The sequence below is a fragment of the Ylistrum balloti genome, unplaced genomic scaffold, assembly GCF_031769215.1.
Source record: "Ylistrum balloti isolate Yb309-2 unplaced genomic scaffold, AGI_CSIRO_Ybal_v1 Utg370230, whole genome shotgun sequence".
Lineage (NCBI taxonomy): Eukaryota > Metazoa > Mollusca > Bivalvia > Pectinida > Pectinidae > Ylistrum > Ylistrum balloti.
Genome location: NW_026782190.1, coordinates 1,844,966 through 1,977,763, shown reverse-complemented (window position 1 = coordinate 1,977,763; position 132,798 = coordinate 1,844,966). Strand labels below are relative to the sequence as shown.

General features: G+C 34.0%; 5 protein-coding genes, 1 long non-coding RNA gene and 1 other non-coding gene across 7 annotated transcripts; 3 read left to right on the top strand and 4 right to left on the bottom strand.

The window, feature by feature from the left end:
- The first annotated feature begins 7,292 nt into the window (after positions 1-7,292).
- Positions 7,293-15,144, top strand: LOC132551974 (PDZ and LIM domain protein 3-like). The gene is made up of 4 exons (XM_060216119.1): positions 7,293-7,477; positions 11,682-11,833; positions 13,255-13,385; positions 14,134-15,144. The coding sequence occupies exons 1-4, from the start codon at positions 7,370-7,372 to the stop codon at positions 14,232-14,234; spliced, it is 492 nt and encodes a 163-aa protein (XP_060072102.1). The 5' UTR covers positions 7,293-7,369; the 3' UTR covers positions 14,235-15,144.
- Trnal-caa (transfer RNA leucine (anticodon CAA)) lies at positions 9,108-9,221 on the bottom strand. The gene is made up of 2 exons: positions 9,184-9,221; positions 9,108-9,153 (listed from the first exon to the last, which is right to left on the bottom strand). It is a non-coding gene; the product is annotated as a tRNA-Leu (tRNA).
- Positions 15,145-20,597: 5,453 nt separating the features above from the next.
- On the bottom strand, positions 20,598-27,200 carry LOC132552025 (uncharacterized). Its single transcript, XR_009554314.1, has 3 exons — positions 27,168-27,200; positions 25,187-25,272; positions 20,598-21,388 (listed from the first exon to the last, which is right to left on the bottom strand). It is a non-coding gene; the product is annotated as an uncharacterized LOC132552025 (long non-coding RNA).
- Positions 27,201-45,987: 18,787 nt separating this feature from the next.
- LOC132552023 (solute carrier family 25 member 36-like) lies at positions 45,988-54,324 on the top strand. Its single transcript, XM_060216169.1, has 7 exons — positions 45,988-46,087; positions 47,060-47,323; positions 47,923-48,000; positions 48,591-48,691; positions 51,531-51,597; positions 52,000-52,280; positions 52,646-54,324. Exons 1-7 carry the CDS (start codon positions 45,999-46,001, stop codon positions 52,858-52,860), a joined length of 1,095 nt encoding a protein of 364 aa, XP_060072152.1. The 5' UTR covers positions 45,988-45,998; the 3' UTR covers positions 52,861-54,324.
- A 3,852-nt stretch (positions 54,325-58,176) lies between these two features.
- LOC132551983 (EF-hand domain-containing protein D2-like) lies at positions 58,177-80,914 on the bottom strand. Its single transcript, XM_060216128.1, has 4 exons — positions 80,671-80,914; positions 69,639-69,786; positions 64,546-64,683; positions 58,177-63,404 (listed from the first exon to the last, which is right to left on the bottom strand). The coding sequence occupies exons 1-4, from the start codon at positions 80,838-80,840 to the stop codon at positions 63,255-63,257; spliced, it is 606 nt and encodes a 201-aa protein (XP_060072111.1). The 5' UTR covers positions 80,841-80,914; the 3' UTR covers positions 58,177-63,254.
- A 1,879-nt stretch (positions 80,915-82,793) lies between these two features.
- LOC132551982 (DDB1- and CUL4-associated factor 17-like) lies at positions 82,794-100,094 on the top strand. Its single transcript, XM_060216127.1, has 15 exons — positions 82,794-82,947; positions 84,882-84,943; positions 85,223-85,264; positions 87,344-87,440; positions 88,690-88,829; positions 89,057-89,141; positions 90,114-90,203; positions 90,572-90,679; positions 91,606-91,705; positions 92,314-92,453; positions 93,795-93,904; positions 94,150-94,231; positions 95,479-95,559; positions 97,682-97,837; positions 98,765-100,094. The coding sequence occupies exons 1-15, from the start codon at positions 82,801-82,803 to the stop codon at positions 98,972-98,974; spliced, it is 1,650 nt and encodes a 549-aa protein (XP_060072110.1). The 5' UTR covers positions 82,794-82,800; the 3' UTR covers positions 98,975-100,094.
- Positions 100,095-119,676: 19,582 nt separating this feature from the next.
- Positions 119,677-125,507, bottom strand: LOC132552015 (protein unc-93 homolog A-like). The gene is made up of 6 exons (XM_060216160.1): positions 124,802-125,507; positions 122,759-122,913; positions 122,068-122,307; positions 121,187-121,322; positions 120,068-120,199; positions 119,677-119,900 (listed from the first exon to the last, which is right to left on the bottom strand). Exons 1-6 carry the CDS (start codon positions 125,505-125,507, stop codon positions 119,677-119,679), a joined length of 1,593 nt encoding a protein of 530 aa, XP_060072143.1.
- Positions 125,508-132,798: the final 7,291 nt, after the last annotated feature.

Genomic DNA, 132,798 nt, shown 5'->3' with positions numbered 1-132,798 from the left:
CTGATGACCATATTCCATATAAGGAAAATATATGGACAGTCTTGACCATCGAAAATTGTATATTCCATAACGATTTTACTTACTTATCAGACGCATTTAGGTTACTGTAAAGTATTGTTCTTTCTCATATTTTTAAGTCATATTTTTTTATCTTTATTTGACTTCTGTAGTATTTTGTATATTTCAAAGTTACGTGCGACTAAAATTGTTTGTTTATTTTTCTTTAATTGCAAATTACGATTTAGTTATACTGTAAACACACCATTGACTGTGATATTTAATTTCGTAGCTTGTGTATATGTCCTATTGTGATATCAAATCCGCCATTGTACATTTCTTTATTGAATGCCATCCTTTTTCCGTGTCCTAAAATATCATTTGATTATTTTCCGTTTCCGTCTTGTAGTATATAATCAAATTCAAAGTAATCATTTTTTCAGTTGATAAAATAACAATATTTCAATTATTCTGTTTGCTTCTAATTCCAGGTCAAAGATTCCCATTGCAATTAAAGACCAAAACGTCAGTTCCAATTTACTCCCTCTCCTGATCTGTCTTGCACACAAGGTCGCTGTTGGTAGTTTCTGTATCGAATTTTGTAATACGGAAAGTCCTTCAAGTTGTCCTCTCACTTCCTTATGTAGATAATGGTAAATTATTGATAAGTGTCACTCTTTGATATTTGTTTTCTTATTTCATTAATAATCGTTGATACTTAGACTGCATCTGCAAAGTTTCTGCACAGAGACAATTATTGGAGTTTGTCAGTTAAATGTATATCTTGCCACCTACATATTTTTCATATTTTTTTCATTTGATTTATAATATACCAAGACATCCCATTCATTATATTGCCACCCTGACTATATATATAGTTGTCTGGATCATTGTGTTACATTGTTAGATATTGTTAACAAACCGTTAAGGATTTATAATATTGTCACGTTTGACATGATCTTACAATAAAATCAAAACTATACATACCTTACTCATAATACTTCAATGTCAGTACCATGTTTCGACAAGTTGCATGTCTTTATAATGTTCTTCTTAGGACAAAATCCAGTTTTATTTTGATCGACATTTACCGGTCTAGTTTTAATTTCAAAATTAGTTTTGCGATTACTCAAATAAACTTTGTGAAACTTTTTTTATGTCGGATATGGAATTTTAGAAAGCAGGCCCATGTAACCATATGATATACCGATTCCGTATGTCACTTCCTGTGTCATTTTTTCTGAGTAAATGTCCTGGAAATTGGATTAAATGATTTCAATTTATTAATTTGCAATAATGAAATTTGATCAACAACAGAAAATGTTAGAATGATACAGAAACATACATCATTAATAGATTCAATTCTTTCATCTGTTTTGTTGGTTTAAAATGTATGATAGGTTTAACTTTCAATTGCAATCATTCTGATATCACAGAGTTACTGGCCTTTGTTCCATTCTGTCATGGGGGGCCGAGAATAAGTTACAATATACCGACCTCTTTTGTCACCAATAAGATGATCATGTGACCTTTTAAGGAAATACAAAATGTCATATTTTAGTAGAAGATGTACTATTTTTATATCATTATCAACGGTATATCTGGAGACAACACACGTGGTTCCCATAGTCTGACTGTGATATTACTTAACATACTTAGTCGCAAATTTATCTCCTACATGTCATTAAAGTACTTGATTATCTATGACGACTAGCTTTTGTTTTATTTATTGATGCTTCAAAATTTGGTGTTAAGATGGCTCAAATCTTCACTGTAATAAAAAAACTTGAAAAAATTTGGACTTTTCCAGGCAAGTGATATGAATTATTATTGTTTTCCTTATTTTAAATTATTTTCAATTTATCTAATATATCAAATAGCGAAAATGAGAAGCTCACAAAAATAACATTTATAGTACTGATAAAAACCCATTTATTAGTCTACATTCTGGTTCATCAACAATTTCAAATGGACAAATAGTATTACTTTATATCACATTGGGGCTCGAGATAATTTGTGTACTAGTTACAAAGTGCAATTACACTCTCTAGGGATTTTGCTTGAAGGTGATAACCGTTTAAGCATTGGTTCATCTAAGGCTATTTGTGTGGCTTCTTGATATTACAATTTTAAAAATCTGAAATAACGGTTATTTGTCCTGATGCCTTGGAACATTACTATTGATTCGTCGTCTAAACATTTCACGTATGTTTTTAGGGTGTACAATATTGAAAATAGTACATAAATAACGATGTTATACTAAATCATCAGAGATAAATTTAATTTTCTGTCGCTGTATCTCATGAATGCTCTGTGTTAACACGAGAATATCATGTTTCTTCTTGTGTATATGTTTCAAACTAACTATATATTCCTTTTCATGTCGACGCATTCACGATATCATGGTGGCCATCTCTGTATACGTTTTCATCTAAAGCATATTATTGGCTCTCGTCCACGATCGCGTGCCTCGTAAACACGAATTACATATTGCAGATTTATAAGGTTCCTAGATATATCACGATAGCCTAATCCTCAGTGATCATGGAATCAGAAAGCAGTACAAGGCAGTGTATTAATAAGGACCACAACATGCCATCATTAATGCATGGCTGTACTCAGGCTTTCAATCCAGACCTCAACCATTGAGCATGCATACAATAAATCAACTCAATCGCTGTAAAGCTCTCCATTCACTGCATCTCACTGATCACAGGTATTTCTATAGAAGCAATGAACCTTGAACTATCGAAGTGATATGGTTGCTGTTTAGAGTCGGAGCTGTTTACAATATTGTGTTGATTGGTAATAGAGTTTCGTCACGGACGAGGCACATTGTTGATTGAATTCTATTGAAATTTTCAGCAACAGATTATATCATTCATCTTCCAAAAGTATACATGTTTTACACAGATATTAAACGTTAAACGTTTAAAACAAAAAGTTATGTTCACTGATATAGTATCATTGATTAGTTCAACAGATTTTACAAAGACACGAATGATTAATACCTTTTTAATACAATTTAGAGTTAGATACAGTAGAGCCAAGCAATGAAATAAACTGCATCATACATGTGTTTCTTTCTTCCAGGACTCGTGAGTGATGCTAAGGGCCTCAATTGTGAAAACAAGAAGGCCACAGAGAAAAATCCAAAGTGATCAGAATAAAATTCAAAATCTAATGGGGAGTTGCATTATAATTCAGTAAATTTCATTATTTTCGTTTGTTTGCTTCACTGTTACATTAAAGAGGACAAACTCTTCACTATCTAATTTTTAATGAATATGCACCAACCAGTCAAATTGGCCTCACTAGTGTAGAAAGATTCTCTCTTACCAGGTTTTAAAAGTAAGGTTTTAATATATATTGTCTGTATGGATGACACCCATTTTAAGGTGGTTAGAACTTCGCTTCTTCTGTGTTCAACTTTCCTTGTTGACTCGATATTCAATAGCGCGTCACCAGTATCAAGATTTCTGTAAAGGCTGTCAACAGCTGGAGGTTAAACTTACAAAACATGGGTTTGAGAGGTGAAGGTTGAGGAAGGTTACTCGGACGTTTTATGGTAGCCATCATGATATCTCTGGGAATTATTTTATTACTTTGTACGATGTGAACTTGGACGTGTTTGAAGATGGTCGATATGATTGCCTATTGGTGTCGTTGTTTAGTCTGGTTCTCAATAAGAAACGGGACATTACTTATTAAGGTTGATCAAGATTGACATGGTGGGTGTTGTTGATGAAAAAGAAGACGGTAATCTTTCCAGAACACGTGGTCTTATGACGCTTGAACTTTTTCGATTGTCTCCGTGTCAATATTTCTTTTGTTCATATGTTGCCCTAGTTTTATCAACTTTGTCATTGAATTTAGAATCTGTTGAAACGGCAATATTCTATTTTTGTCTTCTGTAACAAAAGACGATCACTTAGAAATGAAATTGCGCGTGAACTACTGACCAATTCTACATTTTTATGGAACATTTGCATTAAAGGTATCTTAACAATTATTTCGATTTTACCTTACGGAAAAAAATCCAATAAAGGGAACAGCCGAAACATGATATAAGCTAGTAAGAGAGCAGTAGAATCCGTGGAATAGTAGTACTTATATCACAATGAGTAGAAGGTTAGAGTGTGGCGTTCTATGACTACACGGTCATCATCAGGCAAATGACCAGTGGGGGTCGTACTAGAACTGACGTACGTAGTGTCCGAGATGGAATTGAACAACTTTTTCGGCTGTACTATAATCCTATGTACACGAAGGACGAAAATATCATTACATAATGCTAAACCGATTATAAAAAAACTAAAAATAAAAAAAAAAAAAAAAAAAAAAACACACACACACAAGATGGTTACAATGTCAATTTGGCTATCACTTGTTTAAAGTTTCATGTTTTATTACATCTTTAGGCCTTAGGCCCGTCAGTGCATATCACATATACATTACATGATGCAATGAAGAGAAGAAGACTATTGTTATAGACTCTATATATAATTAGGGATTTCACAATTTATTATCTTCATCAATAGAAATACCTAACATACAAAGTTCTTTAACATTGTGGATACTCAGTAATTCAAATAACTTAAAGACTGAAGGTTTTCTCCAATAATATAACTTAATAAAATGAGCTCGAAAGTCTTCATTAATTGCTCTACATGATCCAATATTCTTTGCTCTTATCTTCAATAAAATTAAGTTTGGTCAAGTGGTACTAGTAGGATTTATCCATATATAATACAAAAACCTAAATTATCTAATTCTTCCTGGACAGAAATGACCCCATTGAAAGCATTTCTGTTACACAGGTTTAACAAAGAATTATATGATTTGGATACAATACAGTTATCAGAAATCTATATTTAAACCAGTATTTAATCTTTTTATTTTATTTCCTCAAAAATTCCAAAGGAAACCGTCCTAATTCATAATAAAGCATACTGCTAAACGCTGATATCTAAACGTTTAATACTTGATCTAAGACATAGATGTGTGAAAGTCTGTAACACCTCCCCTCCCCCCCCCCCCTCAACCCAATCCAACCCAACCCTTCATCTCCGTTTAGTACTGAACCTCTGCGGCGTATCCAGTCATAAGAACGTACAGGAGCCCATATTCTATTGACATTACCACCAGAAGAAAATGGCTAGTAAGAGCATCGTGACGTCACATACAACGATCCCTGTAGCAATTATCGTCTCGTTATTACACATTAACCGTCTGGTACTGCTGTAAAGAGACGACAGCAAACAAAATTAATTTTCCGGAGTTACTTGTACTATGATTCCTGAAGGGAAAATACCATTATTGTTATTATTTTGGTAACGATAAAGCAGAAGATATAAACAAACTACGGTCGGATATATAACGATTAAGAGCAACACGTTATGATCGTTGTGAAATATTACAATTATATTGAATGTGACAAAGGCCTCTCTGACGTGCCCGTGAAGGCACTAGCAGTATAGGGCATGACTTCGTTATGAATCACTTGATATCACAGTGTACATGTAATCATGTGATGATTAACCGTGGTATAATTATAAACAGCGATAACAAAGGACAATAAACTTAGTCTGCCTTGTCAACTTAATATAGAGACCAGCAGTAGCTAGTACACGTTCGGAGGGTACCAGTTTACTACCTACTACTGATGTCTATATCATACTGTCACTATGTCAGTTACTGTAGTAACGTTTCTCATTTAGCGTCGACGTTTTGATTTGATAATATACCTACTGATTCTGTACTGGTGAAATAAAAACCAACACAGAGCAACAAATATATATATATATATATACTTAAAAAACTGGAAAACACGATGAGCTGTAAAACATAAGCGCTTTCATTTCTTCTTCAGATGTTCAGATGTTTTCACTATATATATATAATAGTGTATTTGTATATCGCAGTTTATCACATGTTGGATTTTAACTATGAATGTCCATTTATTCAGGAATCAGCATATTACAACCATATTTAAACTTCGAATTCGTTTATCTCGAACTCTGATAACTCGAATCCAGGCCCGTGTTTCTCGTGTCCAGAAAAACTTCTCTCTTTAAATCACTTGCTTACGTTTGACCGCATATTTGATCTCTCGATCGAATTTGGATTTTCCTCTAGCGCCTCTTAAGTTTCAATAAGTTAAGCCTCTCGCATCACTGACGAGTGCTAGAAGGACGAAACAGCTTTATAGTCTGTATAATTCGCCATTGGAGTGTACTGATTGTAAATTTGTATATAAAGGTGCCCTGGATATAACTGTATAACTTTAAATATATATTACAACTACTTGTGTAACGGTAACACACTTCATGCCACATGTAAGCAGTAACTTTGTACATAATTTTGTAATGTCGAATATCACCTCAAGTTTTCGCCTTAATCGCTGTTATCAGTTTGGTAACATTCAGTACCATTCCGTCATTTTCAGGATTTGAACTGGTGATGTATATGTTTACAAAAAGATCGAAACTAAAAAAAACTGGGTATGTTGTAGTCGTCTTGTGGTAGCTGTCACATTTCGGACCAAAGAAACACTTTAGATTCATTGTATGGTCAAAAGGTCGAGGTTTGAACGAGAGGAGACATTCTTGTCTAGGTATATAATATATCATTTCTAGCTTGTTCATATCCTCTGTGTCATCCTTTCAATGCCCAGAAAATGTAATACCCCTATCCGACATGATGGATACGTTCAATAACGAAACGTTTACTTTTTATTAGTTTGTATCAACGTAAAAAAAAAAACAGGCAGAAGTCAATAGGCCTTCATTAAACAATATAATTATCCGAGTACAGCTGAATTTGGAATAAACCAGTCTAACAAGTTAATATTTTTAGATATTCGGATGCTTACAAATATTAATCTTTCGCGTCAGAGGAAAGAGTACCTCCGGTGACGAAGTCGAGTGCATTGTGGGGTGTAAGTGTGACGAATGAAGCAGATATGTCGCGGATTCTGACATACTAAGTACATGAATAGTAAGGTATGTCATGATTAGTTAGCTTAATGAAAAAGTACAAATACAAATAGAAAATTAATTGAGACACTTTGACACACAAAATTTCTTGCTATCTTTCAAAATATTAGGTAGTGTGTTATTTTAGCACGAAAGAGGTTCTATACGGGAAAACTGTTCCACCGATGTTGTAGAATTTCTATTGTAAAGGTAACGACACTTTGAGTGAAAGGCCCCCGGGGGTATACAAAGGCTTGTGTGTAGGTCTGTTCTTCTGTAGGTATATAGTTCGTACATACACCACGGCATTGCAGTCTGCCCAGCGAGATCCTCAAACCCCTGTTTACATTCCAGCGTTTTCCTTATTATTAGAATCATATAGAATTGGTGGCAAAATGGCGGACAGGATTTTGATTCAGCTTAGAAGATTCGACACGAGTCAACCATGGGGTTTCAAGATGCAAGGTGGAGTGGACACAGGTTGTCCAATTCATGTAGCACAGGTTTGTTTTTCTTTTCACCTGTACAGGTGAACTTATCTTTATTTATGTTTCAATGTTTTGAGTATGCCGGTAATCTTGTCATCAAAAAGACCAGGCAGCGAAATAGTGTTGTAAATGACGCATTTCCGTGTATGATTGTTCCTAATATGTATAAACTACAATATGGTTACCTGACACTTTAAAGTACATCTATACTTTCTTCAATAATTAAATATATGTATATAAGTGAACCGTTATACTTGAGTTTAAGATCCTAAAATAAGGCGTTCATCGTCTCCACTCCTCTCGGTCCATATGTACCCGCTGTCACTAAGTACAAAATACCCAATTAACGATAAAAAACAGTTTTACTGATAAAAGGTTATCAATATGTTGTCATAAAACACAATTTGTGTACCATGATAATCAGTTTTTGTACCAGTTTATCAAATACTACTGTCAATTTACATAAAAAAATCTGTATTTTTTTAAACGAGATATAATTTTCGAATACATAGATAAAGAAATGTGATTATGGAATTGATATTTTTTACAGTCTGTTATAGCGAGATAATCGGTTTTAATCGGTTTTCAAATTATCGTTGATTCATGTTAATTGTAGTACATAAACTCTATACTCTGTAGTAGTGTAAGATTAACGACAAGTTGCTTACACCAATATGATTGATGAAATCTTCTCTAACAGACTTATCTTTAAAACATTATGGCACTTAATTTGATAAAAATCATGGTATATTTTGGCTTGTGAGTGTGTAAACTGTGGTAACACGAACCGACTGTTTACGTGTATCCTTTTAAAGGTAGAACACATTTCCCAGTACCCCCAAAAATCTCAAATATTCCATTTAATATGGCCGGAACTGCCTATATTTCTGATGTAAACAGTAATTCATTAACGTTAATTTCCGCTATTTCTATAAGGTTTGTACCGCTAGTAGCTACATCAATAGTGTGTTTGTGGTTTCTTCATGGCATTACGTTAATATGAAAACCAAATCGACCCTTGTTTACATCATCTCTCACAAGTCAAGAGAAATTCTTCGAATACGTGTGGTATTTACAGTTATGTGTTAAATACCTCAGACGATACACAGACGTGTAATGTTGAAGAATCAGGTCATAAATTTCAGGGCGTCTCCCCTCAAAAAACAAAGAATATTTAAGAGCTATCGGGTTCACACTTGAGGCCAACCTGACTTCAGATGTTGTAGCCTGCACATGCTTATGTACATGCGTTACTACACTATTATTTACACACATACCGTAGATAAAGTTCCGCTTCCTACTGATCACACGCCTCCGCGATCGGATTACATTTGCCTAATATAGCTCAGCATGGGCACATACTTATCTTTGAGTTATCTCCCTTTGAACACTGCAGTATATCAATTCTGGTATTTCAACATCATCTGGTCTGAATGCTGTTAGTATTCTGAAAATACACTAATAGCTGATTCAGACTAAATTTCATTTCAGCAAAAGTTTAAAAATATGTTGCGAACTAGTTATACCATAAACTCTTTTAAATAAAATTAAATGAATGAATACATGTCAAATATAAAGGGACAAGTAAATGCTAAGTGAAAGATTCTACTGTTCATTGACAATTAAAAAAACACAAAAATTATAGTGTCAGAAGTGGGATTCGAACCCACGCCCACATTCGTGGACCAGAACCCTCGTCCCGCTCAGCGAGAAGGCTTAGCCTTGAGTCTGGCGCCTTAGACCGCTCGGCCATCCTGACTTGATATATATCACTTTGGTTGGTTGTCTGACAGGTTTACCGTCTCCGTGTCCCCTCCTGTGTCTGGGTATCGTCTCACCGTTCTGGTTACGTGCATTTTATATAAAATAATGCCATTTGGATTAAACTATGAAATCGATATTAGAAATCATAATCCTATTTATAGGAACGCTTCGATTTAGTTTTCATTATGATGTGAGTAGAAACAATGAATCCCGATACTTAACCATCAGTATGTTGACTAACACACACACCTTTATTGTACACAATTTATTATTAGGAAGCTAAGTAGTCTCTTTATGTGTTAATTGAAGAAAGTATTGGGAACAAACTAGAGAGAACAAACCAAACGTGATAAATATATCGACTACAGACACGATAATCATCTGTATTGAGACTGATAATTAGTAAAAATAAAATATTTATTACATTAACCAGAATATACTTAAGGCAATATTGACATAGATTGATCACTTACGAAATCTGCCTGAGGAATATGTAGTACTATCATACCCCGCGGTGAATCAAATTGGATAAAAGTATCAAGACACATTGTATGAAATAACAATATTGGGAAAATCTCGATATTCTATCTTGTATGAACAGATATCTTCTTATATTAACCTAACAAACAGATAAAAAATTATCTTATTCACTCTAGCAAAGTTATACCATGGCGTTCGACAAATCGGTTAGGGATTTTCAATTAAGAAAGTTTTTTTTTTCTATAAATTGTCAAGAGTTGATTTAAAGTTACATAATTTCCGGCAATATTTAAAAATATAACTGAATGAAAAAAACCATTCACTGTTTGGAATCTTTAAGTATCTCGTAAAATGTCTTACAACATTAAATCAGTTTTCTTACGACTTGTATCTTGGTTGAATTTCTTATTTCCATAATAGATTTGTTAGATGATTACATAGCAGACAGTTAAGGGTGTTCTGATAGCTGAAAGTAGACAAGAACACCTTACCATATATCTTATGTATAAGTGTTTCATAGGATCGTCAGTTTTTCGTGTCTAACACATTGTAACATATCCGAAACTATCATTTGGATAAATGATTACTACTTAAAGAAATTAGCTAACACATGTTTATAAAAATGAGGTATATAGCATAGTTTCATGTATATAAGGTTAATATACATTATTGTCTCTATTATTATTTTAGCAGTAATAGATATACGTACCGTTCAGAGGCGACCATAACTACCATATTCCCTATTCAAAAGAATTAACCTTGTTGCTATTCTGCTTGCCTTCACGAAGTCCTGCTTCTCAGCATGAACCACACGTCTTCCGTCAAGGTAGCTGGTTATCTTACACTCCGAACTCGAGGAATCATAAATCATTAATGAAATGTTATCTTGAACATAAAAAAATACGAATTCCAAATCCCCGGATGTATATTCAATTACATGTTTGTATTATTTCATCAACCACTGTACGTGTAATGATTTAAGAAATGAACTCGTAGACAAGTTAAGCTGATTAGGTTTTGAGATTTTAAAATGCTGAAATTGAAGATAAACTGCCCCAGTGCATTGAACTCGTCTTTTGAGGAAATAGTTGGAGGATGAGCAATATTCCATCATAAACATTTCAGGGGCTTTTATAGGGTATTGCAGACAGTATGTTGTAACACCGGCTTAAACAAAGGATTTAAAGAAATGTATAAATATTTTTTGTCATGGTTTTACTTTATGATTTTTTAAAATTTTCTTTGATATCTTTCTTACATATTTAGATCTAAAATTGGTTTCGTTATCAAAAAAGGAAACATTTATTAACGAAGCATGCATTAAGCTCACTGTGGCAAATCAAAGATAGACCTCGTCAAATATCATTTTAAGATGTTTTGGATTTCCTTTTTATTTATCTATTTATTTTGAGGGAGTGAGTTACAGAGGAGGATTACCCATTTGTTGTAATCAAATCATATTCAATAACTAACATTAGGAAAAAAATCATTCCTTCCTCCAAGCGCCCCTTAAAATTAATTGCAGGCGCCCTGGTGATAAGAGCCTATATGTTTAGGTATAGATTTAGAAATAGACACTTTATCGGCATTTAGCTGAATCACTCAGTCAAAACCGACCACCCTTACATCTGTACCTACGTAGAGTGTATCTGGGGGAAACCAGCCACCTTCACGTCGTTTCTTTGTGTATGGTAAGATTGACTTATATCACTGAATGATTCAAACCTAATTTATAATTACGTGTTTGTTAATGAGTATCATATATAATTTACATATCTATATTGGTAAACATGACGTCATTACCACCGATCATCGAAGGAGGGTGACTGTTTGTATGGTAATGATTGGTATATGTGGTCAAGGAAACGGCCTCCTTGGATATATTCACATCCGGTTTTTAATGTCTTCATGCTGTCGTCTGCTCAGTACGTAACGGCTTAAGGGCATCTCGTCATATATTCTGTTTCTCGTTCAGGTAAATCCCAAGAGTGTGTCAGGTCAGGCTGGTCTACAAAACGGTGACCTTATCCTTGCCATAGGAAGTATGAACGTCACTGGATCGAGCCATCAACAGGCACGTGACGAAATGATCCGTAGCGGAAATGACGTCGATCTCACTGTACAGAGGTAAGGGACAAAATGTCAAGTTTGTTTCGATAGTAACAGTTCTTTGAAGATAGTGCACCAACTTTACATCGAAATATATTTCGATCAATTTAGAATTTCTTCAGTCGTCTCTTAGATTCTTAGCATCAATGACGAATCCTTGAAGGACGAAACAATTGTTTGACACGGCATGATCTATTGTTTGGTGTTAAATGTGGGAAAATGACCCAATTTCAATGCTGTTTTAGTTAACTTTCAGCTATAGGCTGTTTTGTTAGCCTGTACTGGGTGATATAATTTTTAGAGCTGTTATTGGTTGTATCTGTATCAGAGAGACTTGAGAGGTAACATTTGGCTACAGTGTATCACACTCTAACCTTGTATTAACAGGTGCTATTCTCTTGTATGTCCTTTGTACAATTAGTTGTGATAACTAACATTGTACCCACGGCTCTAGGTATGGCACTGCTGATGTTACCATAAAGATAACTAGGTTCATTCAGACGTCACTCAACCTAAATTATCTGCAAACAATAAATTTACACACAAAACATATCTTAGTATCTAAGTAACTGTCTGAGAAAGGAAACGAGAAAAGGAAACCGCCTTCGAATGTAAAATTTATATCGTAATATAATATCTACAGAATGAGACTCTTCAATGATGATAGAATCATATTTGTTGTATAAAATAGGAAAATTTATTTTGAATTTGCTCACCTTTACAACACCTCGCTTTCGGCATTACTGTTGAGCGTCCGCGTTAGGTGAAGAAGGCTGTGATTTCAGCGTAGGACAGAGACAAAGTAACACATGCGCAACTGCTGGTTCTTACTGTTGTTCGCTAGATCATGTGACCGGTCAAATTAGTAATTCTTTATTTTGTGCGTATTTCCCCAAAGTTTCATCGATTTTGACATATCAGTATTTTCTGTGTTGTTTTTATAACGTTTCATATACTGGTTGTCACTCTTACTTATGACTATGTACGTTTGTATGCCATAATATATAAGACCAAAATCAAATGAAATTGTTTTGCAAATTTTATTTATTTTCATATGATTATGAAAGTGCAGAGTCATGATATTTTTCACGTAATTAGTTTTTGTTCGAAAAAACGAAAAAACTTATTCTTTTATCCTTTAGGCAAGTTTCGGATACAACGTTTTGTTGTGTCGAGAAACCATGTGACAGCACTGCTTATTATGACATCACGACAATGTTATGGGACGTAAGTCTGTCAGGACAAATTTGGACATGGACATAAACAGGCTAGTCAAGTGATAAATCATTCTTCGGGTAAAATTCCTGGTCAGCTGTTTCAGGCGAGTCATTTAGATGAAAAGTTGGACAAAGTATTTTTTTTTCTTTACTGTTCTAATTGCTAACATGACAAATATAACATTTATGCTAAGTAATACTACATCTTTGTAACCGGAACAGGGGAGGCGTGGCAGTTAAATCTCAACCTCAACCTCAACCGGAACCGGAAGAAGAAGGAAGCGCTTTCCGCGATGTGCAACCCAAGACATACAAAGTGCTTGAGAAGGAATTGCCCCAGTCCGCTGTAACAGGTAACTTATCGGGGGCATGCTATTTATATCGACATACATCACTGATACGGATTCCTATGTTTGATTATTACATTTTACAGCGGGACCACTTTGGTTTGAAGTAGGCCAAATTGAGACAACTATGTTTTTGTGATTCCATGATGTAATTTTTTTTCGATAGGATCTCTCCGTTGATAAATAGTTTGTTATTCATTTCTACGTACCAATGCTACATTTACCACAGAATGGGAGGTATCTGTGTTACAGGATAGTAACCACGGTACTTTTAATGTTGGAGTCGTATCCATAGGAATGAAAAATACTCTATATAATAAATAGCACTAGTAAATTCTGTCATGAAAATAAAATTTGATTATTCAAGGAAAGAAAATGAAACGAGGTGCTAGTTTTTATCTAAAATAAACAGGTTTATTTTGAGAATAAAGACAAGGAAATTTAGGAAATCTACGAAAAGAGCGTTGAAACGATTTGTAAGTACTTCCTAAAATAAATAGGGACAGAGACATCTAGATAATCCTTGGAACAAAAACAATTAGTGGAGATACTTTAATTGCTTGAAATAAACGGGGACATTTCTTGAAAGTTTGTAAAACAAACTGTGTGTATGTTTGAATTGCACCGAACTGTTGGAGAATTAATAACGAATATATCAGTAACGTAAGATAAGAAAATGGCAGTATTGTGTAAAAAAAAATTTCCCTTAATATATCCATTCTCACCTTTTACTCTTTTTTATTTGCTGAATCAGGTGGAAGACCAGCGTCGATCTTTGACAAAAAGAAGCAACAAAGGTCAGAATATACAAAAACCGATAAATCGGGATATATGAAAGCATATGGACAACAGTGAAACAGAGTTATTTCCCTTGGAAGGAAGACAATCAAAATTAAAACAAAGAAATGAAAAATGGAGGAATAACATCGGTGCCTGTAACCAACTTTACTATCAAAGCGCCATGGGTATTTTTTATATCTTAATCGTCATACACTTGCCTGGATGTGTAAGGATGTAAATACGTGACCTATCAGCTTTAGGAGACACTGCCATCTCTAACTTCAACATGTAGAAGTACTATATGAGACAGTGATTTGAAAGTATCCTGACTGTAACAAAATGTATGTATTGTGTGTTGAAATGACGTCACATTCGTGTATATGTGTGGTCTTTTCAGTTGTGAATGAAGGCCTTTTTTACTGTTGAACTATGAAACATTCGTCAACTTTACAAATTTATTTTGGTGCTGCATAATGTCCATCTATGTACCTCTATATTGTGGTGCTGTATAACATCTGTTACATTGAAGCATTAATTAGTACAACTCCAAACCAGAGTTTTTGGTTAAAACGGAAATCTGGTATTGGTGCAAGTAACATAAATGAAAAGTATATTGCTATTAACAATTTTCAAGGTTATGGAGCTTTTTCCAGCCTTTTTTTTTATACAAAAAAACATCATGGATGGAATTCATGATTAACCTGACGGTAACATATCAGGGCGATATATTGTTCAGGATGAATATCTACTCCAAGAAAACTTACGAAAATATACTCTTTTTAACACAAAGATTAACACATTCAACAACAGAAGAAAAAGTGTACATTTCCTGTCGATAAAATCATTCATCGATCATGATACAGGACTATTATTATTACATAATTGAATTGGAAAAGTTTAAATGTGTTGTGATATTTGTTTGTAGGTTTGCTTATATACTTCTTTGCAAAGTTTATTTATTTGCCAATAAAATTATATAAGTTTGTTACAGTGTGTATTTTATTTCCGATATGTAGTTCTATCACAGTTGCTCATTTTCACTATAAACTGTACATCCTTTCATCTCAAACTTTGGTAAAAAATAAGTAAAACAAAACTATGATAATAAGAATAATCAGTGAATTCAATCGACATGGTTAAACGGCGAGATTATTCTCGCTTATCATATCGGTTTTGCCATTTTACAAAAATAAACTTGACGCAATATTTATGTTAATGATTATACCAGGTATCATTGTAGTTTACTTTCCCATGTCCGATATTGTATCCGACAACAATTAACCTATTATATATTCAAGTCTTATCGACTGATTACTGGTATAAATATTAAGAAATGACTTCGCGTCATGCAGCTCAGTCTTGTTTCTATTCCCTCAGGTTGTTGTTATACGTAAATATAGTTTTATGGAATTTGAGGCTGGATTTTAATTACATTGCTGATATATTGGTATTTATTTTTCTTGATGTTTTTTAATCGTTATAAATTTTGTGTTTGTATATAGATAGGTATTTACATCTTCTTTCTTACTCATTCATTATGTGACTAAAATTTATTTTTATTACAAGTGTGCTGGAATAGCCTCTCGGTAAAGGTTTATACACATCAGGCTGATTGTTCATAACGATACGATACACCAAGAAGATACCAACAGGGCAACACAATCATTATTCAAACTCAAATTTCATAAACCTAGGGCAAAATATGAACATATTTACACGGAGATTCGAGAAAAAGTACAAGGAGAATAAGACCAGATGTTCCAGAAGAGTAAGCGTCTTCAGCTTCATCGGCAACACCCACAATGCAAACCTTGGTCAATCCAAGTAAGTAATGTAATGTTTTCAAATGAGAACAAGGTATACAACAACGGAACCAACAGGCAAACTGACGAGCATCAAATACGTCCAGCTTCATATCGCACAAAGAAATAGAATATTTCTGAATGAAATCGCTTCGACGACCATGAAACTTTCCCAGAATGAGTTAAGATAGAAATTTGATTTCCGAACGAAAATTTTAATTTTTAAAGAAAATATTCAAGTATACAAAATCGAGATTCAGTAAGCTATAAAAAGAAAATAAATCACAAAGCCACGCGGTCAAATATGATATTGGTCGCGTGGTTATGTAATATTGTAATATTAATAAACAAAAAAATATTTATTTCAGACATTCTCCAAAACCTGCATAGACACGCAGCAAGGCATGACAGATACATACTATATAGTAACTTTTACATCGTTTGGCTACAACAGATGTTTAATTGTTATTTGAACAGACGTTATTATACTCTGTGGTTCATAATAAAATCTTTTACATGAAATAACATAAACCGCTCGCTTGTAAATAAATAAGATGAAAATAGAATACTATAGCGTTATCACACACAGACATGATTTGTCATTAGGCATTGAAACAATAAAAAAAAATCATTTCAGACAAGAAAAAATAATAAAAGTTAAAGATAGATATATACATACTTAAACCCAACAGTTGCTTACACTAGTATACCTGTACCATTGCAGCACGTTGTCAAGACATTGGGACAAGTCTGTAACGACAGAAATGATCGACCAATACATTCATATGCCAGAAAATAAAGCCAAGGTGGAGATCTTAATAGTCTATAACCAATAGATTGTGCACTTAATAACATGAAAACATTGGTTGGTTTTTAAAGAATAAATACATAGAATGTATGGAGAAAACACATCAATATATAAAATTTGAATAAATGATGATATATTTATTTAATACTTGCTAATTAAAATTTGCCGCTGGAAATTGGCTTGATTTGCACTTATGATATTCTCGTATCAATGATATCATATTTATAATACTGTATATAAGTGAATATGATGCTATTGTAATGAGAAGTGACAGGTCGTTATGTGTATCTCTCCTACATATGTAATATATATATTCCTTTTTTGAGCGATATTGTCAGAAACAGTAATACAGTATATCAATGACATAAATGTAGGTCAAAAATGTACTTTCACCATTATTGTAACCCCATTATGATGATATCCCGTCAGGAGTTTTAATCATGGAAACATTGGACATCTACTTATAAATCAGTGTTTTCATGTACTCTCGTCTATATATGTATATTCATACAGGGGGCATAACTCTGTCGTGCTTCTCTTATTGGTATTGGTGTTCCTGGTTGAAGAGTGTATGTTCGATGTGTTCATCTCTTGTATGTCTTTTATATCGCTATATTACGTGTGGTGGACTTTGCTGGTTGACATTAGCCCCCGAGGTTTCTCGAACCTTTATACGACATCTAACAATAGGATACAGTAGCTTACAAAATAGACGTAAGCAGATACTCTGTTTCTATGGCAATATCTAAACTTATTCTTAACAATTTAGAATGTATTCTTTATTGTTATTTCTTGATATCTCTTCCTTAGATTTCCAAAAAGGGTGTCAAGCTTAATTTCAAAAGCTTGAAATGTTGGCAATATAATGAAATATTTGGCGAGACTGTTCCAGATTTCGATAACCCTACAGGTAAATGTTTTTTCACGATTTTCTGTGTATGTTGTCTTGGCCAAAATATGAACAAAAGAAATATTTTAACGGAGACTCCAGAAAAATATCAGGAAAATAAGACCAGATGTTTCGGAAGGGAAAGCGCCATCTGCTTCATCTGCGAAGCCCACTATGTAAACCTTGGTTAGTCCAAGTGGGGAATGTCACGTTTTCAAATGAGAATAATGTATACAACAACGGAACTAACAGTTATATTCACGAGCATCAAACACATCCAACATCATATCACAAAAGAAATTGTATATTTCCCATTGAAATCTTTTTTACGTCAATTAAATATCCCCATAATGGTCTTCAAACTCAAAGATTCCTTTTGTTATGTTCCTTTTATGTCGGTTATTCATTATTTCAAATCATTGATGACGTCGCTTCTTAATCACGGTTATGCAAGGGTTGGGATCCTTTCTATTTCTTAACGCTCTCGGTATGGTAACGTTTTCAGAACTGGTAGTACTTTAGTAGCTCGTCTGCGGAACATTTTCTCTAAATGTGCTATCCTTATTTCCATACGTTAGCTGCATATTCTCGACTGAGTCTCGCTATTGCCTTACGAAATTGCATGTCTCCATATAGGAAGAGCCTATTTAATCTTCAACACAAATGTCAACTGGAAAGATAATATTTGAAAAACATTTTACTAAATAGACAATGTAAATAAATATACCACAAGAAACATCTTGGGGACTGATAAATTGTTCTCTTTGAAAATGCCATGTGAGATTTCGGAACATTTTCATCCGGTAGCGTTAATAGATTAGAATTTCTTATAGTAAAAGGTGTAAGTTTGACGTTTCGAGGATAACACTATCATCTCTATTAGATAAATGATGAAGGTGACAATGTTATCATCGAAACATCACACTTAAATTTTCTCCCTGTTGTGTTATAAAAAACTTCTAATCTATCTAACTCATTCTGACGGTAGATAGAAGAATAATCGAAAGAAAAATAGAGAAACCCCTTTCGGGGGTTCTCTGTACATTCATTTGTCCTGCTTTAAATCATAGATTAAAAAAATGCCAGTATTCACTTATGATACATTATAAATAGAGTTCTCTTGGTACCACAACAAGAATGCGTAGGCAACCCTCGTGACGGGACTAAACCACCTCAAGAAATGTAAGTAGAACAAGTGTATTGGGATTTTCCATGAATTTTCCGCATGCACGTTCTGTTAATGACAAAGACTCACCTTCTATGATATAAATAGCCATGTATCATGTTTTATTGGAGAGAGGAGTCCGTTTTGTTCAGAGACATGTGTTGTATATTATAGGTAACACTTATCATATGTAAATTATATCGAAGATTTGAAAGAAATTTTGTTCATGCAATTGGAACGTGCGTGTTGTCTGTAGGCCCTTCAAAATGTCGGTAGGTCCAGTAAAATGTCGGTAGGCCCATCAAATTGTCTATAGGCCCTTCAAGGTTAATGCGTATCAGTATATATAAACGTGCTAAATGTCAGGTCTAATATTGGGCCCTTCTTTCTCTACTATTTTATGTCCTGTCATCATTACGATAAACCAAGTAATAAAAGAACATTGCGAATTGTATAAGCACGTTTTATGTGAATATTTTGATAACTCTGATAAATTTGCCGAATTCAGTACATTTGTACCTCAAACGATGAGTATGCTTCTCTGTTGGTACACCTGTACTCTAATGAACTAATCGCCTTTGTCATTTGTCACTTTTGAAAAGTCTCGTCTGGTCTTTAATTATCTTTTTCTCATTAATCATTTCACTTCCATTGTTTGTGATTTTCATACAATATTAGTATATAAAATATATTTTGTAGTATCTTTAAACATTTTGTGTTGCTGTCATTGATTTGCACTTATTCAAACAAACCTGAGCAAACATAACATAACTCTCTCAAACTCCATATTTTCAAATAAATGTAAAAACAATACACTGCGAATACTTGGTTCCACTCCCTTAATGACTGTAAAATCACCAAAGAAAATATCGACATAGAAACTGAATCTTCCTGCAAACTCAAAGGCCAAAACCCGTTGAAACTAGGCAAATATAACCAAAAGAAAGCTTTATATGGAAACTTCTTAAAAGCATAAAACGAGTAAGACCAGATAAGCGTCGTTACGACACCTACCATGTAAAAAATCAAGTAAGCAGTGTCACATTCCCAAATGAGAACAAAATAAACAACAGCGGAACCAACAGGTATGTTAACGAATATCACGTTCAGCTTCATATCGCACAAAGAGGAAGGACATTGCTTGATGATATCGTTATGACCAACGTTGAGCTTCCCAATGAAAACCATCAATTCTCTCGAAAACTTTGTCCGTGAATTTATTGCTGACATTTTGAAAGAAAAGATATATTGGGAACAGGCCCCAGAATATAAAATCAACTGCGACACGTTGGGGAAGGAGATGTGTTGCCATCCAGAAAGCGAAAAATCACGATAGAGAAATTGAAGTCATAACGCTATTCATAAAGATTATCCATGTTGGCTTCATTGTCGGAATATATCGAAGCGAGCGACTATGTTAGAAGACTCTATCGTGTGGAAGTCAGAAATAACCTCGAACACTAACTCATTACCTATTGTCAGTGTAATAGCACAAACTGCATAAATTTTGGGTAAGGATTGATCTTGATGTGTTCTGTTGTCGGAGATGCCATAGAATTGTTAAAAATAAAAGCGTTGAGAATTCCATTATCGAGATAGCTTTTAATGTCGTTTAGTTTGTCAGAAAAATAGGGCCCATCGGAGTCAAGTTGATGAAAACCTCGTGAAAATTGGAGTCATCGAAAAAACAGCATTGATTTATCTGTGACAGATTTGTCGTTCCTTACATTAACATATGGACGATACACAATGCGCTCTCGGCATAATGAGCATTTTTCGTGTGGTTTTATTTAGACGTGGTCTATAAAGTTTAATTGCTGGTATCTATTAACATATAATTATTCATTACCTATTATCAATCAAGTAAGACTTTCTGGACTGGATAACAGCAACAGTATAGTTGATTCATGATTGTTGTATTTTGTGTTTTACATTTCAGTTTCATTGCTTCACTATTTTGATTTCAGCAAAAAGTATGAAAATACTATTATTATCAATATGTTAATAATTTAAAGAAATTTACAAAGGACACAAGTCAAGAGAAGTTTCCAATACAAAGGTGAGGTATCAAACAATGCTAATTTCCTATAGAGATCAGCTTAAAGTGTTTGCTCCTCTCTGGATGATGCAGATTGTAAAGCTTGGACTGGTTGGACAAAAACAAAGTTTCTAAAAGTTCTTTCTATCTTATTGTTCATCCTCTATTGCCACTTCTATTTACACTTTAAACCACGAGGATATACTATTGTTTGTTCAACTCTTTTTAAAATGTCAGTTTACAGTAAATCATAAACATTTCATGCCACATTAAAACATCAAATAACCATTGTTCCTTTGTTCCTTGGACTTGATCATCTTACAAGAGAAAATATTCTGGAGCACAACACTGTGTTCTCAGAAGCAGTTTTGGCAAGCGGTAACTGTCATACTTGACTGTACATATAGCTTTAATCCTAATATTTCCGATGACAGGCTCCAGAGAATTTCCTACTGTGGACAGGAGAAGCGGAACTATGAGCATAGCCCTGCCTGATGGTTTCATTCTGGATACAGTTGGACCTTTTTCTGGAAGCGATAATGATGCGAAGATTACAAAAGCCATCATGGATAGTCTCTCTTGGCTGGAGAAAGATGACAATGTGGTTGTTGATCGAGGGTTTAGGGATGTTTTTCCAAATTTGGAATCACTTGATTTTACAACAAATATGCCGTCTTGTCTTAAACCTGGGCAGACTCAACATGGCGACCTACAAGCTAACCTTGATAGATCCATAACTAGACTCAGATGTGTGTTGGAGTCAAATCACAGACGAATCTGTAATGGCTGTTTTTTTTTTAAAAACTTGCCTCCAACTGTTTCATTGATGTCATCGAGGCAATCGTTAGAATAGTAACGGCCTGTCTCAACGGAATTTGAGGACCCATATATGTTAGAACACAAGAGCGAGACGCAAAGGTTAGGCGGTCTGCCAAAATGAAAGCGCGCCTTAGTGTTACAAAAATGTAGCTCAACATGTGAAAAATGAGCTAGATCTTACTAGAAGGTCCAAGTCACTATTTGTCGAACTAGATGCTGCGAATAGCTATGGCTTTCCAAAGTTAGATACTGAATACCTTCGGACAATAGCCTGTGGCACATACCAAAAATCATTGGCAGCTGTCTTCATAAGTTAGCACCTAAGTGATGAAGGTGACTATGAGATCTGGATCTATCGGCACTCAGGAGAAAATGCACGAAGTCAGATCCTTGCATAAGAGCAGTGTAAAGCAACTTAAATCTATGATTTAGCATTCAGCAGTTATCAGAACATTTAATTTTTGTGGTCATCAGGGAATATGACGGTCATTTTGAAAGTTGAAGTTTCACTTTAGTGAGTTATAAGTGTAGGAGACGGTCCTTTTTTTACTAATAAATCCAAGTGTAAAAATTTTATTTCAGTTCACTTTACAATACAGTGTTTGTATGCATGTAGAAGCACATGTATCCTATTGGTATTAAAATGCACGTATATAGCACGTGTCTTAGATAAACATACTACGATTTAATCTCGCAGGTCGTGCCTTATTCTGACAAAACTTAAATGACTGGAAAATTATGACAACAATGGATTCAAGGTCAAACATCCCAAGGAATCTTAGTCTTGACTTTAAAACGGTTAAATAATCTTGTTTAACTTATGAAAATTATTATCATATTTGACCTTGAGGTAAAATCTTTTTTGAGAATTTTGACATTTATTATTATACATTTGACGTCAGTAGCAACAATGTAACAGACAATTTAAAAACTAACCAGAAATAAAACTAGTTTAATTCATGACAATTATTCTTATGTTTCACCTCGAGGTAAAATATTTCCCGGGTTTTTTTGTTGACATTTGAAATGAATTAATTCATTATTATGCATATGACGTCGGTAGAAACATTCTTTGTCCTAAGATATAACGACACAACTTGTTAAAGTTATGGTTTATTCATGTATATGTTACATTGCATCTAAAAGCAGACATGCAATCATCAATTTCCCTTTACCAGAAATATTACCTGTTTGTGATAGTAATATGTTACACATTATTTAATTGAAAGATGTGTGAGGCATGTTTCCTGCCTTAGTGTTGTTATTTAAATGTAATTCCTGTGATACATGTGGTAGATATAGATAGTGCGTTTATTATGTAGTTTAGTTTATACACAACATACGTATTAAACTTCAATGTTATCAATTTTGTTCAATTTCGCCTATTGATACTGATAAATCTATGACATTCTCCAATTGATCAGAACTGTAAGATATCATAAGCAAACAAAATCGATATCAATTCTAAAACAACAATTTGCACTTTCAACTTGATTTATACAGGACAATTTAAATATTGACACAAATCAATGTAATTTTCCACAGAAGGTTTCAAGTTGGTTGAATGTAGCGGGCAATGTTTACATCGCTAAGCGGTGTACTATGAATTAAATGTCAATGCCATATCAATGTCGTCTTTCCCAAGTAATTCACATACATGTTTTGGAGTCGCTGCTATTTTGGCAGCTTACCAGGGTCTCAATTATGTTTGAACTATTGGGGATAAGCATTCTATGATATTAAAACCGAGAATGTTGACGCTGATTCCAAACTCTTTGAATAAGATAGAAAATGAATGCAGTTATGATTTTAAAATGTAAATTATTCACGTAAATAAGCAGATGATCGTTATAAAGTTCAAAATGAAGGTATTAGTGTCCGTAAAATTAATGTTAAAACGTACAAAAAGAACATATTTCAGAATTCGTTTAAATAATGTCAAGAATGTTGCAAAAATTAATGCCAAACGTACGGAAATAATTATTGAAATCTGTTTTAATATTGAAAAAGTACCAAGACGAATATTTCCAGCATCCATTAAAATAATGTCAACTAATAGATTAACGTTTTGTTAAAGAGAATCAAATTCGATGCGAAACGTTGGTGTTGTTTCAATCAAGATGTTAGTGTGATTGATTTGTAACTTAATTCACACAAATTAACTCTGTTGTATAGATAACAGCCCAGCTGCTCCTATAATAGGTATAAGTAAGGTATAAATAAATCTACGCATAAAAAATCGTTATTCAATTAAGTAAATATGTGTACTTTAAAAAGAAACAATGCATTTAAGAACAATGCATTCCGGTTATATAGTGCAGAGAATTCCATTCATAGCGAGTGTTTACATGGGATTCATTGACCTGTAATATACGGCACAGAAACAAAAGGAACTTTTGGCATTGTTGCTTGCAGACAATGCCAGTTTAGCGATAATTTACCATATACCCATACTAATGGGGATTTTCCATCAGTGTAGTAAATAGATTTTAGACAGATGTAATACGTAACATTCCGACATATCAACATAGATTATCATAACCTATTCATCAAAATGATACATTTCCAATTTATATTTAAATTATCCAATTACACTTAAAATTTCGAAAAAAAAAACAAATGAAAAACGAAAAAAAAAAGTGAAAAACATCATTAAATAATAACGGACATCATATTTCTATGGAATAAATGTCTGTTTCTATCACCATAGTTTTTGGCTTCATTTCAATTATGCTAATACTTAGCTTTTGTGTTGACCTGAGGGTGTTATATCGAAATCATTTCAGTTTTGTTTTCGTATTGACGATGAGTTACGATTATTGAACTGAATCTATTTTATGTATTTCATTAGTAAAATTAATGATTACTCTCAAAACTGAAAAATTAACTAATGTGTCATCAAATTGTAACTAATACTGGAAACGAAAAGATAAACAAACATGTCATCAAATCGTAATTCATAATGAAAATGAATAGATAACTAACAAATAAGCAAATCGTAATTCAAGCTGGAAATTTATTAAACACGTAAACATGTGAGGAAATGAACGATTAAAACGAATATTACTGGAAAACTTTACAGAACAAAAAAAAACCCCAAGTTTTCCGGAAGACTGAACGCCTTGCTCATCATCGTCGACATGTCATTTCATATCATATTTCTCGATAACGTTATGGTAGCGACCAGACAACTTCCTCATATTCGATCTAGAAACATCTTAATGGGGAAATGAAGTCGAAACCATCACGATTAGGATACTATTGATTATGTGTTAAATAATCTTCAAGAAATAGTAAAATAATAGTATTGATAATGTTTCATGACAGATTTATAAAACTCTTTGAGCCGAGTAAGAATTCTGATTTAAAGAACAAAAATTAGTAAGTACGAAGGAACATAAAGGTAATGCATTGATACTGTATAATTACAAACAATTCAAAGATGGAGTTAAAGAAAGGTATATATTTTTTAAAATTTTCATCTCGCTGAAATCAAAGATATTTACCACGTGGTGAAGGTTCTCTGTATGGTATGGAAACTTACTGGCCCACCCCGATTTGACTTCACGTGTTCAGTGACCCAGACAGTAACCTGTAAAGTGTGTAGGTATACTTTACACAATAGTAAAGGAAATATTTTGTTTCTCAGGCTAAATACGTATCTGTTGTAATGATACACTTTTCATACCTTGGTACTTATACCTTAACTTCAATTTTAAGAAGCAATAATAATGTTATAACAACGCTATGAATTAAAGTACAACCATCCCAATGATCCTCCTGTACTTCCGGAAACAGAGGGGAATTTTAGAATCCATTCCGTGGAGATATTTAACTTCATCATGATCTCAAATAAAACTTACAAAACAATTATAAAACAAATTACAATTGATTTATATTTTTCGAACCGAATTAAAATTTTGAAATCTTGATATCTAATGATTTACATTTAAATTTTTGATGCATGAAAAATTTATGATCTAGTTTCAATATTACTATATTATTTATAATCAAGATGTATTTATGTCTATATGATCGATCGATCCGGTGATTTGTTTTGCAAACATTTGTTTTCGATATTCTGATCAAGTTATTTGTGTTTATTATCTTGCCATGAGTGTTCGATACCGTCAGTATCAATATAATTCTATGTTGTGTTGTTTAACCTCGATATTTATTGTTATCTTATACTTTATGTGTATCTGATATATTCTGGTGCATCGTGGAATCTCTGGTGTGTTGTGTTGTACCCTGGGTATTCTGATGCAATTGGGTGTATTCTGAGCAATCTGATGCAATTAGTTAAAATGAAAGTAGGAGAAACCCTTCCCCGTCATGCACAGCTGATCCGTGTTGTCTGTTTAATCTTTCATGCAGGGTTTTGTAACCAGTCATCCTTGTATTATACTATCTGGTCATAAATAGTAAAGCCATCCATTCAATTACAATTTCTAAAACGAAAAATAATTTATGTCAAATGTTTGTCTTATAATCAATACAGTTGTATTGAACAAATATCTCAAGATTTTGAAGATGAAAACCACGTAATGAGCGCTGAATATAAACATTTTAAAGCATGAGTCCAAGATAAGTAGTTTTCCAAGTATAATCTACAAGCTTTAAACACTGCCAGCTTTGACCTGCCCGATCACTCAGATATCACTCATTTACACAATACCCTTGAAACCTTTTAACTGTATTCTTATTCTTCTTCATCCCTTTCTTTCGTACTTTGATTTTATGCTTATATCACCTCCATCCCCCACCCCCATCCTCCATAAATACTTTGTTTTTGTTTTAGATATAATGCCTTTAACCACAGAAGAATGGTTTGTGCTATGAGTGCTTCTTTCATTTGAATACCGTATTGTGTTACCTTTTCTCGATTAAACATTTTGTTATTTTACCTTTACGGCTTGTCGTCTGAATCATAAGAAGAGTATATCTTTTCATGTCGGTTACATGTTTTATCTCGTTTCTAACTTTCAGTTTGCTCACAAAACAATGCTTTCATGCTTTTATAATATATTCTACATAACCTGATGTTTTATGCCATAATTTATTTGTTTCATTTATCATCCTTTCATATTATATAGTTGTACTTTTCAAGGAAATGACATAAAGAATATGTTACAATGTAAATTTCACACAGCATTCTTTATTTACACTTAGTAACATACCTATATGCAGGGTTTTGACCTATATACCTACAGTCATACAAATAGTATAACCTCTGTTATAACCAATGGTGGAAGACATCTATGTAACGACTACATATATTAATTCATGTGTAAAAGACATCAAGATATCAACATAATCATAATCCAAACACAAATTTTAAAAAAAGTAAAAAATACATGTTTTCTACTTTCATATTCAATATTTATGTACATAAACTATATATGTAGGAAACATTAACTTCCATGAATATAGACATGTACCTATATACAGTTATAACTTGCACGTGCAGAAAGTCACATACTTTACCTGGACGTGTAGTATTACATGAAACGTTCTTTATAACCTGTACATGCAGTAGTATGTGGGGAAAGGCTTCTATTTACTTCGTTTCATTTACCGCAATTACGTAACATGTTTACCACACAATGACATCATTTGATTGATAATAGGATGACCCTAAGCCGTCCTTGTTTGTAACCGATGTAGTTATGAATTTATTGGACAATTTAAAAAATATATTCTGTAAATTCCATAGAAGAAAACGTGACCTTGTAGAATGTCTAACCAATTGATAAAGAAGCAAATGACAGGCTTAGCGTACTACGGAAGCGTATAGGGAACATAGATCCTAACATAAACTGTACTATAGATATTTGTAATATCCTCATTTACAGACATTATTGTTTTCATCTTGGGATAAATAATTTAACATACCACAGTTTATCTTCATATCTGACATTTAAATAAAACGACTTGGGTACATAAATCTACTTATCTTAAGAAAACATATGTCGGGAATGCAAAATGCTAGTATTCCATTTTCTGACATAATGGATTGTATATTACTGTAATTATAGTTTAATCTTCATAACTTAAGACAAGTTAAATGGTCTTTGAGATAGTAATACTTTAACTCAATATACAACAAGTTTGTTGTCGACAAGTATGTTGAAATACAAGATGTAAGTAGATAAATTGATATTGTGAAGTATGTAATAATAGTCACTTTATCGATAAATGCTATGTCGACTTATGACATAAAATGCTTTATATTAATGTCGATTGTATTGATTTAACACAACTTGTTACCGGAGAATTGTCGTGAAAAATAATTAGTCAAGTTGTATTTTACACGAAGAAAAGTGTCGACATAACACCTTGAAACATAAAGGACGAGCTCGAGTTTACGTGTAAAATGGCGGATACGGAATCGAAGCCAATGTAAATGTAAATGGAACTTATTTAGGGTGGTTACCGCAATAGCTCAGTCGGTTTGGGCGTCGGCCACGTAACCTCAGATGAAGATTCAAGATGCGTGGCTCGACGCTCACTGCCGGTTACTTGTGTTTCTCAGGAAGCTGAGGACAGACCGGTCTTGGGAAAGACACTTCATCCAGATTGCGCTTGATGACATGCGACGGGCCTCCTGTATGTTGTTCAGTGATGTAGCCACCAACCACTACAAAGACCGCCATAAATTGACCCTGGCTGTTCACGGGGCGATAAACACAAACAAACATATAAAAAGGAATTTAGGGTACTGGTTTATCGTGTTGAGACGGGGTGTCGGGCATTAGTAGGTCACTGTGGGTAACTACATTTTACCTTTGACCTTGGAATATATAAAGATTGTTTAGGGACTAGTTTGCTGAATTATTTTTATTAATTAAATCAGATTAATTTAATTTAATAATTTAGGAAATTGGATATAATTTTTATATACGAAATTCAATTTCTAATTTCTAACTGAACATTGTTCCAAGAAAATGACATTTTGGCTTGCTACAGTGACACAAAATGGCAAACGGGTGTGATATGGTAGTGTTACAGAGTACTGTGTCTAAAAGAGAAAAGGAAGAGTTCAAAGAAATTCCTAAAGATTATCGGTTGTCGACGTCAAGATTCCTTTGTAACCTCTTTTGATTATAAAAAAAACGGTCTTTATTTACACCAGGCATTTATTTTTGATAATTGAAATTTTAGATAATGCATGAAATTGCATCACTGTTGACTTATTAGTTTATAATGAGCAAAGATGTTACTAGATATCCATTTTTACGCACAGTTTTTTTTTAAAACACTACATCTGTTATTTTCAGCTAATTACAAACACAAAAGTGCTATAACTTTTACGGCATAGTTAAAGGGACAAGTTAGTCTTGCTCACATACTGATATGGACGTGTTTACCATGCATTTTTTAATTAATAGGGGAACCTTAATCGTAAAACCTACATCTGCACTCTTTAACCCGTGAGCATGCGCAAACTCGGCTGAGAATTGTCAACAAAGATGGCGTCAAAACCGAAGCGACAGCATATGAACCGGACAATTCTCTTAATTTTCTTAAGATAAGTATATTTATGTACCCAAGTCGTTTTATTTGAATGTCAGATATGAAGATAAACTGTGGTATGTTAAATTATTTATCCCAAGATGAAAACAATTATGTCTGTAAATGAGGATATCACCCAAATATCTATAGCACAGTTTATGTTAGGATCTATGTTCCCTATACACTTCCGTATAAACCCATGATACACCTGTACTTACTTATATCGGTGACCCAGACGTGGATAGTAGAAAATGTCACGACTGACATTTCATTGTTGTGTTCACGTTCTCAGCGCGTGGATAAAACATGACTTATATGATAACATAACGTTGTGGAATCTATGTCAAGTGTACAAATTCTCATGTATTGCTGTCTCCTGTCCTTCATATTATCATAGTCGGTTGTAAGAAATTGATGTATTATTTTCCATTAGTTAATATTTTTAGTGTATAAACGTAAGTAGGTATAGGAAAACTCCTGTAAGTATTGACGTTTTTGACATCCACCTTCCAGTTAAGAACCAATACAATAATGAAAACTATCGATTGAAAACAAGGTAGCTATGTACGATATATCAACCACCCACGAAAACGAACCGAATGTGAATATAATATGGTTTATTAATCCGTACAGCTATTTCGGTACACAAGCACTTACCTCGTCTTATACCTATACTGTCACGTGTACTGACGATGAGGCAAATGTCTTCACGAGTTTTCATTTCCTTCCTGCGGGCATAATGCTCCTGAAAGAGAAAGCTTTAGCAAGCCTAGAGCTGTTTATCATGTATGAATCTCAAGGTAATATAGATATTAACATCTCTGGTATGACTGATTTCACTAAGTATACTTTATTTCTTTTCGAACAGTGTGAGTCACGTTGCTATAGTTTTACAATTACATAAAGGAAAGGAGGATGTGCCAGTATGCATGCAACCACCGATTAGTTATCTTAACGAGTCTGGCACCATCAAAGCGATAATATAAAAGTAACTAGGGAGATTTATCGTCAGATAATTACCCAACATAACTTTTATATACCAATAACAACAAATATAAGAAATTCGTCTTCCTCAAGTTGAGATACAGTCCAAATGAAAGGGTTTATATGCAAGCTACAAAATACAGTTCAAAGAACAGCATATCACCTCACAAATGTGCATGTGTTTGAACAATTTCCAACATATTATGGCCACAAGTAAAAGAGTGAAATCGACACATATCTACATAAAAGATCAGTCTGGGTACTCTAATTATGACACCAGACAGGATGTATATATGTCTATGTCTAAGTCTATGAGTAAAATTTCCAGAGTGCTATAGCATACAAAGTCATTAGTTAATTACTTAAAATAGACAGAATTAATGTGCATAACAGTGACGATTTGAGGATGACGTATTTAAGATGCAAATCTATCATAATGTTTTACACGTCTACAGCTTTATTTATCAAATGGTAAAGACATTTTATATCTATTTTTTCCGTGACGATCAGCTTTCCTCCAGCCCGACTTTAAATAAGTGAATTCTTTCTCATTTGCATTTCTCATGCAATATAAAGACCACAATGAGGATGTTTACAGCGTGTTTACCACTTAATAATCTTACAAAAAATCCAATGTGAATTTATTACAGAGTAGTCAAAATAAATATTTAAGAAACGCACTTTTCACCAGCAATGATAAATCCAAGTAAACGCAGTCAGTTGGATCTAAAATGTAAATTAAAAACTAATTAAATGCTATCTGTGGGCATGTTTTCATCATAACAGACTTTCAAAACGTGAAGTATGCTTCCTAATTCTGTGAGACAAAGATAGTGAGCAATGTTTACCTATGAATCAGTTTTCATGTATGAAACAGGAGATTTACGGTTAGAGAGATATACTGACTAGTTTATTTTAAATCATTCGATATCAAAAATGCGTCTTTAGAGTGATTGATTTCTACCTAACGTTCCAGATTTTAAAAGTTTTGGCCTCTGAATCCATGAAAACCATTCATTGACCTGCTGGAAGATGCAGTTTTATTCGTTATCATTCATGTGCTGTAGACTTCGTCAATTTATATCTAATATGTAATTCACCTATCGGCGTGATTGTTGTTAAATAACAACTAGAGATTATCGGCATATCAACGAAATGGTAATTCACACGCGATATCAGTAAAATGTAGGAGAATGTAATACGAATAAACAGAGACCACTGGATAGATGGAGAATAGGACCAGACGTTCCGGATGGACAAGCGTATTTGTCTTATTGACGACTTGAAAAGCGAATACCTATAAAAATAGTGGTTTTGCCGACATTCATGAAATATGTGTATGTTTCGAGCCATTTGATAAAAAACTCAAGTTATATATTTAAGTATAACCTTTTTCTGTTTGATTTATGTAATATATATCACATATTCTGGCCATCTATTCCTTAGTTCCATTTTCACGCCAGCTCTTTTTTATTTGTTCCTATGATTGTTGTTATCATAGTAAGAATGGTGTGAGTAAAATCGAAGATTTTTGATTTGGTGGATGTGAAATACATGCAAGACATCAAGGTATAAATGATGTTTGTAGTTGTTAGTGGAGGGTGAGAACATGCTGTAAATGTACATGTGTCATAATCATTTAAAACGTTTGTTCATAGTAAAGAATGATGTGCATGTTTAAAAGTGTATGAACAAGTGAACTTAAAGTATGAACAATGTGAATGATGTGTGTGGAGAATGTGAACTTCCTTGTGAGAGTGTGAATGATTGTGGGGACCGAGGGCCCTCCTGTTGCACTGTGAAATATATATAAAATGATGTGTGTGGAGAATAAGAGCCCTCCTGTAGCAGTGTGAATGACGAGTGTGGAGAATGAAACCTCTCTTGTGAGAGTGTAAATGATGTGTGTGGAGAATGAGAGCCCTCTTGTGAGAGGACGAGTTTTGTAATGTTATATATGTGTCATTGTCTTGGTCAATCAAAAGTTTTGTTAAAAAAATAACAAAAATGTATTAATAAAAAAGGCTTAACAATATCGAAACAGCTAAACAGTTAATTGGATCAATATTTTGTGATATAAATTCTATAATTATTAAGAGAGACATAGCAATAGATCTGTTCTGTAATGATAGTTCTATTTGGTATTGTATATTGCTGCTGTGAATATCAAACAGCGAGAACTTGAAACCCCAATATTTATGGCATAGATCACAATGCGCCACATACAGACACATGTACACTCCCAAGTAATGACGCATGACGTGATAGAGAGAAGGAAATGCACTTTAAATAAGGAGAGTAAATAAGCTATTTAGTTGTGTACTAAAATATACATGTATATCTTCCTGGGTCTATTTTCGAATCATGACTCATGAACAACATCTGCCTTTCGTCCATGATGTTCAGCATCACAATTTTGAACATAAAAGTGAGACCAGAGTATTTTTGTAGTATATCCTATCGTATGATTTTGACTTTTTATCAAACAATATTACAGACAAAATTATACAATGCACTGGTACAACCAATCCTCTCCCATTCACCATTCTCATGTAGTAACCGACAGCAATCACAACGTTAAATATAACAACCTCAGCACTTAACCAATCACACATCCAACTTAATTATTATCACATAATCCGATTGTTGAATTTTCCATTATGATATTTTGGGTATATGCATAGTGCGTTATAAACAGAAGTGTTTTTCATTGGATACCACAGTCAGAGATCGGTTGTGAAAATGGCTGTCCCCGTTTAATTTTTTTCTCCTTATTTTTACTTTAAACCCTGTCATAATGTAACTTTTCTGAGATACGTGATAAAAGTATCTTCAATTTGCTTTCATCTTATATGAGAGTTCATGAAACTCAAATCTCGACATTTTACTTTTTGCTCGCCAAGTCTAGCAAACATAACTCTGAGACTCGTTTCATAAAATTAAAATAATATGAAACAAAATATACTTCCGCCACTCTCTGAGAGTGGAACGATCGATATCAAAGAGAATAAAGGTAGTTCATCGCATCAAAGTAAATGTCTGCAAATATTCAAACTGTCTTCGTTAGGTGTTTTGTACTCTGAAGCAGAAGATGCTTACTCTTAAGGAACATATTGCCTTATTCTCCTTCTAATCTTGCAGGAGTCTTCTCGAAAATTGTTCTTTTGTTCATATCCTTAAGGAAGATTAGTTCAATATATGTTGTCTGGAACATGTTCTACAACTTCTATTGACAGGTTCAGAGAATGTTCATTTGCCCCCAAGTCAGAGCATAAAACTGCAAGATACACCTTATAATATAGTGGTAATAAATCCAAATATGAACAAACAATTTGATATCCATTTTATTTCAAATTGAAAACTGCTTTAGATCACCTCCATAGTCCTCTCTTATTCGTTACTGGTTATACAATATATCCTCACGAAAATGGCAAAGGGTAAGTGAAGTAAAAAGAATAATTTTGTTTGCGTAATTATTTGGCGTTTAACTAATACTTTGAATTTTAAATGATGTATTTTAATGAATAAAAAACCAGTCTACTATTTTTATTATGTGTGATTATATTTCGCGATATCATCGAACAATAAATCTTTGGTAATACGGAATAAAACGAAACAGCTGTCTCTACTATCCATATGTAATGATATCGAAATACGTTAAGAGCATATTTATGATAAACACAATTAAGTTTTACATTGTGTACATATTTTGTCAATGGTGCGATCTGAAGTTTAAAATATATTTAAAGCATATAATTTAAAGAGGAGTTAATAAAATCCAAATGATAACATAGTTGTGTTTTTCCAGCGAATATGAAAAGCGCCAAAAATAATAAATTGATAATGTTTACCAGGGAATATAAAAACATCAAAATTGATAAAAGAATTTCATTTTACCTGCAATATAAAGCATTCCAATGATGAAATAATAGCGTTTTACCAAGAAATATAAACATATTTAAATGATAAATATTTTTAACCAAATCGCCTTGTTTATTTATGTAATTTTTTTTAAATAACAGCTTAATCTGATCGTAATCACATGTGATGAGGAGTCGGTTTCAGGTGTGTAATTTCAGCAAACGTTTTAATGAAAAGGATGTATATAGTAACATTCCGAACTCAGGACCATTTTCAACAATTAAAATATTGTTGAACATATGCTATGTATAAATTAGCATTTACAAGGGCACAGTGTTTTGTTGATAATACGAAATATGATATATGCAAGTTGTGTCTTAAGTAGTATTTATAATGGTACAGTAGTATTTCGATTAATAGAACTTTATATATGTCACACTAATTAGAAAAGCAGTTTATTGTGTCGCCTGCAGAGCTGGCGGACACTTAGGGATCACTTTGTCTGTCGTCACGCGTCGTCGTCGTCGTCGTCCGTACGAAAGTTTTCCGGACTTTTTTCGGTAATGCTTTGAGTTATCAAAATGAAAATTGGCATATGGCTTTTTGTTGCAAGGGTACAGATTAACTTTGATTCCCGGCTCTCTGTGACCCTTTTTGGCAGAGTTATGCCCCTTTCAACTTAGAAAATTTCCTGGGAATATTGTTTTCTTGACTTTCTTTGCTATATGCTCTCTGTGACCCTTCTTGGCTGAGTTATGCCCCTTTGAACTTGATTTCTCAGGATATTGCTTTGCGCAGTTTTCCCTTTATGCTTCAAGTTATAGAAATGAAATTTGGTATCACAACTTTATGATTAATCGTTGCACATCCAGTTTGATTTCTGGGTGACCGTGACACTTTATGCAGGTGACACATACAGTTCCCAGGAACTTTTGTTTAACCTGTTGTTCATCACCCTGTGAACATATAATATTATTTGTAGACGTTATCTCCTAGAAGTTGTGGGTATTTAATCGAGTACTAGATGAGGGGCCAGTTGAACGATATCCACGGCAATTAAACTACCTAACACATTGATACAGACACCACGGGACAGGACAGTCCTTGATGTTCTTGATGTCAGATTTAAGAGAATCAAACACAGACCGTATTGGAATGGAATCTCGCTCATCAGAGTATCACCAGAGATGGTATTATTAGCCCTATATGATGAGGTAATGCTGTATGGTATATCACTGTATGATGGTGTCTATTATCATATTGTATGATAATTGTAATACATATTGTGTCATGGTATGATAAATGTAATACTGTCTTTTAGGTTAATATCGATTAATTAAGCTGTTTTATGCAGTTTAATTCATTGTTAGGCTCTACTGAATCTAAATTATAAAAAGGTGTTGCTCACGTGGGTGTCTTTTGTACAAGGATTGTAAATGTACTGCTGTATAGTATATCATTGCTAGGCTCTACTGAAAATAACTATATTATTTTAAAAAAGTATTAATCACGTGGGTGTATTTTGAACAATGATTGTAAATGTACTGTTGTCTAGTATATCATTGTTTGAATGTAATGATTTTATAATCCAGTAACTTTTCAATTATTTATTAGTATATTACATTAATTTGTGCGTGTATTGCTGTCTATCACAGCATTGTATGCAAGTAATTATATGTTATACCATTGCATGAGTGTAATACTATTCATTATATCGTTGTACGAGTGTTTTAAGATACGTGTTTTACTTGTTGTTAAATCGTATGAATGTGACACTGTCTATAATGTTATCATAATATTTATTTTAAATTGTGACCAATTGTTGTGCACGTGAATGTGCCTTCTTGAACAAACACGTCTGGAATCTTTAATCTTAATAATCTGTCTAGAGTAAGGAGCCGCATTGGTTGAGTGGTTAAGACAACGTCTACTAACAGATGAAGTGGAAATATGCTCTTTCCAAGAAATATCTTGTTACTGACAACAAATGAAGCCACTTGACTATCCAAAAGGTTCAGTAGATTAACTCTTATCGATACCAACGGATTCATTTTATATTATTTTCAATATTTTTTTTATCTGATGACGTAATAATTTTAAACGTGTTGTTATATGTACTGTGAGGAGCTTTCGGGGCCCCAACCCCGGAGGTCCTATTTGGTGGGAATAATAAATTAATTTTAGGAAAAGAAAACGTCTGACTGTCTTTATCATTAGCCCTCCACCTCACGGGTTCGAGACTCACGTGGGGCAGTCACCAGACACTGGATGCAGGTCGGTGTATTTTTTTCTCTCTCTGGGACTCCGGCTTTACTCGATCATCCAAACTTGGCACGTTCTTACATGACCCTGGCTGTTGATAGGACGTAAAGTAGCAAAACACTGTGTAATGTTGAACAAATATAAAATGACTGTCATATCGACAAGTTAAGTCTGCATTACTGTAAGTACATCAATACTGGAGTGACTGCCATTTACGCTATAGATAGTACCCGAATGGTCATTGATGATTTGTATGAGATTTTACAAAGGCACACAAGTGAACAACGCCTTTTCATAATTTAGAGTAGGATACAGTAGAGCCAAACAATGAAGTAAACTCATCATACAGCTGTTTCGTCCTTCTAGGACTCGTCAGTGACGCTACATCATACAGCTGTTTCGTCCTTCTAGGACTCGTCAGTGATGCTAAGGGCCTAAAATTGAGAAAGCCAAGGAGGCGACTAAGGAAAATCCAAAAGGAATCAAAAGAAAAGTCAAAATCTAGACGGGGAGGTGCAGGTTATGGCAAACCTCGAGGACTTAAAGTCCAGCAGCGATGTCTACCACCTGCTATCTTAAAGAATTTAACATGTAAGCAGTATATCCGAGTAAAACAATAAGGACTATTCTATGCAATTTTATAATTTAGATCATCAGCACATGCCAAACCACTAACGTCCAAGACAGTCATTAAAGTCCACGTGTTTACTACTGTTGGCAGATCTATTTAATGGGTCTGTAGTTTTGTGATGTCTGCAAATATCTAACGACACTGATCCAAGAACGAGGTTAAAAATAGTCCATTATTGTAAAACTAAAAAAAATGCACTAAATAGTGTGGCCTTGGCTCTGTGTTACCGAATTATTAATGAGTGTGATCATGCTTACAGAAAGTGCCTCGAGTAGTATGTAGTAAACACATGCAATGTCAGGGCCGTGGTAACACGTGCTTCGTTGTTGGTGTATGATGATTAACGTGTGTTTAGAGTTAGCTAGCAGTTAAGTGAACTAAAACAACCTCTACTACCTCGTGGCAATTGTATACACGAGATCTCTTTTCCTACAAACATCAAATGTTTAGCTTAACCCACTAGTTACTGTCAATAGCATTCGCAATGTTAGGGCATCTATTTACCATTGTCGTCCTCAACACATATTCTTTTATTCACTTAGTTTTTAAGAAAATCATAACGCGGTCGACATCGAAGAATCAGACCCTTGCAATCTAGATAGGTGTTCAAATTTCTTTGCTAATTATTCTTTTTCCATACTCTTAACTCGTTTCATTGATAACATGTTGAAATCGTTTTTGTTGCGTACGACAACAGTTAATGGATCAAACAGTGCTCACTACCCAATTGATCAAACAGTGCTCACTACTCATGGGATCAAAGAGCGCTCACGACCCATGGTGAAAAAGTGTTCATTACTCATGGGATAAAACAGTGCTCACGACCCATGGGGAAAAATGCTCACGACCCATGGGGAAAAAGTGTTCATTACTCATGGGACCAAACAGTGCTCACTATCCGTGGGACCAAACAGCGCTCACGACCCATGGGGAAAAATGCTCACTACCCGTGGGGAAAAAGTGCTCTCTACTCATGGGACCAAATAGTGCTCACTACCCGTGGGACCAAGCCATGCTCACTACCCGTGGGACCAAGCCGTGCTCAAGGCCCATAGGGGAAAAAGTGCTCGCTACTCGTGGGATCAAACAGTGCTCAGTACTAAATAGGAAAAAGTGTTCGCTACTCATGTAATCAAACAGTGCTCACTACCCGTGGGACCAAACCGTGCTCACGGCCCAAGGGACCGAACAGCGCTCACGACCCATGGAGGGAAAAATGCTCGCTACTCATGTGATCAAACAGTGCTCACTATCCGTGGGACCAAACAGTAAGTGCAGACATGAAAATATTGGCACTTGCGTCAAAATGTTAGGAAATTTAACTTTATAAATCAGCAAAAATACATTTAACAGCAAACGTTTATCACATCGTCGATAATTTGAGTTTACTTCAAGCTTCAATAATGAACAAGTGCAGTTTTAATGGAAAGTCTACAAGTATGAAAGGCAGCGCGTTCATTTTGTGTGCCTATTATGCTTCTAACATTACAGTAATTGAGGTCATGCCAGTTATGATATCTTAACTGAGCAGAAAATAAAGGGTCACGATTTAAATGTACTTTTGCTTGAAACCAAACAAACTTCTAGAATTAACGCTTCACAGGATACGGCGTGTATTAATGAATGGGATGTCAGTTACTGTTAATTCCAATGATTCAAAATCGAATCTGCAACTTAAATAATCTTACAAAGTTTTAGATAGTTTGTACACATTTTCAAATATCACATTATGACGGGAAATACCGAATCCTTTCAGGAATGAATTTGGTGCAGTTCGCTGTAAACACGTATTGCCTCACGTGACTGGGGAATGTATAATAATAGTGGCATTGTATAAAACGGGACGACATGTTGTCTGTGTTCGAATACGAAAAACAAATATTTAAAAAAAGACACCACCTTCTACACCTGTTACTATCAATGCCGGCCATCGTGTTCAAAATAAAAATACTTTACAATAGGCCCTTGAATGTGCGGCAAACCACTAGTGTGTGCCATGTGCAAGGAAGTCACGTGTGCCCGAAATTTTGCACACGGTTTGCTCGAAACGTGACATATGTTTTGCTCGGAAACAACAAGGAAATTCTAGTTAGCTTGAGGACAATGTAAAGTTTGATATAGTAGACGGTTCTTTTATATTCATTTGGATTAAAATTTACTACCAGTTAGTTTATGTAATAAAGTTTGAATTAAAAATTTACTACCAATATTTTTTGTTGGGTGAGGATAAGTAACGTACATATACGTTCTGTTACATAAGGAGAAGTCAATCTGACAATGCAGCAAAAAAAATGTAGAAAAACCATGTGTATTATTTTGGCTACAAGCAATACACGTGACATACGTAAGCAAATAAGCATTAATCAATGTAAGTGTTACTTGACTTATATGACATCTTGATATTTTTAAGATTCATGGATACACTTACAAATGCTTAGCAACGTGTATCAGTACTACGTTGTGCAAATAAGTGGTCTGACTGTCCGTAAGTATAATGCATAGTATTTAAAAAAAATTTAGATGCCTAGTGTAATGCTATACATTTATGAGATCTATGAATTTTGTACAGATTGTATCTATCTTTGGTTTGTAATCCTACCTGCATAGTCTCCAGCCGTTACGCAAAAGATTTCGTTTTCACGAAATAGTTCATCAATATGAAAGTCCTTTTCGAAAGGTCCTTTCGGCATAATTTCTATGTTATCAGTTTCAAATAAGAATGATTTCATCTCTGCGATTTCGATAAGCAGTTTCAAAAACATTTTTTCTGATAAACAAGGTAAGCCGACACACGTGTATGAACCTGTACCGCTAATCAAGTAGGCAGCCACATACAGTGCATAGAAATTGCATACGGAAATTGAAGTAGTTTATCTATCGTAACATGAGCTAACATCAAAGTTGAAAAAAAAATCACTGCAAATAAACAAAGTTGTCGTATACAAAACTGTGTAATGCAAATTAAAAAAACTGATACAAGATTGTACACTGCTTAGTAACAAATATATTTCATATCACCATTTGTAGTACAAATGAACGAAATTTGCAAATACAGAGATATGCACTGCTGATCAGCAAAATTTTCTAACACAAAAAAATGTGTACTGTAAATTGAAAGGGTTTTATACAAAATTATGCACGGCTCATTAACGAAGTTTTTTAAATACTAAATGACATTAGTCCGAAGGGTTCTGCGAATATATACTCAATTTCATTTTGTCTTGGTCAAAATTCCTCTCTATGTAAAAACGCCAAATTTAAGCAACTCGTACATGGAATGGCATTCGGGCAATGTTTTATATAACTTACAACAGACCGATATCTATAAATGATACACAGATGAGAAAGATAAAACACTTTTCTATTGACTTGAATTGTGTCAAAGCAAATATTGCAGAGAAAATGTTGTATACTAAGTATTTTACACACAACTTTACTTTTCATCATATTTCCAATGGCTGCCACTATACAGATTTTCTCTAGACTTGTCATTGTAAACCTACCAAAAAGTAAACTCTCGCGTGATCAGCGAAAATGGAAGGTTCACAACGACAAATCTATCAAACCGTGGACAGATGGTCATAAACCTTCGGCCTATATCAAAATGTGCACTGCTATTCAACAAAGCAGTCTTATACAAAATTATTTACTGCCAATAAGCAAAGTTGTTTTATTTTAAAAATGTGATATAACAAATACATATGTTGGCTTATACAAAATAGTATACTAATGATAAATAAAGGTGTCTCATACAGAATAACGTGCAGTGCAAATAAACTTAATTTTTCTTAACAAAGATTTGCACTGCTGCGAAAATTTGTACTGTGTGTTTGTTCGACGAAAAAAGTTGTCTGACAATAAAAATGTGATAAAAAAGGTAATCTGTAACAAAATTGTATACGGCTGATGACCAAAGTAGCCATAATTCCAATCTACATTGTATATACTGTTAGGGCTAGTTACATAAGACCGTTTGTTCTTTGTTCGTGATGTAAAGCTTCTTACGGAACAGGTCAGGAGTTAACTTGTTTCTAACAAAGGATTAAGGATTTTTTCACACCATCTACCGTTTTGTTTGTACTGCACTATTGGAATACAATGGTACGACCCTAGTCCGAATGGTTCCGAATACAAGGGAATATCTAGGACACTGCAAGTCTATAACCTATGTCCCAGGTGAGAACTGGCCTTCAGTTAAATCGTTAGACAATCGAAATATAGAGTTAAAGATTATGGAGAACTTTAGCAGATTATCTACTCACCCCGGAGTAATTTATAAATGGGGTTACGGAGTGTCCAGTATACAACATGGTGTTTACTTCTATGGTACACCGCGTCATGCCCTCCCACTACAAACATGTAAACACCACATAACCTATAAATGACCCCTGGATACGGTGAATGGTGACCAGTAGTAAATAACAGAAAAACTCGGACGTTGTTTAGATAATGAATATACATATTAAACCGTCAGTTCACAAATTCGTAAAACAGTCAAACAGTGAATAGTTTAAACATTTTGTTGAAAGTAGAGGAATATATGAAAAGTGAGTTTAAAAACAAACATTTGATCAACAGTGAGGCGCGCATCGAAAAAAAGGAAATTATTTTGTTCGACCATTTTTTATGATTTAAGTAGACGAATTTCCATCGCGGAGACAGGTGTAGATTTTCAAAATAAAGTCGGTCACCCACTGACTGATGTCTAGCCCTGTGGCGGTCATCAGTGAATGGTCCTGGCCATTAACCTCTGTGGTTAGCACTGTAAACACGTCTGTTCTGTGGTCATGTTGTAAAGCTTACAACAAGACAAGTCAGGAGTAAGCTTGTTTCTAACAAAGGCTGTATGGATTTTTTTCACACTATCTACCGTTTTGTTAGTACTGCACAATTGAAATACAAGGGTATCTGACCTAGTCCGAAGGGTTCCGAATACAATACCGTATCTAGGACAATGCAAGTCTATATCCTATGTCCAAGGCGAGAACTGGCCTTCAGTTAAATCTTCAGACAATCGAAATATTGAGTGAAAGATTATGGAGAACTTAACAGATTATCTACCCAGGCCGGTGTAATTTACAAATGGAGGGTAATGTGTGTCCAGTAGACAACAAGGTGTTTACTTCTATGGTACACCGCGTCATGTCCTCCCACAACATACATGTAAACACCACATGTTTCACCTATAAATGACCTCTGCATACGGCCAAATGGTTGACCAACACTAAGTAAAACAAAATCTTCGGACGTTGGATAAATAAGGACTCTATAAAAGAGTCATATGTCAATGATACTTTTCAATACAAATTAGAATACAATCGATACAACAGAACAGCGGAGAATAACATTATCAGGGACTCGTCAATGATACTATAGGGTTTAATGAATGCCTAAACGGCTAAAGACGAATAGGAACATCAGTTTAAATGTTGGTTATTTATGATGATATTCTGACCTGACAGCTGTTTGATACAGATTCTTTCATTACTTGTCTCAGTTTTGGCGGTTTTCACTTGTGTCTTCTTTCGTTCAAGTTTGGTCCTATTTATAACTTGTTTCATACCGGATTTACAGAAATTTTCAGTGAGATCTTGTGCCAAGACTTTGAATAAAAATAGATAGTTAAGGAAACATGTAAATCTATTTGGGAAATTATTTTTAGAACCAACAAGTAACTCTGTGAATCATATTTTTAAATGTACATTACATTTGTGTAGTGAACGTTTTAACCTCGTCACCGGCTAGCGGACCCAGACGCCCTGTTTGGTGCATACACCAACAAACGTGGAAGACACATGATTTTTTTGGTCACGTTTTCTTTCATCACGTTTTCCTAGACTCCTGGATAGAAACGCCGGCGAATTTAGTTTGAAATACATAACTTGATTTACAAATATGTTAATTTGATAACTCAAAAATAACCGAGACATATGATAAATTCCGTGTGGTGGTTCACGGTAAATCAGACTCCTATCTAGGACTGTTATAATCAATGGGATAAGTTATGGGATGTTAGGTTTACGGTAAGTTCCTGGTAACATGGCGTCATCTCATTAAGTGTAGGCAGTTTTCTGTCGGCCTCATTATCAACTGTTTATCGCGAAATGAAGAAATAATATTCTGATCCAAAATTTACAATAGCATTTTTTTCAATACCAAAAACATACAAGTCAAAAAGTACATTAACCAAGAGACACAATTTTTGTCATGTCTCCATGGCACTCGGTTATAGCATCAACAATAATTCAAAATTTCCTTTTAAAAAATTGTGTTATCACTGGGGTCCACTTGTACGATTTGTGGCGCTTACAGAAAATATTTGTACGTGTGGAGTTGTAAACTGCACTGATTTTTTGTTAATAATTCACGCCTAATTATCAGAAAATAACAGCATCGGTAAATGAAAACGATTTTTTTATACTACAGACAAACTTCGTTAACTCGAAGTCAATGGGGTCGTGAAAAAAGAATTCCATTTATCCGAGTATTTTGTATAATATATAGCCTTCGGAAGTAACAAAGATGGGTTATAATTTACCGAGACGTGTGCCAATTTCTAGATACCTGTGGAAAGGGTGCTTTAATTGTGTCTGATGTTGTGGTGCTTTGTTGTTTTCTTTTATTTATTTCAATATGTTTATGTCTATCTTTTTATCTATCCTTGTACAGTTTCTATATAGAATACAGAACAAAGTCAAAGAAATAGAGGACTCTGACTCCGAGGATTGCTCCTGAAAATATGTCTAGCCCTCTGTATTCCAATAGGAAATGTTTGTATGGGGAAAAATAAAAACATAAAAAGCTAAAAACAATAATAAAATAATAATAAATAACACAAAAAAAAAAAAAGATCGCTCTATGATAATATGTATGGACTTTCCGATAGGAAACATCCATACAAGAGAAAAAAAGGTCCACTCCCTGAGAATATATATGGCCCTCTATATTCCCATCGGAAACATCGGTATGGAAATCCAAGGGACAGCAAAACAAACCGGAAACCGGACTCCAGGATTGCTCCCAGTGAATCTTTATAACGCTCTATATTTCAAAAGGAAACTCCTGTCACAGAAAACGTGGAAATTACCAGATATATACAGTGTTTTGGAGGATATTATCCGACTGAAGGAAACCCTTCAGCTATAAGTAATTATAAAACCAATGACGTCAGTGATGCAGGTGCTCGGTGTAAGTAGGAGGCAATGAGGAACGAATCATCACATTCTAGGTTTCTTCAAGGATATTAGTGAGATGAAACAGCTTACCTTAATGACACATGCGATTTAGTCCCACTCCTTATTATGCAAAAGAGGTCATTCGCTCTTCTCTTACAATTCTGGTTGTTATCAAAATAGAAGGAGAAGACAAATATTGTGAAATAAAAATTTAATAGTTTTTTTTTTTTTAAATTGAAGTTACCAACTACAATTTGGCTATGTAACATGGAAGGCCAAGTTATTTTTTTATATTTGTGATTAAATGTAAAACTCCTTACAGATATCTATTGATGCTACGTCAGTGAAATATGTCTCTATTTCTACAGAAATGCTATTGCGATTCAAGTTAAAACTTATTACTTAGAGATATATATTAATGCCACGTCACCGAGATGTTTCTTTTCCTAACTGAGACATTTCTTTATCTTAAAATGCCTCTAAAATACATTAAGTATGTTATCTTTACACCATCCCAAGATATTTGCATTAATACTTTTTCGACACGTAATAAAAAATTCATTCTGTTTGCATTAACATCAGGCATATTATACAGCACAATACAAGCTCTATTAATATAACCCTACGTAGCTTCTTCATATGTCATTGATAAGCCTCTGACCTGGCTTTATCAAAACCCCTATGGAACCCGAGAGAAAGTCCCCTATAGCATCCACATTACCCTATAATAACGATATATGACCCTAAATTTTCTATATATATAAAATTATAATACACAATATCTCTATAAACTCCATATAATTCTACAACCCCAATATATAACCATACAGTCTGTTAATGATCCATTCAACCTTCATATACTCCTGTAAATTCTATTTATCTCTTCAACCTCTTTTAAACACAGTACAGTTTCTATACTCCTGTCTTACTAAGGTGATTTCCAATTTGTTTTTTTGTTTTTTTTTTAAAGTTACAAAGCGGAAGATTGGCTGTATATGACTTGTTTCAACTAAAGCTCGCGGAAAATGTGCAGCAATTTCAATCATTTGTCATGGTGCAAAAATATGATTATTGTAGAATTAACATGGTACATGTTATATGTTTATCGTTAACTGTCTAGTAACCGAGCCGGCTGGCCCCATTTAACTACTGCTGACCTCATATTTGATGTAAATACACGTGATCAAGACATACACGTGGCTATGTTTATCTTGACCAGCCGGAACACCTCACATTAGCGAATATAACTGGAAATGCATTCTAAAACAACAGTGACTATCCAGATATGTGCATAGTCGACAGGACTGATCATGGCCACTGATTTTTATGTAATAACAAATCTCACATTCTTTCCCGCAATTCGAGGCGGGAGTTTCCTCAACCGCGGCTGGCCCCAGAACCCTAGGCAGTCGAGGGTTGCATAGTTTGGTCCATGTCTTTACAATATGAATAACTTTATAAAAAAAATAACCTGTGGTCCATTGGGCATGTCTGATTCTTACTAAAGTATCCAACCTTTCTTCTTAGCCCATGATCATGACATATGTATATGTGGTCCTGTTTGGGGATTCTTGCGGAAGTAGATTCTATCACAGACTTACATATATATTTTTGAATCTAGTTGCCCACCTAGTAACTAAAATGATGTTATGGATTCAATAAAATAGACCTAAACCTGTGGTCCGTATTATAAACCATTTGTAGTATTTCTCAGAAGAATAGTAATATTGCTATACACCTATAGTGATTCATTTAAGTCGCCTTGGCGGAATTACCTATTTATCTCTGTGTTCACGTGAACGCGTCGTGAGAAAAACTTCCTCGGCCTTGGCCTTCGTCAGCCAATCAAATCACAGTTCACAAAATAGCTTGGCTGTACAACGTTGTTATATGTTATATTTCGATTACTCTTTGAAAAGTAAACATCGTGGAGCTTGCATGGCGTCAAATGACCAACTTATCCACCTGGCTGCTGGAGGGTAAGTTGAAATAGATATTATTTGTTGTACACATAGATTTATAATATGCCTATTCTTAATGTTTCAGGAAGCTTATAAACTTCCCAATATTTGATAGCGTTTGAGAGCTGCTTGTGTAAGGCGGTATTTCGATGTTTTCGGAATGTTTGACAAGAAAGATCAGTTACTGTTTTAATAGAACATTATTTTGTAATAATTCGGCACAGTCACCAAATTGCTGTAGCAAAAAGTCTATAGTTCAGTCTTAAAAGAATTACTTTGTGAAAAAGAATTACTTTGTGAATATAAACACAATTTCCAACTGGAAATTTCCGCTCTTACAGAACAGGATGCATGTTTTAGTGTAAATAAATATGTTCAAAATTTCAAACAATATACTTTAAATGGAATTTGACATAATCAGATGCTATTCAAGTTAATTCAGTATTATAAGAGAATGTTTACAAGTTTGTATTTCTGTGGAAGCCGGTCATGCCGCCATGTGTTTTTTCTGGGTCAACCGTAGTAGGCTACAACAAACGGATTCTGGTAATATGTAGGTCAAACGTGTTTATACATTTTATTGGTAGATTTCTTCAAAATTTTTGTCATACAAATTTGACAGGCTTAGATCAAGGCAATTGTTATGATCCATCAGGGCAGTTTTGATCGATGCATAATAAAAATGCCGGTAGGTCTCCTCATCAGTTATATATATATAGTGCATATCTAGTGGATCAGAGTTTTGCTTGGTTTTGTTACGGGCTCCGAAGATTCCAAGTCCATGGTTTTGTTTACATTCCAGATAAAGTGCCTGTGAACTTATTAACTATGTTCCAGATCAGTGGAACTAAATACTAATTGCGTGGTAACACACTACTCTGAAATATCAGTTATTATACTAAAACTTAAATAACGGGAATAATGAACATTCCTGAAATGAAAACTTGTAAATGTAAACATGTATTCATTATCAAATTTCTTTTGTTTTAGCCTGGGAGGAACAGCAGGGGCAGTACTGACATGTCCATTGGAAGTGGTAAAAACAAGACTTCAGTCTTCCACAAGTACATTCCATTATCCAGCAGCAACATCAACAGCTAGGCCCACATGTCTTGTGTCAAACTATTCTGCATTCCATTCTACTCCTAGTAGTACATTTGTGACAATTAGAAATGTTGGAACTATTGCTAATGTTTCCGAAGTGGCATTGGTGCATGCAAGGAGTCGTTCCATTGGATTATATTTCTGTCTCAGGTGGGTTTCAGTTTGTAAAAAGTGAAAGTCAGATTTATCTCATTTTGATATTTTGGGATATATACAATATTATGAACTCTGAAGAAGACAACATTGCTAGTTGATATGTAGAGTCATGCAGCAAAGTGGAAAGCTAATTGTAATTTCAACAGTTTTGTAATATTATAAAATCTGTTAGTACTAAAATAACAGTCAACAGATACAAAAAGCTGGCATGAATTCAGGTAGCTAGATCCTTAGTTGTGACCACTATGTACGAACTATAGAATTAAGAAATTAAATGAAATAGATATTATCTGTTTTTGGTAAATTGTATTGCAGATCCATTAAAAATAATTTCTCATGTAATTGTATGCTTTTTATGACATTACATACATTTGCTGATATGCAGATTGCCAGGACTTTCATACTTGACAACCAACTATGGGTGAAATTGCCTGTGATTTTGCCCTATACAAGTTGTGAACATGAAAATTGAATTTTTAAGAGTCAAAAGATATAGTTTAAAGGTTCAAACAGAAGTCTTGTGACACAAACAATTTTGCGTCATAACAATTCTTCAGGACATAAGAATAACTTGTTTTCATTTTATGTTCCAGACAAATTGTGCTACATGAAGGTATTAAAGGTTTATTCAAGGGTTTGGGACCAAACTTGATTGGTGTCATTCCATCAAGGTAATTTGAATATTTCTTACGATATCCATTCATAGCTGCTTTCAGTTTGCAATATATTTACAATAGATTGTTATTCAAGTACTAGAATAGCCAGTGAAGTGATGTTTACACTGTACATTAGAAGAGAACCTGCCACAGAACACACTTCGACTGGTAAAGGTAGCGATTGACTGTGGTATAGGATACTACTAATGTAGATGGATCAAATTATCTGTAATTTTAGTAGATGGAAGATTAGGAGCTGTAGTTTCATAAAGAAAAGAAAACTTAATTTAGAAAGAGAAGTTTTCTTACAAAGAGAACTTGCATGATATGAATTGCAATAGAAGCTATGTTTAACTTTGTGAACATGCAAGATGGTGTTCACATTTCGTCACCCTGTGTAAATGTTTGCTATATATATTATTCCGATCTAGTTCACTAGAGTTTTTGTACAAATTTGTTTTTGTGCATTTACCCTGAATTTGAATTGAAGTCTCAATAATGTTAGCGTCTTGGTTTTGTATGTGATGTAAAGGTATATATCTTTCGGACCTATTTGAAATCATGTAGATTACATGTAAAGACATTTCTTTGTCCTTCACTTTCAGAGCCATATATTTCTATTCCTATGCCAACATGAAAAAGTTCCTGAACACACGAATGAATCCAGATACTTCTCTAGTCCACATTTACTCAGCTATCACTGCAGGTAAGTCTCTACCAAATATCACACCTAGGTTGCTATTGTGAATATGTGGGTTTCACTTACTCTGGAATTCTATGCCAAATAATGATACTTTTCACCTGTTCATTATTACTGACCTTTTTAACTTCATCTGATCCAGTCACTGTGTATATATACACTGGGGAGAACAGAGGAAATCTTTCTAGGTCACATAGCTTCAGGGTCATATCACTGATAAGGTACTGCTAAACCAACAGGACATATCTCAAGAGACTTATCAGTAAATAGGTGATTAGGTCACCTCATATAAATCTGAACTCATCTCTGTTACAAGTTAAAATAATAAATAGAAAGGCCACCAAATTTGTATGACATGGCCTGAATTTGGTCAGGAATATGGATGTTGGTCTATTAATTGAGGTGTCGTGGTCATTAAGATTTCAGAAATAAATGATGAAATTCTTCACTCAAATTTCAGTAATAATGAATATACAGGTATTTTCCTCTAGTGTACAGGTATTGTATAAGACTGTTATAGCTCAAGACATTACTGTAAAATTCCACTAGTAAGTGATCAGACTTTGGCTGTGTGCCAAGGTTTTGTAAGGACTACAGAATGCTATTCTTGGTTAATGTATTTATATAACAAGAGGGTATATATATAACAAGAGGCAGTGACACCGGTCAATATGTACTCTTGTATGATTCTGTACATACTTTTGTAAACAAGTGGAAATGCTGCTCTCTGAATCTCTACAGTCATAAACATTGGGAGGATTGCATATGAAATAAATAGTGTATTTTTAGATTTGAAAACTCTATATGCCTTTTTTGCACAGCTACAGACTGCTTGGATTCTGATAGAAATAAAACACTGGTTATGATGTTGGGAGGAATGGCAATTTTTAAAAAATATCTTTACAAGGCAATCTATAGGAATAGGATTCAAAATGTGTTGAATTCAAAATTAGAATTTGTAATCCAGAATTTGGCAAAGAATTCCTAGAATGACTTTCAAGTGTTACCCACATGTTCCTAATGTACTGTTTGTACTACAAGTAAGTATAAGTAATCAGAGATCAGAATTTGATGTTTGTATGAATTAAGTTTTTACATAATGCTCTTACATAATTGCATGAAACTTGCTTTTCCTTCAAGTTTGAGTTGATTACTGTCACCTGATACTAACTGCCTACTATGCTTTCAACAAAGCCATCACCATGAACATTCTTAAATCCTACAAATTTGAAATAATTTTGTAGGCTTGCTGTACACAAATACTTGTGTATGGAAAAAGTATAGACAGTCTTTGTAGACAAGGAGGTTCTTCCTCTATGAAGACGATGAAAACTTGTTTTTATTTCATCAAATCGTTTAGAAACTTTTTTGAAATTAATAAAGGAAAGGATTGATTTTGAACATTTTCGTGAACATTAAAGAAGTCTGCATGCCTTTTTATGTTACAAATACTCAGATATTAGAACTGACATTAAGTCTATGAATATATTAGACAAAGTCATTTGTGTGCATGTTTCGTGCCTGGAGAACGTATCCTGAACCTAAGTCTTTTCAGATCCTGATGCACCTGCCCAATGATCGGCATATTGCTGAACGCCTCCTTAAAGAAATTTGGACAGTGCATCTTCATAATAGAAGTGTTATCATTTGCCCCCTAGGGCATTCCGCTCTCACCAGAGGGCAGTAGGGTCGAGGTAACTGGTTTGATCATCTATATGTCCTAAGTAAATTTTACCTCTTGGTCTAAATTGGTGTTGTGAAAAAAAATAAGTTGGTTCATCTTTTTATTGGCAGGCACAGATGACTAAATAGTTGAAATATGAGAAGTCAGCATATCAATGTTAGGGTTACTCCAATGAATAGGAACTGTAAAGTCAGAGTATTATTGTTAATCTTAATGCATGCCAACATATTGCTGAACTCAAGTTGTAAGAACCCTCAAAAGTACATAGTTTAACAGGTTATTTATGTTTAGAAGAATTGTGATGATTATTGTGAGACACCAGGCAGTATCTTCTTTATCAAGGAAAGTAACTGAAAATTGAAGTCACATAAATCAGTTATTACATATGATGTGGCTCATTATGATAGCTGACAGCATGTTGTTTATATGTAACCCTGCATGCATAATGTGAAATTATGGTGACAATTGTTAAAAGATTCTAGTTCTATATATACTTCACCCTAGGCAGTGTGTTTTTACAGAAATCAAGATATTTCCTGTGTTTATATTCTTTCATCATCTTCAGAATTAAAATCAAACACAAAGACCTTAATATTTTGTTTTTAACTTAGTTTCAAATTGAAATAACAACATCCTGTTTGGAATAAAAAAAATCACACTAAAGCCATACTTAATTATTTACCAGGATAATAAACATTTTGACGGATACATTCATCCTGTGCTGAAAAGATTAATCTTTTGTTATCACCTCCTACCAAAAACAAAATGTATCTGAATAATTATTTTGTAAGGATTTACTTGTTAAAATAACATTGCAAACCAAGCATCTATCTGTACAATAACGGGATGTGCTTGGACTCTGAAAAAAAACCCAACAGTATTTGTAGAGATAAACAATCATATTGAGAACTAAGGACAAGTTAAGTGAAAAAATTGTTCATACATTAAAAGGGAAAATTCTCCAGTGTTGGACAGAAAAACTTTTTTGAGAGACATGCTGTAGTTGATAAAGTTGAGAAATGCTTGTGATATCTTTCCCTGGCTTGCCCTCCTGTATTACATATATCTTTAATGACTAGTATTAACATTGACCCTGTTATATTGGTTTTGATTATTGTTGGACTGAATCACTAAATCAACCAATGTATTCATATTTTTCAGGTTTCTGTGCTTGTACTACTACCAACCCTATATGGTTTATCAAGACCAAGCTCCAACTTGATCAGAAGTAAGTTTGATTTCATTACAACATCTGATAAAGAATAGGTCAACCAGTGACCTTGTATGTCATCAGAATAGTTCAAACAGATGTTTTTTAGCTACTATGAATCAGGTTTTGGGGAAGATTATTGAAATGAATGTATGGAAATTTTAAAAAATAGCATGGATCTAAAAAATGTGTTGCACATGCCATCCAGCATGTAGGCAGAGCAAAGGAAGATTCAACCAGGAAAAGATATACAGAATTAGTACACGATCTCAAGCGATAGTTTGTGACTGGATTAATTATAACATACCACATACAGATCTGTACTGTATTCTGAGTTCCAAAGAAATAAAAAAACCTCTGTGCTAGAAATTAAAATGGAAATATTAACAATGTGTTAATATATGTGCTGTTTTACTTCAGGAGAACCAACTCCCTGACTTGTATAGAATGTATCAAGAACACATACAGGACATACGGGCTTCCTGGCTTCTACAAAGGCATTACTGCTTCTTACGTCGGCATTACAGAAACTGTCATACATTTTGTCATCTACGAAGCTCTGAAAGAGAAGTTAAAATGTAATGACAACCTTGCCTATAACAGTCAAAAGAGTGAAGAACCCTTTATCAACAGCTTCTTTCGGTGTATGTTGGCTGGAGCCATTTCCAAAACCTTTGCTACTTGCATTGCTTATCCTCACGGTAAGTAAATGTGGAAACATAATGTGTTGGTCTCATGTTGTGCCCATGGAAAAAGAAAATAATGGTTAATTTCAATGTCTTAATGAGAAGTAAACCAGATCCTTGCAAATTGAATTGTTTCATTTATAAATGTCTTTACCACTACAATAAAAGGCTGTCATAAATGCTGAAGACAAGTAGCTTCATAAATGTATCAGATATTAAGATAAAGACAAATTTTAGTAAAGTTTCAAGAATTCTTTTGAATTAATTGTGCTTAAAATGTCTGGAATCACTATTTCCACTTTATAGATTGAGGAAAATTGCAATTTACATTGATTTTGAAAGTTGACAGATATTATGAATTTACATTTTCCTGTTTACAGAGGTGGCAAGAACACGGTTACGGGAAGATGGCAACAAGTATCAGACATTCATACAGACCTTAAGACAAGTGTGCAAGGAGGGTGGGATAAAGGGAATGTACGGTGGACTCTGTACACAACTTGTACGTCAGATCCCTAACACTGCTATTATGATGGCTACGTATGAAGGGGTTGTCTACTACTTCAATCACATCAATTATGGGGATGACACGTGATGGGAATCTAGTCCAAAAATCAAGGTGCTATGTTTGGTCTAGATTGACCATTCACAGATTACTCAGTGATGGATTCCAAAGTCATCCGTGAATGAACCGGATGGTACCTGAGCAGGTTCAAATCAGAAGAGCAGAAATGGTTTGACTAGTCTGTGGGCATAAGTTTTGCTTTTACTAGCCATTGATTGAATGCAATAAATTCTAGTCCCAAATTGACTGCATGTTGAAGATGATATGAGATCCAACGGTGTCTGTCAACCACGTTGTTAACATCAATACTGCTAAGATCTGGTACTACTAAGTAATCTCATTCAATAGATTTGCTTGTTGTGAGTCAAGTTCAAAATTTTCCATAAGCAAATTCTATTCTTTCATCTATGTTGTTTGAATAGTGAATGACAACATCAGTCTAAACTATACTTGTGTTCATTGATTTGAAATATCATTGTTTTCTTTCTATGTTCATGTACAAAAAGAAAAAAAAAAGAATGGATTTCTATCCTATTATCTTTTTAAATTTCATTTTAAATATTTTTCCAGAAAATCAACCTCTAATGTTATGTAATATCAGTTTGACATTTTAAATTAAAAGCGACTGGTATGGCATTACAATCCCACTAAATGTGTTCTTAATATAGAGAGACAATGAATTCAAAAAGGTGTTGATTTAGAATTGAGATACAAGTAGTCCTGTAATTGTGATATTGTTCAATGTCGGAGTGTATCTGTAAGACATTCTGATTGTCATAACTAAACATATCCTATCAACTTATAGATCTACATTTCCAGATGAAAACTTGCATCCCATGTAAACTTGTGATACTAATAGTGCTAATGACAAATTCGCTTTTAAAATGAGATTGATCAATTTATACCATTTCTATCATCCCAGTTTAAATTTGTCAATTTTGTTTTACATCAGAACATTTTTATTTCCTTTTTTCTCCAATTTCCAATGAAAACAGTTTTTAAATACTCTTGACAATTTCATATGGTTTGTTACCTAAATACATTATGATCTCAAGATCTGAACTACTGGGAGAAAATCTATAAAGTTGTGTAGTTTTTTATATTTTATGCAGGGAAGGGAGCAGTTTATTCCGACCATTTCAATGGTCGTTCATTTATATTGTGTTCTTTGTTTTTGTGTTAAGTCATTTTTTGTTCTTCTGTTACATGTTATTAATAATTCCAATCTAATTTAAATAAGACTTGAATTCTTCTCCTCTGTGATGGTAGTGTGTCCTGGAGGAGAGGGATTGCAAGTCTTATTTAAAATAAATTGTTAATAATTCCTTCTCTTAGGACATTTGCAAATCTGAAAATATTCTTTAGAAAGTTTGCATAACTAATTGAAGTGTTTGTGATAATCATACCTATTTGTATATATTGACTTGACAGTAACAGTTCGGTGAATATTGATTGTGAACATAAAGTCATGCAAATAAAAGAAATGCAAATATATATATGTGCTTTTATTATTGTTTGCATTGAAACTCTCCAAAGGGTCATGTTGAAATGTCCTGGTCTTTCCAGTGCCAACAAACTGCCAACTGCTTCTTTTAGATGAATTAGGAGGCCCAGAAGGAGATATTTGGTCTAGCATACATGCTTGGATGAAAGACTTTGAAGTACGATGTTTGGTCAGTAGCACACTGGATTTAACTTGATGTTGCATAGGTAGAAATCAGACTTATGATAATGATATTGAACTGGAATTAAATCAGGATGAAGGACTACATGAAAATGATATCGAACTGGAATTTAATTTGGATGAAGGACTACCAACTGTGTTTAAATGGATGATCTTTACTAGCTTTAAAGCTAACACTAAGACTATTAATAAGGGTTTTTTGACCAGAAACATGCAGGGATACACAACCAAATATGTTAAATTCTTAAACAACATTTTTTCTGACCTAGTGGCTGTATCGCCCTAGATGTTGGGGTTTGTATATATCAGGTTTGAGAAATGCCTGAAAAGTTTAAACAAACTTCAAACAATTTCAGTAGATAAATATTCTTCAAGAATCCCAAGTCCATATTGCCAGTACTAGTCACTATTTCCCCTCATTTACGATCCTGAGAAAACTTGGACATTTCACGATCATGGGCTGTACTCTGGTTATTCCACTATCTTATCTTGTTATATGTGATCCACAGTTAAAGTAACCAATAATTTGTAGGCCTACTGAATACCACCAAGATATAAAAGGAAAAAAGAAAATGGTTCTGACCTTATCACCTGTTTGACAGCGTGTCTGAGTTGACTTGGACCGATATTAAGCTGACCTCATTTACTCTTTGGGACGTAGCCAGATCAGGTCATTACCTTGTTTATAGTTCATTCTTGGCCAATGTTGACACCATAACCTCATTAATGGGTAAAAAACAGAGAAAATCCTATATTTACTTACAAGTGAAGAATTTTTTTCAAAAAAATCTGAATTGGTATTTTCTAAATACAGCATTTACTACTAAATGTGATTATTACCATTTTCTTGGTCAGCATGCATTTGAATACTTTCCAGAACCAGTCCAATGCCATTGATGGTCGGGAAATCTATAGGGCTTAATTTACTGATATATAAAAGTGTATACAAGAAAATGTTGATGATGTTATAATACGAACAAGTCAATAAAATCACAAATACAGTAGGTACATAACATGAAAAGGAATGATTGAAGTCATACTTCTGATTCAAGAACTCCGGGGAGAATATGCCGGAACAAGAAATACAAACAGCATCACAGGGACATGGGTTACTCTTCCAGGTGTATTTGGAGCTATCCTGACAAGATAAGCGTACTTGTTCCAACAGGGACATGGGACACTGTCCCAGGTGTATTTGGATATATCCCGACAATATAACCCTACTTGTACTCACAGGGACTTTGGACACTGTCCCAGGTGTATTTTGCATCTATCCTAATAATATAAGCCTACTTGTACTCACAGGGACATGTGACACTGTTCCAGGTATGTATGGATCTATCCTGACAATATAAGCCTACTTGTTCCCACAGGGACATGACACCTGTTCAAGGTTTTTGTTATCCATCCCGACAATATAACCCTACTTGTACTCACAGGGACTTGGGACACTGTCCCAGGTGTATTTGGATATATCCCGACAATATAACCCTACTTGTACTCACAGGGACTTGGGACACTGTCCCAGGTGTATTTGGATATATCCCGACAATATAACCCTACTTGTACTCACAGGGACTTGGGACACTGTCCCAGGTGTATTTGGATATGTACTCACAGGGACTTGGGACACTGTCCCAGGTGTATTTGGATATATCCCGACAATATAACCCTACTTGTACTCACAGGGACTTGGGACACTGTCCCAGGTGTATTTGGATATATCCCGACAATATAACCCTACTTGTACTCACAGGGACTTGGGACACTGTCCCAGGTGTATTTGGATATATCCCGACAATATAACCCTACTTGTACTCACAGGGACTTGGGACACTGTCCCAGGTGTATTTGGATATATCCCGACAATATAACCCTACTTGTACTCACAGGGACTTGGGACACTGTCCAAGGCAGATTTGGATATATCCCGACAATATAAGCCTCCAGAAGGACGTGAGAAATCTAGAAGTTGTGTTGAAGGGAGCTATTCAATTGTGTCTTTATCATAATCACGAGATAACTAAGTGGTAATTACGAGATACATGTACCAAGTTGTATCTACAACATATTAAATGATCCAAATATCTTGAAGATTGTACTAAAGAAACATTGTATATGAAAAGGTGAAAATCTGTAGTTTATATGTCCACGTTTCATAGTTTTCTTTTTATTGATGTGTGTAAATTTCCATTGTGTGAGCCACCTCAACTAGATGTGTATAAGAAATACGTGATTCCGAATTTTAGGGTAAAGTTTTGGTTTTTGACATTTTAAAATTCCTGAGAAAGATATGGTCAGCTGACTTAAAACATACTCTATGTAGATGTAAATTTCCTATTAACAAAATGATGTGTATATACATGTAGTGCCCTACACGAAGATTAGAAAGAGTACAGGATATGTTACGGAATACATTACATATTCATTAAAAGCAAATTTGGCTGATTTGAATTCAATTAAAGAGTCGTTAACACCGTGTCTAAAAACTGAAAATTTTGCATGGTGTTGTCAGACAGCTAGAAATAAATGTATTTAATTGTATAATAGGATTGTTAAGATCTAGGTCAGACAATGACTAATAAAGTACACATCTATAAATAACTGGGTTAAGCAACATCTGGACCTTGTATAGACACGATACAGATAAGGGACATTTGGAGGTTAACAAAAGTGATATATTGATTATGAAATGCTGTTTGTCTGTATTGTCATTTAAACGGCAATACTATATATACCGACTCATGATTAAACTTGTACATACTTACGAAACTGTTCTCCTCTGATAGCATCACATCAGCACCTGTCTCTGAAAGCCTGATTAGCTCTCCAAGGTTATATAGCTCACAACAAAATATCTATTGAAGGCTCACAACCAAATATCTATTGAAGGCTCACAATTAAATATCTATTGAAGGTTAGCTCACAACAAAATCTCTTTTGAAGGTTAGCTCACAACGAAATATCTATTGAAGGTCAACTCACAACCAAATATCTATTGAAGGTTAACTAAAAAATCTGATTGACTGATAATTCATCACTTTCTTGAGATATCTGTAACAATAACTACCAGGGACCCTGATGTAACAGCGTGAGAGGCCCATTGTCTCAGTCACAGCTGAGGAGTAGTAACTCCTCAAACAAGAGATCCAAGGGGGATCTTGGTGCCCTCCATTTTTGATCTTTAAAAGTGGGATCTTTCCTCTTCTCTCCAAAGTTTTCGCTATTAATTATATGAAATATGCAAGAGATCCACCCAGTACTTCTTGAGAAATTGCATTAAAAACTTTTACTCGATGAAATCCCAAGATGGCCGTCAGTCAGCCATATTGTTTATCTAATCAATCCCAAAATTTAACAGGCACTACTAGGGACCAAACGGAAATCATTATAACAAGCTTCATTTTAAAAATCAAATATGGCCGTCTGCCTGCCATTGTGTGCTTCTGATCAGACGTAAAGTCAATTGAGCACAACTGGATAGGGACCAAGGGGAACCTACATGTTAAATCTAAGAAAGATTAATTCAGGGCTTCTTCAGAAAAATGATAACAAAAGTTGTTAATGAACGGATAAACCTTGGATGTAGGGTGGTTTGAATAGCTCACCATTTGATGATGGTAGGCTTTTCAAATAAAAGATGGGACTCTAATTGATTCCAAGATTTTTTTTATTAATAATAGTCATTAAATAACTGTCAATATCAAAACAGTAGGCATACAAACTGCACCACATAATTTCAATGTAAATCATAATTGTAATACATTGTTATATACAGTACACCATAAAACAGCATGAAAACCAAAGTATACTTGACACACACAGGTCTAAATACAATACCTACATGGTACAGTGTATACATGACGTCATGTATTCGACAAGGAATTTTATCTCCAACGTTACACCTATAACATAACAGGCTGTTGAACTGTAAATTGATTATAAGATCTAGTGAATTTGATTGTGACATGGCACCTGTCAGAAGTATTTTGTTGTATAAAACCTTAATAATTCTGGAGTAAGCCGAAGAATTTCAATAAATGGATGTTAAAGATTATTACTGACAGTAACATCAGTCATGTCCATGTCTACATTACACACCATCACCTCTGATTATATACTTATTTAGTACTGACTACACAGAATGATACGACACAGTAATACAGCTTGGTTCCAAAGCGCTCATGATCTACAAGTTTTCAAGTTTCAAGTTTCCATTTATACCTGGCACCATGCAGTTTTACACCTTTGGCATGTGTGGCAGGCATATCTTAAAGTTAACAAAATATCAATAAAGTCAGATGGCAAGATTTTTCTTTTAATTTCTATTTAGTTGTATGATTAAATGTAATGGTATATTGTAAAATTGCATGAAACTTTTCTTCCAATTTTATTTTCAACAGTATAATTCAATGTTTGACTTTTAAATTTCATTAAGATTTCTGTTTTAAAGATAACTTTGATGTACATCTTCAAAACACCATATATTCATGTACATGTATGATATGGTATCTTAATTACAGTTGGAATGAATGTATAACATCAATACTTAGTCAATGTTAAATTCAACACTGTATTAATTTTATTAAAACTGTAGAATATGTCAACTCTGTTGTGACATAAAAGTAACATATGACTTCCTGCAGCAAATTAATAATTCTAATAATCATGTATTTTTGTTCTCTAAACATCTCATATCTTATTATGTAAATTGACAATTGGTAAAAAGTCAGAAACATGAATTTTGGTAAAAACAGCCTTAAAGATTTTTTGAATCTGACACTATAACTGCATGTGAGTTATCAAGGTAATTAACATGTATTACACTATTTTTCTTGTAAAAGCCACCAATCCCCCCTTTTTTTTATTCAGTCAGGGTGCAGGCTTACTGACAGTGAAATAACATTGTTTTGATATTTCATTGAACATATTACAAATTTATTTTGCAACATTCATATTATGCAATTTGGTGCCAAAACTAGCATTTCTAATTCAACCACATTGTTTTTGCAAAATATCATGAGTGGAAAATAGAAATTGACAAAAAAAAATGTACTGTTTTTTAAGTTGACTCATTACCAAATATGGCCTAATTGCTACAAACTAATAGAGACTTATAATTGATTTTGATTTATGCCATCTACAAAACTGAATGACTGAAATAACTCAGGTGATTATTAGAAGTAAGGAAAATATTACACAGATAGAATAAACTGTTCTTTATATATTGTATATAGTTTTTGATATTTTTAATTCAAATAATTTTGCAATAAATGTGTTATAAGGAATACTTCAATATCTACATAGCTATACATTTATTAACATACAAACCTCAAGTTCATTCCCTCTCAATTAGAAACTACACATCAATGTATATAGGGCAAATGTACATATTCATTTGAACAGTAAGTCATCCACATGCTTTCTGTGTAAGTTGCATAAACACCCACAAAGCCAACCCCTGGAGAACAAAATCCTTCAACCAAAATTCAGAATACGAGATCACAAAATGAAGCCCTAGAATATAAGAGTACAAAATCAAGCCCTAGAATATAAGAGTACAAAATGAAGCCCTAGAATATAAGAGTACAAAATCAAGCCCTAGAATATAAGAGCACAAAATCAAGCCCTAGAATATAAGAGTACAAAATCAAGCCCTAGAATATAAGAGTACAAAAGCAAGCCCTAGAATATAAGAGTACAAAATGAAGCTCAAGACAAAAAAAAAAAAAAAAATACAAAACAAAACTGAAGATAAAAAGATTACAAAATGAAGCTCTAGAATACGTGATAAAAAAGTAATACTCTGAATAAATGATTTCAAATGTATTTTGCTAAAAACAAGAATGTTCTAACTCACAGAATGAGGCTACAGTGTAGGATCAATATATTATGTAAAAAAAAAGGGAAATAAAGAACTGCTTATTCTGTTAAAGAGTAATATTATTAATAGATGTTAGATTACAGTTTGACTACATTACTGCTATCATAGAACTGCCAAGTTTGCAATTTTTTACTCTCAAATTTGAAAATAAGTATTTGTCAAAATCAAAACTTATATACTTTTTCAGTAATTTTTTATCATTCCATTGGGGTTAAAATATATAAAAATAACAACAATTTAAATTTTAACATTGAAACATCATAATCAATTTCACATTGCTTCAACTTGAAGACTTCAAATATGTTGATAACATGTATGTTAGAATTTTTTTTAAAAAATTGCACAGTTGATCAGATATAAGGCTGCTATAAATACATCATTTGGTAGTTTGGTTGACTGAAAAAGAGACAGGGAAAAATCTATAGACAGTGTCCAGCTTCGGTAAGAGAAATAAAATAATGCCAAACAAAAACACAAGCAAATTAGAAAAAAAAATCATATTTATAGGCAGTGTTCAGCTTCGGCAAGAGAAATAAAATAATGCCAAAAAAATACACAAACAAGCAATTAGAGAAAAAAACCCATGTATCTATAGACAGTGTCCAGCTTCGGTAAGAGAAATAAAATAATGCCAAACAAAAACACAAGCAAATTAGAAAAAGAAAAAACAAAAAGAAAAAAACATGTAGACTAGCAACTGAAAGTTTGAATACAATTTGGTCAAATTGTATGAATATTCAAGAAGAAAACAAATTCTGAATATGGTAAAGGGGAGACAACTAATAAGAATTGAGAGTTTCATGTATTGAATAGTACTGAAAGTGTTGTTAAACAACAGAGATTACTAGGTTTAATAGAAACCATTGAATAATGGCACTAATTTAATGTGTAAACAAATAATTCAAAATATATCAAATCAAATATAAAATCAAAATGAAATCCATTTGTTTGTCTAAAAATGCTTTGTTACTCCAGTATAAAAAAAAGTAAACACGATCTGATCAGAGATTCTAGATTAAAAGGAATGTTTAAAATGTCAATTCTTTAACATCCTGTAGACTAAAAGTAACAGGAATAATGGAAGCTCTGTTGACAGTTTAACTAGTCAATTAAATATACATCAGGGTTTATTAGGTAGTGTATACTAGTGGGTAGCTTAGTGCTGCAAGCATACAAATTACATGTGTAGGAATCAGAGAGGACAATATTACAACAACGGCTACAAAGGTGGGCTTACAAGTGAAATAACAATATTGTGAAATTTAAATCACAGATTTCAAAGTCATTTATTTCTTGCGGTGTTCAGATGTCTAACACAGATCTCAAGCCCCAAATATCTAGTAGGTACTAAATTATGATTTAAGGTGACTGATATCTGAGACTTAGCAGTTTTAAGGTTAATTCAAGGTCACTCATATCAGACAGTTACTGCATGGTTTTAAAGTATGATTCATAGTCACTCATATCCAACAAATACTGCATACCAGTAGATTAACGGTATAATTAAAGGTCATTCATAGCACTGTATCAACAACAAAAACTATTGTATTCTAAGGACCAATCATTCCTCAGATATATTTCTCATTCAAAAGTGAACTAAGTGTTTCATCCATATTTGTTATCATTTAACATCACACTTCATTTATAAAGTTAAGTGTATATATTAACAACATATATACAATAACAGGCAAATATACTTTCCCCAGTTGATATAAGGGTAAATAATAACACTTAATATGAAAGGTAGGAGCTGAATTCAGTCAGACACATTCATTCTTTGTACACAGATCATTTTGTAAGAGATCTAAAGGTATAAAAACACTAGCCCTCCATATTGATTCTTACTTAAATCAGTAAAACACGTTTATATATCAAACATGGGGAAATATGTAAAACACCAATCAGATCTAAGTTCAGTACTGAAGAGTCAGTGTATTTACATACCCTCGTAAGCTTTCAGATATATCATACATACTTTATTGAAAAAGAATTTAATCCTTAAGTCTTTGTCTAATTGATACTATGATAAAACCATTATGAGTTTCCACAGGATTCAGAGGTCTGACTTCCTGTAGTGTCCTATTCATTTAGTAACAAACCCATGAGACAAAATCTGTCATCTGACTGAGTCAGGGAATGGGTTTATTATAAGACCATGGATTTGCATAAATTTATACTGAAATGAGATAGATGTTGGTGGGGTTATTACCAGACATGGACATATTGCTGGATTAATAAGGTAAAATTTTATACAAATTCTATATTTATATATAAAGTAATCCAGGCTACAAGACACACCGGATCTGACCCCCTGACCCAAGTTTCACTAACCTTCCTTAAATTAAGGAAATCTTAACTACTACAGGAAAGCATTATGTTGGTGAAGGAAAAACTTCAATTTCTGGAAATTTCCTTGACTAATGTAAACCTTTCCTATGGGCGTTTTTAAGATGAAGAAAATTCCTGAAGTTAAGAAAGACCTGTGAAACTTTCGTCTGTTACCATTGCTATCCTAAAATAAGCCCAGGGCATTATCATGTAACATTTAATGTATTATAGGGTGATGGAAGCACTACATTGTAATGATTTAGAATTTGTCTTTATTTATAATAAAACTGTAATAGATATCTGTGGTTTTATTACCAGATACGGGCTCAATGATGGTTTTGATAGTATACCACTAATGATTTCAAATCTGACACACTGCAAAGAGAATCTGTATCCTTCTTAAAGCCTTATTGGTTTTCAAAACCAGTGATCTCTCACTTAAATTTATAATGCGAGTGGCAAATAAATGGTGACGAGAAGGTCACATCCAGACAAGTGTTTGTAGCCAGGACATATCTAGTTGGTTGGTCAGTTATTAGTTGCTGCCTGTGTAAAAAAGGTGGCCTTTTCCTTAAATGCTTTTTTCCTCTCCATGGCTTCCTCTTGCATTCTTTTCTTTTCCTCTTGTTCATTCTTGATCTCATCTTCAAACTTTTTGTCCTGAGTTTGTTTTTCAATCTGTTGTAATAAACATTAAAATAATTTTGTAATGAAGCATTAATATCACCAAAACATTAGTTTTTTTACAATAAGCCGATGCTCGTTCAACAATAAGCCCATGCTCGTTAGTTCATAAGCTCAGAAATAAATATCAATGTTCAGTGAACTAGTGCTATGTCAGTGTCTTGTAATAAGCCCATCCTCAGACTCTAAAAAAGCAATTGGCTTGGCCCACTAAGCTTTTTACAGGATAATTTGATAAACAACTACTATAACACTATGATACCTGCAACACTTCCTGAAAATAATGTGGATATCTTAAAGTACTTAATGACCCAATGTTGTCATTCTTCCTTAACCATTAAACCTGACGTCAATTTTAATTATCTAGTTTGTTAATCACAGCTAAAACCTTCTGAGGAATTTTAACATAGGTTTCATATTATTATAAGTATCATATCTATCCTGCATTAAGCCAACATAGCCACACACCACTTCTTCCTCAAAGTAAAGGGTGGGCATATTATGAGAAAAAAACATTGATTAATATCATAATGTAACCACAATACAATATCTATGGCTGGGCTTATTCTAAGGTATTAACTTACAGATAGATAAACAAGATCATACATTTTTATATACATTGCTACAGGTACACAAAATAAATAAATAAAGAGTTACAAATCAGAAAGTTGATGACCTTGTTTCTTAAATGCTGACTCTGAAAAAAATCTGTCTATTGTTACAACACATGGCACTTTAGTAACAGGAAGGAATGATCTGATAATGTGGTAGTTTTGTGTTGAATAAAACAACATGGAAAAGATCATATGGTACAGTAAAATTGTTAATTTTCATGGGGGAGTTAGTTTCGTTTAATTTGTGTGATCTCTAAATCCATAAATTTATAAGTCCAAAAATTGATAACAGATCAAAGTTCTTATGTACTAGCGATTTTTTTAAATCCACAAAATCAATAGCTGATCAAAATGTATATTTAAAAAAAACTACAAAATTTGAGCCCCACAAAAATATATGATATTTACAGTATATTTTGTATACATTTCTTTTAATTGAAACATCATACATCTTTACCTTTATTTATGAACTTTTGTTCAGTACTAGGATGCACAGAAAACATTCCATAAAACATGTTTACCTTAGCCTCAAAGAAGTTTTTAGCGCCCTTTACGCCCTCCTTGTCCACATCCACTTCATCTAAGTTCTGATAGAGGTTAAACAGGCCACTTCCCTCCTCAAGCTCTCCTGCTCTAGCCTTCCGAAATATCAACAAGAACTGAAAATAACAAAGGACATAATTACGGTACTTCATTGTATTTCTCAACTGGAGAATCTAAACACAAATTTAATGGTAATTTTATACAGAGGAGTCGGTTTACCCAAACAGTACCAATGGGAAAATAGTATATGTTTCATGGTACTTCAAATCCACCTTTTAAACCTAAACAACTGTGACAAAGAAATTAGAGTATGTCATTCTGATTCTGAAATTCAATGTTAAATATATATATAGTGGAAAAGGAAATATTGCTTTACATGGTAGGTTTTTTAGAGTAACTCACGGTAGTTTGCATTGTAAGTGTAACTTTACAGTATTTCTCTGCAGTTTGTATCATGTGTCTATCCGTTTCATAGGAGCAGAGCATATTTACAGTATTTGTCTGCAGTTTTTATTGTGAGTCTAACCCTATCACAGAAACAGAGCAATTACAGTACATCATGGTTGTTTGCATTTTGAGTCTAACTCTTCACAGGAGCAGAGCAAATTCAGTGTTTGACTGCAGTTTGTATGTGCGAGTCTAACCCTATCACAAGAAGAGCAATTACTGTACCTAAAGATTATATTGTACTTAACAGTCTATGGTCCAACATCAATTGCATTTTACTGGAGAGAATGCACCCTTTCAACAGTAGTAGAGTAATTAAGGTATTAACACAGTAAGGATTGTCTGTACTAGGGAATCTGTTCCTGACGATTGGAGTCTGGAAGACAGGTGCCACTGTAATTTACACGACATTCCGTCAATCTGTAAACCATTCATCATAATTGTCAATTTTCAATCAATTATTTATGAATTCTGACACAGAGAATATATATAATTAACTGGACATGAACAATATGGTTCACAAAGGTTGGTATCCCAAAGCTCTACACCTGTGCTATAAGATTTACGCTTTGATAAACAAAATCCTTCAGACCAGATTTCCCCATGTGTAACTTAACAGTATATTGATGAGGTAAATTACCTAGTGTTATATAAATACCTCAGACAAGATGGTTTATTGTAGTTTTCACCTCTTTTATGGCCTAGGTAAACTTAAATTAGAACCTAGAGAAGATCCAGACAGCACAATACCAGATGTCTTTTATTTGAAGGAAAGACATTTAGAACTTAACTCATAACAAGACACTTGTGGTAAATAGCCATCTCTGTTTTAACAAAGGTTACATTTAAACATTTTATAGCCTATTGTACTTGTTTGGGGTTATAAAGATAAGGTCTTATGAAGACTTGCCCACACACAGATGACTGGGTCATTCATGGACACTTTTAAAGTGCCATCACACTGAAATAACATATTACCTGGATACAGAATCATACCACTCCAACCAGTGAGACAAAGAGGCTTAATAGTCTTCCTGTTTATTTTGATCTGAAGGTCAAATAGTACAAACAGCATTTGCATTATGTACATTGGTACCTGATTTTGATTTGTCTCAGTCAGGCGACAGAACGCAAAATGTGTATCTCATGGATCTCGACACTTGACCCTAAGGCTGACAGCAAGGTTTTGCTAAGTGATGTACATTGTATGAAGAGAGAATAATACATTGGAAAGATGAGATTAGATAAAGTTCATAACTGTAGCTGCTGCCTATGTCCCTATAATGCAGGGACAGAAGGTAAAATGGAAATGTACAAATGTCTTTACGCATTAGGACATGAGAGTGCAGTATTTATTAAAGTTTTATCTTCATAAATGATTGCAAACACAAATCTAAATTGGCATGTGTGAAACTATAATAATACAAAATTTCAGCAATATATTACAAATTATAGCACATTTATTAAAACAAATTGTATTTTCATTGTTTCTACTTTTGTTTTTTACATATTATACGGTAAAATTTGGGCTATAAATAAAAGCATCCTTTCCTATCACTAGTGTTTAGACATGTCCTGGATGTTATACAAGGTAATACTGTTAATGGTATGACACTGTCCATTCATTACCTGTATTATGTATTGACCCATTCATCACATCTGTCACTTAGCTGATGGTTTATGACTACACTTAGATGGACACTTGACCATCATATTAAGGGATCAATTTCCCTATTCACTATCAAATACTTCTCTCCTCTTATATTCCTGTAAAGTGTGTTTCATCTTCAACTTGTGTTGAAAATCTGTAATCTCTAAACTTCTTAGGGGTGATATACCGATATAGCGTGGTTGTCTCTCTGAAGGGAATCTTTGCGTCAGGATGTGTGTCTCTGAATTATGGTACATTAAATTATAGTGGCAAGAATGTCTCTCTCTGAAGGGACACAGGAGGTGCAGCTGTCTGTCTCCGAAGGGAGAGACACTAGTGCCTGGGCTGTCTCTCTATGAAGATACATTAGTCATTAGTCACCAGACTATCTCTCTATCAGGAGACACTACTGGCCAGGCTTTCTTTTTATCAGGAGACACTAGTGGCCAGGCTTTCTCTTTATCCGGAGACACTACTTGCCAGGCTTTCCCTTCATCAGGAGACACTACTGGCCAAGCTTTCTCCATGTGAAGAGACACTAGTGACCAGGATTTCTCTCTATCAGGAGACACTACTGGCCAGACCGTCTCTCTATCAGGAGACACTGCTGGCCAGACTGTCTCTCTATCAGGAGACACTAGTGGCCAGACTGTCTCTCTATCAGGAGACACTAGTGGCTAGACTTTCTCTCTATCAGGAGACACTAGTGGCCAGACTGTCTCTCTATCAGGAGACACAAGTGGCTAGACTTTCTCTCTATCAGGAGACACTAGTGGCTAGACTTTCTCTCTACCAGGAGACACTAGTGACCAGACTGTGTCTCTATGAAAGGACACTAGTGACCTGCTTGTCTCTCAATGGAAGGACACATTGACTTGGCTGTCTTTTTCTAAAGTTTACCACTAAGCATTCTGTTTGTCTCTGAAGGGACATAAGTGGTCTCTTTGTTGCTCTCTCTGAAGAAACACTAGTGGCCTGTACATTAATGTTACTCCTTGAAACTTTAAGCATTAACATATTTATCAAAATAGGCACTGCAACCAATTCCCAAACTGGAAACATCACTTATTTTATGATGCGGCATGTTGATGGACAACTTGACGAAAGTTGCATAATCATATCTCAGAACTTATTTTTGTCATAAAGGTATCAAATACATATCTAACATGGTACAATACTTTCAGATAAATGCATGTGTGTGGTATGTGTTTAATTTTAATCATCGCCAACATGTTCTGTACTGTCATTTTCTATCTGGGAGCCCAGCAACTTGTCTGTTGATACTGTAAAGTTCTGTTGATGGTATGAGTATCCTGAGAGTAATTTTATGTAGTTTTAGTTTTGTTGATGTATAATTGAATGAATAGCGTTTTTCTATTATCCATACAGCATTCCGTGTTTCTGAAACAAATTTCAGAAGATTTTTATGATTTAATACATCTTCTGACTTATCATTACAGCTGTTGTCATAGATGCATGTACTATTTACACAGGAGTTCCATTTATATTGAGTGACATTAACATCACTGCTGATTTTCCAAAAATGCAACCTTGTAGCAAATATGGAAAGGGAAACCTTTGTCAGTAGTAGACAGAATAAATCCAGCAATCTGAATTCTAGTGCCCACCTGAATAATTTCAACAATAAATCATTAAAATACCACATTTTTCATGCCAATATTGCTGTAACCTGTCACCTTGCTTGGCTTAATTGTCCTTCAAAATTAAGATCATGAGATGGACAGTACTTTCTGGCAACATAAATTTAGTGCCACATTAATTCCATTAAGATATTGCACTTTTTAAGATACGATGTCGATGTTAATGTTGCTCCGAATTCCTGTAACGTGACCCAAAACGTCACTGTGATGTCGGGTGCAATACATATCAAATGTATTAGTGTGTATGTTGCCTGCACTAGGTAAGAAATTAAGGTATGGAATAAAAGGTGGTGTCTTTTCAACAGTATGACACAGAAAAACATCATTAACAGTGATGCATGGTTGTCCCTCTCAAGGGACACATTGGCGGGGCTGTTTCTCTGAAGAAAAACTACAAACCAGTCTGTCTGTCAATAAAGGGACATTAGATATATAGTGGCAAGGCTCTCTGTCTCTATCAGGTCACAAATGGTAAGACAGGTTACTTTCTGAAGGGACACTACTAGTCAGACTATCTCTCTCTAAAGGGACACTTGTGGCTAGGCTGTCTCTCTCTAATGGGACACTTGAGGCCAGGTGGTCTAGGGACACAAAGTGACCAAATTACCACTGATGGGACACATAAATGGCATGACTGTCTCTCTATGAAGTGACACTGCTGGTCTGGCAGTCTCTCCATGAATGGATACAAGCGATCAAACTGTCTATCAGGTGGAAAACTTATCGCAGTCTTTTTCTAAGGAGAAGCTTACACTTTGTGGAGTATATCTGAACACACATCGTGCTGCCTCTGTCTCTGAAGAGACCCTAGTTGTTAGCAATTCTCTCTCTGAGACATTTGTGACCAAGCTGTCTGTCTCTGATGAGACATTTGTGACCAAGCTGTCTGTCTCTGAGACATTTGTGACCAAGCTGTCTGTCTCTGATGAGACATTTGTGACCAGGCTGTCTGTCTCTGAGAAGACACTTGTGACAAAGCTGTATGTCTCTGATGAGACACTTGTGACCAAGCTGTCGGTCTCTGATGAGACACTTGTGACCAGGTTTCTGTCTCTGATGAGACACTTGGTACCAGGTTTCTGTCTCTGATGAGACACTTGTGACCAGGTTGTCTGCCTCTGATGAGACACTTGGTACCAGGCTGTCTGTCTCTGATGACACTTGTGACCAAGCTGTCTGTCTCTGATGAGACACTTGGTACCAGTCTCTCTGTCTCTGATGAGACACTTGTGACCAGGTTGTCTGCCTCTGATGAGACACTTGGTACCAGGCTATCTGTCTCTGATGACACATTAGAAGTAAAATTACAAACCTCCCTGAAACTAATTTTTCCGTCATTGTCCTCATCCACTTCCTTGATCATAGCCTTCAGCCCAAGGTGTGTTTGTGCTTCTCCCAATTTCTCCATCATTACTTTTAACTCCTCAAAGTCGATAAACTTGTCTCTACCTGTATCATATCTGGAACAGAAATAAAAATTTATAAGTCATAATAGAATTATCTAATTCAATCACGATATTGATACCTTCATCATTAGGCAGGTATAATAACATGTCAATGTTATATCCTCTAAGTGATTTTTTTCTCTGGTAAGCACATCTCTCCGTTATTTTGATAATAAAGCAAGATTTATATCACATAAGGCTGTGCTTGTAATTATTTTATTCTCTAAATACAGCATCTATTTTCCCTACTTTATGTTCTAGATGTTCATCAATTAACATTTTATTTCACTTAACAAATATTTTATTAAATAAACCTGATTTAATGGGAATAGTGCAGTAGACAATTCACTCTACACAAACACATAAGCACCAACCCAATAACTAAACTGTCCACATATGCAATTCCCCATTTCTTCTTTCTACAAACTTCGTAACAAACTGGGATTTTATTGATTTTTTCATTTAAATGACAATTTAGAACAAAGAAAAGTTATCGCTTGATTTTGGGAGAAATACCAAACACTTTCAACCTTGTAATACTGTTACAATATCCAGGCAATCAATACTTACTAGATCTTATTATAAAAAACTTTATATCTGAAAGAAATCAAGATGTCCTGATTTTGCTCAATGCTCCTGTTGATCTATGAACCTTGCTAAATTCAGACATTGAAAATCTTCTGAATCAATTTAGATATTTAAGTCATTATCAAAATAAAGGTTTCAATACTTTTTGGACTTTACATTAGAGCCTCACAAACGTACAGTATTTGACATTTTGACAAGCCCTTACCTTAATATATATATTTTCAGCTTCTATGTCCGGTGAACTAAATTTTTAAAATTATACTGGTCATCTGACTAAAAAGAACTATGATATAACAGAAGTAATGGTATTAGGGACAGTTAAAAATGATTAGAGCCGTTTCCAAATATTTCAGCAGTAAAGGTAAAAACCATTCCTCATTTCTATTTCTCCACATTCCTACCAATTTTCAGATATGGCACCACAGGATCTCCAAAAGAGTTTAACTTTTTTTCCCCTCTAAGATGGTGGCCATATTGGATTTTGGACAAACCCCATAAAGAACAAAACCTGGTTAGCACCGTCGCAGAATCATTTCTGCTGAATCCCATTTAAGTATAAATTGTGAAAATTTACACATGGCAGACTGCACACAACATTAGACAAAACACAATTACCCTTCAGGTCAGATGATCTAAAATTATATGCTCAGTTTTCCAAATAATTCTTTTCTGAATCTTTCCTTAACCACTGCTGTGAGTGTAGCTGTATCATGGGGTAAGTAGCTATAGTGTGTGTTATGTTACAAGTATAGCACACCCTATCATACAAGTGTAGCTGTCACCATCAGTATACATCATCAGCTGCTTGTAACTACCATGTACAGAAAACTCCATCACTATGTAAGTGTTTTCCGTCACCTCGTCACCTCCGTGACGACTCAAACAAAACCACTAATAAGAGGATCATCATTAACACATGACTGGAATATCCCTGACACTTTGTAAAACTAGACACACCATGTGCACCAGCTAGACTGGCTACCAGACTCTAAGTTTTGTTGAGAAATTCTCACTGCATTCCTGTGAACCATAGAACTCGGTGAAATATTGGAGCTTGTGTGTTAATTTTCAGTCTTTAAACCAGAAACATGTTATCTGTAATGAGTCTGTATTTATGTGCTATAGATGTCTGATATTTTGTTTGGAATAATATTTCTTTTTTCTTAATAGGATTAAAAACAGTCTTCCACAGCTCAATACTGTTCTGGATGTTTTTTGTTATCATTCATATGCAAAACTATTTATGAAAATTCTTCTTCAAAGTATAGATCTCCCAGAATGTTGATTTTCAAAACTTGTCCAAAAGCTCACGACAAGTCCTTGGTTTATTTTTGGGTGTTTGAACGTAAATGAGATACAGTGTAAATTCTTCATTGAAAATAGGAAAGTAAATAAAGTTGCATGAACCTGATAAACAATCTTTTTTACTAACCTTTTGTACAACATCTATAACTGATTTTTTTATCACTTATATGATTACATATAAATGGAGTTGGATCTCTCTTCTACAAGCAGAAAGTTACATAATGTTACTCTGCAATAAAGTGACCAATTAGATACACAGAAAATATAGTCCCAAATGTCTCATTTGTAGAAATTATGTAGACAGAACATCTTAAAAAAATCAGAATAAAATTTTTATTGTGATGAAATAAATGTTGACATCAGTTTTCTTTTCTACTAATGTACTTGAATATTCTGAACATTTCAGTAAAAAGCTTTTATCTAATTGTTTATGTAATTGTATAAAAGAATTGCCTATGATATGTACAACAGCGTGTAGTAAGTAGACTGACTTTTCCTCAGATTTTCTGCTGGTTTGACATCAAAAACTTTTTTTCATCTTCAAGATGTTTCATTTATTTTTGACTCTGGCTTATTTCCAGTATTTCCCAAATTAACACATAATTACATTTCTTTAATCAATTATCTGAATTGTCACGAGTCATTAACTTATAAATTCATCACCAGCAGCAAACACCACTGTGTCCCTCTAATGAAATTAATGGTTAAGGCATTAGGGGTGTAATTAAGAACTTCCGGTCAAGATCCAAATGTTTATCGATGTTTCTCACCTGGACAATATTTTATTTAGATTACAACAAGGCGTAGTCGATAGTCAACCCTAGAGCAACACTGGCATACAAGCGTATAGGCGCTTTACATCGAACATTGTCACTAGCCAGTCCAGAGAGAAAAAATGCAAATAAACAACAGTACAATTGCCAGTGAATACCTTGGTAAAGAAACAAGTAGGCCTAGTGTAAGTGTAAGCCCAGTAAAATAGATCGGTGTGTTGATGACAATGCCCTAGAATAAAAAGAAAAACACAATGTCCTACAAACTGATACAGATGGATGTCATATGAGCAACAGTTTGTAGGTTTTCGTTGTTTGCTATTGGCGCTAAAGACTTGTAAGTTTTGTAGTCTGGGACCAGTGTAACTAACTACTAACAACTGCCGTTGGGAAATCACGAAAGGTTCGCTACCTGCACAATCCGTGTCACATGCAATGATGTCTACAATTCGTCACTGTGGTAGAATTAAGCCCACTCTCTCTAATTTTTTAAACTAAGTTAGTTGAAAGTGTTTAAGACATTCAATTTGTGGCAAAGCATTGTATCTTTTCTGAACTTGTTGTTCTCTATCGTGCACAGACAAACTTTACTCAACTGTCACCTTGGCAACAACTGTAGAGATGGATCCTCGGCCAGGATCGAGCTAATATAATTGTTCATGCTAAGAGCCTTTATATTTTTATCTGTGTAGAATTGATCAGTTTGATGAATCAATGTACATATATATGCCAAATTGATTTTTTCTCTTTTTAAACAGCCTAAATTCATTTAAAAGTAAATCTGAAAATAACATTTTTTTGGTTTCAAAATCATATTGATTTATTAAAGTAAAAAGTCGTTCTGTGCTGTTAAACCACTTCATCTTCGCACTCTGATCAGTGTCTAGTGTGACGGCCTGTAATTAAACTTGTCAGTTTGAAAAAAAAATTGGATAGAATCATAATTTCCCTTGTTTTCCATATCTGACATAATAGTAATGAATAAAATGCACAAAAGTTTGTTTTTGTTGAAAAAATGAGGTCATTCATTTAGCAAGTTAAGGCCTTAGTCATCCACTAACTACCGTTTGAATATATATCAACTCCAAAACCAATACAAATATTTCATTTGAAAAAAGAAACTAAGCTAGAAAGTTTGGAAAATAAGACATTCAGTGAATGCAATTTACATTTGAGAAAATGCCACCCTAAATGGTGTACTTTGGAGTAGAATCAAGGGCATGAGGACACAGCAGTTCATATATATATATATGTCTTTTAATCCTGTTGACAGAAATTCTTAACAATTGTGAAAAAATGCTTCAAAGGTAAAGAATCTTAAATATTCATGATTTGTTTATTTTTATCTTTCTTCCCATTATATCCCTAATACCTTAAATTGTTATTTTTCACACATAAACAATTTTTGGCATTTGTTTGTGTTTTCAATACTCACTCAAAAAAGCCACATTTATTTGCTTTTATGTTGGTGTTAATTACAACTGACACACACATTGTTCTTAGAGTTTGAAGTCTGATTAAGTTAACATCTGAAGAATTCAGTCCTTAGGGTCAGAGATTTTTTACTCATCTCTTTCCCCTCTAAGATCCAATTTGAATTGTGATAAAAAAAAACCCACGCAATCCTGAAAATTATACAACAATTTGGATAGGTTCATAAAACAAGAATTAATGATTTGTTGCATATTTTACAGGTGTTAAAGGGTTCTAGTTAAACATCACTGGGCCAGGTGGTCACAAATTCACAATAGGCCCAGTCAACCATTTTATCACTCATCAACCGTAATATCAAAGCGTGTGGTAATAGAAATTTGTTACTGAACGTAAAAACATGCAATCCCTCATTCTATATAGTGTATCTACAGTGTCGTTTTACACAAACTTAAGATAAACCCAATGTAAAAGTATACCTACTGACAGAATGTCAAGTGTTCTGGTGCCCTGACACACGTGGCAGTGACCACCAAAGATAGCCTTCCACAAATACTGAAACCTCATCAGATTTCTCTAGTGATAGACATGAACCCTGTATCAGCACCATCCCTGCTCTCTTTCATTCCACCAATCTCATTTTTAAACATTCTGCTATCTTTGGTTAAGACTATTTTAAGCAGCTATACAATGTTTTCCTTGTACTGGCCTCCACTTAGGTCTTTATCATACCAGCATCCCCATGGGTATTTCAATATCAGCATCCCATTAATTACAAGAAATTTGTTCAAATTAAAGCTGCAGATATATATAAATAGATTTCAAGCTAAATATAAATGAGAATGTGCCTTATTTAAATCTTTTAAATCATGTCGTAAAATGCTAAAAGATGTGAATTTGTGAACAGTTCTTTGTTAAATCATTCTTGTTAACCTCATGCATAAGTCTAAGACCACTATAGACTGAGTCAAAGATGTTTAAATTTCAGATGATGATCTGTAGATACCAGAATTTGATGAGCATTTTTGGGACATTCATCCTAAACATCCTAATCTTTTTTTACATAAAGTAGGCAAAACAACAAGCTTGGTTAATAGAATCTGACCACTGTGACCTACAAAGTGGGTGAAGGTTACTCATTTGAACTAACTTGGTAGCTGATTATCCCAGTATGCTACATGCCTTAAATCAATTCCTTTGGTCTCATGGTTATTGATAAAAATACTGTTTTCAAATTTAAACTTATTTAACCCCTGTGACGTGTGACCTGCAACAGTAGCCTTCCAAACCAGTCTATTTATATGGAAACATATGGTTTACAAATGCTTAATCACTAGTTTCTGGAAAAGTGGGAACATGGTAAACACTCATCATCAAGTTACTGAGAACATGGTAAACACTCATCATCAAGTTACTGAGAACATGGTAAACACTCGTCATCAAGTATTTTCAAACCCTATTTTAAATTACAATATGAAGCTGCCAAGAAAATGCTGACCTATATACATGTATATCTAAATGCACATGAAAGTCACCTTTCACAACAGATGTCATTTTTGATTTAAAAAAAACCACTGCCAATCAACATTATACAATTGATGTGATGATCTGTACATCTTCCTATCTTTTATTCAATTCTCAAATACCGGTATATAAAGTTCTGGAAAACCATAAATGTCAAAATTTATTTTAAAATAAATATCAATGTTAGGTGTTCATCTCATTTCTCTTTATAGAACAATGGTACATGTGTGTGTCTAAGAAACATAATTATCCAGTTTTGCAATACAATATTTATTGCCTTGTATTGCTCAAGGCAATCTTCAAAGGGAATATACAACCAACAGATGACTTGTGGTACCCAAAAACTGCCAACAAAGTGTATCTAATAACAAAATCTGGGTTCATTAGTCAGGACAGAGTCTGGCTAGTACAAACACTGCCAAGATTTCACCTTCAAACTCTTCTGCTGCTTTTTAACATTCATTTGCGTAGGTAAAGATACTGTCACGAGTATGTTGTAATTTATACAAGTCAGCGTTCTCTTCCTTATTGAACAGAAATGAGCTCTTATCCAGCAGGATGGCGGGAACTAGAGACCTTATTGCAGGAAACAATGGCTTCTTTTTAAATTTTGTTTAAAATTTGCTTAAGTGCCATTAAAATTCCAATTTTTCAACACAAAGAAGTAACAAAGCAGTGTACATGAAATCTTCCTAGATAATTCAAGTTTTATTTCTTAATCGGAGCGAGTATGATAACTTCCAGTACAATACCGGGTATATATAGAACTTATCATCATTTAGCTTGTGTTTTGAGAAATAGGTGGGGAACTCTTTGGAAAGTCGAGACCATCTGATTTTGTGAGGTTTGATCTTTGTATTTAAAAATTCATAAATACATGCCGTCCACCCTATACATAACAACAAAATTTCATAATCTATTGGAAGTCGCACCTCCTCCTTTATTATTATAACCAGCTTTTGTTTAAACATATTTAGAAGAAATTTCATGATTTCATTCCATCCATGTTCATATCCTTTTAAGTTTTTTTTTTTGGTTTAAAACTTCAGAAATCACAAAAAATCCCCCCCCCCCCAAAAAAAACAACCCCAAAGCCTTTTCAAACTTTATCGACACATTCCCAACCTGGGGAAAGCTGGCACAAGATCTGCCAGTGTATATATTATACTTAAAATTTTGACTGCTTCTGAAGAATTTGCTGAAAAAAATATAGGTCAATGTGGAACATCTGAGCATGCTCAAGCATTCAAATCAGAAGCTTCTTAATGTTTGTAATGGCCAATATAAACAGACAACTGCTTTCCTTATTTACAAGATTACTTCGGATAATTAAAGTAACAAAATAGTAGTTTAATGTCTTTATTACAAGCCATCAGCCACCGTTTCCCCTCCATGTTGAGAGTAACCCAACCGAATTGATAACCTGTCAGTTTATTGACTGATAAGACATATAGAACTGCAGAATGAACATTGGTATGTCCAGGCCGACTGTATACCACATAATTAGTTAGATATCTATATATATATTAGTACTAGGGCTTATTTGACCCTAGCTTCACCATCCTGGTACATTTATGTGGAATCCACTGTTGACAAAAACTAGTTATTCGACTATATGTTTCCAGTGTGTAATACATAATGTATAAACATATACAGGGCGCTCTCACACCCCATTTTCCGACTGGGGCTGGGGCCCCTTAGAATTGGGAAAAATAGCGGCGTTTTCCTTAGAACTGGCAAAACTTGGGGTCTAAATTGGGAAAAAAAGATACTATTTTGCATTGGGAATGGGGCTGAATATCGGCCCTAAATCTGGCAGATCGAGAGCCCTGATATATATGTAATATAAGTCCATTAAAACTTGTCAATACTTTGTGTATCGATATGTGATGTTGACTTCATCATTCATTTATAAATATAGTTTCACATATGTTTCATGCATCTTTTGGATCAAATCGACACTACATGACTCATACGTAGTAAACAAATCCTATTTCAATATCAAAGAAGTCACATGAAATTAAAACTTTAAAACATCTAATGTCATAATATCTCTCGTCCAGATACTCAGATATCTCCTTGAGCTGTCCAGATGTTTTATATTTCAATGATGAGATAAACCTAGTTACACTACTCGGATGTTTACAACCATAGCAAATTATCATTCAGGGTCTCTTAGTATATTTCAACTTGGTCATTTAAGTGAAAACATTCATACAAAATATATTTGCACTCTGAAAGGTTACAGTCGTATTTGATTACACTTTCGGAGGTCTAGCCACTTTAATATGGTGAAGGTTATCAGATAACGTAAAGTACTGACAAACCCGTTCGTACCCGTCTGGTGAAGAAAAACAACACAAATAATAATAAAAAGATTCATATTGACAGACATCAGTCATTCAGAAGGTTCACCATGTTTGATATGCATCGTATAGTGATGAGGAATCGGCTAAAATCTATTATCGATTAATGGTAATTATAATTTGATAATCAATTATATCTGATCATCATCCCGTCACTAGCATAGCGTATAATTTGGTAAACATACAAACATCATGTCTGATCTATGTTACATCAGATACAAGTAATGAGTTGCAATAGGAAGAAGTAATGAAAAAACACCCTGCCACCACTGGGGTTCAAACTAGTGACCCTTCCGACCCTTCAGTCTCTATCCAAACATTCTACTACTGATGAAAGGGTATTTCCCATTAGCTGAGGCTTCTACAGAGTAAACATATGTATTTCTCAATTTCTCCAGATTATGACACAACTAACAATATTTGGTTTCAGATTTTGAATGCCTCTACTTCCAACATATGCCACAGGTGTATTATGATGTTGTTTGTAACTTCAGTCATTGAACCAAATACACAAATAATTCTGACAAGGTAAACTGTTACCTGAGTTGATCTATCATCCAGTACAGCAATTTTAGTGAAAACAAAAACATTACACAAACATAAAGAATGTAATAATCTAATCACAACTACAATATCTTGTTCACAATGTAATCTTGATAGTTGAATATCATCCATGTTTAAGTTTACCAGATCACCATTTTCATTCCATTCAAAATTCCACCATTATCTAAGAACAGCTATCCAAATGATTTCACTTTTAAAAATGTACATTCCACAAATTTTCCCCTTTTTTTAAATAATGTATAGTATTTCCAAAGTTCAAATTTTCAAAATTATTTCAGAATGGACTATCAATCATTTTTCACTTTTCAGAATAGACAATCCACAAATTTTCTAGTTTTTTGATAATGTATAGTATTTCCAAAATTCTACACTACAATACAGCAGGTTTACTGTCATCATAAACAGTGTTAGCACAAGATGTAATTTCATGTTTCACAATTAGTTTCAAACAATATATATGGTACAATATGAAACAGTGCAATTTGAAACAGCACAATATGAAACAGTGTAATTTGACACAGCGTAAACTGAGGTACATATTTCTCTTTCTGACTTCTATTTTCTACTGGTAAGTCTTATTACAAGATGCCAAATTAGCATTGGTTTTATCCAAACAGCAATACAAGTGGTATTTGTGCATGGCATGAAAATTTTAACTAGAGATCGCTATTCTGAATTAAGGTCCCAAGCCTTAATATTAACACAGGTTAACAGGTATGTACTAAATGTACTATAACAGTGAACTCTTCTCATTCTGGCTTTTCATACGTGTACATCTGACTAATTCACTTCCTTTCAAAATCCAAGGAGGATGTGTTAAGCCTGTGTATCATGATCATTTCTGTGGGATTGTGGTGTTCACTTCCTGTTATTAACCAATAAACACACTATTTTGTTTGCTTAACCTAAATACCTAGACAGAAAAGTATTATAATAAATGTGACATCATGATAAAACAAAATTTTACTGATTTTTTTTATTATGTCATATATATGGACTGGTTTTTGCTGTAATATGCGCATAAAGAGGTTAATTGACAATTATAAAAAGGAAATCCTTATCTGTCGATCAACAGTCTAGATATGTAAATTTTTGTGCCATACATGAAAATTTATGCGCACAAAATACCATTGCCTGTAAACAAAAATGGCTTACCACCTGAATCCGTCATGACAAAGATGGTGGTTGATGTTTCTTATTTTGTAATGCTGAATTGACTTATAGTTATCAATTAACATTTGTCACAACCATAAAATAATCCAGTGCTGAAAACCAGGATATTCTTTTCTGTGTCACCTTAATCAAAGAAGTGGTCAAGCTGGACATCAGAAACTAACTGTGAATATCAGGATAGCATAGGAAGTAGCAATTAGTGGTTGTCTGGGATGTATTTAAAATGATACTGTGATACAGCCCTAAATGACAATGTTGAGTATGAAAATGTAAAAGGGTCAAAGGTCAGGTGTACTAACAAGTTTCCTCTAGGATGGGCTTCCATGCCGGACCTACATCTCTGAATAATTGAAAGCATCCTAATTAGTACCATTGTTACCAAAACCACATAATTGTTATATTTCTTTAATGTGTTATTTATTTACATGCAAAGTTTTTAGCTAAATTGACAGATTCCAATCATAATCAATATTTCTCTCTATACTGAATCATCGTATCACTGCATTACTTCTCAGGTATATCTGTAAAAACTTGACAATATCAGGTGATCAATAACTTAGATTAAATATGACTAACTAGGCATTCATTGGGTGATCACCTATTTATGAAAACATTTAAATTAAGTAAGCAGACAATCATTTGATTTACCAGATACTGTATTTTTATCATAATGATCACATCAATTATTAATTCATTATTCCCTGCATTGCTGCTCCGAAAGTAAACAGTTTTCTGACATATTTTGCTGACATCTGAAAACCATGGATCAATGATCATGAATAGTCGGTGTGAATTCCACGGAAACTTGATTCAGCATCATATATAAAAATAAGAAATAAGAGATTAACTGATTAGGGTGGTACCGATTTATCAACATTACTATATATGTTAATTCGTGCGCATGTTTTGTGGTACGTACATTTTCTTATCATTTATTAGGGTATCTACGATCTGTCTATTCTGTTGTGTAAAACATTATATAACTAATTTACTGCTATCCCGGTTTTTCTTAACGCACGTGGTTGAGGGGTTGAAATCGAATCATCGTAATCCGGATAACGATAACAAACTGATGAAGAAATTGACAGCAGTCTTATCCGTGCCTAACATAAAGTCTCTTCCCTTTCCTGGATCCCCAAAAGTTTAATAATCCTTTGAAGAAATGTTTTACTTACTTGTTGAAAGTTTTCTGAAAGCCTTGAATTTCTTTGCGTGAAAACTCCTTGAATTCTGTGTAAGGATTCCATACTTGTGTGGATGGTAAAACAGGTGCTGCACCGTCCTCCCCTGCTTCATTAATATTCACTCTTCGCTCTAATTTCTTAGCAAGTTCGTCCGTCGCCATTTCTCACTAATTTCCTGTTATATCCCTCCGTTCAAATATCTGTACAGTTCAAAACACGCGAACACTTTCACTCGCCACGGCATATGGCTTCCTGTTTGCTGTCAGTGTATCCGCATCATGTGACTTGAGGTCATAGGTCAAGTTAGAATACACAACCGCGAAAAGAGAGTAGTTACCGTAATTATGTTTACGAACACCCCGCTTGACTTATTTACAACAAGTCAGTTAAACTGTTGCATTTAAGAACGTTATATTTTTGAAATATCAAATTTGACCAAGGACATACAATACATGTTATACGACATGTCCTTGACTTAAGCGATAAAAACAGTACTAGAGTATATATAATTATCTCCTTAGTAATAAATGGCGAATCAAGAAATCGTTTTGAAACAAATTAAAAATCCATTGATTCTAATTCGCTTATTAACAAATTTCTTTATTTTTTAATTTCGAATTTTGATCAGAGTGTCTTAACACTGCCAATAATAACACGTTACAAATTAAATATATTTGAAAAATATAGTTCATCCCTTATGCAGACGTACACTATAATACGTCACTGTTCAGCGTATTTTCTTTTTCAAAATACTCAATCAATGGAAAGGTAGTATGTTAACTGAACTGAGTTTATGATTTGAACTGAATGGAATAAATGTATAGTACCATTCACTATACATGTGAAATATTACTCAGTGTTTGTACTGTATTACCGGTATATGTCTGATTTTATTCCCCCGTACATTTAGAATTTTTGTTGACTTTCACGTTCCTCCAGAACGAATCGAACCATGGACTTACATAATTGACATAAAACGGTTTATCTAAGTCCATGATCGAACGTATAAAACAGTTGGCTGTCCAGATACCCCCCTCCCCCAGGTTTTCAATTTACAAAAAAATCTTATACTCACGTGATCATACAAACCAGTGACGTATACACATTCCCGCGTGCTTTGCATACGCGCCTGTCCTAACATTTGCGTGTTACCTTTAAAGTGTGACTCTTACATTGGGGCATGTTCAGTAATCGGGACGGACATGCAAATATTCTTAACCGGTGCTCGTCATAAAGCCAAATATGATCAGTAGATTCAACCTATTTCATAAACGAACAACCCTGGTACACTTGGTCAAGCGGGCCTTGATTAAGATAGAAAGAGAAAATAGCTGTTTCACATACTAAAACACATTTGGCATTTATGACCTTGTAAGTTAAACACATTTGATTGCAATTCATTATGAGAATTGCAACTGGCCATGACTATGACATAAAGAAGCTATCATAATATACTAATGTAATACATACTATTGTGTAGCCTAGTTATATGTCATTCAACTTGACTTACCACTGTGGACTAAAAAACTCCTATCTAACTATAGGTTAGCCAAGAGAAGTTAGCACTTCAAAATAATGTGGGTTTGTTTCATTTAAAAAAGTCGATTTTCAATTGTCTTCACAAATTATTTCTCCAATAGTTCAGAAGTCACATACTTTCATTCATTTAATCCATGCGACCTTGACCGAAGGCCAAGTTAATTCACTTGGGCAAACTTGAAAACTTAATCGACATTCATCCTAAAATGATTTTTATATACTATTTATAAAATATCAAATTTGAGTGAATCTTTTTCAGCATTAAGAAATTGTTTGGATATTGAAAATCAGTATTACATAGATTTATGAATTCTAATATTATATACACTATAAAGTAAATAGATAAAAATATCATTATTTATCAAAAAAACAACAACGACAGCCTGCTTTTAATTTATACGTTTTATCAGGTCCCTGGTTTTATGTAAGTTACATTTACAGTTTAAAAATTATAGCCGTCGGTCTATTCCGGACATCCCATATTGCTCCAAACCAAATTTTAGAAACATTGACTTATTAAGTCAGAGAGACGCTTACATTGTATGCATTCTGCAGTTAAGCATAATGCTTGGATGAGGAAGGATGGAAAATGAAGGCACTTCACATACAGATATAAGAAAATATCCAGAAAATACAAACACTTTACTACTACTGAGGAATAGAGAAAGGCATGGTCGACATAGACAGAATAGAGCCTCCTACAAAATCCTAAAATCTCTTATTTGTGGGGTGAGTCGGTCCTATTGGATGTATGCAGCACGATGCATCTAGATCTGATATAATAAGTTAGTCCGTACAGGGTTCAGACTATCCATTCGCGATTTTATTTTTGTCTCAGTTGTAGTATCAAGTAAAAATGTAATCGCAGATAGATAGTTAGAACTCTTTTGACTAATGTGGTGTCAGTTCCATTATTTTTTATTTATTATTTTTTCCATAGGTTTTATTGTCCCCAATACTATCAACAGACCAAAATATAAATCGAGTTCGCATGTAGCATATATTTCTAGTTCCGAAAAGCTTGCAAGTAACAACTGGTAAAGCTGTTCAGGCTAATGATAAATCGGTTACTGACTCAAAATGTAATCTGATATATAGTCCTGTTTCCACTGGCATGCAGAAAAAGTAGGATAAGAAGATAGGTGAATTGAAAAAAAAAGAGTTTTAATTTTATTTTTAGAACCAAATGAACAAACCATTCATATAAAACCTGATCACATCCATTGTCAAGCTGAAAAAATAAAATTTTGTACATTAGTCAATGCAAATGTATGGACGTGAAACGATGTCACCCAAACAGTATGCCTTATGAAATAATGTCATTATGATAAAGCAGATTACTGAACAGAGGGCTGTAACCCTTCAAAAAATTGTTAAGTCTAAATGTCATCAAACATTGGGGTTTTGGGTTGAATGGATGACCAATAAGGCAGTGTTGTTCATTTGCTTTAGTGTTTTCTTAGAATATATGAAGAACACTCACTCTGTAAGTCTGTAGTCTTGCAAATTTGTCCTTATTAGTAATGTAAACACTCTGAACTAAATGATGAAGTTCACCTAATTGTATTGGCAGAAAACAAATAGTATACAATTTTACATCGTTGTCCAAAGCTTACAACGTACTAGACAAAATTAAAAAAAACAACAAAAAACAAACAAACAAACGGCACTGAATCACTGATTCTTCCAAAAATTCTTTCCTCAAATAAAGTGATTTCCAGACAAGATTAAAATAAAGAAAAATACATAGGACAAAAAACTCTTCCCAAAAATAATTGTTAAATGAAATTACCAGAAGAAAATATGATTTCATGTCATTTAAGGCCTACATAAATTGAAAGAAATTGATAGAAATCTGAGAGGGAGATCATCAAACAATTTTATATTAGAAAAAAAACAAGGCACAGTAACTCTTCCAATGACATTCAAATCAAATTGCCATTCAAGAAAGCATAACTTCATTCATGTGATGATGAACTCTACCAAGTTTGGAAGTGATTGATTGAAAACTATTCATTTTTAAATAGCCATACTTTAATAGGAAACATATATTGTTGTGAAAAAACCCAAGCTGATATATTCATGTTACGGATACATAACCAGTGAAAACATCATAAACCATATGAACAATTTGAAAGCAGATATTTAAAAAATAGAGAGTTTTGTATAATATTGAACTACACATTTATTATAAACACAAAAAAGCATTGTATACTAAAAATCTAGAATCCATTGTCAGTATGTAAACATTTATATTAAGCATAATTTGTATTTATGTTAACACATTGGTGTTACATGTTGTCAGAGAAACATTTTGCAGTTTTCTGTTAATTGCTCATTTGAAGCTTTAATACTCAGAGGATATTGGCCACAAAAACACAGTTAGAAATGTAACCTCAAATAAAGAACGGTATGTTGTTTAATGCTCCCTATGTGTAACCATGTTGGTTGGTGTTTCTCAGGAAGCTTTGAAACGGACTGTCTAGTCTGTGGTGACATGGATGTGTCCATGGGCAAGATATTTAACCCTTATTGTTTTGGAAGGAGACTTCCCCTTGAAATGACCCTTAATGTCCACAGGTGATAAACCCAGTAAACAATAAACACATAACATTATATCTAGACTAAAATTTCTTTTTAGCTTTCCAATTTATTTGTTTCAGGGTAATTATTCCTATAAAAAAGTATGGCAGAAGAATTCAGACAAACGAATTGCATGTGAAGGGTATGATTGGAATATTAAAAATTCTTTGTAAGAAAGAGAAAAAGAACTCGATTAAAGAGTCATCTTCTATCACTGGTGATATGGATTATGTATTAATGCTTCATAGTTTAATAACGATAAGTCAGCCACTTAAAAAAATACCAGAAACTATCTTACTTCAATTGTATTCAAACTACTATTTTAAAATGATTGAACCAGGTATTTTAACATCTTGTGAAAATTTTAGCCTAAAACCTGTTTGAATGGAAATCAAACTGCTGTTAATTTTGTTATTTCCAGAGGCAGATTATACTTTGAAAACTTTCGAATTTGGTATGGAGGGTAAGTTAATGTGGCACTGGTTATTTTGTTGTAGCTGGTAAATATGAGATCAACACTGTCAATTCATAGATTTAGTGTTAAGTCACAGAATTATACTTTTCTGGCAAATATTTAAAAAAGAAAATGATGAATATCTTTCATGTGTTTATCCTACAGTAAGCCTATGCATAGTAATAAACCTGACAATATGTATTGTTGTACAGCATGGTAATAAACCTGACTATATTTATCATTGTACAGCATGGTAATAAACCTGACTATATTATTGTTGTACAGCATGGTAATAAACCTGACTATATCTATCATTGTACAGCATGGTAATAAACCTGACTATATTATTGTTGTACAGCATGGTAATAAACCTGACTGTATTATTGTTGTACAGCATAGTAATAAACCTGACTATATTTATTGTTGTACAGCATGGTAATAAACCTGACTATATTATTGTTGTACAGCATAGTAATAAACCTGACTATATTTATTGTTGTACAGCATGGTAATAAACCTGACTATATGTATTGTTGTACAGCATGGTAATAAACCTGACTATATGTATTGTTGTACAGCATGGTAATAAACCTGACTATATTATTGTTGTACAGCATGGTAATAAACCTGACTATATGTATTGTTGTACAGCATGGTAATAAACCTGACTATATGTATTGTTGTACAGCATGGTAATAAACCTGACTATATGTATTGTTGTACAGCATGGTAATAAACCTGACTATATGTATCGTTGTACAGCATGGTAATAAACCTGACTATATGTATCGTTGTACAGCATGGTAATAAACCTGACTATATGTATTGTTGTACAGCATGGTAATAAACCTGACTATATGTATCGTTGTACAGCATGGTAATAAACCTGACTATATGTATTGTTGTACAGCATGGTAATAAACCTGACTATATGTATTGTTGTACAGCATGGTAATAAACCTGACTATATGTATTGTTGTACAGCATGGTAATAAACCTGACTATATGTATTGTTGTACAGCATGGTAGTAAACCTGACTATATTTATCATTGTACAGCATGGTAATAAACCTGACTATATGTATTGTTGTACAGCATGGTAATAAACCTGACTATATGTATCGTTGTACAGCATGGTAATAAACCTGACTATATGTATCGTTGTACAGCATAAATAACCAAAAAGACAATTTCTTTGTCTCATAATATACCCTTTTTCAAACTCAGATGTAATGTTTCTTCCCTGCACTTGTTGCAGGATAAATAAGGTATGCACAAGTTCAGCTATTTATCATTGAACAGCTGGCTTGATATAAAATGTAGCAACCTATATATTTTGGACAGAAAATGTGAACAGCAGTTTACAAATTTATATCAAGTGACGAGTTCCTCATAATTCTCTTCAATATTATTATATTTTCTATACTTCTCCGTTTTCATGTACAATGTGCTGTAATTTTTGGATGTTGACTACAGACTATATATTTTAAAACATTGATTTTTATGTTATACACATATATACAACTGTGTATTATTTGTTTTTACAACATGTGCTGTTTTCAACATTATTCAGATTACCTGGTACATATTTATATTACAAAGCAAACATAGGGCAAACAAGTCATTTATCATTCTTTTTTTAATCTGTTGCTGGTGTTACTTGTAAATATGGTAATATGTCATTATACAAAAACTACTAAAGTTATCATGAGTAATGTGTACAAGCATTGTAAAGGCTCCAGGCTATACAATTTTGAAGCAACATATATTTACATGTATATAACATTCAACATGTTAGTCCTTAGGCAATACTGCAGTGCATACCTTTCTAAAACATGTAGTTTTCTTTTACGAAATGCATCCATTTTGTTGTTGACAGGCTGTTTGGTGCAGTGAGTTGTATGAAGAAAAGTGCAGATATCATAGAGAAAAGGGAGGTCTGATTTGTATCAGATCAATTACACCAATAACTCTATATCTATTTTATTAGATCAGATTTGATGAGGGGAGATAATCTGTAGTAATCTCCAGTGACATTTTGTTATTTTTTTATCTTTATACTTGTATTCAATACTTCCTTACTTGTAGATACAATTTGAAGAATGAGCCAAAATGCTTACAAATAAATCAACCACGCAGTCCTAACAGGAAAATAGAGGATGCACTTGTAGCTTGTGTACACTCGGTAAATATTGAATTTTTTTTTATCTCATACTTCAAGTTCATATCTCGTTGAGGTAGTAATGATATTACCCATAATGCATCTATAGTGTATTTGATCTATAAAATGCAACCATGTCCATCGCATCCCTGAGTTTGAGTCAGAAAATGTGTTGATCCATGAGCATGTTATATTACCCATGATGCATCTACAGTGTATTTGAGTTATAAAATGCAACGTTGTCCAACGCATCCATGAGTTTGAGACAGAAAATATGAAAGAAGGTAATACATATCTGTAAATTTGTAAAATATGAAACTGATTATTGGATTGTTAAACAGATTTCATCGGCGGTAATATTGATAACAGAATCATTGTTTACTATGGCAACTATTTCAACACAGTCGAACTAAGCTATATATTACCATTTCTTTTATTCTGCAGAAGTCATCATGTCTAGTTTATATTGTTTTGTTTACAAGAGTGCCTTCCCATACCTAATGATGGTCACATGTCTAGTTTATATTGTGTTGTTTACTGGAGTGCCTTCCCTTACCTAATGATGGTCACATGTCTAGTTTATATTGTTTTGTTTACAAGAGTGCCTTCCCATACCTAATGATGGTCACATGTCTAGTTTATATTGTCTTGTCTACAAGAGTGCCTTCCCTTACCTAATGATGGTCACATGTCTAGTTTATATGGTCTTGTTTACAGGAGTGCCTTCCCTTACCTAATGATGGTCACATGTCTAGTTTATATGGTCTTGTTTACAGGAGTGCCTTCCCTTACCTAATGATGGTCACATGTCTAGTTTATATTGTCTTGTTTACAGGAGTGCCTTCCCATACCTAATGATGGTCACATGTCTAGTTTATATTGTCTTGTTTACAGGAGTGCCTTCCCTTACCTAATGATGGTCACATGTCTAGTTTATATTGTCTTGTTTACAAGAGTGCCTTCCCTTACCTAATGATGGTCACATGTCTAGTTTATATTGTCTTGTTTACAAGAGTGCCTTCCCTTACCTAATGATGGTCACATGTCTAGTTTATATTGTCACCTAATGATGGTCACATGTTGTTTATATGGTCAAGAGTGCCTTCCCTTACCTAATGATGGTCACATGTCTAGTTTATATTGTCTTGTTTACAGGAGTGCCTTCCCTTACCTAATGATGGTCACATGTCTAGTTTATATTGTCTTGTTTACAGGAGTGCCTTCCCTTACCTAATGATGGTCACATGTCTAGTTTATATGGTCTTGTTTACAGGAGTGCCTTCCCTTACCTAATGATGGTCACATGTCTAGTTTATATTGTCTTGAGAACAAGTGGCTGTTACGATTTGTTTTGGATAAAAAACAGGTGTTGCCTGTAGAATCTGTTTTTCTTTCACCAAATCGAAAGTTCAGGTAAGCTATTTTCTGAATGTAAATTGATTCTGTTATTTACATATCATATCCTCTCCTAGTGCTGTTAATTGTTTTGGTTGAGTTATTATGTTCAGTGGTAGTTATTACTATAACATATATAGAATAAGAACATATCTATAGATGTATAATTGTGAAATTCCTAAACAAAAGAAAAAATTAACTCATTCATTCTTGAATCATTGCCTACTAATTGTTTATTTTGTCAGTGATATATCCTGGAATGAGCCGCACAAATCCTTGGTCCTACGTACAACACACAATTCACGCTCAAATCAACAGCGTGTCCGAGAGGTGAGATTTACAAAATTTTCTGACTGTGCTTTAATTTCTGTTCCAAATTTACATTTAAATTCAAGAAATTGCCAACATGGCAACATAATCTTAAATCAAACATAAAATTGATGCAATAAGGGCAAAGTATGGACAAAAGATAGATTTACATAGAGGCTCCTGAAAAAGGGCAAGGAGAATAAGACCAGGTGTTCAGGAAGAGTAGGCGTCTTCTGCTTCATTGACCCTGCCGCCATGTAAATCTTGGTCAATCCAAATAAGTAATGCCACATTCTCAAATTGTGACAAAATTTATAACAAGGTAATAAGTTGGCATACAAAAGAGTATCAAACATATTTAACTTCATATCACACAAGGATATTGAATATTTTCCAATTAAGCATTCTTACCAGCTTCCCCATAATTTTCATCCATTTACCTCTGTCAGGTTTGCAAGGTTGTCTGTCTGTTTTTGATATCTCACACATGATTTATGATATTGGGAACAAGTCCTTGAATATTGAATTAACTGCAAGATAAAATCACCATAGTTTTGTGAAGTTTTATGTTACTATGTATCTAGAAAAGGAAATTCATCAGATTTATGATACAGCTTAGTGGAAAGCTGTTCCACTTGGATTTTTTGTTAGAAAAGGTCAAGGTAAGCAGCTGACGTAGAAGGGTCTGTAGTGTCCTAGATTCCCTATTCTGTAGGATGTGTGCAATGGCCATTCTTATTGGTCAATCTATATTTTGTTGTTAAAAGACAAGATATTATCAATTATCTAAATGTGAAATTGAAGGACATAGCAAAGTCTTTTTGACTTTTCCTAATTATCTCTTCAATGAATTAAGCTACTTATGAAAACAAAAAGAAGACAGTCAAGAGAGAGGCTTAGTCAAAACACCTGAACATTATTGATTATTGATTTTACCAAAAGATTATTGATCATTACTGAAATAATTTTTTATTATGCCTTGGTGCATGATAGGCTGGTGCACCTGTTCCTATTCTGATGCTATTAGCAGTCTTTGAGGTGTGCCCACTCAGCTTTGTTGGCATGCTCAAGATTACCGAGAAAGTAAGTATCAAATTAGAAATCCTGACAAAGTTTACTTCCTGGCAAATACTCAAAAAACAACTCATTACTCAGTAGCAGAATTCTTTACTGCTGAAATGTGAACCTGTGAAATGTAAAAAAGCAGAAACAATCACAACACAATTTTATCAAGAATCAGATTTCTTTAAAACCTACTTTAAGTCTCAAACATGCAAAAAGAACCATATTCTTAAGTACTACTTTAATTTATATTTCAGAATCAAATGTCATTTATTTCTTTATGTTTCTGTTGTTATTGTATATTATGTTGATATTTGAGTTGTATAACATTTGAGTTGTTGTGTTTGAGATGTAGTGTTTGAGTGATTGTATTTCGGGGGATGTTGTAGGTATTTGGTAAAGATGTAGTACATGCAGGGCTCTCCCAAGGCTTTCTTATTACGATGCATCATTCTGGATGGGTGAAGATGTACAGCTTTGATTGGATTGTAGAAAAGGTAAAAAAACAAAAATAACATTTAATGTTTGACAGCTTTTATGTAGTATAGAACTTGGTTATCTCAACTTAGTTATTCAGTCTATGAAACTGGCTTGCTTAGCAATTTTATTCCTGTACAGATTTTACTGAATGAAAAGTGACATTAAGTTCATTATAATTGAAACTGTTGAGTAAAAGCCGAGTTAAGATGTACATATCAATTTTAAGATTTTAGGTGATTTTTGTTTGTGCCTTTTGTCCATCACTACAAATTGTGCAGAAGTGATTTTAATAACATCTAAATCATTGTTTTATGATTATGCTGGGTTTGATACACATAACTTTACCTAGTATATAGTACTGGAAAAGTGTATGATGTTCTAATTTATCATTTGCTGTTATTAGTGTGTTTGAAACCTTAATGATAATTTCTTTCTTTGAGAGACCTGTTAAGCATGATTACAGTCTCAGTAGGTGAAACTAACCAAACATCTTTCCTGGTGATAGGAGAGAATAGTTCACCACTCAACCATTAAAGTCACTTCTTTGTCGCCTGACGAAATCAGTTGATCGAGCACTGGACTAGTTCTTACCATATTGATCTATCAGTACAACTGGAATGCCAACACATGACCTTTGACTCTGGTGCACCAACACATAACCTTTGGCTTATAGGTGCCAACACATGACCTTTGACCTCAGGAAACCGATGTGTAACCTGTGACTATTTGGTGCCAACACATGAAACAGATATGATGGGTGGGGTTTTCTTTTTACAAGACACTGAAATCACAGTTGTTGGTAATTCTACCGAATACTATTGACCATGGATGGACTTATCAACAGGCATGGGATTAACTTTGTAAATAAATTATGTAACACAACTTCTGACTGGAAACAGATGTGATATTTTTTTCATAATTATAAAAATATTTGATTTAACAGTATCGTAAGTTTGAGGCCAAGCTATTTGAGGAATTTAATGCTGAAGGAATGATTTGTGGGGATGTGCCCTTTGGTCTGCCCTGTAACATACAAATTACAGGTAAGTCATTTCAACATGCCATTTACATGTACATTGTTATCATAAAATACAAATTACAGGTAAGTCATTTCAGCATGCCATTTACATGTACATTGTTATCATAAAATACAAATTACAGGTAAGTCATTTCAACATGCCGTTTACATTTACATTGTTATCATAAAATACAAATTACAGGTAAGTCATTTTAACATGCCAATTACATGTACATTGTTATCATAAAATACAAATTACAGGTAAGTCATTTTAACATGCCAATTACATGTACATTGTCATTACATTCTATAACATACCAATAACAGGATATATGAGATAATTTTAAAATACTTTGTAGCTACAATAAAGGGGAAAGTAATGTAAATATAGAAGTATTGATTAGCATTTTTATTGCAGTGGTATGGACATGATGAGATACAGAAATATTCTAAATGTCATTTACCCAGGTGTTCATCTCACTGTAAATACAACAAAGGATATTCAATCCATATTCAAACAACTGTACAATTATATACATTTATACAAGTGTATAATTAAATATATTTAAACAGTTAAACAAAATCAAAACATCTGAAAGCCAGTATTTTTGAGAACATGACTTGCTCTTTCAGAGTGTCCCCCAGTTCTGTTCAAGGTGCGATGTGCCCAGCACATTGTAGATGTTGGCGGCTTTCCCTGGCACTACCTCATCTCTCCTTACAGCACCAAACAAAGCTGCTTCCATGTCTGTAACCTCACCACTGGTCAACTGGTCAGTATCTAGTCTCACCACCAATCAGCTGGTCAGTAGCTAATGTCTCGTCACTTGTTGATGTCTTTAGTGTAATCACTGGTCAATTGGTCAGTAGCAAGTCTACCTTCCAATCAGCAGGTCAGTAGCTTAAGCCTTGCCTTTAATCTGTGACTGTAGTTTAACCACTGGTCAGCTTGTCTGTAGCAAGTCTCCCTTTCAATCAGCTGGTCAGTAGCTTAAGCCTTGCCATTTGTTGGTGTCTGTAGTGGAACCACTGGTCAGCTGGTCAGTATCTAGTTTCAGCATCAATTAATTGGTCAGTAGCTATTGTCTTGTCACTCGTTCATGTCTGTAGTGTAACCACTGGTCAACTGTCTCACTACCAATCAGTTGGTCAGTCGCAAATGTCTTGTTACTCGTTGGTGTCTGTAGTGGAACCACTGGTCAACTGGTCAGTAGCAAGTCTCACCATCAATCAGCTGGTCTGTAGCTTAATCCTTGCCACTGTGTCTGAAGTATAACCACTAGTCAGATGATCAGTCAAGTGGTCTGTATACCTATTTAGCTGTGCTATTAATTAACAAGTCTGCATCGAAAAGAGTTCTCACCACTGGTCATCTGGTCAGTTATCTCAAGTCTCGCTGATTAACAGGTATGTACCTAGTCACAACACTAATCAGCTGGTAAGTTATGCGAGCCTCCTTACCAGTCAGTCAGTCAGTATCTGACGCCTTAACTAGTCACCATCTGTAGTCTTACTATAGGTCAATTGGTCAGCATCTGTATCAGCATCTGTCAGTAAACACAGGGATTAGAGCCAACGTTGTGGTGCTAGGTGTAGATCAGGGAGATCTGGATATCCCTTGCTTGGGTACCACCTGGTTTGCAGGGCGATTGAAGAATAGGGACTAACAACACAAGTATCAACCACAACAAGCTCAGGATAAGTTTGAAGTAGGTTTATTCATCTTGTCCACCGGTTTCTCCCGAACTATGGGTCCTGATGAAGCCGACGTAGTTTGGGTGAAACTGGTCGATAAGATGAATAAACCTACTACCAACTTATCTTGATCTTGTTGCGGTTGTGACTTACGTTGTAAGTATCTGTCAGTATGACATAATTTAATTTCAGCAAAATTAATCAAATTGCTTATCTGAATTTTTGACGGTATAAACACTTAATTTGTTAAAAATCCTCAGATGTTCCTAACTGTACATTTCCAATCATAGTGCACCATTTATATTCTTCCAGCTTCTTTGTCAGTTGTCTGTGGTCATTTTGTACTGCCAATAAAATTAGATATTGATAGACAGGTAAATGTTTTTCTTCAAATGTCAAGATATTGTTTCTTTTTTCAGGCCAATAATGGCACTTTAGCAATGGATGTTACTAACCTTGAAACAGACAAAGCCAGCTTCTACGGAGATGAATCGGGCAGAATACTCTACCTAGGAGCTGCAGACATCAGGTTTTGTTACCATAATAAAATTTTGATTCTAAACACACTGTTACACTGATAATGGTCCATTACATCTCCAGTTTGTTACATAAAGACCATATTCAGTGAGAAAGTTTTGATTAAAGAAAAGGTCCATTAAAACTGTACTTTTATTAATTGAGTCCCAGCTAACATTTTTTTAGCATTGTTGGATTTTGTATTATCATGAAATATTTATTAGTACAATTATCAGTTTTCTAATTTGTAATTTACAGACTTTTAAAAATAACTGCTGGTGACACAGGTTGTCAAGTATATGAGGATTTCTCCATTGACTTATCAAGAAGTATAAAGGAGGTAAGTGTAAACAAACCAAGATTGTTAAAATAATAGACAATATCAAAATCTCAATCAAATTTGTCTTAAATGTTTCCTCTACACAAGAAATCAAATTCTGCGGTGTTTGAAAGTTGGATCTTTTCCCATCTTTTCTTTGTCTTCTGATTTTTATTGTACTAAATTTGGAAATTCCTCGTAATAAACAGTGATTCATGTTTAAAATCTTCATCTGTCGAATCCAGGATGGTTGCCTGTTAGACATTTTATTTTTCTGATCAGTCCCAAGATCCACCAATTACAATTAGGGACCAAGGGGAACCTACCAATGAAATTAGAGAAGATTCATTCAGTACTACCCCACAAATAGCAATAACAACCTTTTAAAGTCAAAATTCAAGATAGCAGTCTTTCAGCCATTTTGTTTTCCTGATCAGTCCCAAAATAAACAAGGATTCTACAAAGGACAAAGGAAAAATATCATATAGAATTTGAGAAAGATCCATGCCGTACTTCCAAAGAAATAGAGATAACTAATTTTCAGAGTAGAAATCCAAGATGGCCACCTTTCAGCCATTGTTTTCTGATCATTCTAAAAGTAAAAGAGCACAACAAAGGGCCAAAGGGAACCTTAATAAGAAATATGACAATTGAGAATGATCCATCCTGTACTATCATCATAACAATAGCAAATTATTACTGTTAAAAATTCAGATGGCTGTACGTCATCTTACCAGTGTGATATTTAAGAAGGATTGTTCAAACACTTTTAAAAAGTTTACTCTTATAATGAGTAATGTTAAGTGATTAGGAAAGTTTACTCCTAGATGTGTAATGTTAACCCAGTAGGAAAGTTTACTCTGATGATGTGTAATGTTAACCCAGTAGGAAAGTTTACTCTTATGATGTGTAATGTTAACAGATTAGGAAAGTTTACTCTGATGATGTGTAATGTTAACCCAGTAGGAAAGTTTACTCTGATGATGTGTAATGTTAACCCAGTAGGAAAGTTTACTCTGATAATGTGTAATGTTAACCCAGTAGGAAAGTTTACTCTGATGATGTGTAATGTTAACCCAGTAGGAAAGTTTACTCTGATGATGTGTAATGTTAACCCAGTAGGAAAGTTTACTCTGATGATGTGTAATGTTAACCCAGTAGGAAAGTTTACTCTGATGATGTGTAATGTTAACAGATTAGGTTTTGACCTATAAATCTGCTGTATTCATTTCCCTATTAAACCTGTTATCATCTGTATTGACTTGTAGGAGAAAGCTTTGTATACATCTTCAGGGCGTAGCATCAGACGTAAAGTGTCCACAGCTGAACTCCAGGATAATTCAGAGGTGGTAGGTACACACCAGGTTTTACTGAAACAAGGAATTTTACTAATTTCTCTAAAATTTTAAAGGGAGTTTCCTGTAAAAGATTTTGTACTTTTGGAGCGGTTCTTATTTCCAATAAAATTGCTAAATATAGATACCTTGAAAATCGAATCAATAAAAGGAACCATATTGCATTTCATGACTTCCGTTTATTTTTGCTTCAGGATTTTGGTCAAACTTAACTTTGATACATCGGAAAAATGTTTACCGTATTAAGACACTTATTTTTCTGTGTTGAAGGTATTTGTATGGGGTTAAGAAATCCGTATCATAAGATGATGTTATCTTGTAGGAGAAACACTATTGTGATGTGAGTGTGCATACACATACCTATTAACTTCAAAGGTCACATCAAATTCAAAAGGTTGTTGTTGTGCATGCCACACTGTAAAACTCTCAGAACTGTATAATACTTTTAGTAAATACATAGTACTTAAAATATGCTTTCTAATACTCTGAAAACAGTGACATCATTGAGAATTAAAACATCATTTTTAACGGTTTAGATGAGAATTTGAGTTTGTATAAGTTACAATGAAGTTGAAATGGTTTACTTATATATTTTTCTCTGTCTGTATATCTGTTTAACAGAACTTGTCAATACATCTCCATATAAACACTTGCATTAAGTTTTTATCCTTCCATCATGTTATGGGGGAGTGGGTCAAGTTGTTTTATCCATGTCTGCCCGTCTCATCTTGTCCTGTCACATTCCATATTCTGGATCAATTGTTATACCTTGAGATTTGGTTCATGTTTACCTTTTCCCAGTAGTATTAGTATTACATCTAGTTCTGGCTGGGATAGGAACCAGGTTTACATAGGACCTGCGACAATCACCTCATATAGACATTTTCTAGTAATACAATTTGATATACAATATTTATAATGTTATAATTTCAATTTTAACATCTTTTGACAGAGTTATAGCCCTTGTCTGGGAATAAATCTTGTCGTGGTTGAATGGTAGAACATTAGGCTTGTGATCAAAGGGCTACTAGAACAACTCATGGCATAGACATAATGTTGTATCTTTAAACAAGATACACTTTACTCAGCTTGTTTCCACCAACTCAGATGTCTTCTGAGGTATCAGTTTGGTATACTTCAATGAGAAGATATAAACTTTAGGTACCTGGCCATTTTAAAAATATTCAAATACTTAATAATCTAATTAACTTACCCAAGAACAAGTTTTTATGAGAGTGGTATGAATGCTCTGTTTTTAGGCCACCCAAGACAAAGTCTCATGGTGACCTATTGCAATCACTTTTGTCCTGCGTCATGCATATGTAAACAATTCAACATTTTTTACTTCTTTCAAAAAAATCCTTAACTGATTTCATTGAAACCTTGCAGAAATTTCCCCTGGTGTACGATGACACAAATAGTGAATTAAATTGTCTCCATCCCACAAGGGCCTGAGTGGTAGAGCCAATAGTCTCAAATTGACTCAAATTTCAAAAATCTTTTTCTCAATACCCAGATATGGTAGAATCAAATTCATGGATGGAAGGGTCTTCAGGTGTTTAGCAAAATTGTGAATGTTATAGTCCCAGAGTTTCAAAATTTCCCATGGGGAGGGAGAAAATTTACCATTGTTTCTATAGGAAAAACAGATTTTTGAGCATAATTTGTTTGATTTCCAATGGAAATATTTCAGATTTGTTTAGAATTATGAGCAAAGAATGACGGCTAGACAATATGTATATATTGATCCTGACTGACCCCCAGGGGCTGATGGGTGGGGCCAAAAAGGGTCTAATGGACTTAAATTTCAAAAATCTTCTTCTCAACACCCAGGTATGGTAGATTCAAATGCTCTTCATGGATGAAGTCATCTTAAGGTACTTTACTGAAATGAGTCACACATTTCTTTCTGGGGAGCAGGTTAACTTTTTATAGAAAAATTGTATTTGAGCACAATGCTGTTTATTTCCCACTGGAAATAACTTTCTATGATTTATTAATATAAGATGACAGTTTTGATGGTATGCATGCATTGACACTGGCTTACTATCATCAATGTCTCAATTTCTTTTTCATGACACTTGAAAGCTACATAACCTTTTAATGTTTTAATCAGACCATATACAATGTGGATTATGAGAATGAATTGGACTTGCTGTATACCAGTGCTGTGTACCATGATCCTGAAGGGACATATAACATGCTGAATCTCTACCACAACACCACTGGAGCCTTGCTGCGTGGTGTGCACCTTGATGAACCATGGCAGGAGGTTTGTGTCATTTTGTTACAAAAGTTAATCTGGTTATTCTGAGTTGTAAGTATCACCTCATTTCAGTTTTAACTCTTGTTGTCCAAGGGAACAGTGAGTATATCAACTGGCATTATGTGAATCTAATGACTTTTGTATTTGTATATTTCATTTAAACACTACATCTCCAGAACAGCTGAAAAAGATTTTGACCAAAAACGTGTATGGTGTAGAGTTCTTTGGGTCATGTTGTCATCTTCCTCTATAAGGGTGAATATTTCAACCATTTGTCCAGGAGGTCATCCTTAATGCTGAATACGAGTCATTTGTTGATAAAAAAATTGTAGTCCCAAGGTAATAGATATAGGTGTAGATGCAACTGGAGAAAGTGTTGTTATTTTGGAGTCATTCTGAAATCATATTTGGCTGCCATCATGAAAAACACATCTTCTCAAGTTCCACTGGTGCAATTTAGCTGAAATATTGGGGGAAAAGTGGTAAAGCTGAGGAGTGTTTTTGACATGTTTTTACTGCAAAAAAATTAGAAACAATTTCAATAATTTAAGTACTGTTTCTACAACTGCTGCTGTTATATATAGGTCTTTATAGTCAGATGACCATTAAGGCCCAATGGGCCTCTTGTAATTTGAACTATGTGAAAGTGAAAAATAATTATAGATGATATCAGGGGAATGATGTTTATAATTTACAAGTGATATCTAATTTGTGATGATTGTTTACAAAAATGTCTGATCTGTGGTGTTGATTTATCAATTTATTTATGTAATAATTGAAATAACATGTGTGTTTTAAAAATCTTAAATTATTGGAGCAATATATCTAATCATAAATGATAGAAAATTCCTGAGAACTAGTAAGAAGCTCCCCTTACACCATGTTTCATTATCCATATTTTTGATACAATATATTAGCTATGATATCTTCCAGGTTTACGAGCACCGTGTCCATGTCGATTTAGATACAATGATAAAGATTGTGAAGCCGTCCCCAGGAAAGTTCTGCTGTATTGTGTACAGACTTTGCTCTAATGCAGAGGAACAGGAGAAGGATAAAACACCTAAATCTACCCCAAAAAATCAGAGAACTGAGCACAGGAGGAGGTCACGAACTCAAGCTGTACATAGGAGGTCAAGGTGATGATTCACTATACACAAGCAAAATACTTGGCAAATGACTTTAGGAGGAGGTCAAGGTCAGAGTATTCACTACTCCAAGGAATAGACTGAAGGATCTCCAGGTCACGAAATTGACTGCCACTGAACAAAGATGAGCTCAAATCAATGTGATCTACCTTCAAACTTGAGCTCAAAGTAATGTGATCTACCTTCAAACTTGAGCTCAAATCAATGTGATCTACCTTCAAACTTGAGCTCAAAGTAATGTGATCTACCTCCAAACTCATCGAAACTAACTGCAGAAGGAGGGCAAGGCAATATTAACTACACATTTTTAACATGACAATTATCTGCCTTCAAACACTTTGTTGTGGTTACTAGCCCACCAGACCTGAAAGGTCAAGTGAGCTTATGCCATGGTACGGCATCCGTCATCCATCCAGCATTAGCTTTTCTTTTAAAAGACTTCACCTTAATAACTAAGAGTACATAGCGTATCACATTTGGCTGATGGGTTCCTAAGATGCATTCTGTTAAAGGTAAAAAAATGAAATGACCTTGACCTATATTTAAGGTTATAAGGGTCAAACTTTTGATTAATCTAAAGGCGGAGAATCAAGATGCTTGGCTGGTAATGTTCCTGAGATGAGCACAATGTTTAAAAAAAGGCAATAACCCATATCTAAGGTAACATTGGTTAGACTTGTTAAAATGCTCAAAAAACTTCTGAGTTTAACTGATAGGTTTAGAATCATAATACTACCTGGTTGTATTCTTAGATGAAGCCAGACAGAAGTAAATTGTTTGAAGTTGTCCAAAACGTGATTCATCAGATGTAGACAAATAATGTTTACCTTACAGTGCAAACATGTTGGTAATTTGTATATCTTCTGTCATTTTTTGGCATTTGAAAGAGTTGCTCAAAATACATGGACTTTTAACTTGCATTATTTTTGTAGTGTAATATGAACTATGAATACCATGGAAATAACCAATACAATGTCAGCTTCATCCTTGTGGTATTTCTTGGTTAAATTACATACAATGCAAGTAACAGTAGAAATGTACATGATATATTTACTTTATAAATTAACTGAAAAAAGGTTATTTTTATAATAATTTTGTTTATTGCTTATAATTATGATGCTGTAAATAAAAAATACATTTTATACTGAAGAAAATAATCTTGCTTATTTATCTGAAAATTTGTTTAATACCAGATATCAATTAATAGTCAGCTGTGTGATCAAGGTTGTATCTGAAAAATTTGTATAATACCAGATATTAATTAATAGTCAGCTGTGTGATCAAGGTTTTATCTGAAAAATTTGTATAAAACCAGATATTAATTAATAGTCAGCTGTGTGATCAAGGTTTTATCTGAAAAATTTGTATAACACAGATATCAATTAATAGTCAGCTGTGTGATCAAGGTTTTAGCTGAAAAATTTGTATAACACAGATATCAATTATAGTCAGCTATGTGATCAAGGTTTTATCTGAAAAATTTGTATAATACCAGATATTAATTAATAGTCAGCTGTGTGATCAAGGTTTTATCTGAAAAATTTGTATAACACAGATATTAATTAATAGTCAGCTGTGTGATCAAGATTTCTGTCCGATCTTGGTTGGTATTGTTCTGTAATGAATTATTTATTGACAAAATCATGAAACAACATGATGGCAGATGGAACTTGGGTTTATGAGCTAGCAAATTGGTGAAGGGGAGCAGAAACTAAGTATAGTATATAGGGAGAGAACCTATTTGGATAGGTATGGATGGAACTACATAGCTGATCAATACCTTATTATGCCCATTCCTTATCCAAATATGTCTACTTCCAATTGGATAGAAATCACAGTTGATTACCACCTTGTGTGACAGTATTGGTAACCAACAATCTCAATAAGGATGGAAACTAACACACTAAAAGGCATTACGCATGCCCTTGTCAGCAAGACTAGCCCCAATTAGCTCCTTGTTTCAATCAATGATTTGAATGTTTGTGATAAGGAACTACTTGTTAATTGAGACATTTCAAATATTCATCTAGAGGCATAATGGTTTGATTAATTTGTGGCAGTTACCATCAACTTCCTAATTTCCGGTTATTCATAGTAGTATGGTATGGAACAGAGAGCATTATTTATTTCAATGCATCTGCTTGATTCAAACCTGGGACCCTTGGCTTACTAATCTGATACTCAACAGACTGAGCTAAAGAGAAGTTCTCTTTAGCCAAATGGTATATTGTAACTGGTATTTTTCCAAAGTTATATACTCCACCTCCAGGAAAGAACTCGCCCTAGAGTTTCCAGAGATTATGTGAAGTATTATTCCCGAGTCCCTACACAGGCGCCAATGTAACCGAGTTCATTATCCAATGCCTTCATTAGGATTCAAATCAGGGACCCCTGGTTTACTAATCTGATGCTCAACTGATCAAGCCAAAGAGCTGAAATTATCGGGTGGACTAATCAAAAGTGTTTTGGCATTTTTTCCTCATAGGAGACAACTACAGAATCTTGAAGTCAATAGAATGAGAGCTACCTTGCATTGGATCAAGGGTTTCTTGTCCAAGCCATGGTCTCAAATGATTGCATTGGACAACCATACCTCGGATCCACTGGATATCATCGAATGGGGGTGGATGGGGTGGGGGTGGGGCAATACTCGGTCCGCTCCTTTTCCTAACCTATAATATTAACAACTTGCCCGAGTTAACATCATCCGATGATATTTTCAGACGATTGTCTTTTGTTTCGCTGCATTAGAACAATGCGATACCCGGACACTACAGTATGGCATCATGTCACTGAAAGAGTTGAGAAGAAATGAAAGATTGTTTTATTCCTGAGAAGTGTATTGTCAGAAAGATCTCATGCAGGAGACATCAGTTCCGGTGTTGGATTCTGGAAATTGCGATAATAATGATAAAAGGGCATTTTTTCACAGAAGAGACAGCAAACACCACGGTAATGATAGCAAAAGGCATTTTGTCAGGAAAAAGTGCACGCACAAGGACGATACCAGCAAAATAACATTAATTCAGGAATAAAACAGCAAACAAAATAACTTGATGGTAAAATGACATGTTATTAGGGCAAAACAGCAAACAGATGAAGCTAATATAGGTATTTTGAATAAGAGGAAGAATGGCAGAAAGCTTGGGACACTACTGAGGTTATCTTCACAACCTAGGAAGAAAAGTCCTTTGACATCTGCCAATTCATATCTATATCTCTTGCAACATAAATGATCTACCCCAGAGACTTTATGGAAATTACTTGAAAACGAAAACTGTGTTGGAAGGAAGGTCGACCCTTAGAAACTTAAAAGCGATGGTGGTCGCGTTGGATAGTCACAGTGCCAGATAAACTGAATTCAATACGATAGGTGCAAACAACGAACACCGAAGAGAGCTGACCAGTTCTGGCCCTCAACCCTCTCTGCAAGGAGATTGTCTTTTTTCACACGCAGAAGCATGAGTTGTGCCATCTTGATGTCTCTCTGTCCCAGGTCTACGTCAGGCTGATGTATTGGTCAAGCATGCTGTAACAATGCAGACCAGCTTGTCAATAACTTGGATGAACTAATTGGTTGGTATATATGATAGTTTCTCATATAAAAAACATATATATATATATATTATAAAATAAATAACTCATTCTAATGATACGACACAGTGACTTAAGTATATCCTATAACTAATATGCAACTAGAAAAAATGCATTTCGGATCTGCCATTCAAATAATAAGGAAGGTATGTGATTACAAGCCATGTACCCACGTGTTAGTATTAGCCAGTCAGCAAGTGGTTACGAAGTCGCATGATAAATTTTTACCCGAAAGTGTTTGTCGACCTTTGTACTGAGATTGATCAAAGAGTGAACCATTGAAGTTCTACAAAGTACCAAGGTAAGAAAGATTTAAGATTTTTTGTCTTTGTTAATTGCAGTAATGTATATAAAGATCAAGAAAATACCAACATGGCAACATAGCAATAATTCTAACTCAAATTCCATAAAACTAAGGCAAAATAAGTAATATCTAGTATTTCCGAACATTAGCTTCATGTTGATAGAGTCATTAGAATAGAAGTTCTTATAACACTCAACCAGTAAAAATTTAAAGTTTGAAAGGTAGATCTGTCACTTTTTCGGAAGAATATTTAACACTACTAGCTATGGCAGGTTTTACAGGATGCCAGCGTACGAGACAAAATTCCAATTGATAATTTATGGTAGCAACAGAACAGGTATATAAAAGCTTGAGGAAGGCCGAGGCTGATCAACTGTGACCCCTATTGAAGGATGTCTTAAAGTCAAAGTAATTACCAGCAAACAACATCAAATTAAAAAAAAAAAGATCAAAGGATGAACGCATTACATTTTAACAATTAAATGAGGAAAATTCTATCACGATTTTACCAGCTGACAAAGGGGAAGACCACTTGAAGACCGTGAAACATAAAAAAAAATCCCACTAAAAAGTAAAAAAAAAAAGGCCTATATCCCACTGAAATATTACGGGTGCAATTATGATGGCTATCAGAAGAATATCTAGGGGACAATTATCAGATACATAATAAGAGGATATACATTTATAATGGCTGTCAGAATAGTATCTTCTGGACAATTTTCTGATAAATGAGAAGTTAGGAAATGATTCATGATAGCCGTCAGAGCAGTGTTTTGGGGACAGTTGTCTACCGACTTCCCATTCCTTAAATCATATTGGCATGCAAGGGTATAAAAAAAAAAATAAAGAAACTCCAACATGTCAACAGAATGATAACTCAAATTCCTGGTGTATAAGAATATAAAAAAGATCTATATGCAGACTCATGAAACAGTGCAAGGAGGAAACAAGTAGGTGATGATTTATACCGAATACAGAAATGGAATTCTTCCAACTGATATTGTGTGTCGATATATATCAGGGTTCAAACGAAACATGCACAGTTGCTGCTTTCATTATGGAAGAAATGAGAATAAGGCTACCCTATATCTTTTATAACAAAATGATTCAACCCTGACGCATAACACTTGTCAGACATGTGCCATTCTCAATACTGTACCAATGGAATGTTGTTAAAGGTACGTTGTTTTATAGGTACCGCGACATGGGTATCGGTGACAGTTGCCATCTTTGTACGAATGCTTTGAGCCATACTCGGTGGAATTACTTTCATGTTCAGTTTTGAATTATTCCTGACAACTGTGCGGAATGAAATGATATCAAGCGGATATTTTTAGCGTACATGGCTGGGGTATGGTTGCGCCGTGCATAGCCTACATGGTAAGAATTATTTTGTAGGTCTTCATGACCTAGAATATATTAATACTGTAAATTTGTGTATCACAGCTGTCAAAAAACAATACTGTGTGCCTATTTATAATTTAAACAAAGTTGATGACATCCCTAATTCTCGGTTACAATTTTTTATTAATGACCAACTTTTTTTTAGAAACATTGCTTATGGAAATCAGAGGTAAGTCAATTTCATATGCATCATTCAAGAAAAAGCAGCAAAACTTTCAAGAGAATATTTTAAAAACTACTATTCAGTCTCTGGAGGCATCTGATATCATTGATGTAGAAGAGTTAGGTAAGAAAAAGTCAGAGTTAGAAGCAATCAGGGCATACAAGACAAAGGGTAGTATTATAAGATCAAGGGCAAAGTGGGTGGAAGAAGGGGAAAAACCTTCAAAGTATTTTTTAAACCTGGAAAATAGGAATTATGTTTCTAAAATTATCCCTAAACTACAAAAAGATGATAATGAAATTATTACTAAACACGAAGACATTTTACAAGAAGTTTGTTTGTTTTATAAAAATCTCTATAACAATGCAGACACTACACATATTCAAAATACTAATCTGGCTGACTATCTTAATAGCTACAGTATACCTAGGCTAACAAAAAACGAATCAGATAATCTCGAAGGAGAAATTACATTCAAGGAGGCAGGCAATACTTTAAAATCTATGAAAAACAACAAGAGTCCAGGCTCCGACGGATTTACAACTGAATTTTTCAAATGCTTTTGGGGGAAACTGGGAGATTTTGTAGTTCGATCAATTAATTTTGGATATCATACTGGACAGCTCTCTATTACACAGCGGCTGGGGATAATAACTTGTATCCCTAAACCAGATAAACCCAGGCATTATATAAAAAAACCGGAGGCCCATTTCTCTTCTGAATAATGTATACAAAATAGCCTCAGGCTTAATTGCAAACAGGATAAAAAAAGTTTAAAATAAATTAATTGATAATGATCAAACTGGTTTTCTTTCAGGTCGGTATATAGGAATAAATACAAGAATAATATATGATTTGATGCATTATACTGAAGAGAATGGTATTCCAGGCATGCTACTTATAATTGATTTTGAAAAAGCGTTTGATTCTGTGTCTTGGGTATTCATTGAAAAAGTTCTACGTCTTTATGGATTTGGTATTAGTATCATTAATTGGTTCGAAACACTACATAATATTGTCCAGTCAACCATTAATCAAGGGGGAAATCTATCATCCTTTTTTGACATTAAGAGAGGTTGCCGACAGGGGGACCCAATCGCACCATACCTATTTCTTCTTTGTGTTGAAATTCTGGCTACTAAATTAAGAAACAATAAAAATATAAAAGGCATCAGTGTTCAAACCATCCCTATTTTGTTGTCACAGTACGCAGATGATACATCCCTAATTCTTGACGGATCAGAAAAATCTTTGAGAGAATCAATTCTTGAACTTAAGGAATTTGCTAAAATTTCTGGTTTAAAGATAAATGTTGATAAAACTCAAGTGGTATGGATTGGGAGCAAAAAATATAGCACAGATAGTTTACCAGAACTCAACTTACAGTGGGGTAGAGAAAGATTTGTTTTGTTAGGAATAGAATTTAGTGTGAACCTGCATGAAATCCCAAAGTTAAATTTTGATAAAAAGCTCATTAAACTAAAATCCTTAATAAAAATATGGAATAGGAGATCATTTACACCTATTGGAAGAATTAGTATTATTAAATCACTTCTTATATCTCAATTTAATCATCTTTTTATCTCTTTACCTAACCCTGAAGATAAATTTCTCTATGATTATCTTTGGAATGGAAAGCCAGATAAGATAAAAAGGGAGATAATCACTCAAAATTACACCAGTGGTGGATTAAAAATGGTTAACCTCACTGCTTTCATACAAGCATTAAAACTCACCTGGATTAGGAGACTTTACCAAAAATCAGAGAAATGGCAAGCAATACTAATGTCATATATTGATACAGATCTTCTTGCTGTTAGTGGTACTGAATATATAAAGCTTTGTATAAACAAGTGTAGAAATAAATTTTGGCAGGATGTTCTACATGCCTTGTATAAAGTGCAGTTAAAATATAATATTAAAGCCTTTCAGGAAAACTTAATTAAAGTTCCAATTTGGTATAACAGTAAAATTCTTGTTGGAGGTAAAGCACTATTCCTTAAAAAATGGTATAAAAATAACATAATAATCATGAATGATTTGATGAAAAACTCAGAAACTGGCACATTTTACCCATTTGATGAATTTATTCAGAAATATAGAATAAACACTAATTTTCTAGAGTATCATGGTCTGGTCTCAGCTATAAAAAAATATATCTCCTCATACGATACACATAAAGTACTTAATATAACTTACCCATACATACCAAGTAACTTACAGATTTTCTTCAGAGATTTAAAAGGTTCAAAATTATTTTATAATCTTTTAAATAAATCAGAATTGATTCCAACAGGCACCAAAAAATGGAACTCACTGTTAGACGATATTGACCACTCATCATGGACTAGGTATCATAGAATCCCATTCCAGGTGACAAACAGTGCAAAACTTCAATGGTTTCAGTACAGAGTAACCCATTACGTCTTGGTAACCAATTCTTTACTTTTCAAACTAAGACTAGTTATCTCCCCTCTCTGTGTTTTCTGTAATACTGAAACTGAGACAATTACCCATATTCTATGGGAGTGCCAGGAAGTTCAAAACTTACTTCAGTGCTTTAAAACATTATTAGAAGCTTTATTAATCCCTTTCTCGGTAAACAAAAAATCCTTTATTTTTGGCTTTCTCTTTCAGAACTCTCTTCCCAGTAATCGTGTTGACAATGAAATTGTCATAATCATAAAACAGTACATTTATAGAATGAGATGCTTTCACAACTCTCTAAATATAAATGTTCTTATAAATATAATTAAAGAAAACTATTCAATCCAGAAATATATTGTAAAAGGTAAAGAGGACAAAGAAAAACAAAAATTTGATAATGAATGGAAAAAATGGGAGAAATTACTTAACCTGTAGTCTTTCAAATTCCACAATTCAGTTTTAAATTTTTACTACTCATGATCTCTTGATGCCCCTGTCTTAGCCGAATATTTTAGAAGCACATATCAGTAGTTTCAAATAAGTAGTTTTTGCAATTGTACAACAAAAATATCATCATTTCTTGTCTTCAACATTCTACCTTCAGACCCCCCCCCCTTTCTCTCTCTCTCTCTCTCCTAATGTGTGTGTGTGTGCATGCGTGGTTTATGGTGAGTGTGTGTGGGTGTAGTGTACATAATCAAAATATAATATTGACAGTGTATATATATGATGATGATGAGGATGACAATAATCAATGTTTGATGATGATGATGATGATGATGATGATGATGATGATGATGATGATGATGATGATGATCATTGGTCTATGATGACGATTGATCAAGCAGATGACGATGAAGTGACAATGATGATGATGTGATGATGATTGATGATGATGATGATGTGATCATATTGATGACGATGAAGATGATGCTGATGATGATGATGATCATGATTTTGACATCGCCAGGTTTCACGATGATGATGGATGGTATTGATCTGTGTGATTGTGTGGGTATATGCCATTGTGTGTTTTTTGTAATGTCATTCATGTTGAAAAATGTGCAAAAAAAAAATAAAAAATACAAATAAAAAAAAAAAATTATTTTGTAAATGTTTTCTTTTATATATGTTGGCAATGTAAAAGTTACAGGATTCTTTCACATTATATCACTAAAAACAAATTTGTGAAAAGGGGTGGATACAGAGCAAAAATTTCAAAATAACCCTTATGCTGCAATAAACATGAAAAGAGGAAATTCCAAAATTCCATAGTTTATGGAAATCGAAATATATTCGATATACTTCAAAATTTATATCTTCAAAAATTGCAACTCCGAAGAGTCAGTTATGGGTTTTAATTTTTTAAACCGATTAATGGTTTGGATTATTTTTGATCTGATTTACTTGATAATTTGATAACAAATTTACAATTTAATATATGCATCATCTCTAAAGTTTAAAAGTTCTAAGCTTATTATCAAAACAACACTTGCAATTTATTTATTCTAGTGCATGCTTATTGGTAACTGTCTTTGATTTCAGGATGAAATAATTGACGTCAGTTTCAGCAAATGGTTGACGGTTTTCGTTCTTGGAATGTCGTCTTTGTCCACAGCATTGCTTTGCCTGACACTCCCGGAAACACGAAATCGAGTTCTACCTTAAACGATCAATCACTTGCGCAGCAAGACCTCTAAAGGGGAAAACAACGGAAAGATGAAACGACATGCTATCTGAACAGCTAAACTCTGAACTTCTTAGTCCGCAGCTGTGGAATAATATCAGTATTTCTTTTACTCTGGACAGTTGTATCCATGTTTTAACTAGTGAAAGAATTCCTTGGAACAACCAAGAGGAAGACGATGACGTTAGTGTGGCGTTACATAACAATATGAAATGAATAGATACCGAAAAAGTAAAGATGTGTTAATCAGCAGGTAATCACTCGGATGGCCTCTTTTGTGCAACGATAACAATATTTATCAACAGGTTGAGATCACTCTATATCTTGCTACCATAGGGTTGTAGCTAGTAATCAGAACATTAAATCAAATGGTACTGTAGAGTACAAAAATAATAGTTTGTAAGTCCTTTAGTGAATAAGTTATTTATAATAAGATGAAGAAAGTTCACACCATATGGATTTTTAGTTTAGTTTAAACAATATTTTATTCAATGTTTAACATTTAGATATACATATAATTCAAATCTTAACTAAGAGGATTTGGTAACAAGCTTAAAGCTTATGTAAAACCATCTCCTAAAATGTTATACCATTCACATATCGACAGAGTGGTCCAACTAAAAAGGAATGCTGGTGGCAGCTATAAAATTACAATCCGAGTACTGATCATGTGTTTGAAATGTAGTCGCGTGCAAATTAGATATGAGTTGTTTTTAATTCCCTATATTACCTCTGAACTGAAGAGTGCAGAGAGTATAGAATATTATAACATACAACATAACATTTGGTATAATTAAGCATAGATACATAGTAAGTACAATAATAAAGTATATAGGTACATAATAAGATAGTTGTACATGCACATGGAGAAACCGACCTTATAATGTGGGAAGCATAATGATAAATTGGTATTAATACATTTGAGTAAGTAAAATATTGTGCAAGATATGCACTGTAATGATAATTTTGTAGGCCCACAGCACACAGGGGTTGGGGATACCCCTACCAGCAAGGTGTTGCAGGCTCTCAATTTTTTCACAAAAAATATAAATACATTATGCCATGCACATATATCATCATTTTAAAGCCCAATTGATGCATGCATTGGGAATAGTTATATTTGCAATTTGTAAGAATGTAAGTGTAGTACACTATACAACATCATTATGCAATATAATGATAAGTTTGTAGGCTCACAGCACACAGGGGTTGGGGATAGCCCTACCAGCAAGGTGTTGCAGGCCCACAATTTTCACAAAAGATGTAAATACATTATGCCATGCACATATAACATATTTTTAAAGCCTAGTTGACGCATACATTGGTTATAGTAATATTTGTCATTTGTAAGAATGTAAATATGGTACAATATGGCGACATAGCAATCATAAAAAATAATAGGTACAGTATTTGTAGTGAAGGTAAATCATTATAAGTATATAATATGTCCATACTAAGGGCAAGTATATTATATTAACTAGGGACTAAATTTCATATTACTGATACATGTAAGTACTTTGCGGATACCGTTAAAGTACGTATATGTTACGTTGGTAAATAATGCGTGAATGGATATCTACATTCAACTAAAGACAAATATAGTATTTCTACGCAGTTTAGAGCGAGTATGGGTAAGTAATTTATGATTACATTAGTAAGAGGTACAAGATTTGCAATGAAAGTACATCGTGACCAAGTGATTGAAAACGAGATTGTTGTTAGAGTAAGCACAGTCAAGTTATTTTTACAAACGGAAATGGATACGATCATGCAAATCGTTCACTTTTCATTATATATTCTTGAACAGCTGATACGATTTCCTCGTTTTGCTGTATAGTTAAATCGGGATTTCCCCAGAGTAGACATTCAGTATTTAAATCATAATTGAGTGCCCAAATGTATTGTTCTCTTATGTTTGTGTATTTTTCACAAGCAAATAAATAATGAAAGTTGTCTTCAATATAACCGCATGTACAAAAAGGATCGTCGCTAATGTTTTTCTCATAGAGGTGTGCTTTTAAGCTGCTACATATTAGTCTAAGTCTCGAATGGTATATTTGGGCTGTTCTGTTTCCATAGGATCGGTAACTAGGCGATTTACCTTTGTCTCTATAAAGATAATGTTTAAGGACAGACACAGAGGGGTTTTCTCGTATAGTGGTAAGTAGATTGTTCCACAAATGAACAGTAGAAGGAAGGAAGGAGTTTTTGTAGAAACTGGTATTAGTTTTAATGGTAGATAAATGATTCGATTGTCTAGTTCTCATATTATGTATTTCGGAATTTCTCCGTGGAAGTATATTAGAAAGAGAAGACGGAGTATGGTTATAGACCATGTTGTGGAGCTTGATAATCTTATGTTTTTTCCTGCGTTCTGCTAATGTGTCCCAACATGTATCTTTATATAACAATTCTATACTTACCAATTTTGTTGCTCCAGTAACAATCCGTGCTGATTCCTTGTGAATAGATTCTAGTTTATTAATAAAGACAATTGGCAAAGAATCCCAAACAACATCAGCATATTCAAGGATCGGCAAAATATATGAGAAATATATACGTTCTAACGTCCTACGGTCAAGAACAAATTTGAGCTTCCTTAGGGCAGATAACCTTTTGGACGCCTTCAAGATAATACCGTCAACATGATTAGTCCAACTTAAATCTTCATTGATATATACACCTAGATGTTTGTGTGTTATTACTTGATTGATATTTGTGTTATCCATACTAAGTTGTGGAAGGATAGATTTTGAAGATTTCCTACTGATTAGTAACGACTCTGTTTTATTTGCATTAAACGTAACTAGCCATTGATTAGCCCAAGCATGAATATTGCATAAGTCATTATTTGATACGTTGGCTGAGTTAATAGCGTTGTCTACTACGAGATAGAGGGTAGTGTCATCTGCAAATAATTTTATAATACTAGCAATGTCAGAAACTATATCATTGATAAAAATCAGAAACAATAAGGGTCCTAAAATAGAGCCCTGTGGAACCCCAGCTTTAATTGTACCATAGTTTGAAAATTCACCGTTTACCAAAACTCGCTGTTTCCTATCAGAAAGATAACTTTTGAACCACCCTAACAGCGTTCCCCTTATGCCTGCTTTGTTTAATTTATAAAGGAGACCCTTATGCCACACCCTATCAAAAGCTTTACTTATATCTAGGAAAATAACCTGCACCTCCTTCCCACAATCTAAAGCTTTACCAATATCATTTGTAATAGGCAATAGTTGATTTATAGCAGAATCACCTCTTCTAAAACCCGACTGGTGTTCGGTGAAAAAAGAAGAGTCTCGTAGAAAATTATACACATGTTTAAAAACACACCTTTCCATAACCTTTCCTATTATACTAATAAGGGAAATCGGTCTATAATTTGAAACTACACTAGGGTCGTCTTTTTTAAATATAGGAATAACATTAGCCATTTTCCACATTTCGGGATATGATTGATTCGACAGTGATTTGTTAAAAAGACTACAAAGAGGCCCAATTAACTGACGTTTACCTTCTTTTAAAAATTTCCCACTTATTAAGTCAGGCCCAGGTGCTTTAGACGCGTCAGGTATACTAATAGCATCAGAGACGTCCTGCTGTGTAATAATATTTTCTAGTATGATAGCAATATTGTCATGATTAACTGGAAGGGGTCGATGTAAGTCGTTAAGTTCGGTCTGTTGAATAAAGTAGTAATTAAGGATAGTGGCTTTTTCTTTATCATCAATGTACTCTTGACCATTATAAATGATCATAGGTACGTCAGTAGTTTTACATGAAAAGTTAGTTAATGAGTTCAAGACTTTCCACCAACTTTTAGAAGAGTTAGGAGTGGTTTGAAGGTAAGATGATTTTTTTTGTAATAATTACTTTTCGCCTGCCGAATAGCATCAACACATGTATTTCTTACTTTTCTGAATGTTTCCCAATGAAGTGGGTTCTGTGTAGTCTTGGCGTTTGCATGAATTCTTTTTCTAGTTCTGATCAATTTACGTATATTATTGTGCATCCAAGGCGGGTCAGCTTTTCTTATTGTGATACATTTGTTTGGTATTGTCTCTGAAGCTATTTGAGTAATTGTTTTTGTAACATAATCTGCATCGAGATCTGTAGATAATGCTTCTGTATCATTCCAGGTAATGTTATTTAATTTCTCACGATAATTGTTAAAATTGCAATCTTTGTATAACCATATACGACGTTTGGTGCATTTACAGTTCGGTGGGCGTTTGAATTTCAGATACGCATATATAGGACAGTGATACCTTATATTACTTTTCAGAAAAGGATCACCTACTTGGGATTGTTCAACAATACCATCATTGCTAACGAGAAACACATATAGTAAGGATCTTGAGGTTTCTGTGAAATGTGTTGGCTCATTTATTAACTGCTTTAAAGCGAATTGGTTCATAATATCTTTAATTACACTGTTATTCGTGGATAGAATATTGTCATTCAAATCACCAGTAATAAGAATGTTTGTAATACCTGTACTAAATGCAAGTTCTATAGAGTAGTGGATTAAATTCCAAGTTTGGTCGTTGATGTTTGGGGGGGGGGTTTCCGAACATAGACCGCGACACCGCCACCAATTCGCGTTTGTCTGCTTTGACAAAAAGGCGGATAAAAATGGCCGTGAATGAGATCATCAGACGACTCGTTTGAGGGGTTTAGCCATGTTTCGGTAAACGCAAGCACGTCAAAAGTATTCAGTTCAGTAAACAATACATCGATTTTATGAAGGATACTTTGCACGTTATAGTGAACAACACTTATGTGTTCGTCCGCTGTAGTTGGACCTGGATTGCTTTCTACATCTCCACATTGAACAAGAAGATCATATAAGACTACAAGAATGTCTAATAGTAAAATGAAAGTAAGTAAGACATACCACTTCTGACTTACTTTATGTGGATGTACCTTTTTAGGACCTCTAGTGATTACACCTATACCATATAGGAAGATACAAGTGATAATGGGTAAGGCTTTCCATCCAAATTTAAGTACCAGGTTTACTGTCAGTACAGTAATTGGATCTAAGCGTTTGTGTAAGGGTAATGTTAGGGATTTGTCATAGAAGGCGCCGGTAAGAGTTCGGTGGCTTATTACGTCACTCGGCATCAGGTAATACCAGATACGTGGGAGAGGTAAGTACTTTTAAACACAGCGCCTTCTACGCTTGAGAGTTCAATTATAATTTTCAGATGAATAATGAAAAGTTTCACAAAAATTGTATACATGATCAGTACTCGGATGTAATGCATTCCAATAACAAAAGCAATGAAAACAACAAAGTGTATATACATATAAAGAAACATATGGAGACATTTTGCACCATGGAGTTGAGATAAGGTAAGTATTCAATATGTACATGTGCAGCAAAGTTGGCTAGCAAACGTTCAGAGTAATAAGATTGGTTTCGGTATGTAATATCAATATTTAATTATTAGTTAAAGTTAGTTATAGATATAATGGTTCCTATATCCTACGTCTGGCTATAATAAGTACAACAACGCTGCCAGTATTCAGCGTTCAGTAGAAACTAGGTTGCAACTCTCTAAAAAAAAGTCCACAGAGAGCTGGAACCGCGGGGCTTACATGAAACCCGGATACGGAGGGGTAGAGACACTTACGATCGGAATCAGATCGTGTACAAATACATATGGTTAATCTGAAATAGAGTCCGTCGATCCACCACCGGATTTGGGAGCCGAGTCACGATTCCTATCGACGACATGGCCGTAAGGTACGAGATCGCTCTCGCGTCGAATAGAGACTCTTTCACCCGCGAGGTTTTTAACGAAAATCTTGCCATCAATTGACCAGGTTTGCAATATTTTCTTGGTTTTCACTAAATTCCTTGCGTGGTAAGAGATGGAGTTTCTAATCTTGGTTAGATCCTCGTTAACCATTATGTGCTTATAACTTGGGATTTCTTTAAAGTGTTTCCTTGCCATCATGAGATTGCGTTTCGCTTCTCGACTAGATAACCTAGCAATGATCTGCCGTGGTTTATTACCCCTTCTGGGGCCAACACGGTGAGACCTTACAATGTCTTCTGGTCTGAGAACTACCCCTGGGAGTTTGGTAACCGCATCGAGGATCATTTCCGTGGTATTCTCGACACCATTGGACTCCTCGAATCCAGAGAATCTGACACATTCCCGGCGGCTGTATTGCTCGAGATCATCTAATTTATATTTAAGATCGTCATTTTCAGATTTGAGTGCATTTATTTCAGCTTTAAGAGGCACGATTTCATTATTCACGATAGCCTGTATATCAGGTATTATCATATTTCGGACGCTGAGGGCAATGCGCTGAATGTCAAGGTCAGACAGACTGCATGAGGGAGACTGAGTGCCGGGGGTTGAAGTCATATGAGGTTGGGCAAGACCTTGAGAGAGGGGCAACATTGGCGATCCTTGGAAGCTGAGTTGCTGAGGAATATAGTTCATAGCCATGATTGGATTATGGTGTTTACAGTCCGTAGATAGATAGCTTCCGTTCAGTATAGTGTCACAATGAGATAAAGAATTATCGAGCTTATTTTTTTGGGTGATCTCGACTTTAACGACGACGTGGATTGGTGTGAGCGTTCTCTTTTAGCAGTGTTAATTATAATGCTCATATTACATAGATAGTACACAAATAGTTACGTACACATTCACTAGATTGCACAGTACGCGCACTTGGTGAACCAGAGCACAGGTGAGTTGTTTATCGATCTATTAATAGGCTTCCGAAATCGAACGTACAGGTATTGTGGACATAACTGAAAGTCAATGAACTGTGACCTGAGAGCCGGTATACAAAATCTTGTAGTGACTTATATTATTAAATACAGACATTTTTACCAACTTTCCTTCGTCAGGGAGCTCCCTCTGTGACTCATAGTTCCCCAGACACTGAAACGACTCTCCATGGTGCAGAAATGTTGGAGAATTTTACATTTTCATCGGAGCTCTGTTGAGAGTGACCACTCTGCTTACTGGTCACGTGATTTTTGTTTGTGAAAATATTTGTTTATGAATCCGAACAGAATGGGGAAATTATATCTTAAAAGTTAGTCCAGGTCCAATGCCAGACATTTCGTAAGTTTTGATTATTTTACCATTTTCATGTGAAATATTGACATTGTCGGTAAATGTGAGTTTAAAACAACATGACTAAATGACATGGTATGTTTTATGATGACGTAAAAGTTACATATCGTTTTGGGACATCGATGTCGTTGCTTAATATTAGGACAATCACTCTTCCCTTTTTTCTGGTATTATTTGTACTTACGACTATACTGAATAACATCCTGAACCATTAACTATGGTAAGGGGGGCACGATCGATCATTTATCTTTCGAATTAGAAATAAGCTCTCATAATACTCACATGATTTGATACAGGAAAGTTAATGTTTTTTTCTAGTTTTTAATTTAATTCTTCAGTAATTTCATTCGGATATTCAATTTGGAGAACTTTAACAATTAAAACCTGCATTGGCATCTCTTCCTACTTGACTTTACTAAGCTGCAACCATTACGCATAACACGAAGTACAATATGAATGAACATTTTGTACTTCAACTCTCAATCCAGAATCTAATCTGCACAATTGTCCGTACGATTAAAATTAGAAGCACGTTCATTGACATGACTTTTAAATAGTTACTCGGCAAACTGTTCTGTTGATTTTTTAAAAACGTAATTTATTCATTAAAATGAAAACAAAAACAAAAAACATTTACATATATACGTTTATCGAGTTGTCTTTGCATTTCATTTTCAGCTTATCCTGAACAATATATTTATCTTGTACTTATTATACCGTACAAGATAATCATGCACGCACGATTTACTTTTTATTATTTGGTAATTTGCACGCACAAACACAAGATAGCGGCACTATGATACACAACATCAGCTAAGTAAAAGATAAATTTACACAGAAACGCATGAAAAAAGTACAAGAAGAAAAAGACCAGGTGTTCCAGAAAGGAAAGGTCTTTGGTCAATTCAAGTACTTTATGTCAGGTTGTCAAATGAGAAGTATTTTTACAACAGTAGAATAAAGAAATTTAGAATGTTTTTCAATGAAATCACTATGACTTCTTATGCAACCATGTATTAGAAAAAACTGTGACAAGCATTGCTAATAATAGAAAAAAAATCAGATACAATTAAGACAAAATTTTAGTATGAAAAATAATGGTTCTCCTGGTTGAGATCTATCTACCTATGAAGTTTGTGTCGATACCTCTTATAGCTTTTGTGTTATGCTCCAAACAAAATTATGATTGACAGACAGACGGATGAAGTGGCGACTATATGCTATCCCTTAGGAATCGAATTATACCATATGGCCGATTCATCCTTCTAGGACTCGGTGATATTTACGGCTTAAATGTTGAAACTTATGAGACGACATGAGAAAATCAATAGAGATAAAAACAATCAAAATTTAAATGTGGAGGTGCACTACTAGCCCTATGATTGAGTAAATTTCCTGATCTGATTACTTTTAGAAGAACAAGTAGATGTGTTCATTCTAAACCATGCCACCATTCGAATGAATTGAACCTTGGCATACAGGTTACGGCAAACCTTGGGAACTAAAATTTCAACAGCAGTATCTATTAACTGTTTCCTCAATGATTGTACAAAAGTAAATGTCACACTTTAAAACAAATTCTTAAGCTGTATCATACAAGTGTCTGTTTTTAATAAATTGTATTTCGCTATGACCGTGTCAGGTTCCTTGAAAGTAACCAGGCCAAATATCGAAAAGAAGTGACTGTACTATATGTTTTGAGAATCATTTAATCCCAAAAAATTACCCTTGTCAATTCAGTCTGTAAAGATATCTAAATAATTGAACATATTTTTCTGATTATGCTAAATATCTAATGATAAAAGTGTCCCTCTGGTGGTTTCATAAAGATGCCTTTCAGTAAAATATCGATCATCAATATCATCTATTCCATATACTACAGATTTTACAGATTTTATTGGTACTCTCAGACATACAAAGTATGTTACAAGAGGTCAGGTTTCAACAAAAACATTCATGGCATGGCGGTACACAGTTACATACATAATGATATTTTAGCTACGTAGATTCAATAGATTATCAAGCTTTTCTAGAAATTTACTGAGATTTGATAAAACTTTAACATTACATACAGAAAAAAGTCCATGCATTTTTGTAATACTAGGATAAGTAGAATAGTAATGTGGAATAAATTGATCTCTTATTCTCTTCACTGATTCATGATCGCATCTAAAAAGATAGTGGTATTCATCGCCAATTTCATTTGAGCAAAGATTACAAACTCTGTTCTCCTTCGGTATTCCGATCCATCTTCCTGTTTCTATAGGTAAACGCATATTTGAAGTTCTAAATTTAACGATAATTTGTCTTTCTCTAGGTTTAAGTCTCAAAAGATATTTTTCTAATTCAAAATTACTTTTCATTATACAATAGGTATTTCCTCGAGAGGAATTAATTACATCACTGAACCATTTTTGTATGAACTGGTCTTGTAGTCTTTGCTTAATGACAAGTTTTAAATAATTTCTATTAAATGAACATATTTTCTGGAAGTCCCAGATAAAGTTTAAACCAGTTTCTATAAAAATATTTTGAACATTTTTCAACCACTTGAAATCCATATTGCCATTAATATGTAGATTGTACATTAAGTTATACATGATACTTGACAAGTTATTACAGGTAATTAATTTATACCAAAACATAATAACTCTACTTTTAGCTTCAATAAGTAAAGGGAATCTCCCCAATTCACCATAAATCATAAAATTTGGTGTACTTCTTCTAATACCTAAAATACGTTTGCAGAATTGTAAATGAAGTTTCTCAATGACACTTAAATTTTCAAACTTCTACTGAATACAAAAGTATAGGCAACACAAGTGAGTCAAAAATCTTCAACTGAAGGTCTACTGGAAGCTGAATATTTCTTATTTTCTTATAAACAGCAAACATTGCTTTTTTAGACTGTTCCATTAATTTACATTTAGCTTTAAAGTAACTTCCGTTGTAATTAATTAAAACACCCAAATAAGGAAATTCATCAAGAATTTCAATTTCTTCATTACACAATGTAAAGTGGAAGGCTGTACGACCTTTCCTCTTTGCAAATATAACAATTTTGGTTTTGTTATTATTAACATTAAGCTTCCAGGTATTACAATATACTTCAAAAGTATTAAGAGCAGATTGAAGTCCTTCCGCTGTTTCAGACATAATAATAGTGTCGTCTGCATACAGAAGAATATACAATTTTAAATACATTTCAATGTTTTCACCCAAAGTTTCTATTGTTTGAAGACAATTAACATTATTTTCTGCAAGAAAATCTTCCAGATCATTAAGATAAATTGAGAATAAAAATGGTGATAAATTTTCCCCTTGTTTTACCCCGATATCACAATTGAACATTTCAGACAATTCATTTCCATTTTTGACACAAGATTTGGTATACTGAAATATTGTTTTAAATTTACATCGGCATTTACTTACTTATGTCGAAAATTAACCTGTTATGTGGTACCACTTACTGTATTGATATCCTATCTCACGTAAAACTGAATGGGTGACCTGGAACTGTAAACCATTCGGAGTTATTAGTCCCCACAATAAACCGGGGAGAGAACAGTTCAGAATACTGAATATAAGGGTTCTGATATTATTTATATTGTGTAAATCACGTCTACTTTACTCTGTTGATGAAATACCATAGTATCTGAGTTTTGCAGTGTAACCTTTGGGTCCCTTACTGCCAATTCAGTGTTAAGTTAGTTAGTTTTATGCTGTAAGTTTGACAGAACAAAACGAATCGGTAAGCGTAACTACGCCCAGAAATGCCACAAACTGAAGTATTCACCGTGTTTGTTTCGATTTCAATTGAATCTTTACATAAAACACATTTGTCTCTCTGACATAACAGAATCGCGAATAAGTGCTAAATGAAAAGAAAATCATCGCAATTTATTTCAGAAAATAAATGCCGGTTATGAAGTACAATACATAAAATAAAATACAGTATATAAATATTACGTAAGTAAATGAGTGCTAGACTGGACCATTATTACTGCTCCACATCTTGTCGTTTGTTTTGTTTCCTGTCTATGTATTCCACAGTGTAGTACGATATTGCACTACACACCAAAAAGCTCAGAAGGATATATAGCTTGACGTCGGTAGACAAAAATACACTGTAGGCCGTCGAAGTAATGAATCCAGCGGCTTCCAGCATGAAATAGCTTCCGTAAGCTGCCTCTATATTGTCAGCAAATAAGTGGCCATAGATTGCTGAAATATAGAGTATGATGTTATAATCTGCCTTTCATCTTAACGTATATGTACTGGAGGTAATAAGCTATATCTGTAGGAAATCAACGTTAAATTCAATTTTAAATAGTTGCTTTGCTTGAGACAATAACTCTTTATTTTTAGCAATATTGAGGTGTATCACTTACTCATAACTTGTATTTTCAATATGGCGTCCGCCACTCCCCAAATACTACCAAATATGAAAAAGGGGTATCCGTTTTCCGGTCCAGGTTTCCATATAAGTAAAGAAACTTGTACTCCGCCAAAGCAAAGAAATGCTGCAAAATGAATACAATACATATTATACAACAAGTTAAACTTATCTCTGGTAATTTTCAACTACATATTAAAGGTAATGGGTGGATGTTGACTACCCCGAAATACATTTTGTAAACGTATAATCCTTAAAATGAATGTTTATGGTCTTTATACGCTTTAAAAATAAACATAATAGAAGCCGAAGTTAGTTACAAAAAATATACATGATTATATTATGAATTGCTGATATAACACCTTACGTTAGAAACTGAGAATATCCAGCTTGTTTTGAAGTTATAATCTTTTTGTTATATAGATTACTGTATTAATGATATACCGCCGAGTCTCAGTAATAAAGTAACTTGGAGTTATATCTATCCTACCTACAATTAATACAATTCTTTACGTATACAATAGTTGCAATGCTTATACATGTACTTTTATTTCTATTTCAGTCAGGCTTTGTCTTTGTAAGCACATAGTTAACTTTGCAAAAGATATCCACTCTTTATCTCCCGTCTCATATATACTCTATTTGTATGTATAGATTGTTTGAAATCATTTTTGTAGCTGCGAAATAGCAAAATCATTTCACGGTGAAAACAGTATTAACATTGCATCGGAATCAATCACAGTCGTTGATATCGTTCTGAACAAATAGTCCTACCTTACAATACTTCTCATGTTAATGATAAACAGAAACTTCATTTACTGCAATCATGGTTGTTCAGAGTAAACTTATAAGTATGTGCGATGCCCAATTGTTTATCAAATGTAAAGTTAAAAAAATAGGACATACTGATACAGTAAAAATTACCGACCGATACACAAATATATCTGCCGTTTCCGTACTTAAATGAGGTCGATAAAGATACTTAATGTACTTCTTGTTGAGGGAAAAAAGCTGCGAACGCATGGAAAATCCTTGTATATCAATTATCATTACCAACCTGTTTTCCTTTTTTATGTTTAGTTTTCTCTATAGATCTAACAAATGTTTTACGTACCGATTGTAAAGAACGGCAAATGTCCGAAGTGTTTTGTTAGAGGTCCAACCAGTACTGCAGAAACGGTATTTAATATTCCACTACAAAGCATGACGTCACCGACTGTTTGTATTCCAAGTGTACAGCCCACAATTGACTGCAAACAAAGCGGAAATAGAAACAAACAAAAACATTATTTGTGCAAAGACAATGACAGAATCAAAAGAGCAGTATTAAATGTCATCATGAATAAACTTAATTTCAAGTCCAAACAGGGTTATTAGCTCAAATGCCATGTGATCACGAATGTCTGTAAGCGCTATTTCTCTTTAATCAGGGATATCAGAAGAATACAGATACACGACTCATTTCGTTCTTTCGCATTAATTTTAGCAATTGTATGAAATTTATCAGAATTTTGATTTCAGTATATCCAGAAAAATAACATATGCTTATAACATTGGTGCATGCAGACTGTCCATTTGACTATAAATGTCCTCATATGCCTTTATTTACATGTATCAATTAGATATTAATAAAAACAATGTTTTACATGAAAGAAACATATCACAAAGCAAAAAGCTGATAAGACTTAAAAGGAAATGCAAGGACTGCATTATATCGCAGTTAACGATGAAGACCCGACGCTCTGAAAGTACAAACTGTTTTCGTTAAATTTTGGAAGAATAAAACACACAACAAATCAACCTAAGAAACACAGACAAAATTACAAGTAGGCGAAGAGAAGATATCAACACATTAGATAGAGCAGAGCGAAATAACTAATTACACTGAGCCAAACAGCTGTTTCGTTATTGTAAGATAAAATAAATCAATAAATAATATGAACAAAAGCACTATGATGAACTTTATTGGTTTCTTATCTTTTTTTTAAATCTTACCTTCGTAAAATCTGCAATAAGAAATCCATTTGAAATGCCGTAATACATCGAAAGTGGAATGAGGATTTTTTGTAATCTCGAGTTCCAGAAATGTTTGGTTGAAGCCAAGAATTTACTGTATATTGCTTCCCTTTTCCCATCCTTATACTCATCTCCATAAATAGTAACAGGTGACAGGAAAGCGCTAACAACAATTCCTAAAGAGGCTATTCCAATCCATGTACCACAAATGGTATAAATCTGAGGATAGACAGAATGTTAACCCACCATGATAGGTTTTTAAACATGGAATTAACATGGCATTCCAAAAGTTAAGGCTCAACATTCACCTAAATAAAGAAATGCTTCTAAGCTGCCGTTGATGAATTAAGAACTTAGTAAAATGTTGAACAAATACAAATTATATAAGACACACGTAGTTCTGAGTATGTAAAGTTATTATCTTTGTCACCACATAGAATTCAAAGATACTGTTAATCATGCACTGCACTGAAGATAAACTTTCTTTGGTAAATGTTATGATTCATAATCATAATTGAATATCAATGTAGTGACTAAACTGCATTTCCGTAGTTTATATATTAAGACACCTGCAAACGGGTATCATCCGAATTAGACGAAAAAAGTTAATTATACAATTGTAATTTTGAGACAAGACTGTGATTAAAGCATTAATAGTTTTCGTTCTTACCGTCATGTCATCTGGTCGTTCCAGACTGGTAGCATTGCTGACAGCTTCTTGTTTATTTGCTACACAATCCTCAATTTCCTCCAACGTCATGGATGTGTTGGCCTGTGTGTTTTGTTTCAGTAGAAGTGAGGATAACAAATTTCCTGTTATCTTACCTATTTTGAATATAATTGGTTATAAAAAGATAAATGTACTGAAAAAATATGTTATTGTCGACGGATACTCTTTGTTATCATTTACGAAGTTAGAATAAAATCATGAAAAAACATAGATTAATAGAGATGTGCCTCAAAACATAAAATTGATATAGAAAAGGAAAATCAATTCCATTGCTTTTGTAACATATCAATCCTTTTTGATTCAAGTTTTTAGTAAAACGAAATATTATAAAAGGGAACATGTAAACCATTTGAAAGATTGTACAGAGGAAACACATTTTAATTCAAATTTATATTAAGATACAGTCGAGGCAAGATAAATTTAACTGCATCTGCATGTGAGAATTTGAAATACCTCTAGAATTTGTCAATGATGCTTAGGGTCTTAATGTGTACCCAGACTAAAAATGTATATAATATCATTTCTTATGATCCAAAATCAATAAGGTTGAAAACTGCAACCAAATACGTTTCGGTTATGACGTCACAAGTCCAACGTTCAATGACTGGTGGTAGCTGTCATGTAGCACCTTTGATATAAATTACAGTAGTAAGAACGAAATGTTTCACATGAATAGATAAAAAGCTCGGATATCAAACACACAATGGAAGTTATGATGTTTCGACAGCTTTGAACCTGTGAAGTCACAGATGTGGGCTACCATATCGAGGCGATCGCCGTTAAGCATTTCATATTAATCGCAATATCTTGGAAACGGATCTAATTACGATCTTTGCACTTTCTTGGTCTATTATTTGATATGTTAAATATAGTAAAACATTCAGGGTACCCTTTAATTCTGAAACCTAAAAGGCGACCGAGGGAAATTCTTAGATATCAACATCTAGATGGGGAGGTGTACTATCCTCATGAATTTTGTGATGTCATATATTTTTCAATTTTTGATGAACGTCAATTACTGTTGTATATTCTTAGTGCCAATATTCGAATGACTTAGGAGATGACATGCAGATTACGTCCAATTTCGAGAACTTTAATCAACTGCAGAGTCTACCACCTGCAAACAACGTTTACCATTGCACATGTTCTTTCCACAAGTAAATAAACGAATATGGTTCCATTGACTGCTTATGATTACACAGTGACAACTTTTTTCGAATCAATATCTTCCTCGAAAATAGCGTAAAACAGAACTTGGAAAAACGGCATTTACTAATGATTATTTGCATCAAAATGCATAAGGCATAAATTAATCATTGTTTTTCAATTAATGAAAATTACTTGTAGCTGACGCTGTGGCAAGTACATGTAAACCCTTTTTATATACAAGCGTCACTCCAGTTTGAACTTAAAAGACGAAAAATAATATTTCCTTCATATCTAAATGCACGTCCTCGATACTGCATGAGTTACAAATCACTTTCTCTCTGCACCTGTGGAACATGTCCTGACAAAATGTAAGGTTCCGTGTGCGACACCTTATTGACAAGACTAGTGTGATCCTCTGTTGTACAGCAAACGAATTTTGATGTCGCTTAACGGTACGTTGTACTGGATTTGAAGTTGGATGTCGCTTCTTTATAATCTTCAAAAGGAACATATTTGGCTGTGAATGACTAGTTATTTTCTCCTGGAACCAATTGAATTACCAGGCTAGTGCCTGCATTTTTCCATGGGTGCAGAGAGCGATAATGATCGTAACCCCTGGAGTATCGAGGAAGATATATTAGTGAAAAACCTTAGTCAAAGTTTCCGAACCCGGACCTTAGTTTTCCTACAAATATTTTTACACGAAACCTTGATGATTTTCACATTTCACCAATTGCACCTTCAATCATTGATCCTATATGTGTATAATTCACAATTGAGATATATTCATAGGTTAATTACGAAGAAAAGTTATTTGTCGTCGATTTCACTTACTTCCATTCAAAGACATGAAGAATATCCCAAAGAAAAAACTGAGAGAATCCTTCAGTTTTGTTTGGGTTATATTGGCGTAGTGTTTGGAAAGTTCTGAAACATATGCCGATTGAGATGCCCACATTGGTCCCGCACCAAGTCCACATACGATAGAAGCTGGAACCATAATAGCCCACACCGGATATAGATTGGCCGCCATTAAAGATAAAGTCGTAAACGTAGAGAGAAACAAAGTCAGTTTCACGCCGAATCGGTCGATGGAAAAAGATGCCAAAAACATAGCCGAAATCATGAAGAAAGAACATTCTATGAATATTGCAAATGTGCCCATTCCCTCTTCTTTACTTAGGGAAGTCAGTAAACTCAACATCGAGTGAAAGGAGGTAAACATCAGGAAAAAAGATGTACATATCATAGAAAGATTTTTCATGATTTGATTTTTCGTCATGGACGACACTGTTAAACTATTGCTAGTGACCTCTATATCTGGGTTCCTTTCCGAATTTGGGTTATGTTTGGCTTTATCAGCAACAACGGTATTGGTTAACAAAGTGACAGCATCTTGATCGTCATTGCATCCGCCGTGTGATAATTTTTGAAGTTCCTTTGTGTGATTGTCCATTGTCACGTGTACTTCCTCCCTGAATCCAAGGAACTCGTCAAGTGAACCACTATTGGTTGCCCTTTCTGGACTCTCAGTGGACATAGTGTTGAACGAGCTGGGTGAATAAGACTATGAGCGTATATTCATTCAACAAAAATCAGTTAAAGGAAATTCGTTACGTTATTTGCCGATCGTCACTCTGTAAAACCAAAACCATACTGTTATTTATCATCGATACTCAACATTGATAATTTTTGAAAAGTAATTTTGGTGAAAAAGAAATATTATATTGTATTGACTTATGAAGCTAATAAGTACAATATTGTCCTGACACATATAAACATGGACATGCCGTTCATCTCTTTCCCCTCAATAAGAATATGAAAGCAAGTAAGAACTATCAAAACAACTTCTCTAGGTGTCAAGTTTGACCTTTGACTATATAACCATGACCACTGACCAAAACTTACAGAGATTAACCAGATAGAGATAGTGATGATTAAATGTAGCAGATGTAATATGCAGTTTATACAGGAGCACATTTCAAATATAAATATAAGACATTTGACATTTTAATCTAGACCGACGACGACACCAACCTCTAATCAGGTGGATAACTTGTAAAAGAAACAATATTATGAAATTATCATTTAAGATGCAATTGAAAATATATTGAAGCGTTCAGCAAGTATATACACAATCTACTGTATTTCAATCTAAATTCATATTCTAAGGTGCTATTAACTTGTGTGTATTTTGAACAATTATACAGACGAACTCTATTGAATTAAGGCGTATCATAAACGCTTTGATATTGTACAATAATGAATTAATCTAAGAAGCTCACATACAACAAAGAAATGGAGTGAAAATACAGTTGACATCTGCATGATATATTGAAGACGTTGCTCTAACGTTTTGACAGCCTATAAAAAGTTTTAACAATCTCTATCGTCGTGCACTCATTACATACATATATCTCTGAATTAAAAAATGATTTCCATTGATGAATATCTTTCCATTTTACGACATACTTACTGAAGGCTTATTACAAAATCATGACTATAATAACTGCTGTTACATTGAACTTTCCTTGCAGTTATCAGCTGTAGAACATCTACTTACAAATCCACATATATCACTGTGGAAGGATTTAAGCATGGGTAACTATTAATAAAACCAAACCCACTGTTTTGTTAGTAGGCAAGAAGTTGAAATAGCGAAAAACACTCATTGAGACGTGTAAAATCATAATATTTTTCTTGTTTAAAGGTGAATATCAAATACAAAATGTACATCTAGTACATTTTAGAGAAAACAAAACTAACTTGTGCACAAACTTAATGATTTCAACGGTTTGCAAATTGCAAGATCTAGCATTTATAAGAAAAAAAAACTGTTCTTCAAATTAAACCAGACAAAAGGAAAAATATAAATAGCACACAAAATGTCTAGACATCCGATAAAAAATATGGGGCGATAAGAGAATCGCGGCGAGGTTAAAATATAACGCGACCTCCAACCTTTGGCCTCAAGCATTTTTACTACGTGACGCTATTAATGGCCTCCTGATACCCTGCTACTGTGCCTCACCATAAATGTAATTAAATCAATTTTATGACATGCGGTTTTTAAACCAGTCCAACTGCAAAAATAATACTGCTATAAACAGGAGGATATATGACTATTTTTCGACTAATGAAGTAAGACGTAAACAATCACTTGGCCAACTGAATTTGGGAATGACAATATGCTCGAACAGGTTTTGCAGCCAATCCTCATCGGATATATGATCAATGACTTTAAAAACCATGTTAAAAGGATATACCTTAAAGTGAAAATTTATATTGATAAAATCTTTATGTTGTAGAATGCTATGACCACAGCTATCCATTAATATTAGTGATAATTCTTACATGTCACAGTTTTATACCACCAGAAAGTTGCATTTTACTGAAACAGCTGACTTTGTTGTACAAACGTCACACATTTAAGAGTTTAATGCAATAGAGGTAAGTATTGAATAAAACTACATCATACAGCTAATAAATGAATAAAGTGCGACTTGGTGTTCACAAGTGATGCTTTGTTTCTATATCTTGAATCCCTCCTAGTAAACATTGATCAAAATTTGTGCACTAGCTCCATAATATGAAAAACCCATATTTCTAGCGTATGTATTAATTTCATCAGAACATTAAGTAAAGCCACAGAACAATGGTGCCAATGTAAGACCCTTTATGTTAATATCAAATGATAAAATAATAGCAAATCAAAACTGATACCTGTGTAGATTCGCCTATGTCCCTGTTAACTTGCACAAGACACGCATGACAAAATGACGGTACCTGCATATCATCTATGAATTTGTTTTAATTCGTACGTAACAAACAGAAGAAACACTTATGGTTACAGTATACATCCACCTATGTCGAGTTAATATGCACCTGAAAAAACACATGAGAAAACAATGGTACCTGTGTATGGTCAATAATGTCATTGTGTTAACATGCACCTAACAAATCCGTGAAAACAGCAATGTTACCTGTGTAGATACACCTGTGTCATTATACAATATATTGTTCGAGCCGGCCAGAGACTGCATGCCGTATAGCGCCATGCATGAAGTTGTTAAATTTGCGAGCTTACTACTTAAAACAAGCTCATATATGCCCTTTATTTAATTATTTGAATGTGACACGTTCAAAACATCTTTGCCAAACCTGAAATTAACACCAAAAAAAAATAAGCAGGTTTACTTACGTCGATATCCCGTAGTTCTCTACAAACCTGTCACGCTGTATGTATCTGGGGGAGGGGAAGTTGATGATTCCTCAATACAAAGAACATTAAATGCTAAGTGCAGGTCAGCTCACATGTGAATCAATGTCGTCAGGTATAGTTATGTATAGGATGAGGAAAAATATTTAAAAAGGTAGTCGATAATAAGGTTTATAAGTCTTGTACTTACATGTGATTTAAGAGTAGGGTGAAGACCTTCTTCACTCTGTCGACTGTAAAAAAACTGCTCTCGTCATGAGAATAATCTACGTGTCAATAACCTGCACACCAATAAAGCTACCTCCCTTGACAACGATGTACCGACGGTGCACAACAATCTATAACGATAGCACAGACAGAGTATCATCCAATGTCATCTAATCTGATAGGACAAGTGATAAATTACTTGTATATGCATTTTCGCATTTGAAAAAAAAAGCTATGTACTTCAATGTGACATGCCCTTGAACTCCTGATACGATATTATCGCTGCACTACGTACACAATATACACCAAATCTCTGGTTCAAATGGTCTCCATCTGGAAGAATTCACTGGGCCATTTCAAGTCCCCTATGCTTTTTGTAATGCTTATTGACTGGATTGTTAAACCTTGCTTTAAACTGTTGATTTCCAGTGTGTATCCTAGGTTTCCAGTGTGTATTCAATCATTGTAGAAGTACACTGTAATTATTCTCTTATTCCATCAACCTTGCTACGAACACTTAAAACCGCACACCATCCTTTCTGCAAATAACAAAATTTTCCTGTTACTTGGATAAGATCGGACTCATTTTAATCAACATCACTACTGCCAGTATGTAGAATAACGCCATATTTTGTGAACAGACAAAAAAGATGAAAATTATTGAGATAAAGTCCACACCGTCCCCGCCGTATTTACTGAGTGAAATAAGAGCATCTGACCGCCAGATTCAGGTGCAACTACTCATTATCTAGGCTAGAAATGTCTTCTTCCAATCTCTTGACGTAGCTATGACCTGATACCGAAAACGTCACTACCATATTGTATTGAGATTGAAATGAAGGGTAAAAAAAGAAATTATTATTATTTTTTAAAATTAATTTCCCCAATCAAGTTTTCTCTATTGCAGCTATAAATGGTCATGTGATACAATGTTACAACGACGAAGGCAGTAGCAGTAAACTGGTCCAAATATAAACGAACCGAGTAAAATGAACTGGAGAAAAGGAAACTGAGAAGCACCTTTGTCAATCATTACATAATACCCACTCACACATAAAAGATAAAATAACCTATGTCATGAATAAAATACATATTTATTATTAAGACAATACAATGTGTTTTTTTTAATTGTAAGATAACTCAGAATTTTAATTCGTGCAATGCAAGTTAAGAAGTAGATAGCCATAAGCACCGAATTAAAAACAAATTATAACTAAACAACGAGAGGAAAAAAATAAATTTACATTTATGAACCATGCCCATGATATATACCCAACAAAATAAGGACCTGGCAAACCTTTTCTCTTCAACAACACCAACAGGGACAGCTTTCCACTAAGGTTAATGATAAACGTGATCAGTCATTTCTAGATAGTACTTAGAACGAAACAGTTTTATGGTTGCTACCACGATCTCATTGCGATAAAATAGTATTTCATTTCATGGGAGAACACTACATTGATGACGTGACTTGACCATTATTTACATGACGAAGGTTGACAATTAAGCATTTATTAGTTTTTGATACTTTCACTGGATGTTGAAATTTTCGTATTATGTCCGTCCACCTGATATTACTATGCTTTCTAGAGATTATGTACAATTATTAATTATATTAGGAAGAAGATCAAGGTCGTCAGAAGATATCGATATAGAGGAAACGTGGTCTTAAAGACAAAAAAGATTTTGGAATACTCATATTCAAGAGGAGGAATTTTGTTATCTTGATTATTGATATTTGAGAAATATTTTTAAAATTTACCAACATTCGCAGGAAGAAGTACGATTATCAGAAAGGTTATTTTTCTCAATATGATTTTTCTTAACCTGCCTTATCTTACTTTGATTCAGTTTAATTCATTGTGTGCCTTTGCATAATCTAAGTCTAAATTTGCATTTAAAGGTATTATTCACTTGTTTGTTTTGTGTGATTTGTTTGAGATAGCAGGTGGTTGACACTGCTGTTGGACTTTAAGTCCACGAGGTTTGCCGTAACATGCACGCCACGTTTTAATTCAATTGAATAGTGGCACGGTTCAGAATATTCGAATGTACTTCACGTTGTTATCTGATAAATGAATTTCACGTATTATTCACTTTTTAACGTCAAGTCGTACCAATACAAATTTTTGTCAGAAATACAATCTGATATTTGTTGGTTTATAGCAAATTAAAATTAAAACTAACATGGGTATCTGATATGGAATCCAATCAATGACACTCATATTTTAAAGATATAACAAAATCCCTTTCTGATACCTTTACCTTCAATTTTACTTCTAAATGATCAAATGTTTAGTTGTGACATATCAAAACTGCGTAGAGGCCATGGATTTAGTTCCATGCTTCCATGGTAAAGGCGGTCAAAATATTTTCACAGCTTACTTATGAACAATCGCGTTAGATTTTATGTACATGCTAGATGTTTCCAACAAAGTCATATAATTGATGACAAAAGCAAAAAATGTGGTTTTCTGTGTGTTTAAAGTACTGATTGATGTTAAAGTCAATTACATTTGAATATAACAAATGAAACAAAAAATCCAAAATCGTGGAGTTAAAAAAAATCTGTGTGATATTTAACATTTAATCAGATCGTACACGAATTCAGAATGATCAAGTTCGGCAGCTAAAAGTCCTTAATCAATTTTATACAGTCCTTTTTATGTACTCCGAGAGGTAAAATGAATTAATGTCATACCACTGTTTCGACAAGGGCGTCAAGGATCTGTACAATTTGAAGTGATTTCCACCACTTGTTTTTATTTCTGTTTGAAAAGCAATTTTTTCTGTTTACTTTTGTGGCTATCTTTTTCTGTTTAATTCATTTTCATTTGTCCGACTGTTGACGACTCTGCTTGAAAATTGGTATATTGGTATTGATATTGGTAACAGGCCTTTGGATATCGAATTAACTGCGACATGAAAACACCGTAGGTTGGAGATTTAGAAATGTTGCTACTAAGATATTTCAAAATTTACAATAGGGAAATTTTAAATCATCATATTAATTATACAGCTTGCTGGAAACCTGCCCATGTTGATTTCGTTGAAGGAAAAGATCGAGATAAGCGGCTGATGAAGACGACTCCTTTACGGCTCTGGTTGCTACATACAATCTCGACATTTAAAGACAAGAAGACATCAATATATATGAAAGTGTAAGTAAACAACTTTGCAACTTTTCTGTTACCTGTTATGATCATTTTCATAATTTATGAAAACAGAAACAAGTCAGCCGACAGAGGGGCACAGTTAGTTCAGAAAGGTATGTCAATAGTCTGTTGGAAGATCTTACTACCCAAACTCGACGAATATGTTGTCCACAAGAAATTTGATTTTGTCCTCCTTATATTTCTCCTTTGATCTGGACACATTTTTCACTAAATACTCTTTTGTATAGTTCATAAAGTTTCCTGTGTTTTCTATGAAGCCTAGTTCTTTTAATATACAGGAAATGTAATAATGTCTAAAGACAAGGCAAAAGTTACTGGACGCCTTATCGGCAGGAACAATAACATACCTTTCGTGTAAACCTTGAAGTGTGAAATTAACATCAGGATCAAAGAACGCTGACCAGTGTTTTGTTTTTATTTCAGATTTCAAGTTGCTGATTCCATTAAGAGTGATGGACGGAATGAATTCAGCCACTTCTGAAAGTGAAGCACACGTAGTAAATTCTCGTTTCGCCCGTTTTGTGTCATAGTTTTCAACGGAATTCATAAATATCTTGAAATTTATATCTAATTAACGGACGGGGTTGGACGATATTTGATCCTGCATGAAAAGTTGTCGGAGTTTAAGATTTTGTATCACCAGTTACTATGTGCCCAGTTGGACAATAGTTATGAATAGTGGTAGAACAAGAATAAGCTGATGGCTGATGGAGAAGTAAATGTTTGGTCATCTACATTCACTTGTGGAAGCGTTTGTTTGTAGTTTAAAAAATTGGATGCAACGGGGATAACTCATTCCGTACTTCTATCACATTCCATCTATCTAATATTTATCATTTAAATAAATCAGAAGTCAGGAACTTGCTCAGTGTTTTATGTAGATTTTATTTGTACCCTAATGACCAGATATCTATGCGGTTTTTCTACAGAAAGTGATCGTTTTCTGTAATGAAGAGCAAAAGAAAGTTAGTATCGTCCACATTTCTAAGACTTATTGTGGTTGCGATTTTAAAGCAGATATCTTTCATGTACTTAGAACGAACACTCCATCCAGTTTGGTGCTGATTCCATTGGGACTCAATGACCTTAGGGTTAGCTGTGACTTCATTTACCAGATGTCACTTGCAGCAGCCCTGATAGCTAAGGCCGATGTTGTATGTAGTGATATTTTGTAATTTTCGCATTTCAAGTCTCGTCTCAATACAATTCAGGGGGCTAGTTAAAGAGTG

Coding starts and splice junctions, on each gene's coding strand:
- LOC132551974 (XM_060216119.1), top strand. CDS start 7,370: ATGGCGGACAGGATTTTGATTCAGCTTAGAAGATTCGACACGAGTCAA. Junction 7,478..11,681: donor GTCCAATTCATGTAGCACAG/GTTTGTTTTTCT, acceptor TTTCTCGTTCAG/GTAAATCCCAAGAGTGTGTC. Junction 13,386..14,133: donor GCCCCAGTCCGCTGTAACAG/GTAACTTATCGG, acceptor TTGCTGAATCAG/GTGGAAGACCAGCGTCGATC.
- LOC132552023 (XM_060216169.1), top strand. CDS start 45,999: ATGTTATATTTCGATTACTCTTTGAAAAGTAAACATCGTGGAGCTTGC. Junction 48,692..51,530: donor TTACTCAGCTATCACTGCAG/GTAAGTCTCTAC, acceptor CATATTTTTCAG/GTTTCTGTGCTTGTACTACT. Junction 52,281..52,645: donor TTGCATTGCTTATCCTCACG/GTAAGTAAATGT, acceptor TCCTGTTTACAG/AGGTGGCAAGAACACGGTTA.
- LOC132551983 (XM_060216128.1), bottom strand. CDS start 80,840: ATGGCGACGGACGAACTTGCTAAGAAATTAGAGCGAAGAGTGAATATT. Junction 69,787..80,670: donor TTTCAGAAAACTTTCAACAA/GTAAGTAAAACA, acceptor TTTCTGTTCCAG/ATATGATACAGGTAGAGACA. Junction 64,684..69,638: donor GAAAAATTAGTTTCAGGGAG/GTTTGTAATTTT, acceptor TGTTATTTTCAG/TTCTTGTTGATATTTCGGAA.
- LOC132551982 (XM_060216127.1), top strand. CDS start 82,801: ATGGAAAATGAAGGCACTTCACATACAGATATAAGAAAATATCCAGAA. Junction 82,948..84,881: donor TAAAATCTCTTATTTGTGGG/GTGAGTCGGTCC, acceptor TATTTGTTTCAG/GGTAATTATTCCTATAAAAA. Junction 94,232..95,478: donor TATCAAGAAGTATAAAGGAG/GTAAGTGTAAAC, acceptor ATTGACTTGTAG/GAGAAAGCTTTGTATACATC.
- LOC132552015 (XM_060216160.1), bottom strand. CDS start 125,507: ATGTCCACTGAGAGTCCAGAAAGGGCAACCAATAGTGGTTCACTTGAC. Junction 120,200..121,186: donor TTTGCCGTTCTTTACAATCG/GTACGTAAAACA, acceptor TTCATTTTGCAG/CATTTCTTTGCTTTGGCGGA. Junction 119,901..120,067: donor ATTGAAAATACAAGTTATGA/GTAAGTGATACA, acceptor TCTATATTTCAG/CAATCTATGGCCACTTATTT.